This window comes from Eptatretus burgeri, chromosome 6 (assembly GCF_056783735.1).
Source record: "Eptatretus burgeri isolate ZD-2024b chromosome 6, Ebu_testis_v1, whole genome shotgun sequence".
Taxonomy (NCBI): domain Eukaryota; kingdom Metazoa; phylum Chordata; class Myxini; order Myxiniformes; family Myxinidae; genus Eptatretus; species Eptatretus burgeri.
In genome coordinates, this window is record NC_140966.1 from 41,841,035 (window position 1) to 41,985,213 (window position 144,179).

Genomic DNA, 144,179 nt, shown 5'->3' on the forward strand with positions numbered 1-144,179 from the left:
AGCTGTTCAGGGAACTAAGCAGCTTCAATGAAAGCCAGGGCCACCACAGCTTGGGTTTGTCGATCACATTTTGGAAAGGATGCCATTTTTTTTTTCTTGGAAAAAGGACTTGTCGTTAACTGGGTCGCATACGAAAAAATTCGTTTTCAGAAATGGATTTCCAAAACATATAAACAGCATTTTAAACTATTCCTTCAGAAAAAAAAAAATCGTGGGTTATTGGAGTCCTTTTAAATATTAGATCGGTTTGCTTTAACCTTAATGTTAGCATTTTAATCTGTTATTGTGCAACATGCTTTGCAGTTGGCAAGTGAGTATGGCTCAATTCACTTAAATCTGACTTTGCCATTGTACTTGGCTTGCTGCTTAGCTTGATTATCATATCAATGAGTTATCACCTTTGATCTTCTTGCTGTAGTAAATGGGATTGCACATTGAGCAGGACTCTGTTAATGTTTAATTTTTGCACGTGTGTTTATAATCTACGAAAAGATTGATGCGGTTGGGATGGACTGTGTAATTTGACTCCAACTCATGTGTAGATGCACATCTCATGGTCATTGTTGAGTCCCCGGGCTTGAAGCAGCTAGCCATGGCACCTGCACAGGTACCAACATCTCCATCTCCATCTCTTCGGCGCAAGAGTTCTGGCACAGTGGATCTAAATGACTCTCCACTCACATTGATTGAGGAAGAGGTACGTGAGGTGCAGCGTCGAGAAGATGAATTGCAAAGGCAGCGTCGGAGCATATATGGCCGGATATATTCAGGTGCCAGTGTACAGCAGAAAAGCAAAGCGGATTGCTTGGAGTCGATTGACAAACACTCGGGCATGACACCTTCATCAGGTACGTAATTTGTGTCTGCCTTTTGAGTTGTTCAAGTTGGTTCAGTAGCTGAGGGCAATGCAAATTGAATTGCTGAAGAGTGATTTCAACCTCAAACACTTTTGATTTTAATTGTGAAAGCAGGGGAGGCATGATATTTGGTGATTAAGTTAGGCATGTACTTTCAAACCTTTTCTCTATGTGTATGAAATGTATTCTTATCACATGGTGCAATATTTTAATGATTTTATATAAAATCCAGGTCCATGAATTGCTCATTGATGGAGTTTTCAATTTTATGGAGTCACATTTGTGTTATGGGACTTTTTACATGGTGTGTTTTTGGCAAATGGGTGAAGGTACAGGAAGTGGATGGAGCCTAGCTGCATGAGTTCAGTGCTGAAGAATGATTTGTCAAGTGTGCCAGTGTATGCAGGCGGTCTTGCATAAGAAGAAACATTTTTTTTTCCCAAACATTAGACGTGTTCTATATAACAGGCTGGCCAGTTTATGTCGACCATTAGTTTGCTGTGTTAACTTCACTGACTATTACCATTAAGATAGATATTTGCCAAGTATCTTGCCTTCATGGCAATACAAACATCTTTGCAGATGGAAAGGAACATTGTTTTTTGCCTTTTGACTGCCCTTGCAGCTGTGAGCCATTCAAGAGGAAATGGGAAGATGGGACTGAGCACAGGAAAAGGGAACCCATCCAGCATGAGTCTGGCATCTGTCCCATCCCAGGCAAGTTGTTTGGCATATGTAGCTCCTGGTTCTTTACATGTTGGTTATGATATTTGTAAGAGCAATTTTGATGACTTTGAAATGTTTGAGGATTTTAATATATCAGATTGTTTTGTCAACATTAATTTTGGATCCTAAAAAGCTTTCTTTTGTATCAACTTTGTAGTTCTCCCTATCCAGATTTGCTCTCCAACAATTTTTCAAAATTGCTTTCTGATAGTGCCAGTGAGCTTCAACTTGCTATAATCACATCATATGTTTCTTGACTTTTTTATATATTTTATTGCATGTACCACATAAGCCTGGTGTTGGCTTAGTGGTTAAGATGGTGGCTTGGGATCCCAGGGTCCTGAGTTCAAGCCCCGTTGGCTGCTGAATTAACACCAGGGGGTTGACTCAGCCTGTCATCCTTCCGAGGTCGGCGAAGTGAGTGCCAGTGTACTGGTCCCGGTGTATGCCCCGGTTAGAATAGGTGTACCATATCCCTGTGTGTTGTAAGAGGCGACCAGGGTTGGCGTCAGGAAGAGCATCCAGCCATAAAACATTGCCTCAAGAAAAAGCCAAACCCCTGCACAGCAGGGAAAAATGGCTGTAAAAACGGTCATTTATTGCGTGTACCACATTTTACTTGATGCTGTAATGAAGTTCCTGTCTCAAGTTTATTTATAAAAAGTCATTATTGCTCGTTATTGTAAGAATAACTTCCAATGAATGTCTGTGCTCAGAATTTTGATAAAACCTCGTGCGGTTCTCGAAAGCACTCTCTGGCCCAGCAGTGAGAAGCTGGCATCTTTGTCACCCAGCATCTGATGAGATAATGAGCTTCTTGAAAATATCTCCTCATGAGACGATGAGCTGCTGGAAATCTTTTTCCTTTTCTTTTTTTTAAAATGATTTTGTGGCATGCTTTAGCAATTCATGTTTTGAGTTCTGCATTGTATGAAATTTTCTGTACCTTTATGGATAAGATGACATGACAACCTTCAGGATGATGTTGTTTGTTTGTTTGTTTTTTTGTCTACTGTATTTTAATTTCCGTTTTGGTCAGCATTGATTATGAAGCATTAACTAATTTCTGTCCCCTTTTTCATCTGCACTTCATTAGTCTCTTGGCATCAACATTGTTTGGAGATATTTTGCTTTGTCATTTCGCAGTACTCTTGAAAGAATGCATGCTACTATTGATATTAAAGCTGAACTGCATAAAATGTCTTTTTGTTCGAGCACGTACCTCCGCCAGACTGAACAGCTCACATTTTTCATCCCACTGATGGGCCTGATCTGCATCCACACCATACCCAAAATCTAATCGGCTTGTTCTTGTCACCTCCTGAACTTACATCAATTTTTTTTTCTCTGAATCCATCCATAACTGAGTTTTTGACTCGATCTCTCATTGGTAAAGAATCGCATAAATTATGGAATGCAGATCCGGATATTCACCAAAATATCATTAATTCTTCTCACTCGCCCAACCTGTCCTCCAAGTTTTGTCTGAGTCCGTCCATAACTTTTTGAGATATCCTACTTGCAGACAAACCGGACGTAACCTCCGTCCACCTTAGGTGGCAGAGGTAAAATCGCTGTTTAAGTTTGCATTGTGTATATATGTATGTATATGTATATATATATATGTATATATATATATATGTATATATATATATATGTATATATATATATATGTATATGTATATATATATATATATATATATATATATATATATATATATATATATATATATATATATGTGTGTGTAGGTGTATTGGTATTTCTTCAGATGTGGAATCGAGTTCAAGGGGTAGTTTGGGGGCAGGTGGGTTGGAAGTAACATTGTGCTGTCATTAAATGGTCCTATTTTGGGTTTTATTCGAAGTTGCAAAAATTGACAATTACCCTCTCAGTACAAAGCATTATTTACGCATGCATAATTGAACCAATCAGATATGTATGCATCCCAACCCAAGCATCAGTTAAGGAGATGGATTTACAAACTGCTTTTTAAGGACTTATTTAGAAGACTTCTGCATCAATGTTTTCAGATGTCATTCCAGTTAGAGCAATTTGATTTTGACAAAATCCCAGGAACAGAGCAGATGCTGCAACAGCCTGCTCATTCTGGTTTTGTATTGCAGGACCACCTGCCACACTGGCATCAGTGCTGTATTTGAGGAGACTTTATCTAATAATAAACTTTTCAGTTAAATTTCCTTTAATACTTTCCACAGTAACATGATTCTGAAGGAACAAATAAATTTAAAACAAGAAGGGCACGTAATGCCTGATCAACGAGAATATATCATGTCCAATACATTTTTTTTTTTTTTAAATATCATCATTGTTAACCCCATCTCTCAATGGTGAAGAATCACTTTAAAAATTCAATAATTTTCAGATTTGGATCTTCACCAAAATCGAATCTATTTGTCGTGGTCACACACCCAACCTGTCCAAGTTTCAACCGAATCTGTCCAACTTTTTCAGATATCCTGCACACAGCCAAGGGGGTGAAAGCATAACCTTCACCTTTGGTGGCAAAGGTAAATATTGTGCTATATAATCGTTTTTTTGGCCATATCTCAATGGTGAAGAATCGCTTTAAAAATTCCAGTAGTCAGATCCAGATCATCCCCAAAATCGAATCGGTTCGGCCTTGTCACACACCCAACCTGCCCACCAAATTTTATCTGGATCCGTCCACAACTTTTTTGAGATATCCTGCACACATACAGATAGAAGGGGGATGAAAACAACATCCTTCACCTTTAGTGGTGGAGGTAAAAACAATAATATAATGCAGGGGTTTTGTGAAATGTTTGTTTGTTTTCTTTTGGCATGTTTTGCTGAAAAGTGGTACTTTTACGCCATCTTGTGATACTTTTGTACCTTGTTGTGTAATGCTGATTCCCTTTATTTATTTTAACTTTGCATTACATCTGAGATTGTGTTTCTAAGTTGGGTGTGCAATGCAACTGGGCTGGCAGTATAGATAGCATGTACATTGGCATCTGAGGTGGCTTGTTTGCGTTTGAATCTCCTCCTTCAGCTATAAACTGTCACCCTGGTGTTTCATAGGCAGGGTGAGTTATCAGTGAAAGTGTTGTTCTTCAGATAGACGTCAAACTGTGCATCCTGTCTGCCAGCATTAGTTTGTGGACATTAAAATCCCAGTGTCCTTTGTGAATAGTTGGTGAGATGTTGCCTGCCAAAATTCCAAATTCCTACCCTGACTTCTGGCAAGGCAGTAGCAAATCACCCAGCATAAAAACTGCTTTGTCATCACCAATGCTCTGTAACGACATGTCAGTAATGCAACCCTTTAACAATCCTGAACCTTCATACAGGCCCAAAGTGAATCTTTCCAAAAAAAATTGAAAATTTTCATTTTTCCCTGAAATTCAGGTGAGGATTGCAAATATATGACAAGGTCTCCCACTTCAAATTGTTCACCATTGGAAAGAGCATATTCAAGTTAACTTAAGTCTAACATTTCAATGTGGTATAATGTTTCTATCAATATTTTTTAAAATATTTGAATAAATGATGTTCTGCCAGTGCTGTGCGTGCTATTTAATGAACAGTCCTTTTACGTGTAGTACATGTACATGCATATCATCTGCTATTAGGATACCATGAACATAATACTTTGAAATTTGAATTTGTAATTCTTTGTTTCTCATTTGTAAAGAGAGAGAGCTTAACTCATCTGGCTGGGGCTAAAAATAGAACTCCGGAATAGTGGCTGATCTGCTGATGTCAGCAGTGTATATAGTTCCATTCAAGGGAGGACATTTGTTGGGTTCCTTTGGTCCATGTGATGAAAGTTATTGATGCTCCTCCAACGTCAACCTGGGAGGCAGTGCAAGCTCGCACCTGACTTGGAAAAGCAGATCAAGGACCTATTCAAATCATTTACGTGAAATGTTTTATTACATTGTTATTGCAGTATATGATATTTTTGTATTATTTATTTGAATCATAGAACTAATCATTTATGATTACCATGGTGTCCACACCATGTACACACTTCATGTAGTCACGACTGTTAACAAGAGTTTTTAAAGAAACAGAAAATATATTTTAAATGTACCACTTTGATATTTGACACTTAACTTGAATATGCTCTTTGCAATGGTGAACAATTTGAAGTGGGAGACCTTGTTATATGTTTGCAATCCTCACCTGAATTTTGGGGAAAAATGAAAAGTTTCTATTTTTGAGGGATCATGACTATATTATATATGACTGATTAAGAAAAGTAAACATGTATTTGAATACTACTACCATACAGTTATCGCATGAAAAAAAAAATTCCAAGCTTCTGGGATGGGTCAATAAAAATATATGGGGTCTCAAATTTGGGTCTTCATACAAAACCAACTTTTTTTTTTCTGGATTTCAACTGATCAGGTCATAAAATTTAGTAGAGGTATAATCAATTTTATTTGTTTCTTACAGAGCAGTTATAGAAGAATAATCTCTGAAAATTTCAAGGCTCTAGCATTAATATTTAAAAAGTTGTGGGAGTTTAAAAGTAGCCGTTCATTTTGTAATGCTCGCAACGACCATTAAAATAGGACCACAACCACATTTTCAACCCTCAATATCTCGGAGTTGGCCGCATCTATGGACATAAAATTTTACGCAGCTTCATTTTGATATCTGGGAACTATTTTATGAAAGTCAAAGTAAATCTGAGGGGGTCAACTGGGAACATTTTCTTAAATTTTGTGATTTCAGATGGAATGACTCACCAGTGTATTGATAATAGGGGCATTGCATCAGCGGCACATCTGCATCCCTAACCAATGATCCAACCAGCAGCCTCAAGGCTGCATATAAGAGTGTGTGTACTGGAATTCCCTTCTTCCCCTCTCCCATCATCTTTCTTTCAAAATAAAGATTTTTATTTGGACAATGAAATAAATTACTGCAATAATCTGTGACCAGTTATTGGTTTTTAGGTGTGAAAACAAAACGAGCAGCTCACTGGTGAAAATTTTATATTTAACGGATTGGTTTTGCATAATGGGTCAATTTTATACATTTGTGTTAATGTTTGAAAGCATCATAGTGAGGCTTATAACTGTTCCTTAGGTCCCAATATTGATGTGGTGCTGCTTGATTCCAGGTTCAAGGCTGCCAAAGCAACCCAACCTCCATGATTTACAGGGGGTGATTTGTCTACTTTTCCAGCTGTTTGTCTCAGAAGGAATTTGGAATTCTTTTCAGGGTGCTGGTGATAACTTGCCAACTTCACAAAACACCCAAGATGATCCCAGCGCAGGAGATACCCAACTTGATGTCAATCAAAAGTGCAATGCACTATGGTATCGAACCATGGTTCGACGAGTCAAAGCTAAATGTGCTGCCTCTGCCCATCCTAGCAGACACCAATGTGTTAAAAAAAAAAAAAACTTTGGATCTCTTTCCTTTGATATACATGTATAAAGTGCAATCATTTGATGTTTGGATGGAGAGACAATGGAAGAATTAATTCTGCAGGCATATGTTGTTGCAACTAGAATATGCAAAATAAAAGTATCCTCTGATGAACAGGAAATTTAGTTTTAACCTTAGGAATTCAGGATGGAGACAACTGTTCAAGGAAGGGGTGGGAGTGAGGAGGATTGGGGGGGGGGGGGTTGGAGGGCGTAATAAATGTGAGGGGAATGGTTCTCAATTTGTTTGGTAGTGGGACTTGTGGAGAAAGTGGGGGGGTGGGTCGTACAGGATTGAACAAAATGAATTGTGTTAAAACAGCACGTTAATACTGGAGTTGGAGACTGCCCAGAGATATCCATGGGGGGTGAAGAGGGGAGGGGTTTGGGAGGATGGTAGCGGGAGGGGAAGGGAAGGGAAGGGAGATAAAATGTGCCCAAAGAGCAACATTTTCTTTAACTGCCGGATTCTACATAAAACTGGGTGGGAGCATTTAAAACCCACGCTATCTACTTGGCAAATTTGAAAAGAAACCGTCAGTCCTTAACAGAGGGGGGAGGGGTGAGAGTGCATGGGGGGCGAGAGGGATGGGGAGGGGGTCAGATGTGATGTTCAGTTTAACGTCTATCCGAGAGACGGCACACATATTGATGAATCACCCTGCTTATAAAACACCGGGGATGATGCAATTTATAGCTGGGTCAGGATTCAAACACACACTGACGTGTTATTACAGATTATAGATACCAGCAGAGTTCCCACCCAAGGGGCAATCTTGTTCCAAGCATGCAACAGGCTCTTGTGACGCAAACCTTTATTTGGGCAGTGTATAGGCAACTGACAGCTCTGCAGAGGCACCCCCCCCCCCACCCCTGAAACCCTGGGTTATGTGCATGAAGCAAAAACGTACCTACTCCTAAAAATTCAAAACACCTCACAAGAAAATGTGGGGACAGGATGACTGTACTGAAAAGGGTGAAGACTTGTAATACCCTCTGACTCCTGGGGGTGGCGCTACACGATACACATTTAAAAAGAATTTGCGTCCGACCCCCTCCCCTTCAAAGACCACCGGAAAAGACAAAAACACTCCTATACATTAAGTGGGATCATGCTGATCCTATGTAGCAAGTCTTGATGTCGTAATCAGCCCAGAACTAGGAGTTGCACAACAAACACGCACACACATACCGGTCCGTGAATCATATATAATTATTATATATATATGTATATATGTATATATATGTATATATGTATATATATATATATATATATATATATATATATATATATATATATATATATATATATATATATATATATATATATATATATATATATATTTTCCAGTATATACTGTATAGCCAAATCGAAAGATTTTTTTTGAAAGAGATATAGATCGATGTATACACGCACTGATGAGCCAAAATATTATGACCATCTGCCTAATATGCTGTTGGTCCTCCGTGTGCCACAAAAACAGTGCCAACCCACAGAGGCATGGACTCTACAAGACCCCTGAAGGTGTCCTGTGGTATCTGGCACCAGAACATTAGCAGCAGATCCTTAAAGTCCTGTAAGTTGCGAGGTGGAGCCACCAGGGATCGACTTGTTGGTCCAGCACATCCCACAGATGCTCAATCGGATTGAGATCTCGAGATTTTGGAGGCCAGGGCAACACCGTGAACACTTCATGTTCCTCAAACCATTGTCGAACAATGTGTGCAGTGTGGCAGGGCGCATTATCCTGCTGAAAGAGGCCACTGCCATCAGGGAATGCCATTGCAATGAAGGGGTGTACCTGGTCTGCAACGATGTTTAGGTAGGTGACATGTCAAATTGACGTCCACATGAATGGGTGGACCCAGGGTTTCCCAGCAGAACATTGCCCAGAGCATCACACTCCCTCCACCGGCTTGTCGTCTTCCCACAGTGCATCCTGGTGCCATCACTTCCCCAGGTAAATGGCGCACACGTACACGGCCATCCACATGATCTAAAAGAAAACGGGACTCATCGGACCAGGCAACCTTCTTCCACTGCTCCAAGATCCAGTTCCGACACTCGCATGCCCATTGTCGGCGCTTTCGACGGTGGACAGGGGTCATCGTCGGCACTCTGACTGGTCTGCGGTTACGCAGCCCCATACGCAGCAGGGTGCGATGCACTGTGGATTGTGACACACAGTGTGACCACTCGGCTTTTTTTCACAAGATCTTGGCTATTCGTTGTTCACCTTGGCGTCTTGGTTTTCTATAGGTTTTCTTGGCGTATAGGTTTTCTATTATCATCACTTTTCCAAAACCTTGTGAATTCTTGGCTTTTTTCATTGGCTCACCTGGGTATTTATGAAAATGAGGAGTGGTCACACTGGTGACACATTCCTCCCGTGACCACCATTAAAATTTTCTGTGACTTGTGCCACAGTAGACCTTCTGTCGGTTCGGACCAGATGGGATAGCCTTCGTTGTCCTCGTGCATCGATGAACCTTGGGCGCCCATCACCCTGTCGCCGGATTGTGGTTTGTCCCTCCTCGGCCCACTGTCGGTAGGTACTCACCACTGCTGACCGGGAGCACCCCACAAGCCTTGCCGTTTCAGAGATGCTCTGACCCAGGAATCTGGCCATAACAATTTGGCCCTTGTCAAAGTCGCTCAGGTCTTTACTCCTGCCCATTTCTCCTGCATCCAACACATCAACTTCAAGAACTAACTGTTAACTTGCTGCCTAATACCATCCCACCCCTTTGGCAGGTGTCATTGTAACAAGATAATCAATGTTATTCACTTGACCTGTCAGTGGTCATAATGTTTTGGCTCATCAGTGTGTATATCTTTCTAAAAATGCAATGTTTAGTGTTGTGAAGCCGATTAATCTTCTCTGGTGAGATTTGGTCTGTTTGGTATCACTCTATTTTCACGGAAAAATTCAAATTTCATCAAATGGTAAATGTGAAAATGCGGTAATTAGCATATGTGATGTCACTAACGGGTGACCCCCTTCCATGCTCATCAATTTTGAACCAAGGTTTCTCCTCTATCTTGAGAATTAACAAATCTATGGTCATTTTATGTTAATGAGGTGAATGCAGTAATTTTCGTGGGTTGCCATGGAAACCATCCTGTAAAAGCTACCTCCAATTCTGGCAACCACACAATCACTTTTTGGTTATCCCATGTAATAACCTTTAAACATAAGGGCAATACCTCTGGGCACTCATGGTAGTAGCTGGATAAGATAACCAGGGAATAACTGGTAGGCACGGATGACCCACAGAATATATTGTTACGGATTTGGAAGCCTTTTGCACACAAACAGCCAAAGTCCCCGCAGTTCAGTTATTTTGATAAGTATGTGTTTATAGTTAGGGTCCCGTCCTTCTATTCTGTCTAATGGGTTAATTTCATGTGTGCATTGTGGGTTTCTTTTATAGTCGGGTTTTTACATCTTCAATCATTCCCTTCACTACTTCGCACCATCGACGCCATTGCCCACGTGCGTTCGACCACGGACGTGAGCGGAGGTTTCCTCACCTCAGAGCTCTGACTCCGCCCATGAAAGGAGGGAATTCCACCCTGTCCAATCAGGGCAAAGATCACCTCAGGACTGACTCCACTCCAGCCAGATGGAGTGTTCGTCCCGACCAATAAGGGGAGGCCACTGATTGCCCGACAACCCCTCGTCCAATCCGGAGGTGAGTTACCTCAGAGCAGTTCCCTCGACCCGCAGGGGGGAGAAAGGATAAGAAAAGGTGGCGAGTTGTCGTAAAAAGAAGAGAGTAGAGTCGTCGTTGTCGTCTTTGCTCTTGGCCCTTTGGTCTGTCGTCGTCGTCTGTGGTCTTTCCAGTGGCTCCTCGTGGTGGTGGTGGTCGAGCAGCCAGGACCGTGGTGCTCGATCGTCGTTGGTGGCAGCCAGGATCGTAGGCTCGTGGATTCCGGGTTGTGGGTTTGAGTCCCACCGTGGTGGGTTGGAGTCGGTGTGATCGCTCAAGGCGGACGGGTACCTGGCCAGGCTCTGTCCCCCCAGCTGAACTATCCTCCTCGGCTGGAGGACCGAATAATGACCCGACGGGGTCCATTTCTTTTGGGTGTGTGTGTGTGTGTGTGTGTGGCGCCAGTCTGTTAAGTAGAATTGTATAAGTGTTTATTGCTCTTTGTACATTGCATTTTATTCGTGATTAAGTCCGCACTGTGTCTTATTATTGTAAATAAATATCTGTTCAATGTTCCAGTTCGTTGCTTGTCATATCTACCATTGACCCAGCATGGTGTGGGCTTGAGAAATATTGAGGCCGTTCGTGCCGTAAGTTGTCATTGGGACCGGCGCGGCTCTGGTAACTCCCGTTCGGTTACGCCGGACCCGAGTCGGTACATGCGACTCGGTTCGGACAGAGTCGGCCGAGGGTGTGGCTTCCCCGGTAGCTCGATGGCGTGAGTACTTCGGTAAATTGGAATAGACAAGTGGACCCTACCTCGCGCCATCGAAATATTGTAACCTTCAAGTAACCCGTCGACTCCAGAGTTATCCGGGGTGATGACCTTTTAATTCTGGTGTTCGGTGGGAGACGGCCCTATTCCTCCGTCTGGCGGTCATCCTAGCCACCGACCCCTGGCCCACAACAATATAATGCAGAAGAAAGTAAATACCTATGGATATATATATATATTTTTTTTTATGTCGTGAACGAACCTTGGTACATCACAGGTGATAAAGGTTGTGGTCAAGTTTCATATAAATTGTGTGTCGTTTTTGAGAAGAAAGCAAATACATATTTTGGGGGGCAACCCCCCCCCCCCATGTAGACCCCCTTAGACTAAATTTTTTTTTATAATTCCGTGAACAAACTTTGGTACGTCATGGGTGATGAAGGTTGTGGTCAAGTTTCATCGAAATTGTGTGTGTGTAGTTTCAGAGAAGAAGTTGCAAATACGGACGGACGACGTGCCATCCCATAAGCTCACATGAACTACGTTCCAGGTGAACGAAAAACCATGGCGTGTTTTGTTTTACCGGGAAAGGGGTGTTTGACATCATATGCCGATTCCATGCGTAAAATCGGTAATGAGATAAGATATCACGTAAATCGAAACCTATAGTGTTGTGGTACATTATTGGGTCCATAACTTGGTTCTCGTCGAAAAAAAAGGACAAGTCTTTGAGGTTGTGCCTTGACTCCAATAGGCTAAATACTGCTGTAAAACGTGAGCGTAACCGGATGCCAACCACCAATGATGTGATCAGCCAACTGGGAGGTAAAAAGACTTTCTCAATCTTTGACCAGAAAGATTCGTTCTGCCAGGTGGTGCTTGATTGGGACATTGTTTAGAAGTGTACTTTCAATGCCCCATTTGGGCGTTACTGTTTTAACAGAATGCCATTTTGCCTTTGTTCCGCAATTGAGGTGCTGCAGAATTGGAATGAGTGTACTTACGTTTGGAGATTTGAAGGTGTACACTTTATCGCTGACGATATGATCATCGCACTGATGAAGTTCAGCACGATGAGAGTGTGAGGAAACTCCTTGACCGGGCCACATCGAATGGAGTGAAATTTAACCATCAGAAGATCCAATGGAAGGTATCAGAGGTCGGGTTTATGGGACACGTTGTCTCTGCTGATGGCTGAAAGGCAGACCGGGAAAATATCCAAGCAATCGCGGATATGCCAACACCCACAAGCAAGGCAGAGTTACAGCGTGCACTGGGTGTGATCAACTACTTATCGCTTTTCATTCCTGACATCTCGGTTATCACAACCCCGCTTCGGCATTTGCTCAAGAAAGATTCACATTGGCCAAGGCAGCCAGAGCAGGCAATGGCATTCAATAAGCGAACACAAGCCATATTGTCTGCACCATTGCTGAAATTCTTTGACCTGTAAATACCATCTGTTGTGCAAGCTGATGCATCATCAACCGGGTTGGGAGCCCGTCTGCTGCAGGATGGCCGGCCGGTCGCATATGCTTCACGTTCACTGTCCGCTGCTGAAGAGAACTATGCCCAAATTGAGAAAGAGATGTTCGGGGTGATATTTGCCTTGGAGAAGTTTCACCACTATGTCTATGGATACAAGACTGAGGTGCAGACCGACCATCAACCTCTGGTGACAATTGTCAAGAAACCATTGTACAGAGAGAGCTTCACCAAGGCTTCAGTTGATGCTACTTCGACTTATGCGTTGTGACGTGTTTTTAAAATACGTTCCTGGGAAGCTTCTGTACATTCCAGACACTTTGTCAAGGGCACCGAGCGGCTCTGTCCTGATGTACGACACCATTTTTGAGGACATGCAGTTTAGGGTGCATCAGCTAATGACCCATCTGCAAGTCAGCCAGAGCAAGCTGGACCTGTTGCGTGGTGCCACTGCGGATGACAACGACTTACAAATACTGGCCGGCTACATTCTGAATAGCTGGCCAAGGCACCAGACCAACCTTCCCATGTCCATCAGACTTTTCTGGCATCTCAGGGATGAGCGACACATGGCAAATGACATGGTTTTTGTTGGTGAGTGTTTGGTAATTCCTGCCACACACTGGTCTGACATTCTGTGGCAAATACATGAAGGCCACTTTGGGCAAGAGAAATGTAAAGCCAGGGCACGCCAAGTGGTCTTTTGGAAAAGTATCAACTTGGATATAAAAAGTCTGGTTTCCAAGTGTTCATCATGTGCCAAGTTCAAACCAGCTGACATTAAAGAGCCACTTTTTCCACGTGATCTTCCCCTGGGGCCGAGGCAGAAAGTGGGAGTGGACATTTTCCACTTCACCAGAAATCATTTCCTCCTGATTGTGGATTATTTCTCCAAGTATCCTTCCTGAGGTCATAAGCATTTGTGGACTCACTGCAAAGCACGTCGTTGAAGCTCTGAGGTCCATGTTCGCCAGACATGGCATACATACCCAAGGAATTCAGGTCAGGTCAGGTATGGGAGCATGTGCCAGAACAGCGCGTCGCTGCGTCCACTTTCCGCCGGTACTCCAGGGGCCTCCGTCTGGCCATCCCCCAGGCAGATGCCAGGCCCATCCCCATCTCCTTGAGATGATGGTCAACCTGCTGTAACCATGAGGCACGTGGTCGGCCCACTGGCCTCCTCCACTCATGAGACTCCCTCGCTGAGAGAATCTGGTGAGCAGGATCAGCGTCAGGAAAACGAGCCACATGTCCATACAGCCGCAGCTGACGCTCACGGACTATGCAGGTAACAAATCTCATCCGAGTCTCTCTCAGCAACCGCTCGTTGGACACAAAATCCGACCAGCGATAGCCAAGGATTCTCCGAAGAGACCTGGTACCAAAGGAATTAAGTCTCCGTCTCAGATCCTTGGTCAAAGTCCAAGTCTCGCACCCATAGAGCAAGACTGGAAGTACCAAGGACCTGAAGACTCGGACTTTCGTCCTCCCGCACAGGTGGCAGCGCAGCCACACCCCATGATCCAGTGAATCCATGACTCCCCAGGCCCGACCCAGACGTCTATTGTGACCTCCGGCTCACAACCTGCGGAGACATGAATATCACCAAGGTAAGTGAATCTATCCACGACCTCAACATCCTCACCACAAACAGACACAGACAGGACAGCAGCATCCAAGATGTCACCGAAAGCCTGATCTTTGTTTTGACCCAAGAAATCCGTAATCCCAACGGCTCCGACTCCTCATTCAGCACCTCGAGGCCCCCAAGAGGATGTCTAAAGTCTCCGCAAAGATGACTGCATCATCTGCAAAATCAAGGTCCGAGATCTTGACATTGCCAACGATGCACCGCAACTTGATCTCCTCCGACATCCTCCCAAAAATCCAGTCCATACAAGTGCTGAAAAGTGTGGGGGCACACATCCCTGGACGAACTCCAGTAACAACTGGAAATAAGTCAGAGGCGGTACCACCACACTTCACAGCACTCTCAGTACCAGAGTAGAGTTCAGACATCAGATCGATCAGTTTGGTGGCACCCCACGAAGACCAAGAATCCTCCAGAGGACATCCCGATTCACTGAATCGAACGCTTTACAGAGATCAACATAGGCTGCAAGCAGCCCCTGCCGAAACTCTCGTCTGCGTTCGGTGAGTACACGAAGTGCAAGGATACGGTCAATCGTTGACCTCTTTGGTGTAAAGCCTGACTGCTCTGGACGCTGGTGCTCAAGCAGATGGTGGCGAACCCTATCAAGAATTATCCGAGCAAAGACCTTGCCCGGCACTGAGAGCAGCCTCACCCCTCGGTAGTTGTTGCAGTCTTGGCGATCACCCTTCCCTTTCCAGAGAGGGACAACAAGGCCCCTCTTCCAGTCAGTTGGGATGATGCCTGTGTTCCAGGCAGAGCACAAAAACTGCATGCAACGACACGAGTGCAGCATTTCCACCAGCCTTGAGAAGTTCAGCATGGATGCCGCAGATCCCTGGAGCTTTGCCCCGGCTTCAACTGGTTCACCGCAGCCCGTGTTTCCACAAGCGATGGTGGACCACAGTTGATTCGAGGGTCAGCAACAGGGATTGTAACACCCTTGACGTCCAACTCGACAGCTGGGGGATCAGCCTGGTACAACCGCTCGAAGTAACCGGCCCAGCGGGCCTTCACTTCAGACCTCTGTCAAGAGCCTACCACTCTCTGCTCGAACTGCAGTGCTCCGAGGGATGGGCTTGGATGAACGTAATGCGCGAATTCCTCTGTAAGCGGACGAGAATCACCTGTCCACAGGTGATGCTCTACCCCCTCACAGATTCCTCGCACATAGGCCTCCTTGTCCACCCTCAGTGCACGTACAGTTTTACGCCTCAGCTCCCTGAACAGCTCAGCTCTGCCATTCAGCCTGGCCCTGCGACTCTGGTCAATGGTATCCAGTGTCCCTTGAGAGACAAAATTCTTCTTTTGCCCTGCGGTGAACTCCAAGGCATCCACCGGCAACATCAAGGACGGTGGTCTTGAAGGTGTTCCACAACTCTTCAGGACCCCCAAAGCACCCAGACCCCCAAGTGTCCACTCAGCCTGTTCGCAAACTCCTCAGCTACTCTCTCATCCCTGAGCTTGGCAACATCCAGCCTAGGCTGGGATGGTACCATTCTCCAGGATTTAAGGTGCAGCTTTAGAGTTGCTACAACAAGCCTGTGGTCAGTATTGAGGAACTGAGCACTCCGGTAGACCCTGCAGTTCTGGATCATCCTCCAGCGACCGTCAATGAGGACATGGTCAATCTCCTTTGCCACACCGCCAGCGTTGGAATACCAAGTCCAGCGATGAGCTTGTGGGCGCTGAAACCATGAACCAGCCACCCTAAGTCCATGACTTCTTGCAAAGTCAAGGAACTTAGTGCTATTCTGGTTCATAGTTCCTGACCCATGGGGACCAACACACACCTCATAACCATCCCTATCAGTTCCAGTCGATGCATTGAAATGCCCCAAGACTAGAAGTGTATCTCGTCTGGGGCACTGATCAACCACAGACTCGAGTGTGGCGTAGAATGTGTCCTTCACGGTAACATCACTCGCCTCAGTCGGAGCATAAATAGAGACCAGGGAAATGACACCTAAGGAGTGACGAATCCTTAATCTCATAATACGCTCGTTGACTGTGTTACCTCAATTATCATTGGGGTCAGCTTATTGGACACAGCTACAGCAACTCCTTGGGTATGGTAACCATCAGAGCGACCAGACCAATAGTAGGTGTAACCACCCACCATTATCTCGCCGCAATCCGGTCTCCGAACCTCAGAGAGAGCTGCAACCCCGATGTCCAAACGCTTGAGCTCAGATGATAACAGAGACAGGTGATCATCCTCTCTTAGGGATAGGACATTCCAGGCACCCACCCGAAGGGACCGCCTCAGGTTAACCCAAGGAGACCGCCGTCTGGTGGACGACACCTCAGCACCACTCCGACACACTCTCCCGCAATCTGACCCAGGGATGTTACCCCGTGGTTTCCCTCCTATCAAAGATTGGGGGTCCCGAAGGCTTTGCCCCAATCCCATCATCCGGTGAGCTGCCCTGCGAAGGGAAGCTGCACAGGAGGTACTCCCACGGAGTGGGTTTTCAGATTTTTTTGCGTTTTTGCGTTTTGCGGAATGAAGCGTTTTACGGTGGCTGGAGTGCAAATCCTGCCACCAACCTCCTAATAAGAAGTAGGAATTATTTACGGACAACATGCCATTTGCCAGTCCTGAGCTCAGGAAATTCACCCAGGAATGGGGGTTCAAGGTTACGACCTCCAGCCCGACATCTCCTCAATCTAATGAACAATCTGAGCGTGCAGTACAGACGATCAAGCAGGGGTTCAGAAAAGCCGCCAAGGGTGGCTACGATACCCATTTGATGTTACTATCACATTGGAACACACCATTGGCAGGTCTTCCACACTCTCCAGCACAGCTGCTCATGAGCAGGAGGCTCAGAGATCAACTGCCATGTCGTGACCGGGTTAGGGAACCACAAGTTCCAGTTGATGTTCAGCGTTTGTGGGTGCAGCAACAGTAACGTGCTAAACATTTCTATGACTGGGATGCTAAAGAGCTAATGCCATTAGTACCAGAGGACAGCGTTCGTGTACAGCGTAACAAGAACTGGGAACCAGCAGTCATTACGGCTAAACACCAAACACCACCTTACTACGTCATCACCACTCCAGAGAGGCATGTGTACCGGCCAAACCGGAAGCATCACCGCAGCATGGATGAGGCTCCTTCGCCTGATGCGACCACCGCTGGAGGAATTTCAACAAGAGGAGACTGTCTTGCTATCCGAGTCTTTTCCGCCAAAAACGCAGCAGCACACCCCAATGCACTGTACTCCACTACACACTCCAATGCACTGTACTTCACCACACACTCCAATGCACAGTATATACCACACACTCCAATGCACTGTACTTCACCACACTCTCCAATGCACTGTACTTCACCACACTCTCCAATGCACTGTACTCCACTACACACTCCAATGCACTGTACTTCACCACACACTCCAACGCACAGTATATACCACACACTCCAATGCACTGTACTTCACCACACTCTCCAATGCACTGTACTTCACCACACACTCCAATGCACTGTACTTCACCACACACTCCAATGCACTGTACTTCACCACACTCTCCAATGCACTGTACTTCACCACACACTCCAATGCACTGTACTTCACCAAACTCTCCAATGCATTGTACCTCACCACACCCCCAACACACTGTACTTCACACACACCCCAACACACTGTACTTCACCACACACCCCAACACACTGTACTTCACCACACACCCCAACACACTGTACTTCACCACACACCCCAACACACTGTCCTTTACCACACACTCCAACACACTGTACTTCACCACACACCCAACACACTGTACTTCACGACACACCCCAACACACTGTACTTCACTAAACACCCCCAACACACTGTACTTCACAACACACTGTACTCCACTGCACACCCAAAACACTGTAATTCACCACACACCCCAACACACTGTACTTCACCACACACCCCAACACACTGTACTTCACCACACAGCCGACGCTCTTCTCGCATCACTGGACGTCCAAGTAGTTTGAAAGACTATGTGATGATTGATGATTTCCAGATTGAATTTCGATGCTGATGTTTTGTTTGTTGTAGTTTTCATGCTTCTGGGGTTGTTTCCATTTCAATGGTGATTCATATGATGTGCATTGGAGGGTAAGGAGGTTGTGGATGTTGCAAGTCGATCGTGCGATCTGACATTACCGGAACTCAACGTCATTTCCGTTCTGTGATTATATTTATTAATAAAGGCGTTCCTTTGATTTGTTCATTACATGCGGTGTCCAAAATAGAATTCAAAGGCTCGAGTGGTGGTGGTGGTGGTGTGGTTTGTATGTTGTTGTTTTTTAATGTTACATCTCGGATCGACAGGTTGTATAAATTCGAGAAATTGTTTGTTTAAGAGTTGATGTCTAATTATGTGCCGAGATAAGATTGAAAACCAACAAACTTCTTCACACATCTCATCAGGTCATCAGAGTCCTCGGTGAGACGGAGCAAGGCAGGTGGTGTTCTTTCAGTGCATTCTGGGGGGAGGGGGGGGGAGAGTGTTCCATCACCAATCACCAATCACCATGTTCAGACGACCATTCATGATCAACCGTTTCGTTGGAGCGTTTTCCTGAAGGCTTAAGCTACTTGACGAGCGCTATAGAAGCTGCTTGCTAAAGGAACACGCTGCTGACGTCAGCAACGTTTTGTCAATGTCAAAAAAAAAAGTTCAACACGTGGGACATCGCACGTGGTACAGTACAGTACAGTACACGACAAAGCGTGGTCGCCGATGCGCTGTGAATATAATTATATAATGGCTTAATCTGCAGCAAACTAACCAGTTAATTTCTAACAACGTCTTGTTTTCCCGCGAGTCAGACGAAGCTGTTTGTTGTCCACTCGAGTGACGTGTCTATCTTTTAATTAAAAGAACGAATTTTCGTTTAATAAGAAGAACAGGAAGAAGAGGCACAAGCTGATGTGGAAACGTATCAGTGACGGCACTTCCGGAAACAACGTGGACTCTGTGGAAACGTCATTCATTGAACTTGGTGATCAAACCTTGCGGAAACGACTCTTCTTCATCCGCACAACAAGCCGCCGTCTGGTGACGACGTGGAACAACATCACAACTTCCTGTCCAAGCACTTGCTTCAGCACCGCAGGTACTGATCGCGCACCGCCGAGGACGTTCGATGTCCGACCGCAGAGAAAATACTCTTCCTTGTAAAACGTTCCGGACCTGACTGGAACCGGTTTTAAAAACCACTCGGACATTTCAATAACACGTCCACTTACTTACCTGTGTCTTGTGCGGACATTGAAGTTGGTGGTGCATGTTATGAAACCCTATTTCTTGCGAGTGTGTGTGTGGAAATGTTTATGTGTGTGATTGTGATGTCACACACACACACACACACACACACACACACCGTGATGTCACACACACACACACGTCATGATGTCACACACACACACACACACCGTGATGTCACACAGACGCACGTCATGATGTCACACAGACACACACACACACACGTCGTGATGTCACACAGACACACACACACACGTCGTGATGTCACACAGACACACACACACACGTCGTGATGTCACACAGACACACACACACACGTCGTGATGTCACACAGACACACACACACACGTCGTGATGTCACACAGACACACACACACACACACACGTCGTGATGTCTCACACACACACACACACTTCGTGATGTCACACAGACACACACACACGTCGTGATGTCACACAGACACACACACACACGTCGTGATGTCACACAGACACACACACACACACAAACGTCGTGATGTCACACAGACACACACACACACACACACGTCGTGATGTCTCACACACACACACTTCGTGATGTCACACACACACACACGGCGTGATGTCTCACACACAAACACACACACGTCGTGATGTCTCACACACACACACACACGTCGTGATGTCTCACACACACACACACACGTCGTGATGTCTCACACACACACACACACTTCGTGATGTCTCACACACACACACACACACACACACACACGTCGTGATGTCTCACACACACACACACACACACTTCGTGATGTCTCACACACACACACATGTCGTGATGTCTCACACACACACACACATGTCGTGATGTCTCACACACACACACACACACACACACGTCGTGATGTCACACACACACACACACGTCGTGATGTCACACACACACACACATGTCGTGATGTCACACACAGACACACATGTCGTGATGTCACACACACACACACACGTCGTGATGTCACACACACACACACACACACGAGTCGTGATGTCACACACACACACACACACACACACACACGAGTCGTGATGTCACACACACACACGAGTCGTGATGTCACACACACACACACACACGAGTCGTGATGTCACACACACACACACACGCACGCGAGTCGTGATGTCACACACACACACACACACACACACGAGTCGTAATGTCACACACATACACACACGAGTCGTGATGTCACACACACACACACACACACGAGTCGTGATGTCACACACACACACACACACACACACACACACCAACGAGTTGTGATCACACACACACACACACACCGAGTTGTGCTCACACACACACACACACCGAGTTGTGATCACACACACACACACACACACCAGCGAGTTGTGATCACACACACACACACACCAACGAGTTGTGATCACACACACACACCACACACACCAACGAGTTGTGATCACACACACACCAATGAGTGATCACACACACACACACACACCAACGAGTTGTGATCACACACACACACACACACCAACGAGTTGTGATCACACACACACACACACACCAACGAGTTGTGATCACACACACACCAACGAGTTGTGATCACACACACACACACACACACCGAGTTGTGATCACACACACACACACACACACCAACGAGTTGTGATCACACACACACACACACACACCAACGAATTGTGATCACACACACACACACACACCAACGAGTTGTGATCACACACACACACACACACACACACACACACACACGCCAACGAGTTGTGATCACACACCCACACACACACACACCAACGAGTTGTGATCACTCACACACACACACACACACACACCAACGAGTTGTGATCACACACACACACACACACCAACGAGTTGTGATCACACACACACACACCAACGAGTTGTGATCACACACACACACACACACGAGTCGTGATGTCACACACACACACACACACACACACGAGGCGTGATGTCACACACACACACACACACACACGAGTCGTGATGTCACACACACACACACACACACACACACGAGTCGTGATGTCACACACACACACACACACACACGAGTCGTGATGTCACACACACACACACACACACGAGTCGTGATGTCACACACACACACACACACACACACGAGTCGTGATGTCACACACACACACATACACACACACACGAGTCGTGATGTCACACACACACATACACACACACATGAGTCGTGATGTCACACACACACACACACACACGAGTCGAGATGTCACACACACACACGAGTCGTGATGTCACACACACACACACACACACACACACGAGTCGTGATGTCACACACACACACACACGAATCGTGATGTCACACACACACACACACACACACACGAGTCGTGGTGTCACACACACACACACACACACACACGAGTCGTGATGTCACACACACACACACGAGTCGTGATTTCATACACACACACACACACGAGTTCTGATGTCACACACACATACACACACGAGTCGTGATGTCACACACACACACACACACACACACACACGAGTCGTGATGTCACACACACACACACGAGTCGTGATGTCACACACACACACACACACGAGTCGTGATGTCACACACACACACACACACGAGTCGTGATGTCACACACACACACACACGAGTCGTGATGTCACACACACACACACGAGTCGTGATGTCACACACACACACACACACACACGAGTCGTGATGTCACACACACACACACACACGAGTCGTGATGTCACACACACACACACACACACACGAGTCGTGACGTCACACACACACACACACACACGAGTCGTGATGTCACACACACACACACACACACACGAGTTGTGATCACACACACACACACACACACACACGAGTCGTGATGTCACACACACACACACACGAGTCGTGATGTCACACACACACACACACACACAAACACACGAGTCGTGATGTCACACACACACACACGAGTCGTGATGTCACACACACACACGCGTCGTGATGTCACACACACACACACACACACGAGAGGTAATGTCACACACACACACACACACACACGAGTCGTGATGTCACACACACACACACACACACACGAGTCGTGATGTCACACACACACACACACACACACACACACACGAGTCGTGATGTCACACACACACACACACACACACACAGTCGTGATGTCACACACACACACACACACACACACAGTCGTGATGTCACACACACACACACACACACGAGTCGTGATGTCACACACACACACACACACGAGTCGTGATGTCACACACACACACACACACACACGAGTCGTGATGTCACACACACACACACACACACGAGTCGTGATGTCACACACACACGAGTCGTGATGTCACACACACACACGAGTCGTGATGTCACACACACACACACACACACGAGTCGTGATGTCACACACACACACACACACACACACACACACACGAGTCGTGATGTCACACACACACACACACACACACACACGAGTCGTGATGTCACACACACTCACACACACACGAGTCGTGATGTCACACACACACACACACACGAGTCGTGATGTCACACACACACACACACACGAGTCGTGATGTCACACACACACACACACACACACGAGTCGTGATGTCACACACACACACACACGCGAGTCGTGATGTCACACACACACACACACGAGTCGTGATGTCACACACACACACACACACGAGTTGTGATGTCACACACACACACACGAGTTGCGATGTCACACACACACACACGAGTCGTGATGTCACACACACACACACACACACGAGTTGTGATGTCACACACACACACACGAGTTGTGATGTCACACACACACACACACGAGTCGTGATGTCACACACACACACACACACACGAGTCGTAATGTCACACACACACGAGTCGTAATGTCACACACACACACACACACGAGTCGTGATGTCACACACACACACACACACACACACACGAGTCGTGATGTCACACACACACACACGAGTCGTGATGTCACACACACACACACACACACGAGTCGTGATGTCACACACACACACACACACACGAGTCGTGATGTCACACACACACACACACACACACACACGAGTCGTGATTTCACACACACACACACACACACACACGAGTCGTGATGTCACACACACACACACACACACGAGTCGTGATGTCACACACACACACACACACACACACACACGAGTCGTGATGTCACACACACACACACACACACACGAGTCGTGATGTCACACACACACACACACACACGAGGCGTGATGTCACCCACACACACACACACACGAGTCGTGATGTCACACACACACACACACACGAGTTCTGATGTCACACACACATACACACACACACACACGAGTCGTGATGTCACACACACACACACACACACACGCGTCGTGATGTCACACACACACACACACACGAGGCGTGATGTCACACACACACACACACACGAGTCGTGATGTCACACACACACACACACACACACGAGTCGTGATGTCACACACACACACGAGTCGTGATGAAACACACACACACAAACACACACACGAGTCGTGATGTCACACACACACACACACACACACACGAGTCGTGATGTCACACACACACACACACACACACACACACACGAGTCATGATCTCACACACAAACACACACACGAGTCGTGATGTCACACACACACACACACACACGAATCGTGATGTCACACACACACACGAGTCGTGATGTCACACACACACACACACACACACACACGAGTCGTAATGTCACACACACACACACACACACACACACGAGTCGTGATGTCACACACACACACACACACACACACACGAGTCGTGATGTCACACACACACACACACACACACGAGTCGTGATGTCACACACACACACACACAGACACGAGTCGTGATGTCACACACACACAGACACGAGGCGTGATGTCACACACACACACACGAGTCGTGATGTCACACACGCACACCCTCACGAATCGTGATCTCACACACACACACACACGTGGTGTGATGTCACACACACACACACACGAGTCGTGATATCACACACACGCACACACACACACACACACACGAGTCGTGATGTCACACACACACACACACACACCAGTCGCGATCTCACACACACACACACACACACACGAGTCGTGATGTCACACACACACACACACACACGAGTCGGGATGTCACACACACACACACACACGAGTCGTGATGTCACACACACACACACACACACGAGTCGTGTTGTCACACACACACACACACGAGTTCTGTTGTCACACACACATACACACACACACACACACGAGTCGTGATGTCACACACACACACACACACACACAGTCGTGATGTCACACACACACACACACACACGCACGAGTCGTGATGTCACACACACACACAGACACACACGAGTCGTGATGTCTCACACACACACACACACACACACACGAGTCGTGATGTCACACACACACAGACACACACAGTCGAGTCGTGATGTCACACACACACACACACGAGTCGTGATGTCACACACACACACACGAGTCGTGATGTCACACACACACACACACACACACACGAGTCGTGATGTCACACACACACACACACACGAGTCGTGATGTCACACACACACACACACACACGAGTCGTGATGTCACACACACACACACGAGTCGTGATGTCACACACACACACACACAGAGTCGTGATGTCACACACACACACACACGAGTCGTGATGTCACACACACACACACACACACAGTCGTGATGTCACACACACACACACACGAGTCGTGATGTCACACACACACACACAGAGTCGTGATGTCACACACACACACACACACACACACGAGTCGTGATGTCACACACACACACACACACACACACACACACACACACACACACACACACACACACACACACACACACACACACACACACACACACACGAGTCGTGATGTCACACACACACACACACACACGAGTCGTGATGTCACACACACACACACACACACACGAGTCGTGATGTCACACACACACACACGAGTTCTGATGTCACACACACATACACACACACACACGAGTCGTGATGTCACACACACACACGAGTCGTGATGTCACACACACACACACGAGTCGTGATGTCACACACACACACACGAGTCGTGATGAAACACACACACACAAACACACACACACACACGAGTCGTGATGTCACACACACACACACACACGAGTTCTGATGTCACACACACACGCACACCCGAGTTCTGATGTCACACACACACACACACACGAGTCGTGATGTCACACACACACTCACACACACGAGTCGTGATGTCACACACACACACACACACGAGTCGTGATGTCACACACAGACACACACACACGAGTCGTGATGTCACACACACACACACACACACACACACACACGAGTCGTGATGTCACACACACACACACGAGTCGTGATGTCACACACACACACACACACGAGTCGTGATGTCACACACACACACACATGAGTCGTGATGTCACACACACACACACACACACACACGAGTTCTGATGTCACACACACATACACACACGAGTCGTGATGTCACACACACACACACACACACGAGTCGTGATGTCACACACACACACACACACACGAGTCGTGATGTCACACACACACACACACACACACGAGTCGTGATGTCACACACACACACACACGAGTCGTGATGTCACACACACACACACACACACACACGAGTCGTGATGTCACACACACACACACACACACACGAGTCGTGATGTCACACACACACACACACACACACACGAGTCGTGATGTCACACACACACACACACACACGAGTCGTGATGTCACACACACACACACACACACGAGTCGTGATGTCACACACACACACACACACACGAGTCGTGATGTCACACACACACACACACACACACGAGTCGTGATGTCACACACACACACACACACGAGTCGTGATGTCACACAAACACACACACACACGAGTCGTGATGTCACACACACACACACACACACGAGTCGTGATGTCACACACACACACACGAGTTCTGATGTCACACACACATACACACACACTCACACACGAGTCGTGATGTCACACACACACACACACGAGTCGTGATGTCACACACACACACACACGAGTCGTGATGTCACACACGCACACAAACACACACACACACACACGAGTCGTGATGTCACACACACACACACACACACACACACGAGTCGTGATGTCACACACACACACACACACAGAGTCGTGATGTCACACACACACACACACACACGAGTCGTGATGTCACACACACACACACACACACACACACGAGTCGTGATGTCACACAAACACACACACACACACACACGAGTCGTGATGTCACACAAACACACACACACGAGTCGTGATGTCACACAAACACACACACGAGTCGTGATGTCACACAAACACACACACACGAGTCGTGATGTCACACAAACACACACACACACGAGTCGTGATGTCACACACACACACACACACGAGTCGTGATGTCACACACACACACACACACACACGAGTCGTGATGTCACACACACACACACACACACGAGTCGTGATGTCACACACACACACACACACACGAGTCGTGATGTCACACACACACACACACACACGAGTCGTGATGTCACACACACACACACACACACGAGTCGTGATGTCACACACACACACACACACACGAGTCGTGATGTCACACACACACACACACACGCACGAGTCGTGATGTGACACAAACACACACACACGAGTCGTGATGTCACACACACACACACACACACGAGTCGTGATGTCACACACACACACACACACGAGTCGTGATGAAACACACGCACACAAACACACACACGAGTCGTGATGGCACACACACACACACACACACGCGTCGTGATGTCACACACACACACACACACACACACACGAGTCGTGATGTCACACACACACACACACACACACACACACACACGAGTCGTGATGTCACACACACACACACACGAGTCGTGATGTCACACACACACACACACACACACGAGTCGTGATGTCACACACACACACACACACGAGTCGTGATGTCACACACACACACACACACACACGAGTCGTGATGTCACACACACACACACACACACACACACGAGTCGTGATGTCACACACACACACACACGAGTTCTGATGTCACACACACATACACACACACTCACACACGAGTCGTGATGTCACACACACACACGAGTCGTGATGTCACACACACACACACACACACGAGTCGTGATGTCACACACACACACACACACACGAGTCGTGATGTCACACACACACACACACACGAGTCGTGATGTCACACACACACACACACACACACACACACACACACACGAGTCGTGATGTCACACAAACACACACACACGAGTCGTGATGTCACACACACACACACACACACGAGTCGTGATGTCACACACACACACACACACACGAGTCGTGATGTCACACACAAACACACACACGAGTCGTGATGTCACACACACACACGAGTCGTAATGTCACACACACACACACACATGAGTCGTAATGTCACACACACACACACACACACACACATGAGTCGTAATGTCACACACACACACACGAGTCGTAATGTCACACACACACACGAGTCGTAATGTCACACACACACACGAGTCGTAATGTCACACACACGCACACGAGTCGTAATGTCACACACATATACACACACACACACGTGTCGTAATGTCACAGACACACACACACACACACACACACGTGTCGTGATCTCTCACACTCACACACACGTCATGATCACCCACACACACGTCGTGATGTCACACACACAGTCGTGATGTCACACACACAGTCGTGATGTCACACACGAGTTGTGATCACACACACACACACACACACACACACACACACACACGAGTCGTGATGTCACACACACACACACGAGTCGTGATGTCACACACACACACACACACACGAGTCGTGATGTCACACACACACACACACACGAGTTGTGATGTCACACACACACACACGAGTCGTGATGTCACACACACACACACACGAGTCGTAATGTCACACACACACACACGAGTCGTAATGTCACACACACACACACACACGAGTCGTAATGTCACACACACACACACGAGTCGTAATGTCACACACACGAGTCGTAATGTCACACACATACACACACACACACGTGTCGTAATGTCACACACACACACACGTGTCGTGATCTCTCTCACACACACACACACACACACACACACACACACACACACACGTGTCATGATCTCTCACACTCACACACACGTCATGATCACCCACACACACGTCGTGATGTCACACACACGTCGTGATGTCACACACAAAGTCGTGATGTCACACACACAGTCGTGATGTCACACACACACACACACACACACACACACACACACGAGTCGTGATGTCACACACACACACACGAGTCGTGATCTCACACACACACACACACGAGTCGTGATGTCACACACACACACACGAGTTGTGATGTCACACACACACACACACACACGAGTCGTGATGTCACACACACACACACACGAGTCGTGATGTCACACACACACACACGTGTCGTGATCTCTCACACACACACACACGTAATGATCACACACACACAGTCGTGATGTCACACACGAGTTGTGATCACACACACACACACACCAACGAGTTGTGATCACATACACACACCAACGAGTTGTGATCACATACACACACCAACGAGTTGTGATCACACACACACACCAACGAGTTGTGATCACACACACACACCAACGAGTTGTGATCACACACACACACACACACACACACACACACACACACACACACACGAGTCGTGATGTCACACACACACACCAACGAGTTGTGATCACACACACACACACACACACACACCAACGAGTTGTGATCACACACACACACACACACACCAACGAGTTGTGATCACACACACACACACACACCAACGAGTTGTGATCACACACACACACACACACACGAGTTGTGATCACACACACACACACACGAGTTGTGATCACACACACACACACACACACCGACGAGTGGCGAGCACACACACACACACACACACACACCAACGAGGTGTGATCACACACACACACACACCAACGGGTTGTGATCACACACACACACACACCAACGAGTTGTGATCACACACACACACACACCCACGAGTTGTGATCACACACACACACGCCAACGAGTTGTGATCACACACACACACACACACAACGAGCTGTGATCACACACACACACACACACACACACACCAACGAGTTGTGATCACACACACACACACACACCAACGAGTTGTGATCACACACACACACACACACACCAACGAGTTGTGATCACACACACACACACACACCAACGAGTTGTGATCACACACACACACACACCAACGAGTTGTGATCACACACACACACACCAACGAGTTGTGATCACACACACACACACACACCAACGAGTTGTGATCACACACACACACACACACCAACGAGGTGTGATCACACACACACACACACACCAACGAGTTGTGAGCACACACACACACACACACCAACGAGTTGTGATCACACACACACACACACACCAACGAGTTGTGATCACACACACACACACACACCAACGAGTTGTGATCACACACATGCACACACACCAACGAGTTGTGATCACACACACACACACACACACCAACGAGTTGTGATCACACACACACACACACACCAACCAGTTGTGATCACACTCACTCACACACCAACGAGTTGTGATCACACACACACACGCACAGCAACGAGTTGTGATCACACACACACACACACCAACGAGTTGTGATCACACACACACACACACCAACGAGTTGTGATCACACACACACACACACACACCAACGAGTTGTGATCACACACACACACACACACCGAGGTGTGATCACACACACACACACACACCAACGACTTGTGATCTCACACACACACACACACACAACGAGTTGTGATCACACACACACACACACCAACGAGTTGTGATCACACACACACACACACCAACGAGTTGTGATCACACACACACACACACACACACACGAGTCGTGATGTCACACACACACACACACACGAGTCGTGATGTCACACACACACACACACACACACACACACACACACACACACACACACACACACACACGAGTCGTGATGTCACACACACACACACACACGAGTCGTGATGTCACACACACACACACACACACGAGTTCTGATGTCACACACACATACACACACACACGAGTCGTGATGTCACACACACACACGAGTCGGGAGGTCACACACACACACACGAGTCGTGATGTCACACACACACACACACACACACCCAAGTCGTGATGTCACACACACACACACACACACACACGCGGGGCGTGATGTCACACACACACACACACACACGAGTCGTGATGTCACACACACACACACACACGAGTCGTGATGTCACACACACACACACACACGAGTCGTGATGTCACACACACACACACACACACACACGAGTCGTGATGTCACACACACACACACACACGAGTCGTGATGTCACACACACACACACACACACACACACACACACGAGGCGTGATGTCACACACACACACACACACGAGTCGTGATGTCACACACACACACACACACACACGAGTCGTGATGAAACACACACACACAAACACACACACACACACGAGTCGTGATGTCACACACACACACACACACACACACGAGTTCTGATGTCACACACACATACACACACGAGTCGTGATGTCACACACCCACACACACACGAGTCGGGATGTCACACACACACACACACACGAGGCGTGATGTCACACCCACACACACACGAGTGGTGATGTCACACACACACACACACGAGTCGTGATGTCACACACACACACACACACACACGAGTCGTGATGTCACACACACGCACACACACACACACGAGTCGTGATGTCACACACACACACACACACACACACACGTGATGTCACACACACACACACACACACACCAGTCGTGATGTCACACACACACACACACGAGTCGTGATGTCACACACACACACACACGAGTCGTGATGTCACACACACACACACACACACGAGTCGTGATGTCACACACACACACACGAGTCGTGATGTCACACACACACACACACACACACGAGTCGTGATGTCACACACACACACACACGAGTCGTGATGTCACACACACACACACACACGAGTCATGATGTCACACACACACACACACGAGTCGTGATGTCACACACACACACACACACACACACGAGTCGTGATGTCACACACACACACACACGAGTCGTGATGTCACACACACACACACACACACACGAGTCGTGATGTCACACACACACACACACGAGTCGTGATGTCACACACACACACACACACGAGTCGTGATGTCACACACACACACACGAGTCGTGATGTCACACACACACACACACACGAGTCGTGATGTCACACACACACACACACACGAGTCGTGATGTCACACACACACACACACGAGTCGTGATGTCACACACACACACACACGAGTCGTGATGTCACACACACACACACACACACGAGTCGTGATGTCACACACACACACACACACACACACGAGTCGTGATGTCACACACACACACACACACGAGTCGTGATGTCACACACACACACACACACGAGTCGTGATGTCACACACACACACACACACACGAGTCGTGATGTCACACACACACACACACACACGAGTCGTGATGTCACACACACACACACACACACACACCCACGAGTGGTGACGTCACACACACACACGCACACGCACACGAGGCGTGATGTCACACACACACACACACACACACCCGCGAGTGGTGATGTCACACACGCGCACACGAGTCGTGATGTCACACACACACACACACACACACACGAGTCGTGATGTCACACACACACACACGAGTCGTGATGACACACACACACACACGAGTCGTGATGTCACACACACACACACATGAGTTGTGATGTCACACACACACACACACACGAGTCGTGATCACACACACACACACACACACACACGAGTCGTGATGTCACACACACACACACACACACACACACGAGTCGTGATGTCACACACACACACACGAGTCGTGATGTCACACACACACACGAGTCGTGATGTCACACACACACACACGAGTCATGATGTCACACACACACGCGAGTCGTGATGACACACACACACACACGAGTCGTGATGTCACACACACACACACACACACACGAGTCGTGATGTCACACACACACACACACACACACACACGAGTCGTGATGTCACACACACACACACACACACGAGTCGTGATGTCACACACACACACACACACGAGTTCTGATGTCACACACACATACACACACACACTCACACACGAGTCGTGATGTCACACACACACACACGAGTCGTGATGTCACACACACACACACACACACGAGTCGTGATGTCACACACACACACACACACACGAGTCGTGATGAAACACACGCACACAAACACACACACACGAGTCGTGATGTCACACAAACACACACACACACACACACGAGTCGTGATGAAACACACACACACACACACACACACACACACACACGAGTCGAGATGTCACACACACACACGAGTCGTGATGTCACACACACACACACACACACACACGAGTCGTGATGTCACACACACACACACACACACGAGTCGTGATGTCACACACACACACACACACACGAGTCGTGATGTCACACACACACACACACGAGTCGTAATGTCACACACACACACACACACACACACATGAGTCGTAATGTCACACACACACACACACACACACGAGTCGTAATGTCACACACACACACACACACACACGAGTCGTAATGTCACACACACACACGAGTCGTAATGTCACACACACACACGAGTCGTAATGTCACACACACACACGAGTCGTAATGTCACACACACGCACACGAGTCGTAATGTCACACACATACACACACACACACACGTGTCGTAATGTCACAGACACACACACACACACACACACACACACACGTGTCGTGATCTCTCACACTCACACACACGTCATGATCACCCACACACACGTCGTGATGTCACACACACGTCGTGATGTCACACACAAAGTCGTGATGTCACACACACAGTCGTGATGTCACACACGAGTTGTGATCACACACACACACACACACACGAGTCGTGATGTCACACACACACACACACGAGTCGTGATGTCACACACACACACACGTGTCGTGATCTCTCACACACACACACGAGTCGTGATGTCACACACACACACACACACACGAGTCGTGATGTCACACACACACACACACACACGAGTCGTGATGTCACACACACACACACGAGTCGTGATGTCACACACACACACACGAGTCGTGATGTCACACACACACACACACGAGTCGTAATGTCACACACACACACACACACACAAGTCGTAATGTCACACACATACACACACGCACACGAGTCGTAATGTCACACACATATACACACACACACGTGTCGTAATGTCACAGACACACACACACACACACGTGTCGTGATCTCTCTCACACACACATACACACACACACACGAGTCGTAATGTCACACACATACACACACACGTGTCGTAATGTCACACACACACACACACACACGAGTCGTGATGTCACACACACAGTCGTGATGTCACACACAGTCGTGATGTCACACACACACACACGAGTCGTGATGTCACACACACACACACACACGAGTCGTGATGTCACACACACACACACGAGTCGTGATGTCACACACACACACACACACAGAGTCGTGATGTCACACACACACACACACACACACCAACGAGTTGTGATCACACACACACACACACGAGTCGTGATCTCAAACACACACACACACGAGTAGTGATGTCACACACACACACACACACACGAGTCGTGATGTCACACACACACACACACACGAGTCGTGATGTCACACACACACACACACGTAATGATCACACACACACAGTCGTGATGTCACACACGAGTTGTGATCACACACACACACACACCAACGAGTTGTGATCACATACACACACCAACGAGTTGTGATCACACACACACACCAAGGAGTTGTTGTCGCACACACACACACACCAACGAGTAGTGATCCCACACACACACACACACACACCAACGAGTTGTGATCACACACACACACACACACACACACACCAACGAGTTGTGATCACACACATACACACACCAACGAGTTGTGATCACACACACACACACACCAACGAGTTGTGATCACACACACACACACACACACACACACACCAACGAGTTGTGATCACACGCACACACACACACCAACGAGTTGTGATCACACACACACACACACACACCAACGAGTTGTGACCACACACACACACACACACACACCAACGAGTTGTGATCACACACACACACACACACACACACCAACGAGTTGTGATCACACAAACAAACACACACACCAACGAGTTGTGATCACACACACACACACACACACACACACCAACGAGTTGTGATCACACACACACACACACACACCAACGAGTTGTGATCACACACACACACACACACCAACGAGTTGTGATCACACACACACACACACACACACCAACGAGTTGTGATCACACACACACACACACACACCAACGAGTTGTGATCACACACACACACACACCAACGAGTTGTGATCACACACACACACACACCAACGAGTTGTGATCACACACACACACACACCAACGAGTTGTGATCACACACACACACACACCAACGAGTTGTGAGCACACACACACACACACACCAACGAGTTGTGATCACACACACACACACACACCAATGAGTTGTGATCACACACACACACACACACACACACACACACACACACACACACACACGAACGAGTTTGATCACACACACACACACACCAACGAGTTGTGATCACACACACACACACACACCAACGAGTTGTGATCACACACACACACACACCAACGAGTTGTGATCACACACACACACACACCAACGAGTTGTGATCACACACACACACACACCAGTCGTGATGTCACACACACACACACACACACACACACACGAGTCGTGATGTCACACACACACACACACCAACGAGTTGTGATCACACACACACACACACACACACACACACAGTTGTGATGTCACACACACACACACACCAACGAGTTGTGAGCACACCCACACACACACCCACGAGTTGTGATCACACACACACACACACCAGTCGTGATGTCACACACACACACACACACACACACACACGAGTCGTGATCACACACACACACACACACGAGTCGTGATGTCACACACACACACACACGAGTCGTGATGTCACACACACACACACACACACACGAGTCGTGATCACACACACACACACACACACACACGAGTCGTGATCACACACACACACACACACACACGAGTCGTGATCACACACACACACACACACACACGAGTCGTGATCACACACACACACACACACACACGAGTCGTGATCACACACACACACACACACACGAGTTGTGATCACACACACACACACACACCAACGAGTTGTGATCACACACACACACACACAACGAGTTGTGATCACACACACACACACACACGAGTTGTGATCACACACACACACACACACACACGAGTTGTGATCACACACACACACACACACAACGAGTTGTGATCACACACACACACACACACACCAACGAGTTGTGATCACACACACACACACACACACCAACGAGTTGTGATCACACACACACACACACACACCAACGAGTTGTGATCACACACACACACACCAACGAGTTGTGATCACACACACACACACACACCAACGAGTTGTGATCACACACACACACCAACGAGTTGTGATCACACACACACACACCAACGAGTTGTGATCACACACACACACACACCAACGAGTTGTGATCACACACACACACACACACCAACGAGTTGTGATCACACACACACACACCAACGAGTTGTGATCACACACACACACACACCAACGAGTTGTGATCACACACACACACACACCAACGAGTTGTGATCACACACACACACACACCAACGAGTTGTGAGCACACACACACACACACACCAACGAGTTGTGATCACACACACACACACACACCAACGAGTTGTGATCACACACACACACACCAACGAGTTGTGAGCACACACACACACACACACCAACGAGTTGTGAACACACACACACACACACCAACGAGTTGTGATCACACACACACACACCAACGAGTTGTGATCACACACACACACACACCAACGAGTTGTGATCACACACACACACACCAACGAGTTGTGATTACACACACACACACACCAACGAGTTGTGATCACACACACACACACACCAACGAGTTGTGATCACACACACACACACACACCAACGAGTTGTGATCACACACACACACACACACGAGCTGTGATCACACACACACACACACACACAACGAGCTGTGATCACACACACACACACACCAACGAGTTGTGATCACACACACACACACACACACCAACGAGTTGTGATCACACACACACACACACACACCAACGAGTTGTGATCACACACACACACACACACACACACCAACGAGTTGTGATCACACCCACACACACACCAACGACTTGTGATCACACACACACACACGCCAACGAGTTGTGATCGCACACACCCACACACCAGCGAGCTGTGGTCACACACACACACACACACCAACGAGTTGTGATCACACACACACACACACACCAACGAGTTGTGATCACACACACACACACACCAACGAGTTGTGATCACACACACACACACACACCAACGAGTTGTGATCACACACACACACACACACCAACGAGTTGTGATCACACACACACACACACACACACACCAACGAGTTGTGATCACACACACACACACACCAACGAGTTGTGCTCACACACACACACACACCACCGAGTTGTGATCACACACACACACACACAACGAGTTGTGATCACACACACACACACACACACCAACGAGTTGTGAACACACACACACACACACCCACACACCCCAACGAGTGGTGACCACACCCACACACACACCAACGAGTTGTGGTCACACACACACACACACACACACGCACCAACGAGTTGTGATCACACACACACACACACCAACGAGTTGTGATCACACACACACACACACACAGTGTGATCACACACACACACACACACACGAGTCGTGTGTCACACACACACACACACCAACGAGTCGTGATGTCACACACACACACACACACACGAGTCGTGATGTCACACACACACACACACACACACGAGTCGTGATGTCACACACACACACACACACACACACGAGTCGTGATGTCACACACACACACACACAGAGTCGTGATGTCACACATACACACACACACACACGAGTCGTGATGTCACACACACACACACACACACACACACGAGTCGTGATGTCACACACACACACACACGAGTCGTGATGTCACACACACACACACGAGTCGTGATGTCACACACACACACACACACGAGTCGTAATGTCACACACACACACACACACACACGTGTCGTGATCTCTCACACACACACACACACGTGTCGTGATCTCTCACACACACACACACACACACACACGAGTCGTGATGTCACACACACACACACACACACACACGAGTCGTGCTGTCACACACACACACACGCACACGCGAGTCTTGATGTCACACACACACACACACACACGAGACGTGATGTCACACACACACACACACACACGAGTCGTCATCACACACACACACACACACACGAGTCGTGATGTCACACACACACACACACACGAGTCGTGATGGCACACACACACACACACACACGAGTCGTGATGTCACACACACACACACACGAGTCGGGATGTCACACACACACACACACACGAGTCCTGATGTCACGCACACAGACACACGAGTCGTGATGTCACACACACACACCCACACGAGTCGTGATGTCACAGACACACACACACACACACGAGTCGTGATGTCACACACACACACACACGAGTCGTGATGTCACACACACACACACACACACGAGTCGTGATGTCACACACACACCCACACACACGAGGCGTGATGTCACACACACACACACACACGAGTCGTGATGTCACACACACACACACACACACGAGTCGTGATGTCACACACACACACACACACGAGTCGTGATGTCACACACACACACACACACGAGTCGTGATGTCACACACACACACACACACACGGGCCGTGATGTCACACACACACACACGAGTCGTGATGTCACACACACACACACACACACACACACACGAGTCGTGATGTCACACACACACACACACACGAGTCGTGATGTCACACACACACACGAGTCGTGATGTCACACACACACACACACACACGAGTCGTGATGTCACACACACACACACACACACACACACGAGTCGTGATGTCACACACACACGAGTCGTGATGTCACACACTCACACACTCAGTCGAGTCGTGCTGTCACGCACACACACACACTCACGAGTCGGGATGTCACACACACACACACACGAGTCGTGATGTCACACACACACACACAGGAGTGGTGATGTCACACACACACACGAGTCGTGATGTCACACACACACACACACGAGTCGTGATGTCACACACACACACACACACGAGTCGTGATGTCACACACACACACACACACACACGAGTCGTGATGTCACACACACACACACACACGAGTCGTGATGTCACACACACACACACACACGAGTCGTGATGTCACACACACACACACACACGGGTCGTGATGTCACACACACACACACACACACACGAGTCGTGATGTCACACACACACACACGAGTCGCGATGACACACACACACACACGAGTCGTGATGTCACACACACACACACATGAGTTGTGATGTCACACACACACACACACACACACGAGTCGTGATGTCACACACACACACACACACGAGTCGTGATGTCACACACACACACACACGAGTCGTGATGTCACACACACACACACACACACGAGTCGTGATGTCACACACACACACACACACGAGTCGTGATGTCACACACACACACACACACACACGAGTCGTGATGTCACACACACACACACACACACACGAGACGTGATGTCACACACACACACACACACACGAGTCGTGATGTCACACACACACACACACACGAGTCGTGATGTCACACACACACACACACACACACACGAGTCGTGATGTCACACACACACACACACACACACGAGTCGTGATGTCACACACACACACACACACACACACACACACACACACACGAGTCGTGATGTCACACACACACACACGAGTCGTGATGTCACACACACACACACGAGTCGTGATGTCACACACACACACACGAGTCGTGATGTCACACACACACGAGTCGTGATGTCACACACACACACACACACACACGAGTCGTGATGTCACACACACACACACACACACACATACACACACACATGAGTCGAGATGTCACACACACACACACACACGACCCGTGATGTCACACACACACACACACACACACACACACGAGTCGTGATGTCACACACCCACACACACACACTTGTCGTGATGTCACACACACACACACACGAGTCGTGATGTCACACACACACACACACACACACACACACACACGAGTCGTGATGTCACACACACACACACACACACGAGTCGTGATGTCACACACACACACACACACACACGAGTCGTGATGTCACACACACACACACACACACACACACGAGTCGTGATGAAACACACGCACACAAACACACACACACGAGTCGTGATGTCACACAAACACACACACACACACACACGAGTCGTGATGAAACACACGCACACAAACACACACACACGAGTCGTGATGTCACACACACACACACACACACACGAGTCGTGATGTCACACACACACACACACACACCGAGTCGTGATGTCACACACACACACACACACACGAGTCGTGATGTCACACACACACACACACACACACACGAGTCGTGATGTCACACACACACACACACACGAGTCGTGATGTCACACACACACACACACACACACACACATGAGTCGTAATGTCACACACACACACACACACACACGAGTCGTGATGTCACACACACACACACACACGAGTCGTGATGTCACACACACACACACACGAGTCGTAATGTCACACACACACACGAGTCGTGATGTCACACACACACACGAGTCGTAATGTCACACACACACACACACACACACGAGTCGTGAATGTCACACACACACACACACACACACACACACACACACACACGAGTCGTGATGTCACACACACACACACACACACACACGAGTCGTGATGTCACACACACACATCGTGACACACACACACACACACAGTCGTACACACACACACACACACACACACACACACACACACACACACACACACACACACACGAGTCGTGATGTCACACACACACACACACACGAGTCGTAATGTCACACACACACACACACGAGTCGTGATGTCACACACACGAGTCGTGATGTCACACACACACACACGAGTCGTGATGTCACACACACACACACACACACACACGAGTCGTGATGTCACACACACACACACGAGTCGTGATGTCACACACACACACGAGTCGTGATGTCACACACACACGAGTCGTGATGTCACACACACACACACACACACACGAGTCGTGATGTCACACACACACACACGAGTCGTGATGACACACACACACACACGAGTCGTGATGACACACACACACACACGAGTCGTGATGTCACACACACACACACATGAGTTGTGATGTCACACACACAGTGATGTCACACACACACACACACACACACACACGAGTCGTGATGTCACACACACACACACACACACAGTCGTGATGTCGTGACACACACACACACACACACACGAGTCGTGATGTCACACACACACACACACACACACGAGTCGTGATGTCACACACACACACACACACGAGTCGTGATGTCACACACACACACACGAGGCGGGATGTCACACACACACACACACACGAGTCGTAATGTCACACACACACACACACACACGAGTCGTGATGTCATCGTGATGTCACACACACACACGAGTCGTGATGTCACACACTCGTCATCGTGATGTCACACACACACACAGAGTGGGTCACACACACACACAGAGTGGGTCACACACACACACAGAGTGGGTCACACACACACACACACGAGTCGTGATGTCACACACACACGAGTCGTGATGTCACACACACAGAGTCGTGATGTCACACACACACACACACACAGTCGTGAATGTCACACACACACACACACACACGTCGTGATGTCACACACACACACAGTCGTGATGTCACACACACACACACACACACACACGAGTCGTGATGTCACACACACACACACACAGTCGTGATGTCACACACACACACACACGAGTCGTGATGTCACACACACACACACACACGTCGTGATGTCACACACACACACACACACGAGTCGTGATGTCACACACACACACACACACGAGTCGTGATGTCACACACACACAGTCGTGATGTCACACACACACACACGAGTCGTGATGTCACACACACACACACACACACACACGAGTCGTGATGTCACACACACACACACACGAGTCGTGATGTCACACACACACACACAGAGTCGTGATGTCACACACACACACACACGAGTCGTGATGTCACACACACACACACACACGAGTCGTGATGTCACACACACACACACACACGCAGTCGTGATGTCACACACACACACACACACGAGTCGTGATGTCACACACACACACACACACATCACACACACACACACACACACACACGTGTCGTGATCTCTCACACACACACACACACGTGTCGTGATCTCTCACACACACACACACACACACACGTGTCGTGATGTCACACACACACACACACACGAGTCGTGATGTCACACACACACAGTCGTGATGTCACACACGAGTTGTGATCACACACACACACACACACACACGAGTTGTGATCACACACACACACACACACGAGTTGTGATCACACACACACACACACACGAGTTGTGATCACACACACACACACACACCAACGAGCTGTGATCACACACACACACACCAACGAGTTGTGATCACACACACACACACACACACACCAACGAGTTGTGATCACACACACACACACACACACACACACCAACGAGTTGGGATCACACACACACACACACCAACGAGGTGTGAGCACACACACACACACACACACACAGAGTTGTGATCACACACACACACACACCAACGAGTTGTGATCACACACACACACCGAGTTGTGATCACACACACACACCAACGAGTTGTGATCACACACACACACACACACACACACCAACGAGTTGTGATCACACACACACACACACACACAAACGAGTTGTGATCACACACACACACACACCAACGAGTTGTGATCACACACACACACACACACACACCAACGAGTTGTGATCACACACACACACACACACCAACGAGTTGTGATCACACACACACACACACACCAACGAGTTGTGATCACACACACACACACACCAACGAGTTGTGAACACACACACACACACACACGAGTTGTGATCACACACACACACACACACCAACGAGTTGTGATCACACACACACACACACACACAACGAGTTGTGATCACACACACACACACACCAACGAGTTGTGATCTCACACACACACACACCAGCGAGTTGTGATCACACACACACACACACCAACGAGTTGTGATCACACACACACACACCAACGAGTTGTGATCACACACACACACACACACACACACAACGAGTTGTGATCACACACACACACACACCAACGAGTTGTGATCACACACACACACACACACCAACGAGTTGTGATCACACACACACACACACACACAACGAGTTGTGATCACACACACACACACACACACACACCAACGAGTTGTGATCACACACACACACACACACACACAACGAGTTGTGATCACACACACACACACACCAACGAGTTGTGATCACACACACACACACAGAGTTGTGATCACACACACACACACACACACAGTTGTGATCACACACACACACACCAACGAGTTGTGATCACACACACACACACACACCAACGAGTTGTGATCACACACACACACACACCAACGAGTTGTGATCACACACACACACACACACCAACGAGTTGTGATCACACACACACCCACGAGTTGTGATCACACACACACACACACACACCAACGAGTTGTGGTCACACACACACACACACACACCAACGAGTTGTGATCACACACACACACACACACCAACGAGTTGTGATCACACACACACACACACCAACGAGTTGTGATCACACACACACACACACACACCAACGAGTTGTGATCACACACACACACACACCAACGAGTTGTGATCACACACACACACACACCAACGAGTTGTGATCACACACACACACACCAACGAGTTGTGATCACACACACACACACACACCAACGAGTTGTGATCACACACACACATACCAACGAGTTGTGATCACACACACACACACACACCAACGAGTTGTGATCACACACACACACACACACCAACGAGTTGTGATCACACACACACACACACACCAACGAGTTGTGATCAAACACACACACACACACACACCAACGAGTTGTGATCACACACACACACACACACCAACGAGTTGTGATCACACACACACACACACACACACACACCAACGAGTTGTGATCACACACACACACACACACACACACCAACGAGTTGTGATCACACACACACACACACACCAACGAGTTGTGATCACACACACACACACACCAACGAGTTTGGATCACACACACACACACACACACAACGAGTTGTGATCACACACACACACACACAGTCGTGATGTCACACACGAGTTGTGATCACACACACACACACACACACACACCAACGAGTTGTGATCACACACACACACACACACCAACGAGTTGTGATCACACACACACACACACACCAACGAGTTGCGATCACACACACACACACACCAACGAGTTGTGATCACACACACACACACACACACACGAGTTGTGATCACACACACACACACACACACACACGAGTTGTGATCACACACACACACACACACACGAGTTGTGATCACACACACACACACACACACACACACACCAACGAGTTGTGATCACACACACACACACACACACACACCAGCGAGTTGTGATCACACACACACACACACACCAACGAGTTGTGATCACACACACACACACACCAACGAGTTGTGATCACACACACACACACACACACACCAACGAGTTGTGATCACACACACACACACACACACCAACGAGTTGTGATCACACACACACACACACACACACCAACGAGTTGTGATCACACACACACACCAACGAGTTGTGATCACACACACACACACACACACACCATAGAGATGTGATCACACACACACACACACACACACCAACGAGTTGTCATCACACACACACACACATACACCAACCACTTGTCATCACACACACACACACACACCAACCAGTTCTGATCAGACACACACACACACACACCGAGTTGTGTTCACACACACACACACACACACCAACGAGTTGTGATCACACACACACACACCAACGAGATGTGATCACACACACACACACACCAGCGAGTTGTGATCACACACACACACACACCAACGAGTTGTGATCACACACACAACGAGTTGTGATCACACACACACACACCAACGAGTTGTGATCACACACACAACGAGTTGTGATCACACACACACACCGAGTTGTGATCACACACACACACACACACACCAACGAGTTGTGATCACACACACACACACACACCAACGAGTTGTGATCACACACACACACACACCAACGAGTTGTGATCACACACACACACACACACACACCAACGAGTTGTGATCACACACACACACACACACACCAACGAGTTGTGATCACACACACACACACACCAACGAGTTGTGATCACACACACACACACACACACACCAACGAGTTGTGATCGCACACACACACACACCAACGAGTTGTGATCGCACACACACACACACCAACGAGTTGTGATCAAACACACACACACACCAACGAGTTGTGATCACACACACACACACACCAACGAGTTGTGATCACACACACACACACACCAACGAGTTGTGATCACACACACACACACACACACCAACGAGTTGTGATCACACACACACACACACACACCAACGAGTTGTGATCACACACACACACACACACACACACCAACGAGTTGTGATCACACACACACACACACCAACGAGTTGTGATCACACACACACACACACACCAACGAGTTGTGATCACACACACACACACACACCAACGAGTTGTGAGCACACACACACACACACACAACGAGTTGTGATCACACACACACACACACACACACGAGCTGTGATCACACACACACACACACCAACGAGTTGTGATCTCTCACACACACACACACCATCGAGTTGTGATCACACACTCACACTCACATCAACGAGTTGTGATCACACACACACACACCAACGAGTTGTGATCACACACACACACACACACACCAACGAGTTGTGATCACACACACACACACACACACACCAACGAGTTGTGATCACACACACACACACACACACACACCAACGAGTTGTGATCACACACACACATACCAACGAGTTGTGATCACACACACACACACACACCAACGAGTTGTGATCACACACACACACACACACACACCAACGAGTTGTGATCACACACACACACACACACCAACGAGTTGTGATCACACACACACACACACACACACACCAACGAGTTGTGATCACACACACACACACACACACCGAGTTGTGATCACACACACACACACACCAACGACTTGTGATCACACACACACACACACACACACACACACCAACGAGTTGTGATCACACACACACACCAACGAGTTGTGATCACACACACACACACACCAACGAGTTGTGATCACACACACACACACACACCAACGAGTTGTGATCACACACACACACACACACACACACACACACACCAACGAGTTGTGATCACACACACACCAACGAGTTGTGAGCACACACACACACACACAACGAGTTGTGATCACACACACACACACACACACACACACACACACACACACACACGAGTTGTGATCACACACACACACACACGTCATGATCACACACACACACACGTCATGTTCACACACACACAATTGTGATGTCACACACGAGTTGTGATCACACACACACACACACCAACGAGTTGTGATCACACGCACACACACACACCAACGAGTTGTGATCACACACACACACCAACGAGTTGTGATCACACACACACCAACGAGTTGTGATCACACACACACACACACACACACACACACACACACACACACGCCAACGAGTTGTGATCACACACACACACACACAACGAGTTGTGATCACACACACACACACACACCAACGAGTTGTGATCACACACACACACACACACACACACACCAACGAGTTGTGATCACACACACACACACACACACAACGAGTTGTGATCACACACACACACACACACAACGAGTTGTGATCACACACACACACACACACACCAACGAGTTGTGATCACACACACACACACACACCAACGAGCTGTGATCACACACACACACACACACACACACACACACACACACACACACCAACGAGTTGGGATCACACACACACACACACACACCAACGAGTTGTGATCACACACACACACACACACACCAACGAGTTGTGATCACACACACACACACACCAACGAGTTGTGATCACACACACACACACACACCAACGAGTTGTGATCACACACATACACACACACACACACGAGTTGTGATCACACACACACACACACCAACGAGTTGTGATCACACACACACACACACACACACACACGAGTTGTGATCACACACACACACACACACACACACACATACACACACACACACACGAGTTGTGATCACACACACACACACACCAACGAGTTGTGATCACACACACACACACACACACACCAACGAGTTGTGATCACACACACACACACACACACCAACGAGTTGTGATCACACACACACACACACCAACGAGTTGTGATCACACACACACACACACACACCAACGAGTTGTGATCACACACACACACACACACACACACACACCAATGAGTTGTGATCACACACACACACACACACACACACACCAACGAGTTGTGATCACACACACACACACCAACGAGTTGTGATCACACACACACACACCAACGAGTTGTGATCACACACACACACCAACGAGTTGTGATCACACACACACACCAACGAGTTGTGATCACACACACACACCAACGAGTTGTGATCACACACACACACCAACGAGTTGTGATCACACACACACACCAACGAGTTGTGATCACACACACACACACACCAACGAGTTGTGATCACACACACACACACACACCAACGAGTTGTGATCACACACACACACACACACACACCAACGAGTTGTGCTCCCACGCACCCACACACACCAACGAGTTGTGACCCCCCACATGCACCCACACCACCGAGTTGTGATCACCCGCACACACACCCACCAACGAGTTGTGATCACACACACACACACACACCAACGAGTTGTGATCACACACACACACACACCAACGAGTTGTGATCACATACACACACCAACGAGTTGTGATCACACACACACACCAACGAGTTGTGATCACACACACACACCGAGTTGTGATCACACACACACCGAGTTGTGATCACACACGATCACACACACACACCAACGAGTTGTGATCACACACACACACACACCAACGAGTTGTGATCACACACACACACACACACACACCAACGAGTTGTGATCACACGCACACACACACACACCAACGAGTTGTGATCACACACACACACACCCAACGAGTTGTGATCACACACACACACACACACCAACGAGTTGTGATCACACACACACCCCCCACCGAGTTGTGATCACACACACACACCAACGAGTTGTGATCACACACACACACACACACCAACGAGTTGTGATCACACACACACACACACACCAACGAGTTGTGATCACACACACACACACACACACCAACGAGTTGTGATCACACACACACACACCAACGAGTTGTGATCACACACACACACACCAACGAGTTGTGATCACACACACACACACCAACGAGTTGTGATCACACACACACACACCAACGAGTTGTGATCACACACACACACACACCAACGAGTTGTGATCACACAGACACACACACACCAACGTCTTGTGATCACACACACACACACACACACCAACGAGTTGTGATCACACACACACACACACACACACACACACACACACACACACACACACACCAACGAGTTGTGATCACACACACACCAACGAGTTGTGATCACACACACACACACACACACACACACCAACGAGTTGTGATCACACACACACACACACCAACGAGTTGTGATCACACACACACACACACACCAACGAGTTGTGATCACACACACACACACACCAACGAGTTGTGATCACACACACACACACACCAACGAGTTGTGATCACACACACACACACCAACGAGTTGTGATCACACACACACACACACACACCAATGAGTTGTGATCACACACACACACACACACCAACGAGTTGCGATCACACACACCCACACACACACACACACCAACGAGTTGTGATCATACACACACACACACACACACACCAACGAGTTGTGATCATACACACACACACACACCAACGAGTTGTGATCACACACACACACACACACACACAACGAGTTGTGATCACACACACACACACACCCACACACCCGCGAGTTGTGATCACACACACACACACACACACACACACACACACACACACACCAACGAGTTGTGATCACACACACACACACACACACACACCAACAAGTTGTGATCACACACACACACACACACACCAACGCGTTGTGATCACACACACACACACACACACACCAACGAGTTGTGAGCACACACACACGCACCCACGAGCGAGTCGTGATCACACACACACACACACACACACACCAACGAGTTGTGATCACACACACACACACACACCAACGAGTTGTGATCACACACACACACACACACACACAACGAGTTGTGATCACACACACACACACACCAACGAGTTGTGATCACACACACACACACACACACACACACAACGAGTTGTGATCACACACACACACACACACACATGCCATGATCACACACACACACACACGTCATGATCACACACACACACAGTCGTGATGTCACACACGAGTTGTGATCACACACACACACACACACACACACACACACATACACACACACACGAGTTGTGATCACACACACACACACACACACACACACACACGCCATGATCACACACACACACACACACGCCATGATCACACACACACACACACACGTCATGATCACACACACACAGTCGTGATGTCACACACGAGTTGTGATCACACACACACACACACATACACACACACGAGTTGTGATCACACTCACGCACACACACACACACACACGAGTTGTGATCACACACACACACACACACACACACCAACGAGTTGTGATCACACACACACACACCAACGAGTTGTGATCACACACACACACGCCAACGAGTTGTGATCACACACACGCACGCCAACGAGTTGTGACCTCCCACACACACACACACACACACACACACGTCATGATCACACACACACACACACACGTCATGATCACACACACACAGTCGTGATGTCACACACACGTCATGATCACACACACACACACGTCATGATCACACACACACAGTCGTGATGTCACACACGAGTTGTGATCACACACACACAGACGTGATGTCACACACGAGTTGAGATCACACACACATACACACACACACACACACACACACACACACACACACACACACACACACACACATACACACACACACACGAGTTGTGATCACACACACACACACACACACACACACGAGTTGTGATCACACACACACACACACACACACGATTGTGATCACACACACCCTTCTGTCATTCACAAGCTTGTTCATCACTGTTTGTTGTTGTGAAGACTCATTGTAATTGTCCCTTTGATTCCAATGGATTCCATTGTAAAGTCCATCTCCTTCCTGTTGTGTGTGTAAGCCTGTTTGTGCATCATGTGTTGCAATGACCATTGGATTTGTGAAAATGAATTGATAATAATCCATTCTGTACCCTTACAATTCCTACGGGTTTCCGAAATTCCCTCTTTCTTCAGCTTCCTCCCTCTACTTTCTGCTTCCACTGTTTTTACCCAAATATTCAGTTTCTATTTTAAACTGCTTATTTCTATGTTTGCCAGTGGAGATTTCTTGGGTTTCAGAATCCTTGCATTCAAAGTGTCCCTCAGTTGTAAGAGCTTTAGCACAACGTTTGAGGTGCAAACTGCACTGTCCAAGAATGGTGTTCAATTCATAAATTTTGTTATTATTATTCTTCAAGATCGAAACTTATGGCAGAGGGTAGAAAGGCAATGTAGTAACAATGGGGCAACAGTCAGGCACAACATTTGCAAACAATTGGGAATTGAATGAGCAGTGAAGGAGGTGGAGAGGAGACGCAGTTTAGACTTGCATAAACTTTCCGTAAACTATGTATAAACGTCTGTAAATAGTAGTTGCCCTCGCATGTTGCAACTTTGGGTTGCGTTTCATGGTTTTTTTTTTTTCATGTTGATATCGTGTGGGAATTTCCATTGTTGTCACTCCCAACACTTGGCAGCTGTTTCAAAAAACTGATTTGAATGGCATTCTCTTCAAAGCCGCCTTTTTTGTTGTGTGCTAAAGAAATCACAAATATTTTGATAAATTCCCTTGTCACTGTATGCTGCATTTTTTGCACCTGTCACCTGAAATAATTCAGTAAATTACCTTCCATTGTCCACTGTATTTGGAATACAAATTGAGTTTTTAACCCTTGCCGAAGGGAAGGGTGTTTCATTTGGGTTTGCTTGTTTGTTTATCCGCAAAGAGCTTTCGTGTTTTTCTCCGCAACCACTTGTCAGATTGAGCGACTGCCATTGGTGCGTCTACTCATGTAGAATATTTTATTGATAATTATGACATCATGGATCATGTCACGTGGTGTGGCAGCAATGTTGGAAAAGTGGAAAACTTTGGACCTCTGTTTCTCTTTAACCGCACCAACTAATTGAAACTTTGCAGCCGGCAAGTACTCCTCATGGGGAATGATTTGTTTTTTGTTTTTTTAATAACGTCATAGGTGCCTTTGTTATGACATAATTGCAAATGCAGAATGCTACATCTGATCAGTATGAAAATTTTTGAGGGTCATCTCTGGATAAAATGGTCCACAGAAGAAAAAAAAAAGATGTCATCGGTCACATGATTCTGCAGCCATATTGTTTTGTTGAAAAAATTTTTTTTCTCTGAATTGGCTGAACAGATCGAGGTGAAACTTTACATGTATGACCGCCTATCCACGAGGAACAAAAGGTCCACACATATGACATCATGAGTCACCTGTGTTTTTTTGTTAACCTCCGCCATCTTCGAAGATGGATGGAGGTTACTGTTTTCACCCCTTTCTGTTTGTTTGTTTGTTTGTTTGTTTGTGAACAGTATTACAGAAAAACTCCTCGACGGATTTCGACGAAACTTGGTGGGGGGGGGGGGGGGGTTAGGTATGGTCCAAGGATCATGCCATTAAATTTTGGACTTGGTTATTTTTTTATTTTTTTTTGGACCCCCCCACCCAAAAATGTCTCTATTGTCTATTGTCAAAAATTGTCTATTGTCAAAAATGTCAAAAAAAGGAGATATTCATGTCTCTGCTGGCTGCGAGTCAGAGGTCAATAGACGTCTGGGTCGGGCCTGGGGAGTCATGGATTCACTGGATCATGGGGTGTGGCGCTGCCGGTACCTGTGCGGGAGGACGAAAGTCCGAGTCTTCAGGTCCTTGGTACTTCCAGTCTTGCTCTATGGGCGCGAGACTTGGACTCTGACCAAGGATCTGAGACGGAGACTTAATTCCTTTGGTACCAGGTCTCTTCGGAGAATCCTTGGCTATCGCCGGTCGGATTTTGTATCCAACGAGCGGTTGCTGAGAGAGACTCGGATGAGATTTGTTACCTGCATAGTCCGTGAGCGTCAGTTGCGGCTGTATGGACATGTGGCTCGTTTTCCTGACGCTGATCCTGCTTACCAGATTCTCTCAGCGAGGGAGTCTCATGAGTGGAGGAGGCCAGTGGGCCGACCACGTGCCTCATGGTTGCAGCAGGTTGACCATCATCTCAAGGAGATGGGGATGGGCCTGGCATCTGCCTGGGGGATGGCCAGACGGAGGCCCCTGGAGTACCGGCGGAAAGTGGACGCAGCGACGCGCTGTTCTGGCACATGCTCCCATACCTGACCTGACCTGACCCAAAAAAATTGTTCGAGAAAAAACATTTTTTTTTTTTGAATTTCTACATGTTTTAAGTGACTTCCAACCCCCCCCCCCAATTTTTTTAACCCCCCCCCCAAAAAATAGAGAAATTTTTTTTTGCATTTCTACATGTTTTAAGTGATTTCCACCCCCCCCCCCCCCCAAAAAAAAATTGTTCGAGAATTTTTTTTTTTGCATTTCTACATGTTTTAAGTGATTTCCAACACCCCAAAAAAAAAAAAAAATATTGAGAAATTTTTTTTTTGCATTTCTACATGTTTTAAGTGATTTCCAACCCCCCCCCCCCCAAAAAAAAATTGAGAAAAATTATTTTTTTGCATTTTTACATCTTTTAAGTGATTTCCAACCCCCCCAAAAATTGTTACCCCCCACAAAAAATGGAGAAAAATAAAAAAATTTTTGCATTTCTACATGTTTGATTTCCAACCCCCCAAAAAAAATTGTTAGAGAAAAAAAAAATTTTTGCAACTTTTTTTTCAACAAAATTTCGATTTTTAAAAATTTTTATTTTTTTATTTTTACATGTTTTAAGTGATTTCCAACCCCCCCCCCTCCCCACCCCCCAAAAAAATGTTGGAGAAAAGAACTATAACTCTCAGCACTGTTGACATCATATTTAATGAATAAGATATAAGGTTCACTTGAGTGACCCAGCAGTATTGGCGGCGGAGGTTTTGCACTCTCCCGAGTGCTCCCCCTCTAGTTTGTTTGTTTTTTTACCCCGACATTTGACTTTGTCAATAGGAGGGATTTTCAAATTGTTTTCTCCTCCTCATCCTCCTCACATTTACGTCATTGCTGTGATTGGTCGTCAGACCGTCCACAAGATCAGCAACTAATCACAGCTCGAGTGCTTCAGAGCTCCTGTCGATCATAGTTAGGCCACGCCCAGGCACGTGGTCAGTCCGTCCTCACCATTTAAATAACAGTCACGCACAAAGGACATGTCTTCGTTAAGATATGGATTAATTTGTATTTCTGTCATCTTTAACTGCAATGTCATCTTGCATTGTGTCGTCAAGTTGACAGGAATTTGTATTTACATTTATTTTATCAAAGAAATCGACGTCATGGCATAAAAGGCATGGCGGGGGTCACGCATAGTCGCCATCTTGTTATGTTTGGTAATCGGCTATGTCAGTATTATCAACATCATTTTGTAATCGACTTTTATTTGACACCCGATCATTCATGGCATTCATTGTTGTTATTTTTTAAATCTTGTCTGTTAATCGGCTGCCCAAGTATCAACATCATTTGGTAATCAGCTTTCATTCGATGTCGGGGTCATTCATGGTATTCAGCTTGTTTTGTTTTTTTTTCCAGACTTTTTCCCCATACCCTTTGACATATTAACCTGGAACTTGGTACATGGCTTTATTGTGATAAGTTACGAACAAGTTTCAGTTTCAGTGCGTTCCGTCAATTTTTCACAGAGTTTGTCCGTTTTGGACTTCGAAAATATCACATCGGTAGAGGACATGTTTTGGAAAACGATTCTCGCTCTTGTTTAAATTGAATCATATATTTGAACACTCTATCACTCCTTTTGCCTTCATAATACTTCCAAGAGCCATATTACCATGATGTATATCATTATATAGCATGTGAGAGGGACAGTATCGTGGTGACAAAGACTTTGCCAATATGGTTATGTAAGTACGTGGTCGATTGACGCTGCATTCCACGGTGATCAATTAAGCTTCCATCTCCTAAACTGTGACTCGATGTCATCTTATTACTGGGTATAAGGGTGAGTGATTATAAGACTGCTTCAGTGGTGCTAAACTTCCAGATTTCTTTCAGCGATCTTTAATATTATCTTAATAAAATTGAAGTATATACTTGACCACTTAGTGAAGCCCCATCTTGAATATTGTGTGCTGTTTTGGTCACCACAAGTCAGGAAAGACCTGGCTTCTATTGAGAGGGTTCGGTGCTGAGCTCCTCAATTGATGTTCGGCCAAGCTAGACTCAGCTATGAGGAGCAGCTGAAGGAGACAGGACTTTATACACGAGAAAGGAGGCGGTTATGAGGTGATGCGATCGTGGTTACGAGGCGTCTGTGGCCATAGCCTGAGAGTTAAGATGGTAGTAAGGCAGGGGTCTTTCACTCGGAGAGCAGTTAATACATGGAATGGTCTACCTGGAAAGGTCATGGCAGTAGATATGTTTAAATTAAAATTAGATATGTACCCCAGAATCATTGGAGATAAAGGGGTATTGGGATATTGACAGGACTTTTAGATACAGTGGCTTGCAAAAGTATTCACCCCCTACCAATAATGCCACATTTTGATGAATTATGTAGCAACAATTTTTCCAAATGAACTTTTGTATTCATAATTGAAGAGATCAAACTAAACACTGTTGTAGTTGAAGGAGGTTACATGTCAGGAATGCCTTCAAAAAACATGTACAAATCGAAATTCACTGGTTGCAAAAGTATTCACCCCCTAAGGTCAGTACTTGGTCGAAGCACATTTTGCAGCAATGACCGCTACGATTCTTTTTGGGTAGATCTTCACCAGCTTTGTACAGTGAGATGGTGAAATATTTACCAATTCTTCACGTGAAAATTTCTCTCGTTCTGCCAAGTTTTATGGGGATCGTCGATGGACTGCAATCTTCAAGTCTCACCATAAATGTTCAATTGGGTTCAAGTCAGGACTTTGAGCCACTCAAGAACATTTATTTTCTTGTTCTCCAGCCACTCGTGTGGCTTTAACTTTGTGCTCTGGATCATTGTCCTGCTAAAATGTGAATCTCCTACCCAGTTTCAGATTCATGGCTGACTCAAGCAAGTTTTCATCATTCAAGGATTATCCTGTACTTTGCACCTTCCATTGGCCCTTCTATTCTGACAAGCTTGCCAGTCCCCGTTGATGAAAAGCAGCCCTATAACATGATGCTGCCACTATCATGCGTGACAGTGTGGATGGTGTTGACTGGGTGATGGGCAGTGTTAGGCTTACGCCAGACATAATGCTTTGAATTTAGAACAAAAGTTTAATTTTTGTGTCATTTGACCACAAAACATTTCTCCACATGCCTGCAGCATCATTGAGATGCTTTTTCTCAAACTCAATACAAGCTTTTAGATGTATCTTTTTCAGTAATGGTGTCTTTATTGTCACCTGTCCATCGAAGCCAGTTTTTGAAGGGAAAGGGATATTGTTTATTGATGAACACTGATCCGCATATTGGGCATACAGCCTTGCAGATCTTTCAATGACATACATCTGCGTCATATTTCTGGTGACAACTTCTGTGGGACTGTGCTTCGCAAGCAAAGAGGTCCAATCCTTGATCCGTATAAGAAGCCTTTCATACTTTTTCATATCTTCTATTTATTTGATAGTTTCCCCTATATCAAATTGAAATCTTGAAGTAGCTTCAGTTGTCCATATACCCTTAATCTCTGTCTTTTTACGACCTTTGTTGCAGAATATGCAGTCGGACTTAAATGCCTGTTTGGCTCCATCAGCTGAGGATCTCATTGAGCTACATGATGAGCATGATTGTTCAGGATTTGATTCAGTAGATTTGGCCAATCTGTTTTGGTTCATTGTAACACACTGATAACAGTCTCTGTGTTATCCTTGGTTCTCGTGTGAAAGATATTTGTTCACAGGTGGTTTCCATCCTTGAGGCACAGCCTGGTGGTTGTGCAAGTTGTCAGAGTTGTGTTTCGTGCAGACGTTGTAGTCTCTTGTCAGCATATGTTTTTTCAGAGAAGAATGTGGTGGTCGTATGGCAACTTAGCTGCCGGGGTAGCTATCATTTCTTGAAGTGCGACTGTGTCGCTGATGCAGTGTCCCTCTATCAGTACACACACTGGAAGTGGTACTCATTTTGCCGACCTCAGAAGGATGACAGGCTGAGTCAACCCCTGGTGTATTAATTCAGTGGCCGACAGGGCTTGAACTCAGGACCCTAGGATCCCAAGCCACCACCCTAATCACTGAGCCAACACCAGGCTTTCAGAGAGGAATGTGAAATATTCGCAATTGGAAACTTTGAAGTGAAGCACACAATCTTTCTTTCTTGACTCGGTCTTCACTGTTCCTGCACTTTATTTTCTTTGTCATCACCAGTTGATTCATTATTCATCTTTGGGTTGTATCAGCCAATGTCATCCGTCAGAAAAAGGCAGTCACGAGCATAGCTGCCACCACCGATAATGATGTGTCTACATTAGGTACAATGATCAAACATCACAATTTCAGCAATTATGTAGTTTTGTAAGAGTACGTTTGAACATTCAATCCACCATTTTCCTCAATCATTGTTGTGATTCCAATTCTCTGATAAGGTTATTATTTATCGAATATGCATAATATTTCCATAATTGAAGAGGAAAATAAATGACTGTTCCAATGATATGGAACACCTGGCACAGAACAATCAAAATGGGATGGTCAGTCTGTGAAGGAACCACACAAACCCCTTAAATTTCAACATGAAAAATCACTTTTTACAACATCTGATAATCTATAAATATCGGGTCGAAAGTACAATTCTATCGAAATATATAAAAGTGAAAATAATTTTTCTCATGCGGGACCTACAAATGAACAATAAAAAACATCACTCGTTGAAGCTTAGAGTGTTGTCGGTGAACTCTGAACCTCCATCGCCCGTCGACTGTGCACAAAGTAATTTGCGAGGAGTCGTGATGTGGATAAGTTGTGCGATGGTGTAATCTTAATACCTTGATTGTGCACACTGAAAAATGGTTACAAACTATCATGTTTGGTCTCAAAGCTTTACCAAGTGATCCCTCTAATTGATCCAATATATTAAACAGCATTTAAGGTTATCTATAAATAATCAGAATATGTCTTGTTAATTTGATTGAGAAATTCGATGAAGTGTTTGCTTGGATTATAAACAAATAATTATTTGTCATTGTGATTCCATGATTGTGATTTTGGCTTTTCAGCCAGATTTTTATTGTACTTTGATACAATTCATCTCTGGAGAGTTAAAACAAAGACCTGTGCAAGCAAATAACCTATCATGTGGTGCTTTCCCATTGTGCTAAATAAATGTAACCCATGTCTTTATTTTTTCATTGTGCACACGGCCTCTGGTTGTTTCAAAGATGATGGGTCAATATTATTGAAGAGGAGTTTGTTTTAGGTTTCGACTGCAATGTTTGGATGGGCAACTAAAGAGTGATGACGTTTCAGATGTTTGAGCAAAGTGTCTCGATCGAGATTATAATCTTCAGATTAACGCAAGATATTGGGTGACCAGCTTAGGGGTTGGGTTGAATCCAGCCCGCCCTTGCGTTCGTGGCTACCCTGTTTCAACTCGGTCGTGCATTTAACTTCGTGAACCCTCTTGCAAATTCCGTTCTTCAACAGTTTGTGGAAGAGTAGGAATTATCGAGTATGTACAGTTTCACTGCTTCTCGTTACGGACTTCGGGGATTGTCAACTTAACCGCACTGTGGTAACCTGAAACTTGGTACGTGACCCATTGGATTTTATCGGAAATTTGGTTTCTCCAGACGTATTTCCATGAATGAGGTTTCACACTCAAACCACAACGTTCACAAGGACAAACAGGTACAATAATGTATACGTGTTTTAGTGGTGCCTTTCGATACAGCACTGCAATTGGATGTTTCTGTACGTATTCGGTTAAGAAATATATTAAGATGTTAAATTGCGAATATTCACATCAGGTGTAATGTATGCCCTCCCCCCCTCCCCCCCCTCACCCCTGAAAATAAGTAAAGTGAAGTGAAGGGGAGGGGTGGTAGTCCAGACTTCTTTTGTTCATCCTTCCCTCTTGTATTGACCAGTGAATATCAAATTAATGGAAATATATGAACAAATCGTGCAGTTACCTGTAGAGTTCACAGAAAAATTGCAATCAGCCTACAACGTCAATGTGTGTCCTGTGGAAAGTGTTGGTGGTGGAAAAACTGGTTTCACGACTTTATTTTGAAATGTTCTGATCCTTTGAAAGCCTACTTTAAGAATGCCAGCAGAGTGTACCCACCCGATGGGCAATCGTGCTCCAAGCATGCAACATGTTCTTCTGACGCATACCTTTATTTAGGCAAGTGACTACTCTATATAGGCAAAATGATAACCCAGGTTACGTGCATGAAGTAAAAACATACCTACTGCTTGTAATTCAAAACGCCTCACTGAACTGGAAAATGTGGGGACAGGAATACTGTGCAGTAAGGGGTGGATACTTGTAATACCCTCTCCCACCTGGAGGCGGTGACACACGATACACATTTACATGGAGAATTTGCATACCACCCCCCCCCTCCACAAGTTCACCGGCAAAGATAAAAATACCCCTATGCATTAATTGGGGTCATGGTCTTGCTGATCCTATGTCGCAAGTCTGGATGTAATCGGCCCAAAACTGTAGGAGGAGTATCCCAACAAACAAACAAACAAAAATCATTGACCGGCCTCCCTTTTGTCCTTCAGAATCCTCTGCCAAAGTTCGTCGAAGATAGCTGAAAGCGTTCGCAACTTGTCACACTCACAGACAAACATACAAACAAACAAGACAGACCAACATATGATGAAAATTTTCAATTTTCGTCATAACAAATAAACAAACACCAGTCCCTAAATTATAGTAAGGATGCATTTTATGAGTCTGCACTTCAAAGTGCATTTCCTTCCCACATTTTTTCCAACTTTAAACTTCATAACTTTTGATACCTTTATTTGGGCGATGTGTAGGCATGATCGAAATGAGCTACAAATGGCAAATGAAAGTATAATTCATGTCTTGTTAATGTAATTGTTGTTATGCATGTTGTTGCTGTTATTAAAGCCACAATTCCCCTGGGTTTTGTGATGAATTGACATTTTTTTATGAGGCTACTTCTTCATCAGAGGGTACTAAAGTCAACAATCACAATTAATGCATTTGGTTCCTAAGTTACAATGATTGGATCTTTCACAGATCATCTTCTACCAACAAGACTAGGCTCCCTACCACTATGTTTTTTGAATGATGTCCTCCTCGACAAGTCGTTCAGTAGAAGCAGAGCAATTACTACACACCTCGTTTTCCTGACCTGTCCCCATTGGAGTACCTTGCATGGGTCGATACAAAACTGTTGTTGACTCATCAAAACCACATTCTTTGGATTAATTTAGTGGTAGGATCACAAATGCAATTCATGAAATTATTCCACATCAACTGGATAGTGTTTTCAACAAGTTGGAAAATTGAATTGAACAATGTACCGTACAGTATTTTGAAAGATTGCGGTTATCATGAAGCCGAAAAATTTGAACTGTACCGTATTCAATAAAAAAAAACTTGATGAATTTTGCTTTCATGCACCATTTATAGTTTGTTTCTATGATGTGTTGGGTACATCAAAAGTTGTGCAAGTTCAAAGTTGCATCTTCACCTTCGTGTGTGTACATACAGTATTTTTATATTGCAAAATAAATAAACATTGTCTATGTATATTGCCTCGAGAAGGTCAACTCTACACCCACTTTCGAAATTTTCACCTTTTGTCGCATTAAAGCCTGGAATTAAATTTCATTAAATCAGACTTTCTCCACCTTTATTTACATTTCGTACCCCACAACTTACAAGTGAAAAACAAATTCTACATATTTCAGAAAATTAATTTAAAATATAATGTCTTGGTTGGATGTCGACATCTTAAAAACCAATTTTTTTCACCATGGGTAGTCGATCACAAACCTGGCACGTATAAAATTGAGAGCATTTGCAGTTTCAGCGAAAAATATTTTAAAGTTTTTGTTTAACTCCAAGCTAGTTGCCATGGTGATTGAAAAATCAAAATTTGGAAAAAAAAGGCATTAGTTCCCATTTGCCCCAACATTGCTTGGGAAGCTTCAACTAAATCTGAGCAGCAGTTCTGGAGAAAGCTTTTCTTAGGTTACACCAAGATGGTGTCACCTCTGACATGATCAATTTTCATTTATTTTGTTAACCTCCGCCATCGAAGATGGACGAGGTTACTGTTTTCACCCCTGTCTGTTTGTTTGTGAACAGTATTACGGAAAAACTCCTCGACGGATTTCGACGAAACTTGGTGGGAGGATTAGGTATGGTCCAAGGATCATGCCATTAGATTTTGGACTTGGTCCAAAGTCCAATATGGCCGCAATGGCGGCCATTTTGGAAAAATATTTGAATTTTTTGTTTTTGCATTTCTACATGTTTTAAGTGATTTCCAACCCCCCCACCCCCCCAAAAAAAAATTGTTGGAGAAAAAAAAAAACAGAAAATTTTGCAACTTTTTTTTTCTACAAAATTTCGATTTTTTTTTTGCATTTCTACATGTTGTAAGTGATTTCCAACAAAAAACATGCCAAAATTATAATTGCGGCTGATTTTGGAATATCAGGTGGATATACCCACGTAAAATCAATTTCTGTCTCGAGGAATCTAGTTATGACGAATGAATTGAGTATGTAAAAGGGAAAGTTGCAAACTATAACTCTGTGAGCACTGTTGACGTCAAATTAAATGAATAGGATATCAGGTTCACTTGAGTGACCGAGTAGTATTGGCGGCGGAGGTTTTGCACTCTACCGAGTGCTCCCCCCTCTAGTTTTATTTGTCATTGCCATACCCTGTGTCCCATCAAAACAAAATTTTGTATTCAACTTTATGTAGTGGTGTACATGCCACAATTTTTTTTTTCATTTTGATTGGAATTTTTTTTCTTAACTTCACTGATTACATCATCGTATGTAATTTATTTATTTATTTTTTACCATGGGTAGTCAATCATAACCTGACAATAATTGAATCGATAACATTTGCAGTTTCAAAGTGGATTTTTGAAGTTTTTTGTTAAATCCAAGCTGGTTGCCATGGTGATTGCATAATCAAAACTCGGAAACAATATGTTCCCATTCGCCCCAACATTTCTGTGGCATTTCAACTTATTTGGAGCAGCGCTGCCGATGCTACAGCTTCCACAAAAATTTGGTGGAAGGAATAATAATAATAATAATTATGAAAATACCAACAACAGTAGGAGACCAAGCATTTGTTTGCTTGCTCCCCTAATTAGATATCTGCAATCACAAAGTTATTGCCAAGGGTAAGCCTCTTCTGACTGGAGGAGGCTTACCCTTAGTGATCACCCGTGACTTACCCTCACCCACGATCCAATGATGGCCATATTTTTTTTGGTGCCACCATGTGACCTTGACCTTCAACATTTATGGCGATAACATATAAATGAAGAAAATGTGTCCTCATCTACAATCTATCCATTAAACCCAACATCATGAAAATGGGAGGAAAATTATTCAAGTTATGATCAAAAAGGTATTTTTGTTAATTAGGTCAAGGACACCAATCATATAATCATACAACCTCAGTGCAGGTCCACTATTATGATGCAAGAACATCTTGGAAGGCCAAGTGGTCTTTGAGATTCCGCATTGGAAAAATTGAGCAATGGCAAAAAATGCATTTCTTTTAACGTTTTTTTTAGACTGCCATTTGACCTTGACCTTTAACTCAGAGGGGTGTGATGTAAATTAAGCATAAATGCACCTTGCTCTAGATTATGTAGAGAGGGAAATTTCATTCTGATCAGATCATATTGGACAAGCCTTCATCGAGTTTTGGTGAAAAATGTTAAAATGCCTATAAATTGAGTCATGACCTTAAAAATTAGATCAAGGTCAAAAATATTATGTCAACCTCGCATACCTTAATAGTCATTATTGAGGCAAAGTTTCATTCCAAAAGTCCTCAGACATTGGCAGAAAAAATGGAGAAAAACTTAAATGGTGGTTTAATACTCCTAGGTATGTCATACCTTGACCTTTGCCCAGAGGGGTATGATGTAAATTAAGCATAAATGTGCCTTGCTCTGGGCTGGGCTATCTTAAGGGGCAATTTCGTTCCAATCTGACAAAGATTAGTGGGGTTATGATGAAAAAGTTAAAATGGCTATAATTAGGTTAATACAAAAAAATATCAACCCCACATAATTTCTACTCACATTATTGATATAAAATTTCATTCTGAAAGTCCCAGCCAGCTCAGAGATACAACTCGGAAATTGATTCTTCTTCTTCTTCTTCTTCTTCTTCTTCTTCTTCTTCTCTTATCCTCTTCACTTTATAGGGGATGAGGTCCGATGGCACCACGCTTCTGCCCTGCCTTGACCACAATACTCCTCCACCCCCCTCTGTCCTCATCCAATATCTCCACTCTCCAACCACCCCACCTTATGGATATAATACTCCCATCTCAACCATGGTATACTTATTTTCCTCCGACCTTGTCCCTCAATCTATCCGCTGCGCTCTTTGCCATTCTTTCCTCCCCCATCCGCACCAAGTGTCCAGCCCATCTCAGCCGGCATTTCACCAATCTCCCAGTCAAACTCATCTGCACACCAATCTCCTCCCACAGTTCATCCATCCTATTCGCCCTCTTAAATCTCGTAATCCTCCTGACCCAGTTGTCGCAAACCTACAGCCTCTGTTGTTGGCTCTGAGTGCCACCATTTCCAGACTGTAAAGGTAGACTGGCATTACACATGATATCAGAACCTCCCTTTCAATTATTTTGATGTCTTTCTATCTGCCATTATCCCTCCACCCTCCTCCATGTATTCATGTCCATCTGAATCTTCTTCCACACCTCTGTCTCAGACTTGCTATCCCCAGTCACTGTTCTTCCCAGATACTGAAACCTATTTCCCTGCCTGATCTCCTTCCCCTCTAACCTGATAGTCATTGATTTTCTCTGCTGCCTGACTCACATCACCTCAATCTTCTCATTGCTCATCTTCAGCCAATGCTTCTTCAGCCAACATATGTATGTATATATATATATATATATATATGTATATGTATATGTATATGTATATATATATATATATATATATATATATATATATATATATATATATATATATATTCTAGTGGATTTCCGCCACTCCGGCGTGCGGGCGACCGCCTTTAGCTAATTTGCGGCCGTACGCACCCACCGGACGTGGCAATCCAGTCGCAGCTTTCGGATCAATGCCAAAATCCAGCTACGGGTGTGTTTTTAACCACACCGCAACCTTGTCAATGCTCTGCCCGCGCTACAGGGTCGATCGCCGAATTGTCGATTTACCTAATTATTCGCGTGGACAGACTACCGAGAGGTTGTACCTCAGCGGGACCTGCTCGGAAACGAGCCGCTTTAAGCAGCTCTTTCCGTCTGCGATTGCCGAGCGGTTTATTATCGCCAAGCCCCGTTGGACACGATTATCTTATCGGCTATTAATAACCAGCTGTTTATTCTGAACGCAATTATGGCAGTTCAATGGAGGAAGGGACGCAACGAGCAGGTGAATATTCAAACTATGCGGACATTTATTGTACACGCATGCAGTCAATGAAGCAATGGGCAATGGGGGGGGGGGGGAGATGGGGACAGGACACGAGCAAAAAGACCTACATCCGTTGTCTATTATCATTTCCATGCACTTATTCTACTTATCTACACAACAATTCTACTTATCCGACAAGGTGCCACAGACTTCCATGCAAAAATCCCAGAAAAGAAAAGGAAGAACAGGGCCCGTAGGCCTTTAATGTTCCTCGGAGCTTGGAAGACCGAAGGAGCTCCACGAGGCAGTGCAGGTTACCTTGTCGCCCTGGAGACGACTCGATGAGTTTTTCGGTCGGCGACCCTCTGTATGTCTCGTCAACACGGCAGCTGGTGTAACGGCATCTCAGTTGGTCCAGGCCTTGCCGTGCGGCCTGGTCGATCGGCCCTGGGCGATGACGCTTCAGAGGAGCGAACGGGCCTTGCTCTTTTGGAGTTGATGCTCTCTTAAGAGCCTGCTCACTTCTCAGCGTCGCTCGGACCGTCCTGGGGCCCGATCACTTCGGACCGTTATGTCGCTGGCTGGCGACTTCTCTCCGGCTGGCGACCTCTCTCCGGCTGGCGACTTCGCTGCTGCCTCCACCGACCAACAACTCTGCACTGCACTGCAGGCTCGACCCGACTGGACTCCAGGCTCCAAACTCCACCGGACTCCAACGACCAACAGCTCTGCACCCTGTAACGGCCCAGCCCAACTCCGAACTCCAGAGCTCCACTCAACAACTGAGCTCCACTCAACAACTGAGCTCCACTCAACAACCGAGCTCGGCGTTTCAGCCCGGCCTTTTATCGGGTTCGGAGTGGTGTTTGGTCTTTCACCTTTGACCCTTCACCCCCGGCTGGCTCCGCCCCTTTTGTCATTCTGATCCGATCTTGCCATCAAACTCGGACATGGTAGGAATCACCGGCTTTCGCTCCAACGAGGGAGTCTTCGTGTTTGTCGGCGGAGATGTTGTTCGTTTGTGGATGCCATTGCTGGCGAAAAGATGGCGGCGCCGTGGAGATGATGGTGAGGAGACGTTGTTCATTGGTTTAAATGGTTGTTGTTGGTGAAAAGATGGCGTTGTTTGTGGAGATGATAGTGAGGAGATGTTGTTCGTTTTAAAATAAAGATAGCAAAAGAATAACGGCTAACTTGAACCGGCACACGAATGAAGCCCTTTAGACATTGGTGGGGAAATCTAATCTGGACACACACTTATCGACATAACTGATCTTCGGGGAACCTGAATGGTGTTCTGTGAATTTCCACAACCGTAACAATATGTGTGTGTGTGTGTGTGTGTGTGTGTGTGTGTGTGTGTGTGTGTGTGTGTGTGTGTGTGTGTGTGTGTGTGTGTGTGTGTGTGTGTGTGTGTGTGTGTGTGTGTGTGTGTATATATATAAATATATATATGTATATATATATGTATATATATATGTATATATGTATATATCTATATATATATATATATTGTTACGGCTGTGAATATTCGCAAGCCACCATTCAGGTCCCGAAGGTGAGGTATCTCTTAAGTACATGTGTAGTTAGCCCCAAACCTGTTGTTTAGAGGGAATAAATGTGATTCATTCGGGCTGCGCCGCTTTGAGATAGGCGTTTTTCTGTTCTATCTTTATTTTGAACCAACCACGTCTCAACCGCCATCACACAACAACCACCAACCACAACGCCGCTTCACAACAACAACCACACCTGCCTCTCAACAACCACGCCATCCTCACTACTCCGCCAGCAACCGTCAACATCTCCACGAACACAAAAGGGGAACAACAACAACTCCTACCCCGATTTCTCTGGTAAACAAGAATGACGGTTGAAGCTCAACTCCCGCCCCGATTTCTCTGGTAAACAAGAATGACGGTTGAGGCTCAACTCCCACCCCGATTTCTCTGGTAAACAAGAATGACGATTGAAACTCGGCTCCCGCCCCGATTTCTCTGGTGGAATGTCCCCCCCCCCCGCGTGCTGCGAAGGGAGGGGCGGGGTGCCGGGGAAATGAAAGGGCGCACGGAAGTGACACCAAAAAGAGTGACACCAGAGGAAGTCAGGTCAGAGGAGGTCAGGTCAGGGCGGTCGGTGAGAGTGTCAGTATCAGTCGGCGGTTCATGGTCTTCTGCCCGTCTGGGTCTTGGAGACGCGGTCCGTAGAGCGAACCGCTCGTTGCAGCTTGCAGTCGGTGGGGAGTCCGGACGTCGCGGAGGGACGTGGACTGGAGGTGCCGCTCTGCCGGCTGTGTTGCGCGGACCTGCGCGTTCGTACAAGGAGCGCCGGAGAGAGCTCGCCCACCATCGCACCGCGAGGGTGCAGGAAACCTGCAACGGTCTCGTGGGACTCGTTCGGTCTGCCAAGTCCCACGCCATAAAGGCCCACGGGCCCCGTCTGCCCCTTTGTCTTTGAGGGTGGCCTTTTCTTTTGTTTTTTTTTGTATGGATCTTGTGGTGCCGTGTCTTGTAAAGTAAAACTGTATAAGTGTTGCCGTGTGTTCGCGTATTTGGTCGTAGCTCTGCATTGTTGTTTTTGTTTTAAATTGATATATGTGTGCTCTTCGTGTGTCGTGTAAATAAAGTGCATTATGTTGAATTGGTCCCCGTTTCGCTGCGTCCTTTCCTTCGTTTGAATCTCCATCTTGCTTCACGTAAAGGGTTCGTAGTGGGCTTAATACGCCCGATAATGAATCGGAACCGTCAAAGCCGACGATAACACCGCTCGCTTATCCCGATAGCACAGAACGGACCGCTTAAGCGGCCTGTGTCCGGAGTTGACCTGCGGCGAGGTGCGATCACCCGGTCGACCATCCGCGTGGGTACTTAGGTAGGTTGAGTTTGGCGAACGACCCTATCCCACGTGGGTGGCCGATTGGCACGATCGTGGTGATGCCGAAAGGCCCACCCGTGACTAGCTTCCGGCGTTAGTCCGACAGGGTCATGACAGAATTGTCCATCCGGTGGGCGACGTGCCGCGATTCGAGTCACGTGACCAATCTCACGCCGGCGGGCGCGAATTCGCAACAATATATATATATATATATATATATATATATATATATATATATATATATATATATATATATATATATATATATATATATATATATATATATCCTGGTATTGGCGCAGTGGTTGCTGCAGCAGCTTGGGATGCAAAAGGTCCTAAGTTCAAGCCCCGTTGGGCCACTGAATTAATACACCAGGGGTTGACTCAGCCTGTCATCCTTCCGAGGTCGGCGAAGTGAGTACCAGTGTCCTGGGCCGGTGTATACCCCGGTTAGAATAGGTGTACCATATTCCTGTGTCGTAAGAGGCGACCAGGGTTGCGTCAGGAAGGGCATCCGGCGTAAAACCTGTGCCAAATCATTATGCGGATCATGATGGATGATCCGCTGTGGCGACCCCTAACGGGAGCAGCTGAAAGAAGAAGATATATATATATATATATATATATATATATATATATATATATATATATATATATATATATATATATATATATATATATATATATATATATTTGCGGTTCTGGAAAATTGCATGTCTCTATGGCAATGGCGTCCATCATACAGTGATCCTCAGGCAGTTATTTCATTAATATCCATACAGTTAGACCTTTCCCTCATGTCTAATGGGTCAAACGGGACGCAGTGCGTTGCGTGGGTCTCGTAGTTAGGTCTGATTATATCTTGATCTTCATTCCAACTCTTTTCCTCTTATTACTGAAATAAATCCAAGCAGGCACCGCATCCAGACAGCCACCTGTGAAAACCACAGCAACACCCTCCACTGTGGGAATGTGTCCTCGCGGAGTCCAAAAGAAGCATCAACCACACAATGGAAAAATCCTCCGCTGCAAGAACACGATCGAAGGTAATAGTGGAACCATACATTAAATCTCAATGCTGTACAGGACGCACGCGGCGCGCTCTTTTCAACCCTGATTTATATCAAATCCTTTCCTTCAATCCATGACACAGATTGGGGTTGGCACCATGCTCAGGCAGCTGCCTGTGAGGATCACCACTGTGATAAATAACCGTATGCACAATAGCGGACCCGTGCGCAGCCTCGTGATAATTACCATCGCACTGTATGGGGCAGGCATAGCGCACCTCTTCATTCGGGTCTGCACGCTGATTACAATGGCATATTACCATCACACTTTATGGGGCATGAATAGTGCACCTCATTGTTCAGGTCTGTGCGCTGGTTCACAACAGCGTCTTTCCGTCAATCTTCACTCGCCACCGCGGCCACCAATGTCTCCCGTGAACGGCAGACATCCTCCTGCACCTCCGCCTTGATGCAGCCGCCACCAAGCAGCGGCAAGCTGTACGGCCCGGATCTATATTTTTATTATATATATATATATATATATATATATATATATATATATATATATATATATAATATTTTTATTATATATATATATATATATATATATATAATATTTTTATTATATATATATATATATATATATATATAATATTTTTATTATATATATATATATATATATATATATATATATATTCAGTGGCCGAACGGGGCTTGAACTCAGGACTTTTTGGGTCCCAAGCCGCTGCCCTAACCACTGCGCCAACACCAGGAGATATATATATATATATACACACATATACACACATATACACACATATACACACATATACACACATATACACACATATACACACATATACACACATATCCAACAGACTCCGACTTCCTCTACTGCAATTATCATCTCTGTACACACCTCGGCAATGCCTGGCGCTTCCCCTTCTTCATCCTCTTCAATGCTGTCCACACTTTCTCATCTGAGATCTCCACCAACTCCACTTTCCCATCTCGCTTGAGTTTAATCCCATGGTTGCTCCACCTCACCGTTGCTTCTTTCCTGATTCAACAGCTCTTTGAAATACTGTTCCCACACCTTCAATACGGTCCTCTCTGTCACGAGCCTCCCACCACCATCATTAATCAACGCCACCCCTCCCCTTTTCATATTCTTAACATCCTCATCCCTGTCACGAGCCAATTTATATATCATCTTTCTTCCACCATCTTCTTGCAACTTGTTGTACACCTCCTCTTCCATATTATTCCTTGCCTTATCCACAGCTCTCCTTGCTGTTTTCTTCTTCTGCCCATACAGATGGAGCAACCCCACCTCAAGCTGCCTCCTACGATTCTTGATCTTCTCTATCCTCTTCCAAACCTCCTCCTTTTCACCATCTGCCTTTGCTACCTCCTCTGTCCAACATACCTTGTTTCTATCCCTCGATGATGCACCCTTTCCTGACCTTCTTCCACACAAAACTTCTGCAATTACGTTAAACGCGTCTGGACTTCTTCCACTTCTGCTTCTACGCTAAGTTGCTCATATCTAGCCCTCATCCTCTCCTTGTCCTCAGCGACGACGTTTCCCCTGCATTTCACCCACCTAATAATCTTCCGACCCCTGCTCTTCATCTCCCTCATTTTCTGCATCCTGACCACAAACACAACAGGCTTGTGCTGGGTGGTAACATGTTCTCTCGCCACTGCCTTACAATCCTTAACCATCCACAACTGTCACTTCCTTACCACCACCAAATCCAGGTTTGTTCTTTGATGTCCACTCCTATCGGTAATCTTGTGGCTTTCCTGCTTTTGAAAGAATGAACTAGGTATGGCCATCCCAGAAATTGATACAGCTTGGAAATTGGAGTGTTGGGAGTGCAGTAAGGAAGATTTTTCTAAATTATGGTTTAGTACTCTTCGAGGGGGGGGGGGGTCTCAGAAACTCTGTGTTATCATTAAAAATTGGGGGCACTAATTGTATAAACAAACCCCACAACTCAAAGCCTTCTCCAAGGGGGAGGCTTAATTAAGGGATTAAATGAAGAGGTTCAAATTAAACAACGTCAAAACGTATTGTGATATGTGATGGACATACAAACATGGATTACATTTTGAGTTAATTGGATAATTATCTCACCACATGACTAGAAATTAAATTTCAAAAAGGGCTCCATTACTTTTTGCACATCAACGTAATGAATCACCATGCCAAGTTTCAAAACGATCCGTTGAGCTGTCTTGGAGGAGTATGGAAAAAAACAAAAACTGTTAATGCACCCACCGAAAAATGGATCGATTGAAAGACATCATGATGGCTTTCACAGCTCCTCTCGACCTCATCGTAGACGAGTTAATGATAATAAGGAATGGGAGATGGGAAACAGAGAAGTGTGTGCGCACGTGCGTGCGTGCACGCGCTCCATAAACCCCAAAACCATGAAACCTATCAGCCTGAAACTTTGCATGCATACGAAGAAAACTCCAAGGAAGTGCATGAGTGAAAATTGGGTGTTTGGGCTAATTAAAACACCCCTGTGAAAGATCATTAACAGCCTTATTTAATTATATCCTTTATCAGGTGCTCCTCGGCCGCCTCCCTCTCTTGGGTCTTAAGACATATCCTGGGTAACCTCTCTGGGGTTTGAAGCCAACATGTTTTTTTGGCCTGCTCAACCATGCCTTGACTTGGAACAGGCTGCAATAATTTCTTAACGATAAAGTTTTTTTTTTTTTTTTCCACTTTCCTCACTCATGTTATTGAATGCCTGTTCATCATAGCTACGAATCGCTGGGTACATTGCAATGTTTATAAACCCCTGGAGGTGCCAGCATTTGTGGCTTTATTTCATTTCCGCCCATGCCATAACCTCGGGAATCTCTTATAGTAGGCTGAATTACAAAATTTAAGCTCCAGAATCGAGCTTTGCATCAGTTCTGACTCCTACAAAAGTGTTCATTTGCCCAATTCGGACATTTGACATTTCGGCATTTATGACATGTTTAATATGACAGTTTGGTGATTGCTAATCGTGTGCCAAGTGAGCCCTTTCTTGTCATCCATTTCATTGGAGTGCTTGAGTCACTTGGCGAGTGCTTTACAATATCCGCACTGTCACTGAATACTGTATGTCAATCGACTTAAACAAAGTTCAGGGCTACTCTCCTGCGTTGGCCACATGTTGTTCTGTGGTGCAACAGGTGGTGACTGGCTCGCTGAAAGTGTGAAAAAAAATTTCACGACGTTACCCATTTTCTGCCATTATACAAGCCGCCACTTCGGCATAGATAAATACAAACAATAATTAAACGTTTTGTTTTCTTCAACCGTTTCATGGAGTGCTTGGTGAAGCCACTTGACGCACATTCTTCAATTTTCAATTACGATACCATGGTTCTTTACCGGAAGTAGAAAGGCAAAATAAATTTTATGATCACGATGAGTAAAAAATGTCTTCAGTTATGAAGTAATGAATTGCCATATCACGGCAGGAAAGCTGAGTGGTATGGATGCTCACTCTGTGGAGCCTGGATTCGAATCCCGACCCAGCTAAAAACTGTCATCCCGGTGATTCATCAATGTGTGAGCCGTCTCTCGGATTGATGATAAACCGGGCATCACATCTGCCAGAATCCCTCACTCTATCCCTCCCTCATCCCTCTCCCTCTTTTCCCCCTCCCCTCTCGAACCACTCTGTGTGTCTCACCCCTATCCCACCCTTCTCTCTCCCTCCCAACCCTACCTCCTCTTTCTGACCTCTCTCTCTCTCTCTCTCTCTCTCTCTCTCTCTCTCTCTCTCTCTCTCTCTCTCTCTCTCTCTCTCTCTCTCTCTCTCTCTCTCTCTCTCTCTCTCTCTCTCTCTCTCTCTCTCTCTCTCTCTCTCTCTCTCTCTCTCTCTCTCTCTCTCTCTCTCTCTCTCTCTCTCTCTCTCTCTCTCTCTCTCTCTCTCTCTCTCTCTCTCTCTCTCTCTCTCTCTCTCTCTCTCTCTCTCTCTCTCTCTCTCTCTCTCTCTCTCTCTCTCTCTCTCTCTCTCTCTCTCTCTCTCTCTCTCTCTCTCTCTCTCTCTCTCTCCTCTTTCTCCAACCCATCCACCCCCCTTTTTTTTCCTCTTTCCTCCCTCCCTCTCTCCACCCCTATATCTCTCTCACACCCCTCCCCCACCCTTCCCCATCTGTTGAGGAGACTGTAGCAAGAACAAATCTGATTCGGAGTGAGCCTATCAGTGGGGTGCAAAGGTCACTGCATGTACAAGCATGCATGCGTGTATGCAGACAGACCTTCCAGGAAGATCGCATGGGTTTGAAATGCTCCCGCCCCAAAGTGTGTGCATGCGTGCATCGTTGATTGGTATCTACATATGTGGGTTTCAGAATGTGGAATGGACTCCTCCCAGGGTGGGCTCAAAGTATCCACCTTTATTTCAGTAAGGGGTCACGATTCACGGACCAAGCTGTGAAGTTTTCTGTTCTCAAAGTTTTGTGCCGAGGGCTCTCTTCAGGATTGTCAATGAGTTCCAGACAACCTCCATCTGTAGTTCGTTTGTAGTGATATTCCCAGGATGGTTTTTAATATCTCTAAGTTTCTTTATCATCAATCCTGTAGATCCAACTATCACTGGTACAACTTTGGCATTCTTCAGCTTCCAGGATCTTTTCACTTCATTCTTGAGGTCTTGGTATTTGGTCATTTTCTTGATTTCTGCATCGTGTAGTCCAAAATAACTGGTATCAATGCCTTCTTCTCTCTTTTTGTACCTAAGTGTGATATCTGGTCGCAACGCTTTGTTTTTCATGTTCATGCTCGATGGGATCATAAGGTCGTACGTGAGCGGTACTTCAATGTGTTCAGTGATTGCTTTTGGTTCATGTTCCCACAGATTTTCTGCAACTGGAATATCAAAGTTTTTTTTCAGATGTGCCAGCAGATTACTTTACAAACTCTGTTGCGTCATTGCGTGTTTTGCTGTTCTGACATGCTTTTCTTTTTTATATATAATTTTTTGTGTGTGTTTGGTCATTAGGCATAACATAGCATTTGCTTTGGTAGCGCCACCTCTACCCCTGACCTTTTTCTCTTTTTTGGGGGGGTTTTTCTTTGTTTTTTGTAATTTCCTCATCCTCTTACCTCCCCCCCCCCCAAATCGTGCTTTCTCTCTTCTCTCCTCTCTCCTCTCTCCTCTCTCCTCTCTCCTCTCTCTCTCTCTCTCTCTCTCTCTCTCTCTCTCTCTCTCCCTCCCTCCCTCCCTCCCTCCCTCCCTCCCTCCCTCTCTCTCACCCCCTCCTCACACCCTCCCTCCCGCAGTGAATATAGCAATGTTTGGTGAGGCAGCGCTCTCTCCTCCCCTTCCTAGTTTCCCTCTCCTCCACTTTCCTCTCCCTTCCCTCCATCCTATCCTGCCTCCTCTCTCTCTCTCTCTCTCTCTCTCTCTCTCTCTCTCTCTCTCTCTCTCTCTCTCTCTCTCTCTCTCTCTCTCTCTCTCTCTCTCTCTCTCTCCCTCCCTCCCTCCCTCCCTCCCTCCCTCTCTCTCACCCCCTCCTCACACCCCTCCCTCCCGCAGTGAATATAGCAATGTTTGGTGAGGCAGCGCTCTCTCCTCCCCTTCCTAGTTTCCCCTCTCCTCCACTTTCCTCTCCCTTCCCTCCATCCTATCCTGCCTCCTCTCTCTCTCTCTCTCCTCGCTTCCTCTCTCAACCACCCCCTAAATATCCCCGTCAGCAAAGCAACGGGTTGTATTTGAGTGTGCGCGCGCGTGAACACACACACACACACACACACACACACACACACACACACACACACACACACACACACACACACACACACACACACACACACACACACACACACACACACACACACACACACACACACACACACACACACACACACACACACATATATATATATATATATATATATATATATATATATATATATATATATATATATATATATATATATACCACACACATTTGTGTTTCTTTTGGTATTTCAAACTTTTCTGAGTATCCCACTGTTAAAATTTTTGGAATATTTCCTGTTTATAGCAAACTCTATCTCTGAGTTTCTTGGAGGCCTTTTTCGAGTAGATTGGGCACATTTTTTTATGAAGCAAACAGAATATGAGTGAGTGTTCCCTGAAGGTTTTGTAAGCATGAAGTCAAGTGAACGAGGTTGTAGGGTGGGCCGGTTGGGGGTGGGGGAAAATTGTGGTGGAGTTTGGGTACTGGGTGAGTCAAGTAATATGACAGAAGTACAAGTAGACTGATCAGTAATCAGTACCCTACAGTACATTGTACTAACGATGTCTCCCTCTGTCCTTGCATTATCCTGAGGTTGCTCATGTGACCCGTTCTGTGCATTTGCTGTTCAGAGGAGATGCTCAGGTCTGTCTGCAGGTTGGTATTGTCAGACATTCACAATTGAGATAATCCAGTGTCAGTTTTGCTGAATTTTGTGTTGAGGATGGAAGGCCTGTGTTTGCATTGGGATTGTTTCTCTTTTGTGGCAAACCTTCATCCCTATATTTGACTGTCTTTTCTCTGCATGCTTTGTATTGTAGACATCCACCACTTCAACAATGTCCGCTATTCTCAAGCGGCTTTCACTTGGAGTGCTTGTGTTGCAAACAACCGGATTGGTGCTGTGCATGCGATATTCACGCACACTGCCTGCAGTCGGACCACTCTATCTTGCGTCCTCAGCTGTGTTGCTCTCAGAGGTCCTCAAGATGCTTACCTGTCTCCTCATCATCTATAAAGAGCATCGTAAGCTTAAAAAGGAATTTGTCACTTTACCAAGGTTTAAGGTAGACATTGTTTCATAAACTATTTACGAACTATGACTAACTACGAACGAACATAAACTATGACTGTTCAGCAGTGTATTGGTTCAGTCAATGGTTAATGCAATGCACACATGCTTATGATTTGATATGGAATGACCTGTTTATTCTATGACTGTTTAATATTTGTTGACTGACATATTTATTCTCAAAGTCGAGTCGAGCTAAATGAAGTTGGACTTCAAGCAGTGTTGTGAGAGTTCCTGAAATTTATTGTTACTGCCAAGCGGACCCATCTCGTGATTGTGAGTAGTTTATGTAGGGAGTGCCATTTGCGAATGTTTTCCCTCTGAAGATATATGTGTTCAAGCAGAGTGAAAAGTAGTTGGTGGAAAAGCCAATCAACAGTTGCTTGGTTGTGTACTGTGCATCGTTCTGCTATGCTTTGTGTATTGCTGTACTTTGTCTGTCACACCTTAATTTGAGAATTGTGACTTGATACCCTCGCCAGAGGAGAGGTTGTTGCATTTGGGTCTGTTTGTAACTTGCAAAATCGAAGATTTTTCAAGTGCATTGGTCAGTCGATTTTGTTATTCTATCTCTGTGTGTCTACCTGCTTATCACCGACAGGTCACAATTTTAAACCGATCTTCACAAAACTTCACCACATGGTGAAGTTGGTCATGTAGAAGAAGACTGTTGTTTTTGAGGTCAACATAGGCCAAAGGTCAACAACTAAGGTGGTATTTCTAAAATCTTCAATTTTCATCCAATTGACTTGAAATTTGAAGAGGACATGTATTTCAGGTCACTGAATTCAACCAATTATTCTGGGGGCCCACATCAGCCAAAAGGTCAACATAGGGCGGATTTCTAAAATTGTCAATTTTCATCTGATTCACTTTAAATTTCAATAGGGCTTGCATATTTGGTCATTTAATTCAACCTCCAATTGTTTTTGAGGTCAAATTTGTTTTATGGATTTTGCAAGTATCGTGCTCTGCATGACGTGTTCTTCTTGTCTGTTTGTCTGTTTGCCTGTGTGTTTCTCCACACAGAACGTTCATGTTTTTCTCCGCAATTGCTTGTCGGATTGAAACACAATTTTTACCATTGGTGCGACTACTCATGTAGAATGTTTTAATGATAATTGTCATAATAGGTCACGTGGCGTGGCAGCCGTATTTGAAAAATGGAAAAACTTTGGACCTCTGTATCTCTGAATTCGCACCAAGGAAAAATTGAAACTTGGCACATAACAAGTACTCATGGGGAATGAGTTTTTTATGACGTCATAGGTGCCTTCGTTATGATGTCATAATTGTATATGGAGAACGCCACATCCAATCAGTATGAAAAGTTTTGAGGGTCATCGAGGGATAAAATATTTGGCGGGAATCTAGGGTCATCTAGGGATAAAATTCCCCCATATATAGGCGAGGGAGGAGCACCTATGCAAATGTGTGGATCACAGCGGGTTCGGAGGCAGGGCCACACCACCCGATGCTCAGCCATTGGGTGGAAGAAAAGGGGGCGTGAAGCATTCCTGATCCGCTTTTTGAGGCGAAAGGAAACCATTCACAGCCCATGGTACGACGTGTGGTAGAAAGGCGGAGGTGGTGGGAGTTTGCTGTGGTGGTTTGGGAAGGGTGTTTGTGGTGGCAATTTGGTTGCTGGTGGGCGTCTTTGAGGATGGCGGTGAGGCGATGTTTGCAGGGTGGAGTTGTGGAGGTAAAGAGGCGAAGGTGGTGGTGGTTCGGTGTAGTTGTTTGGGAGTGTTGTTGGTGGTGGCGATTTGGTTGTTGGGGGATGATTGGTCCAAAATAATGATAGAGAAAAGAAAAACTGCTCACTCAAACGATCACAGCCCTGTGAACATGGAAATTCCCTCTCAACAACGGTGGGGAAATCTAACTACACATATACTTATCGTCATAACTGATCTAAGGACCCTTTATGGTGTATTGCGATTTTCCACAGCTGTAACAATATCTTTCGCATAGTGCTGCTTCCTATGGGAGCGGGTATTACAAATCCTTTTATTTACATTAATGGAGCTCACCCTTCACAAGTCCAAAAGATGACTGTGGGTGGGGGCTCCACAAGGAAAGTTTTGGAGAGAGAGAGGGAGCAGAAGAAATTGGTTAACATTCCTCTTGAATTGTAGAAAGTAGGATGTGAGGCTTTTTTTCAGTAAAACGAGAACTTGTTTCTTAACAATAAATAATTCCAAATTATTTGCAGAAAAATACAATGGTCTCGGATAATGGGGGTGGGGGGGTAGAGGGCAATATTGTTTAAGTTTATAATCCGCAGAGCTATTGATGAAATGCATGGTGACACATCGACAGCATAATCTCTAAAATTACAGCTGGAAACTTTGTCTCGACACACTGAAGCCAAGAAAGAGAAACAACAACAGGAACATTTAGGAAATGTAAAATACTGTTCCAAGCCTGGCACCCAGCTAACTTGAATTATTTATTCATTCTTTGGTGTATTTTTGAAGCTCAACATGAAGAGATACCTTGTGTTAAATGAATATTCAAAAAGAGCATACTTTCTGAATGTTTGTATATATATATATATATATATATATATACATATATATATACATATATATATATATATATATATATATATATATATATATATATATATATATATATATATATATATATATATATATATATATATATATATATATATATATATATATATATATATATACATTTCTATTTATCCACTAACTGTGGTGACATAATTTGATGCTTTCAACTGGCTATGAACAACTATACTGAGTATGGGGGCACCGCTGATGCAATGCTCCTATTACCAGTACACTTGTACTCATTATGCCGACCTCAGAAGGATGACAGGCTCAGTCAACCCCACCTGGTGTTAATTCAGTGGAAAACAGGGCTCCAACTCAGGACCCTAAGATCCCAAGCCAGCCACTATTACGACAAACCAACACCAGGCTTCTGAATGCTTAACAATGTACAGCAAGAGTTAAGTCATCAGATATGTGATGTGAAAATTTTGGTATTTCCACCAAATATGGAGCATCTTTTTATTAGAGGGTTTAGAATTTCCTTTGTTATTGTATTGCTCATAAGCAAATCATTGAGAGATGTAAATGATAATTTTGCCCAGCATTGCTTTGAGATGCATTTAATATTTTGACGATTATGTTCGACGATTATGCTACAAGTCTTAATGTGGTTGTTTGACAAATAAATAATCATCCAAGATTCAACTGTTGGGTTGCAGGAGTTTGTTAGGATTTTTACATTGCCTGGAAAGCTTGGGTATCATGGCATTCCTATGCTAAACCTGCTGATGCTGCATGGTGGAAAAGAGCCGCCATTAATTATTTTGACTTAACACTGCTTTTAATCCTTTGAAATGAATCCTTCCTTCAAGTATAATTTTGAAACCTCTCATCTCATTAACATTACATTTGTTGGAAAATAGGGCATTTCTTTTCAATATTTATCCAGGTAGGTTGGCTGACGGTGTGTTTTTTGTTGTTGTTGTTTTGTATATGGTGTCGAGGTTCGTATGAGAGCTAACACACAACGTACAGCAAGGGTTGGCATGAGACAAGAGGAGTGGGAGAGGGGAGGATAAAACAGTGGGGAACAGAAACATGAGATCAGTGGAAAGGAGAGGGATGGGGTGGGGAACATGGGGTATACATGATGGACATTACAGGGACTTTCAGGAAGGAAAGCAGGGAATTTGAAGGAGGTAGGTTTGAGGTGGATTAACAGGGGTAGACAAGATTGAGGTTTTGGAATGGGGAATATAAGAGGTGGTGGTGAACAGCTGTTTTGAAAGCCTGGAGGGAAGAATGGGATTGAAGAGGGTGTGGGAATTTATTCCAAAGGTGGAGAAAAAGAGGGATGAAAGAGTGAAGGTGAGCAGTGATTCATGATTTTGGTAATTTTGGTGTTCTTTCTCCACAAGAAATGTGTTCCCATACTGCAAAATGCCTCGTTATATTGGTCAGAAGGTTTATTTTATGCCGGCAAGACATTTTTTTTTATTTTGCAGTTTGGAATATATTTATGGCAGGAAGATAGTCCCACATTTCATATGTTCAGAACCATGTGTAGTTGGAAGAGATGGAGTGGAATGCAGCTTCTTTCATGGCACCCCAGAGTCCTGTCGTGAACGCCTTCGAACATGGATTGTGAGCTATGGAAAAGCTGCCTTCGCCAAGTAATTCACAAGAGCTGAAAAAATATCTGCTCTACATTTGACAAAATCTGTATCAGATTATCTTGCAGAATATGATTGATTTGATGCCGTCATGGGTTCAAGTGCCGTGATGCAAAAGGACAGTATGCTTCCAGTTCTATACATATGTATTCCATTTTATGTTGCTCATATCACAGATTGTTAAAACGGTGTTTACAATCAAGGGTAGTCCTTTTGTTCTGGCAGAGCACTGCATTATATTACTTCAGGAGGAAGGTATCAAGAGACTATGAGAAATCAACAATATATGTTTGTTTTTTGAACCCATTGTTCATGACATTAGGCAAATGCTCAACAGGAACACAAAACAAATTGACTCTTATTGATTCCTAATTTTATGAATGCCTGCATCACACGTGCAGGTTTTATCTTGAGTGCTACTTACCTGAACTTGCTTGAGGAGATTGTACACCGGCCATTGGATACACTCAAGCTTGCCGTGCCATCTGCCATCTACACCCTGCAAAACAATCTTCTGTATGTGGCCCTTTCTAATCTTGATGCTGCCACCTATCAGGTATGTACACAATAATATTATTCAGGCCTTGGCCTAAACTGTTGCCATGTTTTTGTGTATCTACTACTCGCTTTATGTAGGCTATAGAGCAGGGGTCGGGAACGTTTTTGACTCAGAGAGCCATTAAAGCAAAATATTTGGAAATCTATTTCAGTGAGAGCCATATAATATATTTTAAGACTGAATTCAACTAAATGTGAGTATAATAAGCCTCTGAATTTATTCTTTTAAATAATGTTGTTATAATACTCACCATTAATGGGACTTCTGGTGCTGCATGGATTTGCTGATGGCTTTGTAGTCTGGTTGGTACTTGGTGAGGTTAAGCTTCATGCAAGCGTTGAGGCTTTCATCCGTTAGACGTGATCGTAGGTTGGACTTGATGTTTTTAAGATGTGAGAATGACTGCTCACATGCATACGTAGATCCAAACAAGGTCAATACAGCAATACTCACATGCTGCAGTGTGTGGTATGTGACAGGAAGCGCGTTCCAAGTTTTGATAATCAGCTGCTTTTCGGGTTGAAGTTTTTTCATTTCTGTCCACATGTGCTTGCTCGCCAACTCCGCTTTCTGTCGTGCGATTCTTTCCAAATCTTCATTCAGTGACTTGAACTTATTCACCCACATGTCTGAGGCCTTCAGGTCAGCCACTTCTGCTTCAAAATCTCTGACGGAGACACCAGGAATGTAACTCAGGTCGGTTGTGTTCAGTGAACACTCGTTTGGATGGGTGATGAACTTAAAAAGACGAGTGTGCTCACGAAATTCTCCAAAGCGTGCTTTGAATGACTGTAGGAGACTGGATGTGAAGCCAGCTAACTGGTGGAGATCAAAGTTTTGAGTGGGCTCACTTGCTGTGCATGCATCTTTAAATTGTCTCAGTTTTTCAAAATGTAGTAAACGACCTGTTTCAAGATCCATGATAAAGAGCTCCAGCTTGTTTTCAAAAGCAAACACGGCTTGTTGAAGGGATAACACTGTATTTCCAATGCCTTGCATTTTCACGTTGAGCTCGTTCAGATGTTCAGTCATATCCACGAGATAGTAAAACTTGAGGAGCCACTCAGTTTTGGCTAGCTCAGGATGCTCAATCCCTTTCATTTCAAGGAAAGTCCGGATTTCGTTCAGGCAAGCCGCAAAACGGCTAAGCACCTTCCCTCTTGACAACCAACGCACATTGCTGTGCAAAAGCTGACCGTGATAGTTATTTCCAACTTCATCCAGCAGTGTTTTAAACTGGTGACCATTTAAGGCTCGGGCAACAATAAAATTGATCACACGAATGACCAGCGACATCACTTCGCCAAGCTGCCCATCACACATCTGAGCACAAAGTGCCTCCTGGTGTAGAATGCAATGGAAACTTAGGATGGGTCTATTTTCATGTTCACGGAGAAGCGCCACAAATCCTTTGTTTTTCCCCACCATACATGGAGCACCATCAGTACACACTGAGATAAGTTTATCCATTCGTAGATTTTTTTCTTGAGCGAACTCCATGAAAGACTTGAATAAATACTCACCTCTTGTGGACCCTTTTATTGGCAGAACAGCAAGACTTTCTTCGCGCAGTGTATCACCAGCAGCATATCTTGCAATCACACTGAACTGCGACAAATGGCTTACGTCTGTTGACTCATCCAAAGCCAGGGAAAAGAACGGCGCTGTATTTATGTCCTTCACTTGCGTTTCCTCCACTTGGTTTGCCATCATGATGGTACGATCATGAACAGTTCTTGCCGACAGAGGCATGTCTTGTATCCGTTTGATTATCTTGTCTTTGTTCGGAAGATCATCAAAAGTTTCATTGGCTACATCCATCATGAACGTTTTAGCATACTCGCCATCTGTGAATGGTTTTCCGTTCCTCACTATTGCTAAAGATCCAGCAAAGCTAGCGGAATTACAGTCACCTTGCCGGGTCCATACGCGGAGTTGCTGCTGGCTGGCTTGCACCCTGCTCAGTAGCTCTTGGCATGCTTTCTTTCTGCTGCCTCCCGCAGGGTATTTTGATGCAAAGGTAGCATGGCGCGTGTCGAAGTGCCGCTTTATATTCGACCGTTTCATCGATGCAATTTTGTCATTGCAAATTAGACACACCACAGAACCTGCTCTCTCCACAAAGGCGAATTCTTCGGCCCATTCATCCTGAAATGTACGATACTCCTCATCTTTTTTTCTTTTCGCCATCTTCTTCGTCGAAGGGTTAGCTTTGAGCAAATGAGAGAGAGGGAGATGTTGACCCAAGTGAGTCTGGCTGGCCTGCGCACGGGCTGACATACTCGAGAGGTGCGGCGCGGCCGGCCGACTCTGGGATGCTGTCGCCTCAGCGGTGGCGCGTGATTGGTCGAGATGAATTCCGTGACGCGTCTCGGCGGCGGCACGTCATTGGAGGAACCGAAATCACGAGTCGCCTCAGCGGTGGCGCGTGATTGGTCGAGATGAATTCCGTGACGCGTCTCGGTGGCGGCACGTCATTGGAGGAACCGAAATCACGAGTCGCCTCAGCGGTGGCGCGTGATTGGTCGAGATGAATTCCGTGACGCGTCTCGGCGGCGGCACGTCATTGGAGGAACCGAAATCACGAGTCGCGTCGGCCGCATGACTGGACGAAACAAAAACCGCTTCAGACAATTCGGAGGTGTTTTTTCTTCTCTCCTTCTGCCAAGTTCAGCCCTGCACGTGAATGAAGCACGACACCATTCAAACTATAGGTAAAGCTTCTGCGAGAAATATTGGGCTTTCCAAGTTTCAAACTCCAATTTTATCTGCGAGCCAGATGCAATCATCAAAAGAGCCATACCTGGCTCGCGAGCCACACGTTCCCGACCCCTGCTATAGAGGATTGATTTTGATGGGCCACTTATTTTACCCCGTGCGTTTGAAGCGAAAAGCAGGGTTAAGCAATTGGTTCACTTTGTCTGTGTCTGTCTTTCTGTCTGCAGCTGTCAGTTCATGATTGAGGAAATACTTCATTTAAATTGAATGTTATACTTTGAGCACTGCAGAACACTAATCGGAACATGAATCTATAGTTTAGTAGTATTTTGGCTCTGAATTCAGCAAATAACACGGAATGTCGTCCCAATTGCACATGTGTAGAGAGGAAGAAGTCGGGTAATTTTTTTTGTTTTTATTTTAAGTCTATCTGCCTGTCTGGCAGTCAAACAAAATTGAAAAACATTCCAACCACAAAACTTCCTATTTTTAGGGATGTCATAAAGGACACAAACAACAAGCACAAATGACTCTTTAACGTGGTATAAAAGACGGTGTAAATTTCCGAATAAGTTGTTTTTGTTTTTGTTTTTGTTGTTGTTGTTGTTGTTGTACAGTCTTTAAAACCTTTATTTTATTTCATTTTATTACATACTTGAACACTGTTGAACACAAATCGCCTTCTCAGCATTTTCAATAAACTTTTAGTTTAGCAGTACCTGGACAAATTATTATACCCTCTAGACCAATCAAACTTGTTGCTCGTACTCTCAGCATTGGGAAATATCAAGATTCAGACAAAATGGCAGCTCGTAGGAAATATAGATAGTGCTTGGAAATGCAAGGTTGAGAGTTGAAAAGACCCTTCCCATGTCCTTTTTCTCCAGACTGCATGGGGTAAGGTGTTCCATGAACTCTTTAATTTTAATTCATTAATTTTGCAAAAAAGTCTGCTCGTTATGCTAACGATATGTGAGGGTAATAAAATGCATCAGCATTGGTCATTCATCTCTCCGTATTTCTCTTTCTCGACACCCTCGTATTCTATTCCAACTTTGGCTTCCTTTTTCTACTTTTATTTCCACTTTTGCTTTTATATTTTTTTTGCAGTGACGGTATGATTTATTTTGTGATTGAAACCTTTTCCTCAATGCTGTCCTTCAGCTGTAAGAGGTGAAGTAAATGGGTCTTTTTTTTGTTCTTCTTTTTGTAAATTGCCTTTGAATCAACTGTTTTGTCGTGTTGATAAGGGCATGTAGTTTCTTTGAAAAAATGTTGTCCAAGACATGTTTATTTGCAAAGGATCACGTCCATTGCAGACTGCCGTATTTTATGTTATTCGTGGCATGGTGGTGGGGGTTTGGAAGGGGAGGGAAATCAGGAACTGGATCAAAATCTTACTCTTTTTATTTTTGACTCTTTATTGTGTTTTATTGAGGTCATTTCTGTTTTCTAGAGGTTGGAATACTCAGTTAAGATATCCATCTCGAGGACTCTCACACAGCTGAGTTTTTAATATACTTTCTTTCTATTACATGTCCATGCCTGCACTGATCATTCACATTTTTATCACCGTTGGCCACAGTTTTGGCAATGATGTTTTGTACAACACGTGCATGCACCACCACACCACTGTCGTGGTAGTTTTGGCCACCTCAAGACAGGAAAACCTTCAGTTCATTTTAAGCTGTTTATTCAGGAGTAAATATCAGACACTCGTGCGAGGAAGCCTAGCCTGGAGCAGTGTCTCAGGCAAAAACTTAACTACACATAGCGTATTACGAGTATATACTGTATATATGATCCCTCCAGGGCATGGTTGATGCATCAAAATAAATTAACTGAACAAAGAGAGGCCTCTTGGAGAAACAACAGATGGAACTTTGTAAGGTTAAAAATCACAAACACAGGATGAAAAACGGTCTGTTATCGGAGCTTGCTTATTGTCCCGATGAAAGATTATTTGATTCCTTGCTGCTCATCTGGAAAGAGATAAGGTTTTACAATGTTTTTGCGACTACAGAGGAATGTGTGTATTCTACCTCCCTACTAGTTTTCCCAGCATATATTTATTAAATTCTTTGTCAAAGCACTTACTGAAGCTAATTGCCATTTTACCTCATTATAAATTCAATTAACAATTAAGTTTCCCACACCACACACATACACACACACACACCTGCTTGCATTGTACTTTTGTGAAATGTGGCTTCTATATTTGCACCATTTCTGTCTGTCTATGAGTTGTTTTTTTTCCACTCTTGGAACTGTCTGGTCTCACGTGCATTCACTTACTCATGGAGAGCAAAGTTTTCCATTCGTGGAAACAATTAGAAGTCCCCTCTAAAACAGCCACGGAAGACAGAAAAAAAAAATCTAATATCTCACCGATGTTAACATTTCTCAAGTTGAAGTCTTAACAGTCCTGCTTTGAGGTTGTTTGTTCAACCATTATGGTTAACTAATGTGACCCATGTTGCTTTGGCAGGTAACGTACCAACTGAAGATACTGACTACGGCACTGTTTACAGTGGTAATGTTGAAGAGAAAACTGGCTTGGCACCACTGTCTCTCGTTATCCTTACTCACACTGGGTGTCATCTTTGTGCAGGTATGCTGTTCATCTGTGCATGTGCTGTGTACCTCAAACTTAGCTTTCTAATTTTTTCCCCAAATGATTTTGGTATTGATACGTCTCCACAAAAGTATTTTAATTCTTTTATTCTTTGTGCATTGAATTCCGAGGAAAATCCATCCTGTTCTTTTCTATATTTAACTTTGGATTTTGTGCACATCCTTAAAACAGTCTGCACTTGGTGAATGGAACACTGTGACAACTTATTGTATAGTAAAATGAAAAGCGTACATAATGTGAATAGCAAGTAATCAGCAAGAGTTAAGTTTGAGGAAGGTTTTTCAACATGTCAGCAGTTATGTTTCACCATACCACATGAGAGGTGGTTCCATCACGAGTCTACAGGGCCATTCACCAAAATATGCTTAGAAATCAAATTTTGTGGCACCGTGTCGGGAATTAAATTATGATGAGCATTTCTAAATGAAAATGATGCGCTGAATACAAATTTGAACTTTCACAAGTGATATTCCATACCAAACGTGATAAAATTAACCTTTAATTGACATGCTTTGAAGGAGCATTGCATCACACGCACACAGATTAATGGTGGATTGCTTGTGGTCATTTCTGCAATTATAAATACAGTTTTGAAATGCATGCCCAATTATGTGCTGAGAGAGTAACAAAGTAAACTTGATTTATGACTATAAATTTGTGCAAGAATAAAAATGATTATCCAGTGAGAAAGAATTAACATTTTAAAAAATGCAGACACCCAGGTTTCGGAAAGTTTATTGCTCAGTTGCAAAGTAAACTTTACTTGTATTAGAACTCAACTTTATTTAAGTAAACGTTAATGAAACAGTTGCTGGTTTATTAAACTTAAATCATTCCATCCCTGAAGAGGGAAAACTGAAAAATATTGAGAGTGTGTGTGTGTGTGTATGTGTGTGTGTGTGTGTGTGTGTGTGTGTGTGTGTGTGTGTGTGTGTGTGTGTGTGTGTGTGTGTGTGTGTGTGTGTGTGTGTGTGTGTGTGTGTGTGTGTGTGTGTGTGTGTGTGTGTGTGTGTGTGTGTTAGTTTGTGTGTCCTCATCATTCCAAAACCATAAAAACTATCAGACTGAAAGTTTGCATGCATATTCAGAAAACTCCAGGAAGTGAATGACTGAAAATAGTGTGTTTGGGGAAATTAAAACGCCCCTTTTGAAGTTGATTAATGGCCTTATCTCTTATAATACCAAGCTTGCACACTAAAAACTCGGATCGCCATCACACGATCCCTATGAAATTGCTGTGGCACTTAGCGGACATGCCGACAATGTTTGGGAAGTCTTGGCGTTCCATAGTACCACTTGCATTTTGCACAATGCGTATTTTTGTCATTCCCCGTGTACGGTCTGTCGTCTGCTACCAGCTATGTTGTACTGCTATCCTGTGCATGTGCACGGGTATCGCTAGTTTAATTATACCCTGAGCGAGTGGTTCGCGCCCCGTCACCCTGAGCGAGTGGTTCGCGCCCCGTCACCCTGAGCGAGTGGTTCGCCATTGACACGGCCCAGAATATGCTTGTAATCTGTGTCCATTTTTTGGGTAGATGTGTCACATAATTTCCAATGTCTTTGCCTTGGGAAGTTTTCATTGCTTTAACGAGTGCCAAGCCATCAATGACCAGACAGCTTGTCCCAGAAACTGAGGGTGGTTTTATATCAAAATTACTCCACATTTTGTGAGGATATATAATAGCAGGGTTTTTCTTGTTTTTAGCTGTGTCGGCTGTGCTGTCCTTGATCGTTCCTGAACACAAATATCGTTCTGTTTTAAGGGTTGAATATACAAAAATACGACTCCTGAGAAGATTTATACTTACTTGTATTTTGTGGAATAATTTATATTTTGTTGCAGACCCGGGGTCGCGGAGATACGAGGGTGGGGGGTATCCCCGGTTCTCCCCGGACACACCGGGAATCGAGGCCATCGCACATGAATAAGTCCGTGTCATGGTGGGTTGCTATTCAACCTCAAATAACAACAATTTATCCACGTGACTCGGTGTCCTCCATCGAATTACCGTTTAACTGGGTACATGCAGTCTCATCAGGGAATCGCGCCCTTGGAGGTTGTGCTACTTTTATCTTTATTGGATCTTGATTAAGGCGGCCGAGCTTATCGCTAGCACAACGCCGGACTGATATGAGAGCCATTTGGTTGGGTAATTATAATCTCCCGGCTAATCTATATACGGACATTGCTGGACCGATAAGGGGAAAGAACAGACACAGGCAGATTGAAAGGAAAATGTGAACAAGCAATTTATTTACAGCAAGCAATGTGTGGTATGGGAAAGGAGGGAAGGGAACTCAAGGGCTTTAATGGAGTCAAAGGGCAACTGGGGCAGGAAAAAGGGAAATGCAATGAAAGCAATCAAGGTGTGTATTTACAAAAAAGGAAAGAAAATGCACAAGCTGCAGACTTGGCTTAACCAATACCTTACCTACTGCATAACAAGACAGGGTACCCATCAGACCACACACATGGGGAGACAATTTGGAGTGGCAGGGTAGTCTCTGCCTACCGGTACGTATGTAACCGTCACCTGCCTGATACCGCTCTCCAGAATGGCCCCGACACTACACTCCACAACCAAGTGTCCACGAGCTCTCTCAGGAGCACAAGCCAAAGCGTCCAGGAACAGAGAAGAAGCGAGGGTGATGCAGAGCATCTGAGACTAGGGCAGAAGCGAGAGAGCTCGAGTGTGTGGAACCAGAACTAAGAGAACTCGAGTGTGACGACCAGGACCGAGAGAGGGTGAGTGCGACGACCAGAACCAAGAGAGCTCGAGTGCTCACGATGACCACAACTGGGAGAGAGCAAATCAGGAGCCAAACACAGCTTTATAGCCCCTTGGGCAGGCGAGGTGAATGAGCCACACATCATATCTTCCGAGGTGGTCTGGGACCAGCTATTGGGCCCATTGGCGTCCGCAGGGAGGGGCAAGGGGGGGCATTTGCCCCCCCCCTGGAAAATCAAAAATTTGAAAAAAATTACATGGAAAATACAAAATGAATAAAATAACATAAACATTTCTCAACAGTTCATTCAGTTAGAGCAGGTTAAGGCCCGGTCACACCTTGACGTTTTAGCCAACGTATGCCGATTTTTGAATTTTTTTCCTAAAACGCTGGCACACGTTGAATACGTTATGGGTAAGTTTTGATAACATTGAGAGCACGCTGAAAAACACTGCCATACGTCGTTGTACTTTTTGGTTGTCCTCAAATTTTTTCATGCTTGAAATTTCACGACGTATGCCGGCGTATGACTCACACGTTCCGCTACGCTGGCCACAAGTTGTATGCACGGTCTGCGATCGTTGACAGACGTCAACACATGCTACTTGTAAGTTAATCATAAGTTGAGACACGCTGAGGTAATGTTTAGCGTACCCAAAACTTATTTCTAACCTATGATTAACGTGTTGTTGGCACGTTACGCGATCGTTGCCACACATCGACAGACGTTACTTTTAAGTTACTCATAGGCTGAAAGACGTCGGTATAATGGATCGTCCTTGCGTCAGCGTCCACGGCCACGGCCAGGACACTTATTTGCAGCATTCTTCAAACTTTTCTTGGGCATGACGAGGATGTTCACACTTCGATGTCTAGCTTGGCTATGATTCCAATTGTCCATCGGCAGCGTCTATTTAAAATAGTCGAGTTTGAGCGTTTTAACACGTTCAGAATAAACGCTTCAAATTTCCAAACCCCAGCGTTAAAAGCAAAGGCGAATGACAGCAATTTAAATCGTTCATTGTAAACAATGAAAATAGTTGAGTGGTACCGTTTAAAAGTCGTTGAGTGTAAAAAAAAATCCAATTGTTGAGCGCAAGCGTCTACTTTCAATAGTGGAGATGCAGCCATTTAAATCGTTGAGTTTATCATTTAAATCGTTAAACGCAAGGACGATCCATCATAACCCACACCCTCCCCCTCACACTCACCTACTACTGCCAACATGAACAAACTACTACTAATACTACTACTAATACTAATACTAATACTGTTACTGCTGACATGGACATCGACTCAAAAAGGACTCGAAAACACTGTTGGGTTCCCCTTTTATGAGCAGCATTTTTATATACCAATTCCCAAAACTGCTGGGAACACGTCTTTATATGGCAGTTGTAAGTTAGAAACACATTCATTTATTTTTTTTGTCGACCGGAAGACGTCATTGGAATACGTCTACATACGTCGATGTGTGTTGGGACTACGTAAAGAATTGGTTCAAAGCACGTCAAACATAAGTTAGAAATAAGTTTCGCGTAAAAAAGACATTACCGCGACGTGTTTCGACTTATGAGTAGCTTATAAGTAGCCTTTGTGGACGTGTGTAAGCGTCCACATATCGTGTGTAAAACTTATCCCCATCGCATGCGGAACGTGTGTCATACGCCGAGTACGTCGTAAAATTTTGAACATGTTTAAAATTTCTTGACGTACTCTACTTACTACGACGTATGATAGCGTACTTTAGCGTTCTACTCACGTATACCAAACTTACTCATACCGTATTTGACGTGCCCCAACGTTTTAGACACATTTTTCTTAGGTCGGCATACGCTGGCAAGATCGCCAAGGTGTGACCGCGATGTTGTCACTTCCATTTCTACGACAGTTATGATTCGAATCGTTGTGCGTCAGCCTTTTAATAGGCTACGTCACGACATCGTCGGCGATGCGTGCAACGCGCTATGCCTAAGTTAGACTATCGTTGGGCATCGGTTGAGTAGGCCGACAACAGGTTCAGCATTCGTTGGTATAAGTTATCTATAACACAACGAAATGTTCTGTGTCCATTACCAATGCGTTATACATAAGACCAAGTCGCTATGAATACGTCCGAATCTTTAAAAAAAAAACATCAAAAGTTCAACGTAAGCCAGCGTTTTACATACATTTAATACGTTGCCATCGCTGGCTAAAACGTCAAGGTGTGACCGGGCCTTTACTACTCTTGGAACAGGAATTGGAGCCGTCTGGGATCTCTTCCGAAATTGTCAATGACCCTGTTCATTAGCTCTGTCTTCTGGCTGTTCGCTTTGTCGCGGTGGACACTTAGCATGCAGAGGCCGGACAGACGTTTATCACTCATCGTTGATCTTAACCAGGTCTTCACCCTGCGCAGTGTGCTGAAGGACCTTTCCACTGTACATGATGTTGCAGGCAGAGTCAGTGCGATGAGGATAGCCTTGCGCACAGCAGGGAACAGAGTGGTCTGCTTCACCAGCTCGATCATACCCAGAGAGTTGTCATCCAGTGGCTTATGCTTCTGCACGTCATACCACGCTAGAGCTTCTTCTACAAGGTTGTCAATGCCATACATTTCCTTGACAGATGAAACGATGTGCTTGAATTCATCTCTTTATGTTTGCTGCATTTCTCTCGGATGTAGTGCGAAAATGTGAAAATATGGCGTGTTACTTTCACCAAAGCGACTTTCCAGACACTGGATCAAGGAATCCATGTACGGGACATAGATGGTGCAGCGATAGGACTCCTCAATGGAGCCTCCTACATTCGGCCGGTGGATCTGGCATGCGCATCGCCGAGGCATAGTCAAGTCTATGCCAAGTTCTTCTGAGAACACACGGTCTGCACCATCCCGGTGATCTCGGAAAGCCTTCATCAACAGGTCGATGTGATCTCGGACTCCCGTCATGTCCATATCGACTGCCTGCAGCTGTTGGGTCACTGGCTCCAACATCGCTGAGTACTTCGCAATGATCTTCAGACAGATGAGGAACACTGTGGTTCCTGCAGCACACCTCAGCTGATACGCCGTCTGACGCGTACTCTGTGACTCGTGCTGGTTTGCCTCCAGTTGCTCCAGTTGTGCATAGGTATCACAAAAGTTCTCTGAAAAGATGTGGATGTTTTTGTACTTTGCATTCCATCTGGTTTCACACAACAAAGGTATATTTGGAACCAGTCTCCTGCGCTTGGGACTGTCACGGAAGAATTTAATGATAGATTTCGCAGTTCCAGTCGTATTCCTCACATCTGCGACAGAATTCAGATCATGAACCACCAAATTCAGTCGATGTGAAGAGCAGTGCAGGAAAACAGCTTTGGGATAGGTGTTCCTGATACGGGCCTGTACACCATTGTCTTTTCCTGCCATGGTTGAGCATCCATCGTAGCCTTGGCCGTGGAGCTTGTCGAGGTTAAGACCAAATTTTTTTGCTTGGTCGATGATAGTATCTGCAATTGTTGCAGGGTCCACCCTCTCCAGTGGAATGAATCCAAGGAATTCCTCACGTATGGTGGCTGAGTCATTCCGTTGTTCCTGCAGCGCAACAAATCGTACTCCAATGGACAGTTGCTCGGTGCCTGATATGTCAGCAGTTTCATCTGCAATGATAGAGAATCCATTTGATTCATTTGCAGCTTTCACAATATTGTCTCTTACCACTTCTTCGGAGAGAACTATCAGCTCGTTCTCTACACAAACTGATGTGTATCTCGCATTTTTGCTTGCGCCCTCCATGTGATCCTTCAGGACCGTGCCCCCTGTTTCCATCCTGAATCGCAGTAGGTCACAGCGGTTCCCCGATGTACTCTCCTTCCCCCTCAATGCAATGTCATGGCTGCAGCAGAACAGAATGCTGGATAGTATGGGGAACAGTTTCTCTCGGTTTTGAGTGACTGCTTTGTTGACTGCTCGGTCCATCTGGCTCACGATGGTCAACTCTGGCCTTTGCACGGTGGTGAGGAAATTGTTGGCATCTTGCAGTGTGCCTTTGTGCCAGGAGGAAAGCATGTGCTTCCTCGCGCACTCATTGAAGTCTTTGTATTTAACGAAAGGAGTCACGATGAACGCACCCATGAGACCTCGGTGCACTGGTTGAGGGAACAGCACACAGTATTTGCACAGAGCACCTTTCAAGTGATTTGAGTAGGCCAGCCATGGAGAATATTGGTTAATCCATGTGTGGCGGAAACAGCGGGAGCCCTGTGAATCGTTCTGATAGCTGTAATCAGTTGGTGGGACGTATGTGTTCATCAGGAGGTCATATCTTCGATTATTGGTCAAATGTTCTGTGGTTTTGACGTATGATCCAATGTCCAGATGACGAGGCAAGTCATTGGCCACTTTCGGAAGTGGTGTTTGGGGTGGCATCTGATTGGTTGCTGCGAGTAACTGCTCGTGATGTCCCCCTCTGCGCTGCTCTGCTGGTTCAACATGCATCTCCGATGTACCAGGGGTGTCTTGATTGTTGTCGGAGTCATCAGACTTACGTTTTTTAAAGAACCTCCTGATATCCATTTCACATTCCTGAAAAATAAGAAAAATGAGGTTAACATAACAATTCAAATTTAATACACTGGTCTTCCCCAGACTCGATAACAATCAAATCAAGAGCATTTAGTTTTATTATTTTGTATAAAATCCAACGTAGAAAATTAGCATGAGTTTTGTTACTGAAATCAAATAAATAGCTGCAACACAGAATGGATGAACGAAAAAAACACTATCTTCCACGCCAAATATCATGACATTCGATCAATCGTGTGTCTTCTACCTGAAGAATTGTTAACATTTTGTTCTGTTATTTACATTAATCTTAGCAAAAAGATGTCTTCACACTTCACACGGCGATCTCAGGATAACATTGCCCCCCCTGCATTTTTTTCTGCGGATGCCCATGATTGGGCCATATCAGATCTTACACTGGCACGGAGCCACACTTACACTTACACTCCATGCCAGCTATTGGAGCATTCCCCGCAGTCCCGCCCATTCTGCTGCCCACCCAGATATTCACTCACTTGGCTCTTCCGGCTATCGCCAGGAGCAATATCATGGACTTTCCCACTTCACATGGGGAAATCACTTTTTACCCCCATGCACCCAGGATGAACCCCACACATCCAAAAATGTCCACGGCACAAAGGCAGAGAATGAGGCAATTATTTCAGGGAAGCTGTGTCGTTTCCTTGTCCATTTACCGGTCATGTTCAGGCGAAGGGGAATGAACAGAGATGAGGAGAATGAAATGCAGTATAGGGGTAGATGGCAATAAATTGCATTACAGGGTAGACGTCCATACAGACAAACAGACAAACAAGGACTTTGTGGGGCTTCAAACAATAAATGGGAATTTGGCGTGCACTTCTAAAGCCATGGCTTCGGCGAAGCTTCCAGAACGCTGGTGTTATTCGCACACATTTAACAGCCGTGGCAGTAAAACACGTATGCCCCACGTGATGACTGCAGTCACGGTACACGTTATCACGTGCTGATGTTATTATCCCAATGGGTTGAGAGGGGGCACTAGCTACCCAACCCAACGCATTTAATTATATAATAACCCCGATAAGGAAGGCGCTATTCTTAATGGACATTTAATACGGAAATGACTATTCTAAGAGTCTCATGCTGCGTGCGTTTCAAATTCGGCATGCAGTTTATAAAACCGCAACAATATTTGTATTTTGTAGTATAATTTATATTTTGGTGCGTTTTTCTCACGTCGGTGGATGCACTCCCAGAAGTGATATTATAAACACAGTGCCGCAAACTATAAGCAATCTCCTCTTCTGACAAAGCATTATCTAATTGAGTTATCACATTATCACAGTTAAAATGACAATCGTGCATTGTTTAACTTGTTTCTGTCAAACTTCATGCCTCCATCAGGCCATTAATGAAAATTGACTCTCGCATACCTTCCGATGGGAATCTATCATCGTCCGTGATATTTTTCTCCTCTCCATGGGGCTCACGCCCCTGGGCGGCAAAATCCCGAACTCTTTTTTTTTTTTCAAACTCTTCACATCAAACTTTTTAATTTCTCCAGGATTCTTCAATCCAACATGTCGTAAACAGTGCATATTTCGCAATTCTTACCATCACACAAAAACATGATGATTCTGGTATCTCAGAAAAGTAGTGCAATTGAACTGAAAACGGTTCCTACGTGGTTTCTGGTTGGCTGCCACAGACGTTGATGCGTCACGGACCGCTCACGAGGATTCACTGCAAATTTCAAAAAAAAGTCCACAAGTCTTCATTAAAATTCAGCGTCTCGAAGCGGAACTTGAGGTGTGGGAGTTGTCATCTCATTAGACCGCATCTTACTGCATCATAATCAATGACAAAAATTTAATTCACATCTGGGTGCTACAAAACTGAACGATAGAGCTGCTGACCTAATAGACATACACTATGTGGCATCAGTACATGGCTTTACACACTCCCTCCACCTGCCCCCACCCTCTCAAGTCATTTTTTACCGAACCTGGGCTGTAGTCTGGTGAGCTTACGCAATCGAGCAGTGTCCGTGAGTCAGTCAGTCAGTCCGTAAACACTTAAGTCATTATCGCTTGAACCAAACACACGATTTTGATGAAACTTGGTCACAAGCTTCATATCTGATGCCTAACGAAAGTTTATTGACCACATCAAAATCTGTGCTCATTAAGGGGGAAATTTGGGGGGGGGGCGTTTCACCCCCCCTCCCCCCTCCAAAAAATAGGTATTTGCTCTCTTCTCTGAAACTACACACAGTTTCAATGAAACTTGACCACAACCTTCATCACCCGTGATGTACTAAAGTTTGTTCATAGCATTAAAAAAATAATCAGGCTCAAAGGAGGTCTGTGGGGGGGGGGGGTTTGAGTGACTGTTGCTCCTGATCCAGGTGAGCTTCAGGACGTGCGTTCCTCTTTTTCTTATTGTGGGTGAAAAATGTAACTTTCACAATTGAATAAATATCTGAGGTTAAGTCTCTTGCAGCACATGGACAAAGGACTCTTGATATTGAGACATGAAATTGTGCACGTGGTTCCGAGTTACTTCTGTGTCTTTAATAAACTGAAGAATTTACTTCATGGCAACTATTATTTCATTACATTCTGTTGTTGGAAGTACTATTTTTCAGAGGCTTAAACATAAACACACAAACTTCTCTCAGTGCAACAATGACCGAATAAAATGGTGGCAACACCACAGACAGAAGGAAGTGTAAAAGTGATCTTCATTTTCTTTCCTTTTTTCCAACTTTTTCTTTTGAGTGTCAAACGTGCATCGTATTTAAATAAATAAATAAAAATACACACCATAGTAACACTGTTACTTTCTTTCCTCTGTGCCTATATACCTGCTTTGCTTGCTGTATGAACATCTCTGCTCATATTTGCTGCATGTGTACATACAGTTTCCTGCTGGCTCTGTGGCGAGGCCAGAAAGTCATGGCACTCCGTTAGTAGGACTGTTTGCCGTCCTTCTCGCCTGCTTCTCAAGCGGATTTGCTGGGGTTTACTTTGAACGTATCCTCAAAGGATCCCGACAGTCGGTGTGGCTTCGGAACATACAAATGGGTAAGGGTTAACAAATACGTAGGCTTTCCCCTATTAGAGTGGAAATTAACTGGTTTTATTTGACAGAGGTTTTTAGCTCGCCTGTTCGAGGAACAGAGAGCTATAGCGATACCCCCGGCGTGAGCGTCAGTGTCAGCGTGAGCGTGAAAATGTTAGTTTTTGGGTCAAGTTATTTAGAAGCTTGCCATTCATGTAATATGTGTACTAGGATGCTGATATTTGGCATGGAGGTTCCTTTGGAGTATATTATTGATGTAGTGAAGTTGAAATAAAAAAATAATTTCAAAAGTTTTAAATTTTTGACCTGTTTTGAACTTAACTTTTTTGTAGCACATTCAACATTAAAGTTGTTGGTGCAAGTTATTTAGAAGCTTGCCATTCATTTAATGTGTGTACTAGGATGCTGATATTTGGCATGGAGGTTCCTTTGGGGTATATTATTGATGTAGTGAAGTTGAAATTAAAAAATAATTTCAAATGTTTTAAAGTTTTGACCTGTTTTGAACTTAACTTTTTTGTAGCACATCAACGTTAAAGTTTTTGGTGCAAGTTATTTAGAAGCTTGCCATTCATTTAATATGTGTACTAGGATGCTGATATTTTGCATGGAGGTTCCTTTGGGGTATATTATTGGTGTAGTAAAGTTGAAATTAACAAATGATTTAAAAAAAAATTAAATTTCAACCTAAGATGGTGTCAAAGCCACCCAATGCTCGCCTGTTTATACTAGACGCTTGCCATTAATTTAACGTGTACTAGTTTACTGCTTACAATACACAAATACATATATTGCTTTAAAATTATTTGGATCAGACTTCACTGCAATGCTTTTTAAAAAATATTATTAGACTAGTCTTTTAAAAACGATAAATGTATAAACAGGCGAGCATTGGGTGGCTTTGAGACAAACTCTCTGGTTATTACCTCTGTCAACAAAGGTGGATGGAGGTTGTGTTTTTGCCCCTGTTTGTCTCTGTCTGTCTGTCTGTCTGTCTGAGCAGTATATCTGAAAAGTTATGGATGGATTCAGATGAAACTTAGTGGACATGTTAGATATGTGACCGGAACAAATTAATTTGATTTCTGGTGAGCATGAGAAATTTTAAAAGTGATTTTTCACCGTTGAGAGATAGTGCCATAAATGATGTATGACAAGGTATCTCAAAAAGTTGTGGATGGGTTATGACAAGACTTTGTGGATGAGTTGGGTCGTTCACAATCAAGCCGATTAGATTTTGGTTCCGGTCGGGATGCAGATTTGGCCCATCAGTGGGATACAAAATGTAAACTGTAACGCCTGTAGGAGGTATGCACTTTACCGAGTGCCGTTTTAGTTTTACCCGTTGCTGTGTTCAATATTGCATCTATGATTCCCCAAAGATCACCCAATAAAGCCAAACTTAGCAGTGTTCACACAGGAAAGCAGGAAAATGGGAAAACGCTTCTTATAAATTGAAAGGGCGTTTATTTACAAAGTATAGGGATGATGGGACAAGCAAACTTGTGTACTATGGAAACTTAGGCCGATCCCACGAATTTCACGAACAATTACCAGAGTCACACAATGAAGGGAGAACAGGTGAGGACTTTAAGCTGGCATGAGCTGGTTGTGGCTTTGAGCTGGTTGTGACATGGACATGTGGGATGGTGGCAAAAGTTGGGTGGATCAGAAAGAGGGTGAGAATAACAATGCCAGAACAGTTTTATTCTTTTCCTGTTTGTAATGACGGAATTACAGATGTGACGAGCGTATTATTGTATGGATGTGAAAAAAGAGACTTTGAGGGGCATTCAAAACATTCTATAAAAGAGATGGTTGCAATCTCATTCATTCAACTTCAAAAAGAGATGCCAACAATGGTTTTTGCTACCTCTGCCACCGAAGGCGGATGGAGGTTATATTTTCATCCCTGGTCTATCTGTCTATCTGGCTGTCTGTCTGTGAGCAGCATATATCATAAAGTTGTGAACGGATTCGGATTAAATTTAGTGGACAGGCTGGGTGTGTGATGAGGACAAATTGTTTAGATTTTGGTGAAGATCCGGAGCAGGATACTAGAATTACCTCCGCCACCGAAGGTGAAGGAGGTTATGTTTTCACCCCTGTTTGTCTGTCTGTCTTTGTCTGTTTCTGTACAGGATGTCTCAAAGTTGTGGACGGATCCGGATGAAATTTTATGGATCGGTGTGTGACAAGGACTAACTGATTAGATTTTGTTGGAGATCCGGATCCGAATTTGACTACTAGAATTAAGTGATTCTTCACCATCGAGAGATAGTGCTAAACCGATATATAGCACGATATCTCGAAAAGTTGTGGTCGGATTAGGACGAAACATGGTGGGCAGGTTGGGTGTGCAGCAAAGACGAATTGTTTCGATTTTGGTGAAGATGCAAATGTGGATCTGGATACGAGAATTATGTAATTTTTAAAATGATTCTTCACCATTGAGAGATTGGGCCAAAAACGATATAGTACTGTATAGCATGATATTTCAAAAATGTATTGGGCCCGATATGTTCTTGTGGATCAGGCATTACGTGGAGGAGGTATGCGCTCTAACGAGTGCCCTCCCAGTTTTTTTAAGCAATTCTTCACCATTGAGTGATGTCGCTAAAAACGATATATGCCAGCAAAAATAATACAAAAAGTTCCTATGCATCATTTACACCTTTGTGAAGTGAAAAAAAAAACCTCATGTCGTTTGGTCATATCAATATTTAATGTTTGATAAACATGAAATCGACATGAGAATATCAACACGTGTGCAAGACGTGTCTCCAGAGGCTCGAAGAGGGATACGGTCAAGAATCAGTCAACAGCTCAGTACCTGGTGTGACCACCATTTGTGTTGAAACACACTTGGCAACAGCACCTCTTTGAGGACACAAGATGGTTGAAGAAAGCTTGAGGAATGTCATTCCAGATTTGTAACAAGGCCTGCTGCATTTGGGCCATTGTTGCTGGCTGGTTTTGAAGACTGGTCAATCGTCATTCCATCTCATCCCACATATTTTATGGGAGAAAGCACAGGTGAAACAGTGGGCTCTAGGGTAGTGTGGGAATGTTCTGTTCTCGCGAAGAAGTCGGTGACCACTCATGTGACGTGAGGGCGCGTGTTCTCCTGTTGAAGTGTGACGTGATGTCCATTAACCTGACAGGAATGGGTGGACTTGAGGACTGAGAACTTCATTATGATGCCGAATACCTGTGAAAGTGCCATTAATGACTTCCAGCTGAGTTCTGTGATGTGTGGTGATGCATCCTCATACCATCACACTTCCACTGCTGAACGACACATGTTTTACAACACATGCATTCGCGTAACATTTGCCTTCCCATCGATAAATGTGACAACAGACATCACTACTGTCTCGATGGGATCTCAACTCGTCTGCAAAGACGATAGTAGCCCAATCTTGTCTCCTGAACCTCAGACGTTGTCGACACTAAGCTCGGCGTGCATGTCGATGACGTCGCATCAAAAATCGGATTAACTGCTGGTCATTGTGTTCAGATGTTATGCTTGCATAAACAATTCCTGGTAGTTCTGGCACCGATTGGTCACAATCCAGGGATGTCGTGAGCCATCTAACTTGCTGTCTGGAGCCAATTGCTATGGTGCACCACCCGGATACGGTTATCCTGCTGATGTGACATCGCACATGGTTTCCCAGAATGTGGACAGTTTCTGATGTTGCTAGTTTGTTGATAACACTCCAGAGTGATTTTACGGCGTTCCGATGAACACTAAAATGCCTAGTGTTCCCTGTCCACCTCGAGACACCAAAGAGAGTGCACCATTTACCCTGAGGATGTCACAGTAGAAAAGATTTAAGGACAATACTGTGCCTTGTTTGTTGTTATACTGGTGAAACCAGCATACAACAATATACAGAAGGATCTTTGAAAAGTAATATTTATTCATCCCTATTGTCTACCTTTAAAATAATAGTACTAATTAAAAGAAACCCTTCCCGACTTTTCTAAGAATCCCCAAATTAATAAAGTACAAATGCCACATATCAATGCAGCTATGAATTAACTCGTGACTATTGAGGTGGCAAATTATCTCAAGTTACCAGTTTGTAACATAAACCCCAGCAGGTTATAAATGGGTGAAGGGTCGGCTGTGAACACGTTCTGAGGGATCTCTTGTCCAGTGGATGCACGCAGGATGAAGCCGATTGGTCAGTCGTGTTGCAAAAGTCCTCAGAGGGTGAAAACTTGCATCACCGAAGTATGCAGAAGAAGCCGAGTCCACAAATCAAGCTGTGTGTTTGAATTTGGGGCTGCATGCTGTGAAGGACAATGCATACTGGAGGCAGGTGAGTAGAGGGTGAAGGAACAGATAGGGTGCCGTCTCGATGCAGCCAGCGAGGAGGTGCCTGCTTTGAAGCTGTCTCTGAGATGACAGCAGGGCAGCAGATTCAATGAGTGGACTGACCAGCAGATTACAGCGACCAATGTACAGTCAGGGAACGGAGTCGCTGAACCATTCCAAGTTCGCATACAGAAGACTCCTGATTCCACCTTTACTCGGTGAGCCGATTTAAAAAATGAATTTCACTCCATGAAATTCAGTACGCAGCAGCTGTGTCTTCTCTCCATCTACATGTTCCCTCTCCTCTCTGAACAAAACTGTTGGCTTATTTTATATCTTTTGCAAACTGTCAGATTTCCTTTGATATTCATTGTTATGGATTCCCAGAGTGGTTGCTGCTGTCTGAGTTATTTTATCTCAAGAGTGGTTTGTGATTCCAAAGGTGCCATCAGTTCTTCCAAAACCATTCCCAGCCTTGCTGCAGACGTGGCTGAGCATTGTGACGTTAAAACAAGCCAAACAAGTTATTTTACCAAAGGCACTGAATTCCTTTCACAGAACACACTCACCCACAGCTCAAGTATATCTTGTCAAAGGCTGTCTGATAATTATATGTTAAGACTGGATTGTAACACTCCAGTGATACAATACAATTAATATGTGTGTAACTCCCTCCCCCTTCAAAGGAAGAAAGTTTCAACAGAGTGAGAACTTTCTTACCCTTTACAGAAAGTCTAAACACAACAAAAAGTAATTCCATAGCCATGAGTAATATTTTAAAATACAAAATATAAACAGCTTATCGTCCGTAATACCTTCCAACTGACTACAATAACAATTCCAGAGTTATTCAGATTTTGACAGAGCATCTGCAATTACGTTGTGTTTGCCTTTGATTTGTTTAATTTCCAAGTTGAATTATTGCAAAGACAAGTTCTATCTCATCATTCTCTGATTTTTTTTCTTCCTCATTTTATGAGAAAAGTTAAGGGATTGTGATCTGTAAGAATCATCACTGGAAATGTAGTTATACCGAAGTATACCTCAAACTATTGCCAAGCTAGCAGAAGAGTAAGGGTCTCTTTTTCTATGGTAGAATCGTTATTTTTGGTGTTTGTTTAATGTATTTGAGTAATAGCATCCAGCATGATCCTGTAGCAAAACGGCTCCAGCCTCTACATTGCTAGCAGACGCCACCAATTTGAAGTTTTGTTTGTTTGTTTGTTTGTTTTAATTTGCTGTGGCAAGAACTGGAGAACTCATAAGTATGGCTTTAATTTTGTCAAATGCAGCCTGACATTTGCCATCCCATACAATTTTTTCCTTTTTACTGAGTAGATTAGTCAAAGGGACAACAATGTCAGAGAAATTTTTACGAAATCTCCAATACCATCCAGCCATACCCAGGAATCCCATGAGCTCCTTCTTACCATAAGATGCTGTCAAGTGATCAATTGCTTCCACCTTTTCTTTTACTGGTTGAACCTGACTTTGACCCACAACATGACCTGTGCTTTTGTCATTTCAGCTTTTACCAGATTTTGAGTAATATTCACGGAGAGTTTGGCCTCAGGCAGTCTCGCAAATAAAGCACAGATTCTTGTCCCAATACAAGTCCCAAGGTGATCGTCCCAAGTAATGAAATAGATGCTGACAGAGTCAATGTATGCATCAATCCCTTCAAGATCTATGATAAGGTCATTGATGAGTAGTTGAAATGTAGCGAGGCCATTCTTTAGGCTGAAAGGAAGAACTTTATTCTGGTAAAGTCCATTCGTTGTCACAAAAGCCAAGATTGTCTTTGTTTAGTAAGAGGAATCTGTCAGGACCTCTTCAATAAGTCAAACTCACTCATAAAGGCAAGAGTCCTTTCTCATCACTACATTAACTAATTTTAAGTCGGTGCAACAGTTGGTAAGTAGTAGGTCTATGCTTGAAGTTTTCAGTACCTTATGATGACTATGGAGAAAAAAAACATGACCTTGAACAAAATCTAATGAAAAAAAACAAACAAAAAAAAACAAAGCAGAAACCAAAGTACATTAAAGTAGTTTCAGCCAATCGCTGGATTTTATTACTTGTGTAGCCAAATTGTAGGTTTCTCAGTCCAAATGACTAAATTGAATGTAATAGTAGAGGGAAATAGTGCCAACCTAAAGGCCCTGTCACACCTTGACTTCTTCAAAATTTGACACTTCAAAAAGTGTCAAAATTCACACCTTGACTGTCACACCTTCAAAATGTCTGTAAAACGCTGTCGTACGATGAACTAATGATGTTTTTTTCCAGTTTTGGACGTATTCATAACGAGTTGGACATGTGCATAACGTATTAGTAACGTACACAGAATGTTTCGATAACATATAGATAACTTGTATCAACGAATGCTGAGCATGTTGTCGGCGTTCACAACCTATGCCCAACGATAGTCTAACTTATGCATAGCGCGCGGCAGCATATCGCCGACGATCACGTGGCATAGCCTATTAATAGGCTGCGGCTCGACGATTCAAATCATAACCACACTAGACATCGAAGTGTCAAGCCGCTGTCACACCTTGACGTTTTAGCCAGCGTATGCCGATGTATGAAAAATTTGCCGAATACGCTGGCACGTGTCGAATACGTTATGGGTAAGTTTGTATACGTTAAGAGCACGCTGGCATACGTCGTAGTACGTCGACAAATTTTCAACGTATGACACACGTTCCGCATACGCTGGCCATAAGTTGTAGGCACGTTACGCGATCGTTGACACACGTCGAAGCACGTTACGCGATTGTTGACACACGTCGACACACGTTACTTGTAACTTACTCATAATTCGAAACACGTCGAGGTAATGTTTAGCTTCAGTGTTCCAGACTTCCTGGTTTTTTTTTGGTTTGTTTTTTTTTGCTTCGGTATGACGGTGATGTTGGCACTTTGATTTCTCGTGCGGTTATGATTTAAATCGTTGAGTGGCAGCCTATTAATTATATTATAACCGCACTAGAAATCATTGTCAACATCACCGAAGAAAAAAACTCCAAAAAAACCAGGGAGTCTGGAATACTGACGCTAAACATTACCTCGACGTGTTTTGACTTATGAGTAACTTGCAAGTAACGTGTGTCAACGATCGCGTAACGTGCCTACAACTTAGAGTATGGCCAGCGTTATGCGGAACGTGTGAGTCATACGCTGGCATACGTCAAAAAATTTCAAGCATGGAAAATTTGTCTAACAGCTCGGCATACTACGACATATGCCAGCGTACTACGACGTATGCCAGCATACTATGACATATGCCAGCGTACTACGACGTATGCCAGCATACTATGACGTATGCCAGCGTGCTCTTAACGTATACAAAACTTACCCAAACATATTCGACGTGTGCCAGCGTTTTAATCAAATTTTTCATACATCGGCATATGCTGGCTAAGTCGTCAAGGTGTGACAGCGGCTTAAGGGGGGAAAAATTAATGTTTTAATTGGCATTAAAATGGTGAGAATGGTTTTCAAATTGGACCGTATTAAAATTTCTACATGAGAATTTCTGGTATTGGAATTGGTGATTTAACTTTATCATGTATGGCCTTGATTTATTGCAAAAATTACTGGATAATTTGTCCATTGTTTACTCACATGCTTGGCTCATGTGTATTATCAGGTGTGGCCAAAAAAAATCATTACCCTAGAAAAAGTAATTCAGAGCCAATATGATTTATTTTACAATAGCATCGAACTTGACAAATGCTGGTAATAATGTATATAGCACCATCTTAAAACTACATCGAAAGATGGCACCAACTAAACCATGCTGAGTTTCACTTCATGGTCTGGATGATCTCGGGGAGAGGGTTGGAACAATTTTGAGTGAAGACATTTTTTACTTTCCTTTATGAATCATCTCTTCTTGAGGCCTCTTACACATTCTTTTTTTTTAATGCATGGAGGTGGGGATGGGGTTCAATGTGCTGCCGTTTTCTGTAATATGTAGACAGCCCTTACTTGGAAGTGTAGATGAAATGAAAACAAGGAAATGAGTTTTCGAGGAGTTGTATAAATATTCGTACTTGGACGTGGGAAAAGAAAATGCAATGATACAACTGGCTCTGAAGAATAGGCAGAGAGGTGTCATTGTGTCTGTGCCCTACCCCCTTTCGTTCTACTTGTTCTTTATAACTGCTTCGTTTCTCTTCTGGCTAAAATTGAATTTACCTCCTTTTGCCTTTATGATGTTGATGACAATTTTGTGCTGGAGTTTAAAAAAAAATTAACTAGTCACCTAATTGCTTTCTTTTTGGTCGGTGAGGGTGTACATGTCCAGAAATTGTGATTTATGGGAGTATAATCGTTGTGGATACTGTCGTGTGCAGGGTTGTTTGGGAGCTTTTTTGCTCTGGTCGGTGTTCTGGTACGTGACTGGGAGCAGGTCCACAAGGCAGGCCTTTTGCAAGGTTACAACTCTCTAACTTGGATAGTTGTCATACTTCAGGTGAGCTGGCATGACATTGACCTAAAGATCTTGATGCTAGATATTATTGGGAATCGACTTTAAGATGCCTTACTTTTATCACTCAATCATTAATTAATTATCATAGGTATGTTTGAAAAATTACATTTGGATAATTTGACTATTAAAAAAAAAATTGTGCAGCTTTTGACTGCTGGTTGCACCATTGCTGGGAGTGCAGCTTTGCTGCTGAAAGCTGGTACTCATTTTGCTGACCTTGGAAGGAAGACAGGCTGAGTCAACCCACCTGGTGTTAATTCAATGGTGGAAAAGGGGCTCGAACTCAGGACCCTAAGTTGCCAAGCCAGCCACTTTAACCACTAAGTCAAAACCAGGCTCAATTTTCGCCGATACACATGGTAATAAAGCAAGTGATTTAATCACTGAACACTACTACAGGGAGTGGGGATTGAGAGCAGGGAAACGATGATGCCAAATCTGAAAAAAATATCCTCAAAGTTAGGCTGTATAATCCGTACTTGTGTAGCTTTGCTGGTACCTCTTTAAAAAAACTTTCACTTTTATCTGAAACTACATCCCATAGTAATCCGAATTGGCATTGAGAATGATCACACGGTGGTTGTCTATGTAGTTTAATGGTTAGAGCATCCATTCTGATTCTGGGAGGTCGGTGGTTCGAACCCCAGCCAAGTCATACCAAAGATCTTAAATTGTATGTGCGGCTTCCTTGCTTGACACTTAGCATGTAAAATGGATGGAGCATGAACAAATGACACAACCATAGGTTGGTAATAATAGTGCAGGCTTTGATGTGCCAAATGGCCTCCTCCTGTGTCAAAGTTCCTTGTAATGGAGCATATTATTATTATTATTATTATGACTACAACATATAAAAACAGGCCAATTAACTGTATGCCTGTGTAAAAACGTGCGTAGTAGACTTCCGCCTCTTCTTTGCTTTCGTCAATGTCATTTTCACCTGCAGACGTGGCATATCGTGCAAGTGATTCATTGACATCAAATTTATCTCCTTTATCATCATATTTCTCTGCAAGTGATTATTCGTTGACATCATATTCTCCAAATGGCATAATAGAGTGGGTGAAAGAAATTGAAAGTTTTAAAAATTATTTATTTATTTTTTTCCTGTTTATTCCCTTCACTGTGAAGTGAAACTCAGCATGTTCCTCTTTCTAGGTGTAGTTTCCAGTGATTGTCACACCTTTTTCCCAGCAGTGGCTAATTTTCCTGATGCCACTAGCATGTCACGTTTTTGGCTCCAAAAAACCTTTCTTAGAGAAAAAAAACCTTTTGGTTACCCATCAAATGGAAACTCCTTTTTGGCTACTCTTTCAACACGCTTTTCTTTTCTTTTTTCTTTTTTCTTTATTGGAGCGAGGTTCAAAGTTGGTCGGTCTGACAGTGGGACAAACATCAAGGGATGAACAAACAATATAAGAGAAAAGGGAGGTGGTAAAGAAACGCTGAAACGAGCAAGTAAGATGGTTTGAATAGGAAAGGTTAATGGGGATATTAAAGATGAGACAGAATTGGAGATGAGGGGTGGTGGTGCGCACTGCTTGCTTTTGAAACCCAGGAGGGAAGAGCGAGCCAACAGATTCTGAAAAGGTGGTTCCATAGATTGGAGAAGCGAGCATTAAAAGAGTTTATGTGTGCAGTCAGCCTGGATTTTGGAAGTTTAATTCGGAGGGGGTTGCTGCATGCACATCTTGGAGTAAATAGGGAGGTTCAGAGGACAGAGCAGGGAGAGCAATTATGGAGAAGAGACTGTGATAAAACAGAGACCATCGACCTGGCTGCAATGTGAAAGCAACAGACCTGTGCTTCAGCCTCATCGTGGGAGATTCCAATAATTTTGAAAGCTTTAGATTCTACAGAATCTGGGAAATACAGATGTGATGCTGGAGCATCAGCCCATAGTGGAGAGCAGTACACCCTAGAGATATGGACAAAGACTTGAGACTGAATAGCTCTGATTTTTCCAAAGAAAAACTTGGATCGATGGGGAATGTCCAGTCTGTGGCTGCTTTTGGAAGCCAGCCTTCCTTATGTGGTTAGCCCAAGAAAGGTCATGGTTGATGGTGAGGCTTCGACGTTCAAGAAACTGAACTTTCAGTGAATGACAAAGGAAATAGATCGGTGGGTTCGTTTGACGATCCAACCAGACTGATAGAATGAGACTGAGATTTTCCAGGATGAAGGATATTATCGTGGCACTGGCGGTCCAGGTTAATCCCCCCCCCCCGACCCAATTTGTGGTGACGGGTGGTTAACACCGCCAGCCCGGATGGTCGAGCGGTTTTTCCTTATGACGAGGCAGACATATTGATCCTCGGAGATTATCACGCATGTGGGAGGGGCAGGGTGCAATGGTGGAGCGACGGAGGCACGGGGAAGCACAGCACAGGGGGGATTACACTCAAACCCCACGACAAATACATGGAAACAGCAACTTAAAATGAACACTGTATTTACTGACAATATGATTTACAATGTAATGACAATTTACAAGGGTAATTATAAATTTACAAGGGTAATAATTAACGTGAGGTAAATTAAACTCTAAGTCGAGGCGCCTCTGCACACAGACTTAAATACAGACAAAGGGAAAAACTAAAGAAAAGAAAAGAAAAGCAAATCCTCCCTTTATTCTGGCACTTAGCTTGGTCCAGAGATGGGCTTTCTATAATGTGGAATCGAGGCGCTTCTATTTACATGTGTATGCGCACGCAAAATGGCGCCAAGCCACTCTCTCACAGCGGGAACGTTTGTCAGGCAATTTGTGAGCGGTCTTCAACACCAAGGCTCAGAGACCTCATGCAGCTGCTTTGTGCGTCGATCGTCCTCACCGACCCACTATTTGACATACATGAGGCTCGGGGTCCGTTCTTCACGACCCAACCAAGAGCCAAAGGCCAGTATCTTGCTTCACCACACAAGCCAAAATTGCCTCAGCACGAATGCGAGAATCGCGCCGTCTTCTTCATGCAGCGATGGAAAGCCATTTAGTCGTGCCGAGACGAGAGTAAAGTGAGATCCTCCGTCCCAGCCACGTTCCTACCACGACAACAACTGCCTTCCTCACACCGACCTCGTGTTTTCCTCTTCTCCCTCAACTCTGACTGACGTCACACCGAACCCCCGTTTCGTCCTCCGGGGCGTGGCTTGCTTACATGAAACCCAGGAAGACAGGGCCTACGCCCGCTCAGCACGTTTGGCTAGTTTCTGACGTCACGCCAATCAATCATCAGCCTCGGGGGCATGACTTCGCCCGTCGTCACCCTCGGAGGCGGGGCTTCTGCCTGCTCGGCACGTTTGGCTTGCTTGTCAATGCAAAAATGTAGAAATAGGTTACAGGGGGGCAATCACATACTGGGGGAACTTATTCTTAATCCCTATCTAATTAACACCGCACCACCACCACCACCCATGTGTGGTGACACATAACATAAGTTCACAGTTTCCCTACTTAATTACATTAAGATGTCTCCTCCACGTCCACAGACTAAACAACTCTATTAAATCCTAACTTTCCTATTGAATTCCTCCATCTACCCCCACAACCATAACAATATGTTCCATTTATGAGACCAGTCAAATTATTTCCAGATTAACAGAAAGAGATGCAGCTGCCATTTGCAAAGCAGTGGGAAGGGGTGCTGTGCACTACAATGTGGAGACATTTGCCATAAGAGAGAGTTTCTAGAGCATCGGAGCGATCATTGATGTCGATGAGGAACAAGACTGGGCCCAAATTGAATCATTATTCACAGCCACTTTTGGCATTTTTACCTGAGCACATTTGCAAATGTATAAACTTTGGCATTTTCCTGTATTTTTATCAAATAAAATGTCAGATCGGAATTTATATCAATGATTGTATACTGCATATTGGAAATATTCCCCTATTGCTTAGGAGATGGCAAATTTAGCAATGTGTCCTTGTGTGTGATGCAGGCAGTTGGGGGACTAGTTGTCGCTGCTGTGATAAAGTATGCTGACAATATCCTTAAGGGATTTGCCACATCTCTCTCCATTGTCCTGTCCTCTCTCATCTCATATATGCTGCTGCAAGATTTCATGCCAAGCATGTGAGTCCTGCTCCGTGCTGTGGTGGAGGTTGCACATGGCAATCAAAGTTGCGCAAATGGCATGGTTTTGCCCATGTGACTAAGATTACCAAATTTGCTCCACCTTTTATCACATCCTCACCTTTTCATTGTAAAAGTTGTTGTTCATTTCATGAATTGTTCATGGTTTGCTGCCTGTTTATCCCCCCCCCCCCCAAGGTCACGTTTACACCTCTGTTTTGAAACCATGAATAATGGTCATTCCTGGGTTTAAGCCAACAGTCCCTTCCATTAGCTTGAACATCTGGTACAGACAACACAATATGATGAGATTCAAGAGATTTTTAATTGAAGCACCCATAACTAGAACGGGTACTCGTAGAGAGCATATACCTTCGCCGCCGCTACTGTTTTGTTCTTGGCATAAGAGTGTGGGGAACAGAACAAGGAGCATTTTGGTGCTGATTTCATACGAATCGGATAAGAATTGACTGCGTTATGATAAAAATACGCACATCTGCAAGGTCGTGACTCCCCTGACCTTTGACCCCCAACCGTGAGTAAGGGCAATTACGTCATTGTGTCAAGTTGCATATCACAAGATTGGGCATTAAATTCTGAACATTTTGGCATTAGTTTCATACAAATTGGATAAAAATTGACCGCGATATGGTAAAAAGACGATTTTGACCTTTTCATGACCTTGACCTTGACCTTTGACCCGATTGCTCCCAAAATCTAATCAAATGGTCCTTGGCTAATAACCAATCATCCCACCAAATTTCATGCAATTTGGTTTAATACTTTTTAAGTTATGCGAATAACAAACAAATAAATAATCATTGGCATCTCCCACAAACATATATTTTGGTACTGATTATAATGCCAGGATTTGGGACATTTTCTTTTAAAAACAAGGGTAATGACGTAATTGTGTCATGTCGCCCATCACAAGATTGGACAATGAATTATGAACATTTTGGCATCGGTTGCATGCCAATTAGATCAAAATTGACCGCGCTATGGTAAAAATACGAATTTGACCTTGACCTTTCACCCGATCGCTCCCAAAATCTAATCAAATGTTCCTTGGATAATAACCCATCATCCCACCAAATTTCAAGCGATTTGGTTTAATACTCTCTGAGTTATGCGAATAACAAACAAACACACACACACACACACATTCACAAATAAATAAATAAATAAATAAATAAATACACAGCGACCAATACATAACCTTTTGCATAATGCGAAGGTAATTAAAGCAGGCCTCGACACATTTCTTTCCCCACGACTAAACTGTTTAGCCCTCGCAAGTCGCTAAACATAGCAACTTCTAACCTGTAGTTTTCTACATATTGTGCGTGAATTCTCCCAACATTATCAACAAGTCATATCACATTCCTCACAAAGAGTAGGTGAGACATCATCGGAAGCCTGAACAAATTACAATTTCCTGCACACTTAGTCGAGTATCCTCCGTTGGAGTAGCAACCCTTCCATGATTGTAACCCGTGCCAGGAAACTGCTTCAGCATCAGTGACACTCTGTACAAGCCGGTAGGCGGACATGGGTAGTCGATCAAGTCGAATTTAGTCGTTTTTCAGCCGTTACTAGCCAACAAAAGCGTCCAGAGCAATGGTTCTTTCTCACACATAACTTGGACATACCATGAACCTACCATACCAGTTTCATGTATGTGTGACTCATAGTCTCTGAGATATAACGAACTTCGTTTTTTTGTTTTTTTTCGACCAGGGTTCATTCAAAGTCCATCTTCTCCGACAGTTTTCATGGGAGCGGGCTGAATTTTTTTGTCAAGGAGGCTGAATGTGTTGCCCACAAACGATCATAGTTTGATTTTTGAATTTCGATATTTTTATTTTTTTAGATTTTTTTTGAAAATTTCAAAGGCCCGTTGCTAGGCAACCGAGGGGTCCATAGCAACGGTTCTTAAACGCGCACAACTGGGTCATGGTATGAACCTACCACCAGAGTTTCATCAAAATCAGCCTACGATTAACGGAGTATTGGCCTGGACAGACAAACAGACATAACGACGGAAAACCTGACACCAAGGGTAGATAGATCGACTACCCAATAGAACATCGTACATGATAATAATCATGCTATCAAACCCATAATATCTATCCCCTAACTCTCAAGAGTTCACCAATATCTCTGTACTGCACACTAAGATTTTAGTCCATGGAAGAAGAACTGTCTTTTATGAGGTGGAAGGAGACTAGTTTTGTTGTTTGTTTGCTTTCTTCTGTTTTTAGGCTTTTCACTATCGGAGCTCTTCTTGTGATTGGTGCTACATTCTTGTATGGATATGAACCCAAAGAGCCAAGCAACCTGGTGAAGATCTGATGGGTTGTTTGTTGTTGTTTTTTTGTTTTTTCTTTGTTTTTTTACACAAAGGAGATTGCTATTTGTGCCATTGAGCCTGGTTGGTTCGAAAACCAAGATGCTTTCCAAACTCCCCCCTACCCCCCCCCCCCACTCCACATGCCCCCCACATTCCAAGTATTCAACCTGAGGTCTTATCTCCTTCATACTTATCCATCTATTTCTAGAAATAATTTGATATTTTTATTTTTCTATCTGAACTCGTACTTTTGCCTAATCTGAAACATCCACCAGGTCATTCTGTGAGTGCACCCCACCCCCACCACACTTCCTGCCCACCCCAACCCTTCTCTAAACACACTAACTAATGGTATTGTGATTAAGACCTGTTTTGTTGCCAGCCTTGGCATTTTAAAGCAGATGAGAGCCTGGAGATATGGTTTAACATCATCATTGAAAATGTTGGCATTCCAGTCAAACACAAGCTGTTATGTATTTTAAAAAAATTGTATGTGGGATTTGTGATATGGCATCTATAAGTATTTGAAGATGCTGTATTTAAATTTCATTTTAGAATTCTTAAGAAATAAAAAGCAGTTTGATTGCCTTTCTGATCCACAATATTTTGGTAAAACCACTTCTGTAAAATATATTTTGCTTTTCTTCAAATTAATTATCTCTTTGATTATATGTGCAACTCACTGTGCAAATGGAAGTTTAAGAGTTTAGAAGAAGGATATTGGTTGGAGATTGAGGGAAGATGGGGTCAATTCATATTACAAATGTGGGGGTGATGTTGAAATTTAATTATTCCTTATCAATATTTAATATGGAAATGCTCCAAGGGTTTAGAACAGAGCAGTACATGTGTTTTTTTTTGGTTTGTTTGTTTTTTGTCCTTCCAATCATACTTTATTGTATAAAGCAGTGGACTTTTGTGTTGTCTAAAATGGTTCACCAAGGCAGATCACCAAAAAGGCTAAATCTTAGGGTACATCCTTCCATTGTTGCAAAGATGCCAAACATGTTTTAAAACTTATTTTTGTAAAATTTACATTGTTATGGATGCTTACTAATCCAGACTGGCAATATGTGTGACAGTTTTGGTTGGTGCATGCAAAAATGTTGTTTTTATTTTTGTGTTCTGAAGTGTCAGTATATCAATGAGACATTAAATATTGGTTTGTAGTCGATCACATCAAAATGTGCCATTTCATACTTGGGCAGAAGTGGAGCTTCCATCCTCCGTTGTCCTTTAACAAAATGACTGAGCCCCAAGGTAGAAGTATGGTAAGTCATGATTGTTTTACCAGTCCTATTACCAGTCCAAATGTGCTACTAGAGCAACCCTGTAGGGAGCTTTATATGTTTTAATTTTAAATGGTGGTTAACTGTAATTTGACTGTACCCTTGCATTTTCTAGTCCTGGAATCTGCTGAAATCTGAATTTATGCTGGGCAGGAATTGATAATTCTACCTCAGGTTGTGTAATATAACTGGCTGTGTTTCCAGATGTTTGCCTTGTCTATGATGAACGGTTTGTGCAGATAAATGCACTTGTACCTTGTTTCCATGGCAGCATTCAACCCAGGTTGAAAACCATGTGCTCTGGATACTGCATTTCAATGTAACTTAGCCATTCTTGTTTGGGCTGTCAATGTGGCTCTTTGCCAAAGTGTGGATGTGTGATGGGATGCAGGCCACATAATCAGGTGGTGAGTGTGCTTATACATTTTGAATGAAACTGAAAGGAAAGACACTGTTGTTTGGCCTACAATAATTCTAATTATTCTTTGGTGTCCTTTAAAACGAGGGACAGAGAAAGATTGAGTGTACAACTTAATGGAGTGATATGTGAACTCATCATTTGGAGACTATGTACATTCAAGGTCGGGAATTGCTCAGAAGTAACATTTCTCTTGGGCCTAGCTGCAGATGTTGGACCACCTGCTCAACTTGTGACTGTGCAGCAGTGGTTCTTAACCTTTTTGGCCCCACGACCCCATCAGACATACTAGGTCAGTACCGTGACCCCCGAACAAAAATTGAAAAAAAAAATAACAGCCCGATTTATTAAAACATGTCTGCCAATACTCAGTCAATGGGTATTTTATATGTTATTTATGACCCCTTCATGACCCCTGGAAAAACCCCAAAAGACCCCCAGGCTTAAAACTGCTGCTGTGCAGGATAGTCTTATGCTGTAGACTTCCTGAGAAATAATGCACATAAATCAAAAACATTGTCCAAAAAGCTCTTTTCTCCCCTTGTTAACCCCTACCTAATCTCTACTTTTAAATTTCCAGTTTTCAGTATCCAATCTTGTCCACCTTGTGTCCTCTCCTGCCAATCCCACCCAACATTCCTACCCACACCCATTGTTTGTCAAAGTCTCCCTCTATCTTGGCCTTCAGCTCTCTTGTTCTTTTTTCGTGCATCTCTACTGTGCCTTTTTTGGCGTGTTACATCCTGATCCGTTCAATATACAAACTCTTCCACGAGCCTCGACTACGTAAAATAAAAATATTAATAGTAATAAAAAAAAAACACTGACATTTTCATTCAGCTCAGATAAACTATAACATGCGAGCTTGTGGGAAACCCCGGGTCAGGGCAGCACAGTTTGCAATCCAGTTTGAGTTGTACATGGAAACAAGGTACAATATTGCATTGAGCCACAATTTAAACCTTTGTTGCACAAACCTGATCTTTGCTGCTGTTTTTATTTTTGTTTTTTGTGGAATGTAAGGTAAGGGCTGGTTTCAAAGGTATAAATAAAGTTACAACATTTAATATCAATGTTTTGTCAATCTATTTTGCTGCATATTTTTTTATTTTAGTTAAGATATCAAGTTTTGAATTGGTTTGCATTAAGTAAATGAGGGGGCAAAATGGGGGGAAGCAAAAGGAAAGAAGGTAAATGGATAGACAATGAAAAAGAGTAGCCAAAAACACAAGATTTGAATTAGAGCATGATGTCTTGCTGTGTGAATAGGGTAAGTTTGCTCAAAGACAGGTAGGGGATTACAAAGGTGGGTGAAAATGGGAATCTTGATGTAGTTGAAGCAGATTTGTCCGTTTACAATGTGTTCGATATGGTTATTTTGTTTAAAGTCATTCCAGCAAGGAGTTCAGGTTATTGTCTTTGTTTAAAGAGTCTCTGAAGAAGTGAAAAGGAAGTGCTGCCAGGAGGAATGGCTTTCAACAGGCTTCTTCATTCCAAATCACTTGTATGTCTTCACCTGATTGAATATTGCTTTTTTTTTTTTTCAAACTGAAACCAAAACTATTTCTTCCAAAAGCAGTGGAAACTAGAACGGCACTCGGTTCGAGCACATACCTCCACCAGGCTGAATAGTTTACGTTTTGTGTCCCACTGATAGGCCAGATCTGGTTTTGGACCTGAACCAAAATCAAATCGGCTTGTTCTAATCACCTAACCAACTTCATCCACATAGTTTTGTTATAACTCTGTCGTCAACTTTTTGAGATATCGTGCTATATATCGTTTTTGGCCCCATCTCTCAATGGTGAAGAATCACTTTAAAAGTTTAATTCTCATTACCAGATTTTCACTAAAATCAAATTGATTTATGCTTGGTCACACACCCAACCCTTCCATCAAGTTTCATCTGAATCTGACCATACCTTTTTGACATCGCATTACATATTGTTTTTAGCCCAATCACTCAATGGTGAAGAATCACTTAAAAAAATTATTGGATCCAGATCTTCACCAATATCTAATCATTTTGTCATTGATCCAGATGTTCACCAAAATTAATGTTTTGAAATATCCTGTTCACAGACAGACGGGTGAAACATAATCTCTGTTCACCTTCGGTGGAGAAGGTAATGAGAACAGAAACTCCAATTTGTTATTTATTTCATTTTACTTACAATACATCCACAGTGTAGTTGGGTGACAATGGCTGAGTAGTTGAAGGCTCTGCATTGAGGTTGTCATCTCATTTGGAGATGTAGGTTGGAGTCCCACATTTGAAAGAGTGCCTTCCATTTTTAAAAGCAAAAGCATTGAAAAGGAGAATCCAAAAATAAACGAGCGATTTCAAAGTAAAAAAAACAAACGAAACTGCAGATGTCAAAGTTGTTCTCATTTTAGATTTTGTAGCTGTTATTTTACTTATTTATTTTTTGTATATTTTGCCATTTCTCAGTGACTGTTGCTGTGAATTTGCTCATTTTACTATTTTGTTATGGCAAAATATTCCTCCTGTTGAAAACAAGTTTGACAATGGAAATGACTGCTAGACATATTCTGTTTAACATGTAAATGCAATGAGTTCACATTGTTCTCCTCTGAACATTTTTCTGAAGTGGAAGGGAGAGTCCATTTTGAATGTTTGAAATTTTCCTCTCTGCCCATATCCACTAAAATCAGGACTGATGGATGTCAATATAATTCTTTGATGCAACTCACTCAAACATCATCTACACCTCATTGGAGTGTCTCTCTGTCTCTCATGTCTGTTGACGTGTGATTCCAATGCAAGTGCATGAATTGTACTCGACCAAAAATGCGCATCCACAGACCACCCAAAACCCCATAATACTCCTTCATCAATTGGGATGCAAGCACTAAGCACATCATGCGATGCTAAAGCATGCATAAGACAAAGCAACTGCTCCCTTTTTTTTAAAACTTCAGCAAACACATGATTTGATAATTAGGAGTTTCAGTGCTCATTGTGTCGAAAAACAAATCCCAAAAATAACCTTAATTACATGATTTTTCCTTTTGTCCTGTCTGTAATGTTGTCTTTAAACTACTATTACAGCTGTCGGTCCATTCCAGTTGCCCAGGTCCAATGTGGTGGGTCATGTCAAAGTGACTGAAACGGTCGACTGAGTCAAGTGACAGGCTGGATTGCGGCCTTTCCACTCCCAATACCATACATGTGGGATCATGTAATCAGTCAAGCGTCACGCCAAAATGCGTCACGTAAGTGTAACTAATTTAGGCCGAGCAACCTCAGTCACATAATATGGTCATAGAAGCGGTATGGAGACTGCGACCAATTATTTTCCTCAATGGATCTGTCAAACTACTAAAGGAAGCAGCCACCAGAGTCAGAATTCACCTGAGACCATCAGGTTTATTTAAAAATGGAACAGCAATGATAGGGAAGGAAACAGAAGGAAGGCAACAACACGTAACTCACTTGTTTTTTTTACCCTTGAAGGTGTTGACTTAGATGACAAGTAAAAAAGACACAAAACGTCATAGCCACAGTTGTTTTAGTAATTTTGCTGTTTGGACTAAAAGGGCTAACCCATATTTATGTACAACTAAAATGGCCACCCGTTGGCCATCTTTGATCAGATCACAAAATAAAGCAAAGGGCACGTTTACGCCATCACGTACTGTACTTGTGCCAAGTTTGAACAAAACCGGACCATGCATGTCTGAGAAATGGTTGGGGACACATTGAAGTAACAAAATGGCTGCCAGTCGGCCATTTTGGATCTGAACTCGGTAAAAAATGACGTGCATATGTAAGCCATAATTCTTTATCTGGGTGCCAAGTTTGAATAACCGGTAAATGCATGTCCGAGAAATGATTGAGGGCGTACGTGTTCAACATTGGGGTTTTTAACTACTAAATGGCCACCAGTTGGCCATCTTTGATCTGATCTTGAAAAAAAATTACATGCATATGTAAGCCATAATTCTTTATCTGGGTGCCAAGCTTGAACAACATTGGTAAATCCATGTCCAAACAATGGTTATTCATGTCCAAGGACATGTTCAACATCAGGTTGCTTTTACAACTAAAATGGCTGCCAGTCTACCAGTCAGCCATCTTTGATCAGATTGCAAAATGAAGATAGTTGCAAATGTATGCCGTTGTGTACTGTGCTTGTGCAAAGTGTGACCAAAATAGGACCATACATGCCAGATAAATGGTTGGGGGACACTTAAGTAACAAAATCGGCACCAGTGGGCCATCTTGGAAATGATCTCGAAAAAAATGATGTGCATATGTAAGCCATCATTCGTTATCTGTGTGTCAAGTTTCAACAAAGTCGGTAAATGGTTGAGGACGTGTTCAACATTAGGTTTTTTTTAGGTCATCTCCAATGAGATGACCTAATAAAACCAGTCTCGATGTACGTTCCCATTTTCTTTCTTCCGATTTTCTTCATATTTGGTATGTGGGTAGATGTCGATGAGGGATGCACGACGGTATGACCTTTGACCCGATTGAAGGTCAAGGTCACTCCAAAGTTGTGAAATCATTTTCAGAATCTATCTCCTCCACCGTTTGTGATCCGATCTTCGAAATTCCTTCGGATTCTGATAACATAGAACAATATCTAAATTTGGTCAGGCCGGTTTTTTGAAATTCTTCCTGGTTATCGAGTCACGTGTCTTCAAAGTTGGAAAAAATCGTCAATGTGATACGGTCAAAAAAATTTCGCCCGATCTTGATGAACCTTGGTATGTAGGTAGGGGTCGATGAGTGATGTACGGCGGTATGACTTTAGACCTGATTGAAGGTCAATGTCAAGGTCACCGATGCTGTAAACTTGTGAAATCATCCATTGTCAAAATATCATCCACCATTTATGACTTAGAAATGCGGTTTGATTTCTGAGGTCCGGTTTCTATCCTTTTGAAGACACATTGATCATAAATGTTCCAAATCGACCATTTTCAAAATCTATCTCCGGATAACTCAGAAATGTAGTTTGATTTCTGAGGTTTTCTATCCTTTTTACTCCCGGGCTTTCGTCTGTACGTTGAACCAAATGACAAGACGACATCGAAGCCATTCTAAGCCGATCAGGGATCCACATCTACAGAGCTTCAGAGATGACCGTCACTCCCAAAGAGGGGTAATTTTATTTTTACAACTAAAATGGCTGCTAGCTGGCCATCTTGGATCTGATCTTGAAAAAAATGATGTACACATGCATACCATCATGTGCTGTCTTTGTGCCAAGTAGAAATAAAATCTGTCCATACATGTCCTGAGATATGGTTGTGGACGTGCACAGATTGAAGTAAGATAACTCCATTTGCCAATGCCTGATCTTTTCGTTCATTTATCTTACTTAATCTGTCGTTTGTCAAACATTTAACTAACAGATCGCTGATCAGTCTTGAGTGTAAAATGTTTCCCAGTCGGATCGTGCCTCCAATGACGGACGGTTTTGATGATTGCCTGAGATTCCTTTTCAACCGATGCATAACGCATCTCAGACTCCTGAAGGGTGTGGGAGAAGAAGGCTACGGGATGCCCAGCCTGCTTGAATATTGCAGCTATAGCAAACTCCGATGCATCGGTCTCAACTTCAAAAGGTATTGACTCATCGATTGAATTTACCACTGATTCTTCAATGTCTCGTGTGAGTTGCTGGAATACTGTTTCAGCCACCTTCAAGATGGGAAAAGTTTTTGTGGCACTAAGGGGGCGAATCTTGCTTGAATAGTCATGAATCCACTGAGGATAGTAGTTCAAGAACCCAAGGATCCGGTGGAGAGACTTCATGTTATGAGGCACAGGTATCTCTTGCATGAGGTGAAGACGTTCAGGATCTGGCCGCATTTGACCATCTTCTACTATATAGCCCAGGATGCTGAGCTTAGTGGTCAAAAACATTTATCTTCATTATAACCAATGTTCTTCCTTGTGGCTGCTTCAAGAAACTTCTTCAGGTTGACATCATGCTCGGCTTGTGTCATGCCACAGACAGATTGTCTAGGTAAGCAAATGTTCCAGCAAGATTCTTCTCCTTAATGAATGAATGAATGAATCCATAATACATTGAAACAAGCCACACCATTTGTGACACCAAATGGGACTCGAGTGAACTGGTAGAGGCCTCCGCTGAATTTGAAGGCCGTATATGGCCTGTCTTTGTTCTTTATGGGTACCTGGTGCTAGGTGCTATGCAGATCGATGGTGCTGAAGACACTACTGAGCAATCTTATTGACTGTGTTGTTGATACAAGGCAGCGGGTACCCATCAAGTAGCAGAAATCTGTTGATGGTCTCAGAATAATCAATCACGAGCCATTTCTTGTGGTTTTCTTCCTTAGTGACAATGACCTGCGCACACCACAGGGAATTACTTGGATTGATGATTCCTTCACGTAACAACCGCTGGGTTTCTTTCTCAATAAGTTTATGATCATCAAAGCTGTACTGGCATGACCTGGCGGTAATAGGATGACATTCGGCAATCAGATTAGCAAACAGTTCCAGAGGGCACACAAGGCGGTCAGTCTGCAAAGAACGAGAAGAGGCAGAATACCACCGTATTCTAATGTAACTGTTGTGCTGTTGCCGAAAATCTTTCCTGAGTAAAATGTCTACACAAAGCTCAGGAAGTATGGACAATCACACATCTTGGGAGTTCCATCCCTTTAAAGTTAGATTGACTATGCAGAACCAAAGCGTTTTTGTTAAAAGAGATCCCTAAACTATAGAAACAGCGTTGCTCAAATGGTAAATCTTTAGGGGATGGGATGTCGTCCGACGAGCTCTGGATGAATGAAGCTTTCAGTGCTTCCACTGTCGATGAGGCCATCAGCTTCAATCACGTTGATGACAACTGTGGACGTTGCTTTGGATAACGTTGGAGGAGTGGCTGCGGATGTCACAGAGGCAAGGATCGAGCGACTCACTGAAGCTGAGATAGCACCAGAAACTGAAGAAACTGGTGACAAATGGCAGACTTTCGCAAAATGTCCCTTGTCTTGGCACTTGTTACATGTGAGATGTGCAGGAAATCTTGAACATGGGTGCTTTGAGTAACGGCAATCGAAGCATTTATTGCTGGCAGCAGCAGCAGATACAGATGAACAGTCAGGCGAGTCCTCAATAGCACTTTTCAGCTCAGAAACAGTTGCACTGAACGATGACTCTGAAGGCACACTGGATAGCTCGGAACTCTTTTGTGCCGAATCTAAAGCCCTGGCCTGATCAAACATAGTTGCCAACCCTAATGCCCGATTTTCCAGGAGACATTGACGGATGAACGAGGCTTGTTGGTCTGATGAATGAGTCTTCTTCTTCTTCTTCTTTCGGCTGCTCCCGTTAGGGGTCGCCACAGCGGATCATCCTTATGATCCGCATAGTGATTTGGCACATGTTTTACGCCGGATGCCTTTCCTGACTCAATCCTGGTCGCCTCTTACGACACAGGGATCGGGTACACCTATTTTAACCAGGGTATACACCGGCCCAGTACACTGGTACTCACTTCGCCGACCTCGGAAGGATGACAGGCTGAGTCAACCCCCTGGTGTATTAATTCAGTGGCCCAACGGGGCTTGAACTCAGGACCTTTTGGATCCCAAGCCGCTGCCCTAACCACTGCGCCAACACCAGGCTCGGTCTGATGAATGAGTCTCTGATGGATTCTTCTTGGTGTTGAGCAGCAGTCATGGCCTTGAAGTTGCAGTCTTTAAGGCCCGCAGATATTCATCCAAGGATCCACCAGCTTGTTGGTGTTGAGTAGCAATGAGATTGTGGGCGAAAATCTCATTAGTCGGCTATATGAAAAAAGCTTCCAATATTCCAATGGCGTTCTCATATGTATTGCTGTCCGCAATACTCTCATAGATCCTTGGTGTGACACAATTTGATAGAACACTTCGTTTGTTCAGTCCTTCAGGGGGAAGTATGGCAATAAAGTTCTGAAAAGTCTTAAACCAGTGTGCACATTCCTTAGCAGCCGAACTTGAGTTTGGATCTGTATCTCGACGTTCTGGTTTGAGCAGCCGATCCAGTGCGAGTTTTGTGTCAATTAATTTGAAATAGAAGTAAACGAGTAGACCTTTCAGCAGACTTTAATCAACACAAAAATGGCGAGTGTCATCTGAAACAATTATATAAAAGAGAAGAATGAGCAAAGCACAAAAATCATGAAAAACTGTCACACAATCATACTATCACCATCACAAAACTCAGGAACAATCTAACACACAACTATGTCAGGCAATACCACTGGGCGCTCACCTGCTAGAATAATGATGCTGAGGAGGAAGTTAACGTGGGATGGAATCCGCAAAATGTACCAATGAACCAATGTTACAGCAAATACCTATTTTGCGGTGCAACACCCCCCCACCCCCACCTCTCCTCCTCGTAAATCTCTTTTGACTCCGATTTTTAAAAAATAGCATGAACAAACTTTGGTACATTACGGGTGAGGACGGTTGTGGTCGTTTCATCAAAATCGTGTGTGTAGTTTCAGAGAAGACGTTGCAAGTGTTTGTGGATGGACGGACGACACGCCATTCCTTAAAGGTCCCATGACACTCAAAATTTTCTGGTTATTTATATATTAACTTGACCTTCCTAGTGAAGAAATCACCCATGTTTCTTTTTTTAAAATCAACAATGAGATAATTAGACCAATATTTCCAACATTTGTAGTGCTTTTCACAACTTGCTATGCCCCGCCCCTCAAAAAAGTTGAGTTCAGCGAACCGCAGGTCACGTGACCGTTGACGTCATCTCCAGAACGCGACTCACACAGAGTGGATTGATTAGACGTCGCGCGCCGTATAAAGTACGTACAAATACATTGTGCACATGTGTTTGCTATCTCACTGATCGTCTTAATTCCTGTGATTGTTTCGCGGAAAATAAATTCTGCTTCTGAGCCGTGTTTGCACAACAAGCACGAGGTAATTATTTATCCCTTTACTACCTTGTCGTGGTCGTGTACAAATCCAATACATGTATGCACAATAAAGGGCTATACCATGTCCACAAAATATAAAATACCAAAGATTAGCATTGCATCATTTCAAGGTGCAAGGAGATAATTTTAAAATCAAACAATGTGAAAAACCTGCACCCACATTTTTCAGCTTATTGAATTGTTCGTTGAAACCAGCCTGCTGGGATAGGTACCATTCCACATACATGCAAGCCAGGTATGGCTGCACTCGACATACATGGGTTTATTCTAAAGTGAAGGTACTGCTTCCATTGGCTTGCTATTCATTAACATTTAGCCAAAAGGCTGTAATAAATGAACAGGGAAAAATATGTTGGCACAACTATGAAAGACAAATTTATCTGTCCTATTACACGGTCTCATAGCCTCGGGACTCTTACGCATTGACTTATGCATTGTGTGCATGCTAATACAAGTTACTTGTCAACTCTAGAGTCTAGACTAGGCCGATAAATCCGTCGTCCGTCCGACTAGTCCAATAAATCTGATGTGCTGTAGCTTTCTTTTATTATTCTCTTTTCTTCATTGTTTTCTACTGGCGCTACATGATGACAGTAGAAATAAAATAAATAAATATGCAACAGAACGTCAGATTTATCGGACTACTCCAGACAATTGTGTCACAAGGTGTGCTCTGTACACAAGTTTTCATCATATCCGGACAGCGAGATTGCTTCGTTTTATGCGCGGAGACATACGTCCGATGACATGCGCCGGCCTTGCGATTCATTCGCCGCGGTGCAACATGTCCGCTGCGCTGCGCTGGTCACGTCACCTCACTAAAATATTTCTGATATTGAGCAGTATGCAAGTCGAATTTACATTATTGAATTACGGAGGATTTAGTCTAACCAGTTGTTATTGCCGAGTCTTCCTTCGATGTCCTCCCGATCATCATGAACGCCGGGAATTTCATCACCATTTTTCTCTGCTTGTCCTGCTTTGGGCTCGAACTGCAAAGGCCGTATTCCATTCCCAGCTGCCCGAACTTCACCTCCCGTGACTACGTTATCCGACAATTCTCCATGTGATTCAGACCAAAATCCTTCATTTCTCTCACACTCACCGTCACTACCAGACAAATCAAAGTCCATGTCATCCATTATTCAAAAACCAAACGTTTGATTTTTTTAAAAGCAGAAATGAACGAAGTGTTTGAGTCGACCAATCAAATGTGGAAACACACAGAAAGCCAATACAATCACGGAGACCACCAACCCGAGTAATTTACGTGCAGCCTTTGTCGTTCTGGAGATGACGCCATGTGGGTTACGCCTCTTTCAGTGGATTTCGGCAGAATTTTTAGCGGCGTTCCCACAGAGGTGTCATGGGACCTTTAAGCTCCCAGGAACTACGTTCCAGGTGAGCGAACAAGGACACATTCTGACAGGTGAAAGCAAATTATCACGCCATGCTTGAGTAAGTGCTCAACTTGGTTTGAATATTTATGCAACTGAAGATGGTAAAACATGGAATGTTCGGGGATTAGCTGGATTCTGTTGTAACCGATGGTTCAATTCGATAGTCGGGTATACGTTTTCAATCATGCACGACGAGTTCATCGAAATAGAACCGAGAGAAGAGAAAGCAGTGGAAGGGTTGTCCGCCAACACAATAAGAGAGCACATTCAGTGACAACACCATTATTCCACAAGGTAACGGTTTTACAAAATTGCTATTTAATCATGTGGACAATCTGCAACATTATAATGCTACAATTAAATCAAATAGATATAACGACACTCAAGATCAATTCATCAGATATATTAAACATTCCAGCCACAAGGTGAGCAGTGATTCTTGATTTTGGTAGTTTTACGAGAAGGGGGTTGCTGGTGGACCTTGAGCAACCTGTGGAAATATTGGGGGACATATCTCAGACAGAGCGGGGGGGGGTTGGGGTGGGCAAGGCTGGAGAGGAGATGGCAGAAGACAGAAAGACCACTGCCCTGCTTGCGGTGAGAGAGTGAGAGACCCAAAGACTCAGCCTCATCTTGGGAGATACCAATGATCCTAAATGCCTTGGCTTCCACAGTGTGAAGCCATGAAAGGTGGGAGGCAGGAGCACCTGCCCAGAGGGGAGAGCAGTACTCCATCAGGCTGTGGAAGAAAGCTTTGTAAGTGGTCAGGAGCTCAGGTGGGCCGAGGAAGGACTTTGTACGACGGAGGATGCCCAGTCGGCGACTGGCTTTGGAGGCGAGGTTGGAAATGTGGCTTTCCCAGGAAAGATCATGGCAGATAGTGAGACCGAAAGGCTTGAATGAAAGGACTTCTTCAAGAGGATTGTTGAGAAAGTAGATGGGGGGGGGTTCCAAGACTGTCCTTTGGGAGAGACATAGTGAGAGTGTGAGATTTGTCAGGATTGAAAGACATGTTCCACGTGTTGGACCAGTTTGTGATTTTACCCAGATCTGCAGAGTGAAGAAGCTGCTGCTTGCCGGTCTGAGGGATGACAGACAGAATGGAAGAGGGTGGAGTCATCAACTAAGAGAAAAGGATTTTCCAGAGAGTTGGAGAGATCATTGAGGAAAACCAGAAAAAGAACAGAGCCCAGAATGCTACCTTGAGGAACTCCAACCTGGACAGGAAGAGGGGATGAACGAACTCCATTTATGGCCACACGTTCACCAACAGGAGAGGAAGTCTGCGAGCCATGAGTGGAGATGGCCTTGGATACCATAGGAAGAGAGTTTGGTGAGCAGGGAAGGGGAGCAGATCATGTCAAAAGTACATGGTATGTTGAGGGATACCCCTCTGATTTCATGTCCGGCATTGAGCACCTCCATCCGTTGATGAGAGAGCAGAAGTAGCAGATCCAGGGTTTCAGACCAGTAACCTTGTCTGAAACCAAATTGATGATCGGAAATCAAGTCATTGGAGAAGAGGAAGGATTTCATGTCTGAAGCGATGATGGATTCCATAACCTTGTTGATGATTGGGAGAAGGCTGATTGGTCTGTAGTTGCATGGATCTGTTTTTGCACCTTTTTTATGCAGGGCAGTGATGTTAGCAGATTTCCAAGCAAATGGCAGATGACCTTGGGAAAATGAGAGGGTGAATAGAACAGAGAGAGGGTGAGCAAGAGCGGAGGAGCAGGTTTTTAGGACACGTGGGCTGATGCCGTCTGGACCGGCATCTGTGCAGAATCTGAGTCGAGCTTTGACATCAAACTCTCCAGCAGTTTGTCTTCTTCGAGATCTCAAACAGACGAGATCTTGAATAATACATTCACAAACATCAAAGATGGCGCCCCCAGGCCCCAACCCATTCAATCCAACCACGTGGACCCACAATGCATCATTCGTTCATCGTTTCATTCAAATTGCTTCTCAAGTGCATTAACAGTTTCATGGAACAGTGAAAATCAAAATTGAACAACAACAACAACAACAAAACCTCGCCTTGTGAAACATCATTTGATGAGTCATTACCTACAATAACATCCGGTTCAATGAAAGGTCATCGCGTCCATTTGAGACGTCAAAATCACCTCTCACAACAGAGACAGAGACAGAGACAGAGACAGAGACAGAGACAGAGACAGAGACAGAGACAGAGAAAAAATAAAGAAGAAAAAGAGAGGAATGTGACGACTCGCCTCATTGTACTTCCGGTGCATGACATTGGATACATGCGATCACGTGCTTTGCAGATGACGACATGACGTCAACACGCAAATGGGAAGGAGAGGATTTGAGGCCTTCTTGAGTTGTGGCAACGGTTGTTTTTGGAGTTCCCTCAAGTTACGACGTTTATTCCGCCTCCTCCTCTTCATCTTCCTCCTCTTCTTCTTCTTCTTTCATCCTCTATGAACATGACAGTCGTCGTTTGATCATTTACAGGTATCTCCCCAGGTTATTGTGTTCTTTCGAAATGAGACGTTTACACAGAAATGTATTATTGAAAAGCATTTTCCTTCCTTCCTTTCCTTCCTTCCTTCAGAATGCAAAGTGTGTAATTGTAAATTCTAAAGATTTTCAACTTACAACACGACAAGTTCATCGACTTGGAAAATGTATTGCTGAAGTGTTGGTGGGATGTTCTCAACAGGCGCCAAATCCCCTTTATTTGCAATGAAGAGGAAGAAGGTGTTGTGTGTTTTTTTTTTTAGCTCCCGAAACGGAGGTGGTGCTCATGGTCCGGCGGAAACGTGAAGAATGCACGTTGTGACGTCATTATGAAGTGTTTTTTTTTTTTTGGTTGATTCATCATCTCTGAGCTATCCTGAATCACAATCAGCCGGAGCCAGACTCCTTGAGGAATTTTTTTTTTTGGAGGCGAAAAACAAAATGGTCACCACTGAATTTCGATAAACTCTGTTTTGGGCTATATCTTCACTTCTAATGTACTTACACAAACAATTTTGGTGTCTACTACTATGTTTTCATGGTCAAGGAATCCGATAATGATAAAATTGAAGGTGAATATACAAGACCTGTCTCATATTTTCAAGATGGCCACCATTTTAATATGAAAAATGGCTATTTTGCACTTCCACTGATCACTTCGAGTAAGAAATTTATTTTGATGAACCCTCAAATATTAATACAACGTACAACCAGAACGGGCACTCAGTAGAGCGCATAATATTAACATTACCTTCACAACAACAACCACACCGCCAAGAACAGGATATCATCTGAAAAAAAAAAATTCCTCAACATTACCTTTACAACACCAACTACACCGCCGAGAACAGGATCTCATCTGAAAAAAAAAAAAATTCCTCAACATTACCTTCACAACACCAACTACACCGCCGAGAACAGGATCTCATCTGAAAAAAAAAAAAATTCCTCAACATTACCTTCACAACAACAACCACACCGCCGAGAACAGGATCTCATCTGAAAAAAAAAAATCCTCGACATTACCTTCACAACAACAACCACACTGCCGAGAACAGGATCTCATCTGAAAAAAAAAAATTCCTCAACATTACCTTCACAACACCAACTACACCGCCAAGAACAGGATCTCATCTGAAAAAAAAAAAATTCCTCAACATTACCTTCACAACACCAACTACACCGCCGAGAACAGGATCTCATCTGAAAAAAAAAAAAAAATCAGAAGGATGACAGGCTGAGTCAACCCCACCTGATATTAATTCAATGTCAGAGCAGGGAGGTTAAATGATTGCCCCATTAATCCTTCACTTCCCAACTCACTTGTCAGTTTCACCAGTTCCACACTCTCTCCAATCAGTAATGGCTCTTATTTATTCAGTAATCTGGAGTAAATCTATTTACCAGTCCTGTCTTGCCATCATTAATACAAACACCCAGCAACAGAAGTAATGAGATCGAAAGCACTTTTACATGATGGCTTTTGAACCTGCATAGTAAGCAATGCACTGCAAGCTTATGACGAAAAGGTCATGTGTCTTACAATGGAGACGAACTCACTGATTATTGCCGACAAACACCTTTGTAAATCGAGTTACACTATCAGTGCTCTGTCCCTTCTGTAATACCAATGAAGATTTGTTTAATGGTGATATTGATTGCATAAGATAGTGTCCTTTTTCTTTTACTGAAAAATGTATTTGAAAGACTATATGTTATTTTTTTCCTTCTGGTTTTTTTTAAATTTATTTTTGGGCTCAGTCACTTTGGCAAATAAAAAGTTATTGTTTCTTAATTTTTTATTGTCAGAGGCTTAACGAGCAATCTAGATGTCAAGAAAAGCAAAAATTTAAAGGCAAACTACCAGAGCAATGCAACAACATCCTGCCTTTTCAAGCAAGAGTCTCATTTCGTTCAAAACAATAATTTAATTTCTATGGAAACAATGCAAACATCAATACAGTACTTTTGTTGAAACATGTAGTGCTGGAAGTGTGAAAAGTAAATTAAAATGTCTGTTTTGTTTTGCAATTCCATTGTTTGGGTTGCATTATACTGATTGCTCTCCTTTGACTTTCTGTGTTGTTGTATATTTTCAAACTTGTTTTGGTTTTACTTTTTAATTTTTTAATTTTTATCGGAAAAGGAGTCAAAAGTCAGTCTCTTTCCCTCCAGATGTGGGCATCACAGAAGGTCGCCGCCAAGATGCGGGCGTCACGGAAGGATGATGCCAAGATTTGTGTGTCACAGAAGTATTACAACGAGAATGGAGTGTTAAGGAAATCAAAAGATGACTGTGAACAAGAAGGGACCAGCAACAATGAAGGACAACATCAGAAGGTATCAAACATCACGTCACGTTCTGAACTGCAAAAAACATTCCAGGAAGTAGAGCAGGAAGGAAAGGATGAACTAAGTATTTTAAATAAAAGGAAAATGGAAGATACAAGTACAGGAAGTATGAGAGTGGAAGTTAGTAGAGAAGGAATGAAAAATATTGAAAGTGAAATTTCAAACCAGGATGAACTTGATGTTAAAACGGTTACTGAAATTGGGATTAGCCTAACTACAAAGCAGGACCAGGATGTGACATCCAGAGTTAAACCGAGGATATACGTAGGAGCAGCCTTCAGCCCGAAAATGATCAAGCCAAGCAGTCGATCAAGTACGAAAAGATCCATCAATTACAGTATTAAATGGTCTGTTCACTCTTGCTTGCCTGTTCTTTCACAAAAGGTTCCGACTGCCTGCCTCACCGTAGAAAAAGCTACCTCGGAAGCTGATCTGATGGCTGTTCCAGTTCGCAGTGAGTTTAAGGCCAATAAGGTAAATATGAAAACTCAGGTGGGGAAACGACCAGGATTGAGTTTCAGTTTACAAAGTTTATGTGATGATTGGGAAGAAGTAGCTGTGGAAGTGGAGGGTGTGGGAACTTCTCAGCCATGTGCTGCATTTAGCATGAAGCATAATGTGACAACGACAGCAGGTCAAGGAGAAGAAGCTATAATGGAACAAGCTCAAATGGCTGGAAAGACAAGCGGACACACAGATTCTGGAATTCTGACAGAAAAGGCAGTTTATTCAATCTTCACCTCTTTCAGTGGTGGAAACAAGGCAATTACTGGGCAACGGTGTCAAAGTGAGCAGCCATCCACATTGCAGGCTACAAGGGCTCATTCAGCTGACTTTTCTCATCAACTACTTGACCATGAAACACTTGGAAGCTGTGATTCACCATTACCTATGAAGAGGAGATGGCTCACCTCACAAAAATTCGCAGACTGTTCATCCCAAAGACTTTCTTTACAGAAGTTATGGCGGTTGAAAGAGAAGGAGGGCGTTGATGAAAGTCAACTGATCATTGATGCAGGGCAGAAGCATTTTGGTGCAGTCACGTGTGGTACATGTGGAATGGTTTTCACAGCAGCAAGTTCCCAGGATGAGGCACAGCATCTGCTCTACCATCAGCGCTTTGTGGGAGCAGTAACGTTTGGAGGCTGGAAGAAAGAGCGTGTCGTGGGTTCTTACCCAGATGGCAAGATTGTGTTGGTATTGCCAGGAGACCCAAAATACACCCATGATAAGGTGGAAGAGGTACGTGATTTTGTGGACAATGACCTGGGATTTCAGAAAGCTGTGCATAGCTCTACCTCACATATGAAAACATTTCTGTTCGTGACAAACGATAAAAAGGTATCTGGATGTTTAATTTCGGAGCATATTAATAAGGGTTACAGAGTACTTTCTGAGTCACCTCTATTAAGCCCAGAGAAACAATCCCAGACTTCCGCTTCCGGAGTACAAATAGAAAGGCAGTGGGCTTGGTGTTGCGCGACCGAACCTGAGACTGCTGTCTGTGGCATCAGCAGGATCTGGGTATTCAGCCTATTTCGCCGGAATGGCATCGCCACTCGTCTCATGGATTGCTTACGAAAAAACTTCACTTATGGAACATACTTGACAAAAGAGGAGATCGCCTTTTCTGATCCAACACAGGATGGCAAACTGTTTGCAACAAAATACTACAACACACCAAATTTCCTCGTGTACAACTTTTTAAACTGAATTTTCATTTTCAGTGAATTATAAAAAATAAAAAAAAGAGTTCAACCAATAACATTGTCTTCATCTATTGTGATAAAGCTTAACATACTTACCTGATAGAAAGCACATGATAGGAAGGAAGTATATAAAAAAGCAGAATTGATTGTAGAAGTGAAAATTTTAGTGTCATATAGAATGATCGTTTTTTTTTTTTCTCTCAAGGAAATACATTTCTTGTATCAAGTGTTTTTCAACCCTTTTTCAGACTGACATTTCCCTCGAATGCTTTATGACATGATGTGAAAGTTGTGTGTCCCTCGAATGTTTTCTGATGTTTGCGATTGTGTGAATGCTTTATGACTTTATAACATTATGTCACTGGATACAAACCAGTTTATGGAAACGATGAAACAAATGATGGCACTGGGACGAAACCAACTGAAGGATGAAATTAAAGGGAATATACAAACAGGACAAAACCAACAGAGGAGTGATATGCAAAAAATGGAAGGGAACATGCAAATACTGGCTGAGTATATACAAACACTGAGGAGTGATCGGCAAGGGAATCGAGGAGGAAATGAAGGCGGGCCAAGGGGAGCTGAAGGCGGAGATGGAAAAGGTAAAGGTGGGACAGCAAAGCCTGGACGTCGGGCTGGCGGAGATAAAGGGTTGAATTCAAAATGGTGATAACCCTTCAGGTAATGATGTAATTCGCTTTGCGAGTTATTCCCATGCTTTTTGAAAAAAACTGGGAGGATGTTGTAATGGGCTACATCTGCCTGCCTGTCCATGCATCCTTCATGCTGTCTCCTAAATTGTTGGGCATAAATTCACCAAACTTGGTAGTTGTGATCACCGCGTGGCATGAAGTTGCAAGAGTAGTCATTTTTGGCCCCGCCTCCTGGTGCAGGGTCAAAATGTCAAATACTGAAAAATTCAATTATGGGCACATTTCTGAACATTTTTTTCATGAAACTTTGTATATGCAATCTACATTGTGGTATGCATGAAATGCCTAATGGTTTTTTGGATTTGACCACTGGTTCATGCCACATAGGGTGCAGACTCTGGGAAACAGGGATCAAAATGTGGAAAAATTTTAAACTCAAAATTCGATATCCTTCAACTTTGCTATAGCTGGGAAACGTGGGAATTTGCGATTGTGTGTCATCGACTTCACTCTTTTTATATTCTAAGGGAGTTGATTGCCAACAATGAACTTGTTCTTTCACTAAACCGCTTGTGCAGATGGCATTATCTATTGTGATTTTTACACAATAAGTACAATTGTGTACTTATTGTGTTTTAAGTACAATTTCTATATATTTGTGATTGCCTACAGCCTTTTTAGAATAGAATGAAACGAAAGATGAATATGTTGAAAGATATATGTATGTATATCACACACACACACACACACACACACACACACACACACACACACACACACACACACACACACACACACACACACACACACACACACACACACTATATGGCGAAAAGTATGTGGACACCTGCACGTCCAAGATCTCATACCAAAATCATGGACATCAATATGGAGTTGGTCCCCCCCCCCTTTGCTGCGATAACAGCCTCTACTCTTCTGGGAAGGCTTTCCCCAAGAGGTTGGAACCTCGCTGCGGGGATTCGCTTCCATTCAGTCACAAGAGCATTAGTGAAGTCGGGCACTGATGTTGGGCGATTAGGTCTAGCTCATAAATCAGCGTTCCAATTCATCCCAAAGGTGTTTGGGGTTGAGGTCAGGGCTCTGTGCAGGCCAGTCAAGTTCTTCCACACCGATCTCGACAAACCATTTCTGTATGGACCTCACTTTGTGCACAGGGGCATTGTCATGCTGAAACAGGAAAGGGCATTTCCCAAACTGTTGCCACAAAGTTGGAAGCACAGAATTGTCTGGAATGCCATTGTATGCTGTAGCATTAAGATTTCCCTTCACTGGAACTAATGAGCCTTGCCCGAACCATGAAAAACAGCCACAGACCATTATTCCTCCTCCACCAAACTTTGCAGTTGGCACTATGCATTCGGGCAGGTGGCGTTCTCCTGGCATCCGCCAAACCCAGATACGTCTGTCGAAATGCCAGATGGTGGAGCGTGATTCATCACTCCATAGAACGCATTTCCATTGCTCCAGAGTCCAATGGCGGAGTCCTAATATCCAGGCTTTCAATGACGTCATGGATGCTGCTGTCCTGTCTGTGCCTGTTTGTGGTGAGGATGTTGAGGTCATGGAGAGATCCACTAACCTTGGCAGTGATATTCATGTCTCTGCTGACTGTGAGTCAGAGGTCAATAGACGTCTGGGTCGGGCTTGGAGTCATGGATTCACTGGATAATGGTGTGTGGCGCTGCCGGTACCTGTGCGGGAGGACAAAAGTCTGAGCATTCAGGTCCTTGGTGCTTCCAGTCTTGCTCTATGGATGTGAGACTTTGACTCTGACCAAGGATCTGAGACTGAGACTTGATTCCTTTGGTACCAGGTCTCTTCGGAGAATCCTTAGCTATCACTGATTAGACTTTGTGTCCAACGAGCGGTTGCTGAGAGAGACTCAAATTAAATTTGTTACCTGTATAGTCCGTGAGCATCAGCTGCGGCTGTATGGACATGTGGCTCGTTTTCCTGACGCTGATCCTGCTCACAAGATTCTCTCAGCGAGGGAGTCTCGTGAGTGGAGGAGGCCAATGGGCCGACCACGTGCCTCGTGGTTGCAGCAGGTTGATCGGAATCTCAAGGAGATGGGGATGGGCCAGGCATCTGCCTGGGGGGTGGCCAGACGGAGGCCCTTGGAATACCGGCGGAAAGTGAACACAACGACACGCTGCTCTGGCGCATGCTCCCATACCTGATCTGACCTGGGCAGCTCTCGAAAGGGCAGAAATTTGACGAACTGAATTGTTGGAAAGGTGGCATCCTCTGATGGTGCCACGTTGAAAGTCACTGAGCTCTTCAGTACGGCCCATTCTCCTGTTAATGTTTGTCTATGGAGATTGCGTGGCTGTGTGCTTGATTTTATACACCTGTCAGTAATGGTTGTGGCTGAAATAGCCGAATCCACTAATTAGAAGGGGTTTCCGCATACTTTTGGCCCTGTGGTGGATAGACGTATATATTTATTTTATATATTTTATTTACATATTTATATATATATATATATATATATATATATATATATATATATATATATATATATATATATATATATATATATATATATATATATATATATATATATATATATATATATATATATATATTGTTACGGCTGTGGAAATTCGCAATACACCATAAAGGGTCCTTAGATCAGTTGTGACGCTAAGTTTATGTGTAGATAGTTCCCCACCTTTGTTAAAGGGATTTCTTCGTGTTCGTCGGGCTGCGACTCTTTGAGAAAGCCGTTTTTTATGTATCGTTATTTTGGATTAACCACACAACAACCACCTTAACCACAATGTCAACCACGCCACCATTACAACAACTACCAACCACGCCGCTTCAACCACTGCCACGTTGCCACCTCAGCGGGGTTGCGAGAAGCCTGACATTCGTCGGGAGAGAACGGACGACGGCCTCACCCTCCCCCCCCCCAACGAAAAGCACGTGCGGAAGAGACGCGGGGAGGCAGTTCTTAAATCAAAGAGCCGGGCCAATCTCTCCTGGAATTTTCCTCCTCCGCGCGCTGCGAAGGGAGGGGTGATGCGCCGTCGAGATAAAAGGGCACGCGGAACGAGAGGTCGAGTAAGTGACGAGTGGGTCTGGAGGTCTGGAGGTAGTGGTCGCTCTCTGTCTGGGTCGTCGACGTCGTTTTCTCTCTGGTCCACGAGCTCTCTGTCTGGGTTGTCGACACCTCTCTCTCTCTCTCTCTCTCTCTCTCTCTCTCTCTCTCTCTCTCTCTCTCTCTCTCTCTCTCTCTCTCTCTCTCTCTCTCTCTCTCTCTCTCTCTCTCTCTCTCTCTCTCTCTCTCTCTCTCTCTCTCTCTCTCTCTCTCTCTCTCTCTCTCTCTCTCTCTCTCTCTCTCTCTCTCTCTCTCTCTCTCTCTCTCTCTCTCTCTCTCTCTCTCTCTCTCTCTCTCTCTCTCTCTCTCTCTCTCTCTCTCTCTCTCTCTCTCTCTGGTTCTGAAGCCCCTTCTGCCCTCCAGTCCTTTCTTGCTCTGCTGTGGGTCGCGGAAGCACCAGCAGCAACGCGGAGAGAGCTTGCTGACCACACCAGGGGCCCGAGGACAGGCACAGCTACGCAAGGCCGTGGGGAGTTGACGTCGCGACCTACCCACCGTCGCGCCACGAGGGCGCGGGTAAGACCCTTCGGTCTCGCAGGCCTTTTTGGTCATCCACGACCATAAAGGTTTACGAACCCCGTCTACCCCCTTGCCTATGAGAGGGTTTTTCTTTGCTTTTGTATGACTGCTGTGGCGCCGTGTCCCTATAAGTAGACCTGTGTAAGTGACTGTAAATTGCTCGTATTCGGTTGTAACGCTTTCTATTTGTTTCTTGTACATTGCATGACTGCCTTGCTTTTGAATACGTGTTATATTAAATGTCCTTGTGTGAAATGTATCCCGTTCGTCTTCTTTTTCCCTTTTGAAAGTGCCATCTTGAATCGCGGAATAAATTAGTACTGGGTTTTGAACGCCTGGTAAACAGAATCACATCCGTCGAGGTCGGCGATGACACCGCTCGGTTATCACTGTAGCACGGAACGGACCGCCTCAGCGGTTCATGTCCGAGGCTGACCTGCGGCGAGGTACGATCGCCCGGTCGACGACTCGCGCAGGTACTTGGATAGGTCGAATTTGGCGAGCAACCCTATCCTGCGTGGGTGAGCAATTGGCACGATCGTGGTGAGGTTAAACCCCCACCCGTGACTGGCTCCTGGCGGTCGTTCCAGGAGGGTCGCGACTGAATTGTCCATCCGGTGGGCGACGCGGTTGCGATTGGAGTTACGCAATCGCTCGCACGCCAGGAGGGCCAGAATTCGTAACAATATATAAATATATATATGTTTTTATTTATTTACATATTTTATTTATATATATATATATATATATAGATATATTTTTTATCATTTATATATTTTACTTATGTATATATTTTTTTATTATTATCTGTTTGTATATATATATTCCATATATATATATTTTATATATATATATATATATATATATATATATATATATATATATATATATATATATATATATATATATACACATGTATATATTATATATTTTTAATTTATTTATATACAGCTTCTTCTTTCGGCTCGCTCCCGTTAGGGGTCGCCACAGTGGATCAACAGTCTCCATTTCGCTCTATCCTCCACATCTTCCATTGACACTCCAACCACCCGCATGTCCGCCCTCACCGTATCCATGAACCTCTTCTTTGGCCTTCCTCTTCTCCTCCTGCCTGGCGGCTCCATCTTCAACATCCTTCTCCCGATATACTCCGCTTCCCTCTTGTGCACATGTCCAAACCATCTCAATCTCGCCTCTCTCACTTTGTCTCCAAACCATCCTACCTGCGCTGTCCCTCTAATGTACTCATTCCTTATCCTGTCCATCCTCGTCACTCCCAACGAGAATCGCAGCATCTTTAACTCTGCCACCTCCAGCTCCGCTTCCTGTCTTTTTGTTAGTGCCACCGCCTCCAAACCATACAACATAGCTGGTCTCACTACCGTCTTATATACTTTCCCCTTCACTCTTGCAGCTACCCTTCTGTCACAAATCACTCCTGCTTCTCTTCTCTCCTGCAACTCTTCTCCACCCACTCCATCATACACTCCTGCAACTCTTCTCCACCCACTCCATCCTGCCTGCACTCTCTTTTTCACTTCTCTCCCACACTCTCCGTTACTTTGGACAGTTGATCCCAAGTATTTAAACCCATCCACCTTCCCCACCTCAACTCCTTGCAACCGCACAATACCACCACCCTCCCTCTCATTTACGCACATGTACTCTGTCTTACTCCGACTGACTATCATTCCCCTTCTCTCCAGTGCGTACCTCCACCTCTCGAGGCTCGCCTCAGCCTGCTCCCTACTCTCCCTACAGATCATGATGTCATCCGCGAACATCATAGTCCATGGAGACTCCAGTCTGATCTCGTCTGTCAGCCTGTCTGTCACCATTGCAAACAGGAAAGGGCTCAGAGTCGATCCTTGGTGCAATGCCACTTTTACCTTAAACCGGTCCGTCATTCCTACCGCACACCTCACCGCTGTCACACTGTCCTCATACATATCCGGCACGATCCTCACATAATTCTCCACCACTCCCGACTTCCTCATACAATGCCACAACTCCTCTCTTGGCACCCTATCATAAGCTTTCTCTAAATCCACAAACACACAATGTAACTCCTTCTGGCCTTCCCTATACTTCTCCATCAACATTCTCAAAGCAAACATTGCATCAGTGGTGCTCTTTCCTGGCATAAACCCATATTGCTGCTCACAGATCGTCACCTCTCCTCCCAACCGAGCTTCCACTACTCTTTCCCACACCTTCATGGTGTGGCTTAACAACTTTATCCTTCTGTAATTTCCACAGCTCTGCACATCACCCTTGTTCTTGAAAATCGGAACCAGTACACTTAATCTCCACTCCTCCGGCATCCTCTCACTTTCCAAGACTTTATTAAACAATCTGATTAACAACCCCACTGCAATTTCTCCTAAGCACTTCCATGCCTCCACTGGTATACCATCTGGGCCAACCGCCTTTCCACTTTTCAGCTTCTTCAAAGCAGTCCTCAGTTCATCCTTACTGATCCACCCCACTTCCAGATTCACAATCTCCACCTCTTCCAACCTTCTGTCTCTCTCTCTCAGTTTCTTCATTCATCAGCTCCTCAAAGTACTCCATCCACCTTCTCAACACACTCTCCTCCCTCATCAGCACATTCCCATTTGCGTCCTTTATCACCCGAACCTGCAGCATATCCTTCCCAGCTCGGTCCCTCTGTCTTGCCAAACGGTATAAATCCTTCTCCCCTTCTTTTGTATCCGACTTCTCATACAGCTTGTCATATGCCTTTTCCTTGGCCTTTGCCACCTCTCTTTTTGCCTTTCGCCGCCACTCCTTGTACTCCTGCCTACTTTCTTCATCTCTCTGGCAATCCCACTTCCTTTTCACCAACCCCTTATTCCTTATACTTTCCTGTACTTCCTCGTTCCACCACCAAGTCTGCTTATCTTCCTTCCTCTGCTCAGATGTCACACCAAGTACCTTCCGAGCTATCTCCCTCACCACTTCTGCTGTAGTTGCCCAATCATCCCACCCATCTTTACCACCATCCAACGCCTGTCTCACCTCCTCCTTAAATTTCACGCAACAATCTTCCTCCTTCTGCTTCCACCATCTGGTCCTTGGTTCAGCCCTCACTCTCTTCCTCAACCTCACCTCTAAAGTCATCCGACAGACCACCAATCGATGCTGTCGAGTTACACTCTCCCCTGCCACCACCTTACAGTCACTAATCTCTTTCAGGTTGCATCTCCTGCTTAAGATGTAATCCACCTGTGTGCACTTTCCTCCACTCTTGTATGTCACCCTGTGTTCCTCCTTCTTCTTGAAATACGTATTTACCACTAACATTTCCATTCTTTTTGCAAACTCTACCACCATTTGCCCTTCCACATTTCTCTTGTTGAGACCGTACCGAACCATCACCTCCTCATCCTCTTTATTCCCTTCCCCAACGTGCCCATTGAAATCTGCTCCAAACACCACTCTTTCATCCTTGGATACACTCTCCACCACTTCATCTAACTCACTCCAGAAATCTTCTTTATACTCCATCTCACACCCCATACGTGGGGCATATGCACTGATGACATTCATCATCACCCCTTCAATTTCCAACTTCACACTCATCACTCGGTCAGACACTCTCTTCACCTCCAATACCCTCTTGACATAATCTTCCTTCAGGATTACCCCGACACTATTTCTCCTCCCATCCACACCATGCTAGAACAGTTTGAAACCACCTCCAATGCTCCCAGCCTTACTCCCCATCCACTGGTCTCTTGTACACACAGTATGTCCACCTTTCTTCTCTCCATCATATCAGCCAACTCTCACCCTTTGCCAGTCATCGTCCCAACATTCAGAGTTCCAACTCTCACCTGCACACTTCTACCCTTCCCCCTCTCCCACTGCCTCCAGACTCGCCTTCCCTGTCTCTTTCTCCTCCTTCGCCCAGCAGTAGCACAATTTCCACTGGTACCCTGCTGACCACCGGTACCGGTGGCGGTTGTTGGTCACCCGGGCCTCGACCGATCCGGTATGGAAATTCGTTTTTTTTCCGCATAATGATTTGGCATAGGTTTTTACGCTAGGTGCCCTTCCTGATGCAACCCTGGTCGCCTCTAACGACACACAAGGATATGGTACACCTATTCTAACCGGGGCATACACCGGGCCCAGTACAACTGGTACTCATTTCACCGACCTCAGAAGGATGGCAGGCTGAGTCAACCCCCTGGTGTTTTCGACTTAGTATGTATATATATATATATATATATATATATATATATATATATATATATATATATATATATATATATATATATATATATATATATCTTCTTCTTCTTCTTTCGGCTGCTCCCGTTAAGGGTCACCACAGCGGATCATCCGCATAGTGATTTGGCACATGTTTTACGCCGGATGCCCTTCCTGACGCAACCCTGGTCGCCTCTTACGACAGAGGGATATGGTACACCTATTTTAACCGGGGTATACACCGGCCTAGTACACTGGTACTCACTTCGTCGACCTCGGAAGGATGACAGGCTGAGTCAACCCCCTGGTGTATTAATTCAGTGGCACAACGGGGCTTGAACTCAGGACCTTTTTGATCCCAAGCCACTGCCCTAACCACTGTGCCAACACCAGGCTATATATATATATATATATATATATATATATATATATATATATATATATATATATATATATATATATATATATATATATATATATATATATATATATATATATATATATATATATATATATATATATATATATTCAGTGTTCCAACGGGGCTTGAACTCAGGACCTTTTGGGTCCCAAGCCACTGACCGAACCACTGCGCCAACACCAGGCTTTTTTAAAATTTATATACAGTATATACATATACATTTTTATTTATTCATACATACATATATTTATATATATTTCAGCTCAGCCGTGAGATATGTATATGTGTATATTGTTGCAGGCGGGGGGTTGGTGGCGAGAACGAGCACAAGGTGGGGAAAGACATAACTGACTTTTGGGACATCTGTATGTTAAATTCATATGGTTTCCAGATCCATAACAATATGTATGTATGTGTATGTATGTATGTATATATATATATATATATATATATATATATATATATATATATATATATATATATATATATATATGTATTGTTGCGGCTCGGGGGTTCGGTGAGAAGACCAGTTGCGGGGAAGCTATCTCTGCTCCCACAAGGCTCCCCGGAATTGTAGCCCGTCGCACACTGATAATTCCGTGACGCGGGGGGTCGTGAACCGACCGTGGACACCAATAACTCAACCACGTGACCTCGGGTCCTCGCGTCTATGGGTTAACCGGGTTACCTAATTAATCACGTGATTTAATTACCGGGGAACACGCCCTCGGTACGTCTTATCCAACCCGGATCATTTTACCGGATCGGATGCAGCCAAGCGACACTGCCTTGGACGTACCGGCTAAAAGGAACAGATTGTTGGGAATAAAGTCCAGGCTAAGCTCGGATTCAGACCATGCTGGATCAATGAAAGAAAAGACAAAAAAAAAATTACCCCCGTGCGGGAGTGACTGTCATCTCTGTGAGAAAATATATAGCCTCCTGAAGGTGGGGCAGTTTTGCAAACTTTGAAGTCATGTGACGCGAAAACGAAAGCGAATATTGAAAATCCGGCCCGACCAAATTTAGATATTGTCCCATAGATTCATATGCCACAATCAAATTCAAGATCTCTTGAGAAATGGCGGAGGAGATAGAATTTGAAAATCGTCATTTTCGCAACGGACGGATCGAAGGACATCTACACCCATATTATTTGGTCATGCTCGAAGAGATGACCAAACGAGCTGGGAACATTCCTTATGGTATTTTATTTTACAAGCAGGTGAGGAAGTGTATGTGGTACGATCAATAGATTTATTGGAGTGTGCAAGCAGAGATCGGGAAGAAAGGTGTGGTGTGGAAATAAACAAGCAACTTATGAAACCGGACACAGAGCAGACTTAACCCGAAAATAATAATAATAATAATCTGCAGTCTTACTTATGTGGACAGGCGCCAAGACACACAGACACACAGACACACAGAACCTGATGAAGAGGAATTGAAGTGAGAAAGGAGAACATTTGAGGCTACGGTTTCTCGGTACCTTTGCACGCTTGCCCGAACGTGCCACAAATACATTTGGGGGGATGCGCCGTGTTACGGTGCCCCACTGACATTTGGCGCGTCGTCTCTTGCTTCGTGGCAACTCGTGCAAAGCGTCGTCCAGAGAATGTGGCGTGAAGGAGGGGTTTGAGTTGGGAGGGTGGAGTCAGCGTAGTGTGAGTGGGGAAGAGGAGGCGGAGTCGAGGTGATGACGACAGAAGGAGTCGAAGTCCAGCTTGAGCGGGAGGCGAGGCAGGGCAGAGAGAGATCGAAGGCTCCGCTAGGACCTTTATAGGCCCCGTGGTGCGGGGTGGGAGAGAGAGAGAGAGAAGGAGATGCAGAGGGGTGGGAGAGAGAGAGAGGGAGACGCAGAGGGGTGGGAGAGAGAGGGAGACGCAGAGGGGTGGGAGAGAGAGAGGGGGACGCAGAGAGGTGGGAGAGAGAGAGGGGACACAGAGGGGTGGGAGAGAGAGAGGAGGGGGACGCAGAGGGGTGGGAGAGAGAGAGAGGGGGACGCAGAGGGGTGGGAGAGAGAGAGAGGGGGGACGCAGAGGGGTGGGAGAGAGAGAGGGGGGACGCAGAGGGGTGGGAGAGAGAGGGGGACGCAGAGGGGTGGGAGAGAGAGAGGGGGACGCAGATGGGTGGGAGAGAGAGAGGGGGACGCAGAGGGGTGGGAGAGAGAGAGAGAGGGGGACGCAGAGGGGTGGGAGAGAGAGAGAGAGGGGACGCAGAGGGGTGGGAGAGAGAGAGAGGGGGACGCAGAGGGGTGGGAGAGAGAGAGAGAGAGAGGGGACGCAGAGGGGTGGGAGAGAGAGAGAGAGGGGGACGCAGAGGGGTGGGAGAGAGAGAGAGAGGGGGACGCAGAGGGATGGGAGAGAGAGAGAGAGAGGGGGACGCAGAGGGGTGGGAGAGAGAGAGAGAGAGGGGGACGCAGAGGGGTGGGAGAGAGAGAGAGAGGGGGACGCAGAGGGGTGGGAGAGAGAGAGGGGGGACGCAGAGGGGTGGGAGAGAGAGAGGGGGGACGCAGAGGGGTGGGAGAGAGAGAGGGGACGCAGAGAGGTGGGAGAGAGAGAGGGGACGCAGAGGGGTGGGAGAGAGAGAGAAGGGGACGCAGAGGGGTGGGAGAGAGAGAGAGAGGGGGACGCAGAGGGGTGGGAGAGAGAGAGGGGGGACGCAGAGGGGTGGGAGAGAGAGAGGGGGACGCAGAGGGGTGGGAGAGAGAGAGGGGGACGCAGAGGGGTGGGAGAGAGAGAGGGGGATGCAGAGGGGTGGGAGAGAGAGAGAGAGAGGGGGACGCAGAGGGGTGGGAGAGAGAGAGAGAGAGAGAGAGGGACGCAGAGGGGTGGGAGAGAGAGAGAGAGAGAGAGAGAGAGGGGGACGCAGAGGGGTGTGAGAGAGAGAGAGAGAGAGCGGGACGCAGAGGGGTGGGAGAGAGAGAGAGAGAGGGGACGCAGAGGGGTGGGAGAGAGAGAGAGAGAGGGGGACGCAGAGGGGTGGGAGAGAGAGAGAGAGGGGGACGCAGAGGGGTGGGAGAGAGAGAGAGAGGGGGACGCAGAGGGGTGGGAGAGAGAGAGGGGGACGCAGAGGGGTGGGAGAGAGAGAGAGGGGACGCAGAGGGGTGGGAGAGAGAGAGAGGGGACGCAGAGGGGTGGGAGAGAGAGAGAGGGGGACGCAGAGGGGTGGGAGAGAGAGAGGGGGACGCAGAGGGGTGGGAGAGAGAGAGGGGGACGCAGAGGGGTGGGAGAGAGAGAGAGGGGGACGCAGAGGAGTGGGAGAGAGAGAGGGGGACGCAGAGGGGTGGGAGAGAGAGAGAGGGGACGCAGAGGGGTGGGAGAGAGAGAGGGGTGGGAGAGAGAGAGAGGGGGACGCAGAGGGGTGGGAGAGAGAGAGGGGGACGCAGAGGGGTGGGAGAGAGAGGGGGACGCAGAGGGTGGGAGAGAGAGAGAGAGAGGGGGACGCAGAGGGGTGGGAGAGAGAGAGGGGGACGCAGAGGGGTGGGGGAGAGAGAGAGAGGGGACGCAGAGGCGTGGGAGAGAGAGAGAGAGGGGACGCAGATGGGTGGGAGAGAGAGAGAGAGAGGGGACGCAGATGGGTGGGAGAGAGAGAGAGAGAGAGGGGACGCAGAGGAGTGGGAGAGAGAGAGGGGGACGCAGAGGGGTGGGAGAGAGAGAGAGGGGACGCAGAGGGGTGGGAGAGAGAGAGGGGTGGGAGAGAGAGAGAGAGAGGGACGCAGAGGGGTGGGAGAGAGAGAGGGGGGACGCAGAGGGGTGGGAGAGAGAGAGGGGGACGCAGAGGGGTGGGAGAGAGAGGGGGACGCAGAGGGGTGGGAGAGAGAGGGGGACGCAGAGGGTGGGAGAGAGAGAGAGAGGGGGACGCAGAGGGGTGGGAGAGAGAGAGGGGGACGCAGAGGGGTGGGAGAGAGAGAGAGAGGGGGACGCAGAGGCGTGGGAGAGAGAGAGAGAGGGGGACGCAGATGGGTGGGAGAGAGAGAGAGAGAGAGAGGGGACGCAGATGGGTGGGAGAGAGAGAGAGAGGGGGACGCAGAGGGGTGGGAGAGAGAGAGAGAGAGGAACGCAGAGGGGTGGGAGAGAGAGAGAGGGGGACGCAGAAGGGTGGGAGAGAGAGAGGGGGACGCAGAAGGGTGGGAGAGAGAGAGGGGGACGCGGAGGGGTGGGAGAGAGAGAGGGGGACGCGGAGGGGTGGGAGAGAGAGAGGGGGACGCGGAGGGGTGGGAGAGAGAGAGGGGACGCAGAGGGGTGGGAGAGAGAGAGGGGGGACGCAGAGGGGTTAGAGAGAGGGAGAGCCATCGGGGTGGGAGAGAGTGATGGAGAGGGAGGGAGGGAGAGGCATCAGGGTGAGAGAGAGAGAGAGAGATGCAGAGGGGTTGGGGGGGGGAGAGAGAGATGCAGAGGGGTGAGGGGGGGGAGAGTGAGAGAGAGAGACACAATCACTCCATTTAGAATTTCCTAACATTCTCTCTCCCCATGCCTCTTGTACCAAGCATAGTTCGGGTTTTGCTGTCACCCGTTCAACCATAAAATGTGGAGGCATTTTACTTAAATTAAAA

At 44.9% G+C, this 144,179-nt stretch overlaps 3 protein-coding genes and 1 long non-coding RNA gene across 10 annotated transcripts in view; all 4 read left to right on the plus strand.

The window, feature by feature from the left end:
* The window catches only part of LOC147024628 (uncharacterized), a 24,499-nt gene extending 21,717 nt beyond the window's left edge, over positions 1–2,782 (plus strand). For all 3 annotated transcript variants that reach the window (XM_085884699.1, XM_085884698.1, XM_085884697.1), the window contains 3 exons: positions 543–848; positions 1,483–1,574; positions 2,300–2,782. In XM_085884699.1, the coding sequence (XP_085740825.1) occupies positions 543–848; positions 1,483–1,574; positions 2,300–2,353 (452 nt within the window). In that variant the 3' untranslated portion in view covers positions 2,354–2,782. The remainder of the gene's footprint in view (positions 1–542; positions 849–1,482; positions 1,575–2,299) is intronic.
* A 541-nt stretch (positions 2,783–3,323) lies between these two features.
* Positions 3,324–7,016, plus strand: LOC147024629 (uncharacterized). The gene is made up of 2 exons (XR_015059110.1): positions 3,324–4,112; positions 6,704–7,016. It is a non-coding gene; the product is annotated as an uncharacterized LOC147024629 (long non-coding RNA).
* Positions 7,017–19,292: 12,276 nt separating this feature from the next.
* On the plus strand, positions 19,293–114,845 carry SLC35A3 (solute carrier family 35 member A3). Of its 5 annotated transcripts, none has more exons than XM_085884705.1 (9): positions 19,548–19,700; positions 75,900–75,962; positions 76,127–76,331; positions 80,977–81,131; positions 86,341–86,463; positions 96,657–96,819; positions 105,509–105,627; positions 109,585–109,718; positions 111,983–114,845. In XM_085884705.1, the coding sequence occupies exons 3-9, from the start codon at positions 76,145–76,147 to the stop codon at positions 112,071–112,073; spliced, it is 972 nt and encodes a 323-aa protein (XP_085740831.1). In that variant the 5' UTR covers positions 19,548–19,700; positions 75,900–75,962; positions 76,127–76,144; the 3' UTR covers positions 112,074–114,845. The 5 variants fall into 5 exon arrangements, with proteins under 5 accessions (XP_085740833.1, XP_085740831.1, XP_085740832.1 ...); XM_085884706.1 differs by having other exon boundaries at positions 75,900–75,950; XM_085884704.1 differs by lacking the exon at positions 19,548–19,700 and adding an exon at positions 59,633–59,923 and having other exon boundaries at positions 75,900–75,950.
* Positions 114,846–126,407: 11,562 nt separating this feature from the next.
* On the plus strand, positions 126,408–130,802 carry LOC147024631 (uncharacterized). Its single transcript, XM_085884708.1, has 2 exons — positions 126,408–126,616; positions 128,798–130,802. Exon 2 carries the CDS (start codon positions 128,798–128,800, stop codon positions 130,685–130,687), a length of 1,890 nt encoding a protein of 629 aa, XP_085740834.1. The 5' UTR covers positions 126,408–126,616; the 3' UTR covers positions 130,688–130,802.
* Positions 130,803–144,179: the final 13,377 nt, after the last annotated feature.

What these genes read in the sequence shown, in the direction of transcription:
- LOC147024631 (XM_085884708.1), top strand. Translation starts at nt 128,798, where the DNA reads ATGTGGGCATCACAGAAGGTCGCCGCCAAGATGCGGGCGTCACGGAAG.
- SLC35A3 (XM_085884703.1), top strand. Translation starts at nt 59,876, where the DNA reads ATGAATGAGGTTTCACACTCAAACCACAACGTTCACAAGGACAAACAG. An exon ending in GCTTCGGAACATACAAATGG is followed by an intron (nt 96,820 to 105,508) that starts GTAAGGGTTAAC and finishes TGTCGTGTGCAG; the next exon opens with GGTTGTTTGGGAGCTTTTTT. An exon ending in CAAGATTTCATGCCAAGCAT is followed by an intron (nt 109,719 to 111,982) that starts GTGAGTCCTGCT and finishes TTCTGTTTTTAG; the next exon opens with GCTTTTCACTATCGGAGCTC.